Below are 123993 nucleotides of genomic sequence, written 5' to 3'. Positions count from 1 at the left end.
GGTGGTGGTGTGATGTGTGGGTGTGCTTTCCTGGTGACACTGTGAATTATTTATTAAGAATTCAAGGCAAAATTAACCAGCATGGCTCCCACAGCATTCTACAGCGATACGCCGTCCCATCAGGTTTGCACTTAGTGGGACTATCATTTGTTTTTCAACAGGACAATGACCCAACACACCTCAAGGCTGTGTAAGGGCTATTTTACCAAGAAGAATAATGGAGTGCTGCATCAGATGACCTGGCCTCCACAATTTTGATTTGTTTAACACTTTTTGGCTACTACATGATTCCATATTATGTGTAGTTTCATAGTTGTGATGTCTTTACTATCATTCTGCAATGTAGAAAATACAAAACACAAAGGCAAACCCTTAAATGAGTAGGTATGTCCAAACATTTGACTAGTTCTGTATATATAGCTAGTTCTAATATTTCTTAATTCCTTTCTTTTAATTTTGGCAATTTGTGTGTAATTTGTATTGTTAGGTATTTCTGCACTGTTGGAGCTAGAAATCAGCATTTCACTACACAAAATGTGTATTTCACCAATACAATTTTATTTGATATGTACAGTTGAAGTCGGAAGTTTACATACACCTTAGCCAACTACATTTAAACTCAGTTTTCACAATTCTCAACATTTAATCCTTGTAAAAATTTCCTGTCCAAGGTCAGTTAGGTTCACCACTTTATTTTAAGAATGTCAGAATAATAGTTTTATTTATTTCAGCTTTTATTTCTTTCATCACATTCCCAGTGGGTAAGAAGTTTACATACACTCAATTCGTATTTGGTAGCATTGCCTTTAAGTGGTTTAACTAGGGTCAAACGCTTCAGGTAGCCTTCCTCAAGCTTCCCACAATAAATTGGGTGAATTTTGGCCCATTCACCACAGAGCTGGTATAACTGAGTCAGGTTTGTAGGTCTCCTTGCTTGCACATGCTTTTCAGTTCTGCCCACAAATGTTCTATTGGATTGAGGTCAGGGCTTTGTGATGGCCACTCCATTACCTTGACTTTGTTGTCCTTAACCATTTTGCCACAACTTTGGAAGTATGCTTGGGGTCATTGTCAATTTGGAAGACCCATTTGCGAACAAGCTTTAACTTCCTGACCGATGTCTTGAGATGTTGCTTCAATATATCCACATACTTTTCCTGCTGAGCAGCCTTTTAGGTTATGTCAATATAGGACTTGTTTTACTGTGGATGTTGATACTTTTGTACCTGTTTCCTCCAGCATCTTCACAAGGTCCTTTGTTGTTGTTCTGGGATTGATTTACACTTTTCGCACCAAGTACGTTCATCTCTAGGAGACAGAACGCATCACCTTCCTTAGCGGTATGATGGCTGCGTGGTCCCATGGTGTTTATACTTGCATACTATTGTTTGTACAGATGAACTTGGTACCTGCAGGTGTTTGGAAATTGCTCCCAAGGATGAACCAGACTTGTGGAGGTCTACAATTTTTTTTCGGAGGTCTTGACTGATTTATTTTGATTTTCCCATGATGTCACGCAGAGGCACTGAGTTTGAAGGTGTGCCTTGAAATACATCCACAGGTACACCTCCAATTGACTCAAATTATGTCAATTAGCCAATTAGAAGCTTCTAAAGCCATGACATAGTTTTCTGGAATTTTCCAAGCTGTTTATAGGCACAGTAAACTTAGTCTATTTAAACCTCTAACCCTCTGGAATTGTGATACAGTGAATTATAAGTGAAATAATCTGTCTGTTAACAATTGTTGGAAAAATAACCTGCGTCATGCACAAAGTAGATGTCCTAACCGACTTGCCAAAACTATGGTATGTTAACAAGAAATTTGTGGAGTTGTTGAAAAATTTTTAATGACTTAAGTTTTAATGACTCCAACTTTAGTGTATGTAAACTTCCGACAGCAACTATATATGACAATGACCCATTAAAATTGCATGTAGACAGAATATATTAGACAAATAAATACAAAGGCAAATGTAATTAGTTTTGTTTTAAATCTCGATAAACAATCCTAACTAACCAATATTCTCTGAAATATCTATGTATTTTAGAAAATGCTTAATTATTTGTATAATGTTCTTCACATTCAAAGCATTTGTGGTTTTAGTTTCTCTCCTTGTACAGAAGAGAGAGATTAAAGTAGACGGCACGCGTCAAAATGATTGATTGATGACCTTGCGTCATGATGACCTGTGCATGTCCAAATATGTGCCCCCGCCCCGTCCCCCCTGTTCCTGTGGTCACGTGTTAGGGGTGTGTGTTATTTCAGATCTATATGTCATCCTTTGAAGTAGTCCTGTTGATTGATGTCTAGGGGCCTGGTTGAACTGGGGGTTGTTGTGTTTGAACTTTTGGACCGGGTATGACCCCCCACCCCCCCAGTTTTATCCAGAACAAGCAATCTTTAAAATAAAGACTTGAATATTAAACATCTAAAATATGTCTACAAGGGCAATTATCGGAGTGCTTTGCAGCTCATGTCATGAATCCAACGACAAAAGCCTGGATGATGTTTTGCGTGAGGCTCCCGAATGTTTTAAAGGATTTTTGTGTACAAGCGAGGGTCATATGTCTTACATATTTAGCCCGGAGGAATCTACGGTTAAGACATGTCCCAACCCTTTTATCGGGCAGAACCCGAGAGTTTTTCTCCAGTGCTAAGGATGAGAGAATGGCTTAAAATAAGACTAGCGCTGTGTCAAATGGAACGCGCCCTGAGTGCTTCAAGGCTGCCCGGATATGCGTTGGAAGAACAGGTCTGTGGCCGAAGTGATCTAATGGCCCTAAGAATCGCTTCAATGGCGTATACCCCGGACTCCAGAGTGACAATTTTAGCATGTGAACAATTTGATAGTGCAAATGCTTCGAAAACGGTCAGTTCATATGTATCTTCCAAAGCATGCAAGGATGTAAATTTTTTTCAAATAATGTTCAGTTTTAAATGGCGCGATTACCATATTTTCAGAACACTGATGAATAAGCTGGACAGTCTTTTCGAAAATCGGGAACAATTACGGCGATGGCCGCGGTTATCGTTGAGACATACCCAAGACAGAAAGACAAGGCAGAAGGCGGATCTTTCCCTGGAGTGAAAACGGCCAGAGCTTCGATGGGGCGGGCAAAAGACTTTGCGATGGGGAATTGGAAACGGATAATGGTCAGGGCTAACCGGACCCTATATCTGTAAGAAATAGTAAAAAATGTTGATTTATAACGTGTGTTAAAATGTATGTGTTAAATATTTAGAATTAAATCATTGGTTTTGAAAATGTATCTCACCCATTTAACTAAAGGGGGAGCGGTCTTTTCTCTCACGCTAGGGTCTGGCGCAGACAACTGTAATATCTGAAAAAAACATGTATTAGTTTATAGTCTTTGCCTACAATGATATGTTATGAACATTACGGTTTTATTAAAGTTTGTAATAATGTACAACGGCAGGCCTCCAATGTTTTTACATAAAACACGCGTGATGCATGTTTAAATATTATTCAAATTTTGTTACTTAATTCAAACATGTCTTAAAGGTTGTACGAAATATTTTGGAATTCAATAAAAGGAGTTTAAAAAAACTGTATCTCACCCGTAACTATGTGAAACGGTATTTCACATCTTCACCCAACTCTGTCGCAAAGAAAAATACCTTGAAAATCAGGGTGCGTGCATGAGTGTGTGTGTGACGGAGCAGCAGGAGTGTGTGTGTGTGTGTGCGTTTCAAAAAACAAAGGGTTTGTGTGTGTGGGTTCAACACGGGGTCCCAGCCCTCTATCTGTAGAGAATCGTTTGAAACCCAAAGTTTGCACTATCCATCATATGGCATGTCAAGGTATCGGCCGACCACCCGGGGTTAAACACGGATATCTAATCAACGCACCAGGACCCCAACAAACCGGTTGCCAACAGAACGGCTCTTTGAATTCACAGCCTTTTGGTCTCTAAAGCAAACATACAGGATATCTCTCGAAACTCATTCCGTACTTTAACAAGTTAGGGACAGAACATCTATTTTTAACACGGTTAGCACTGCTTTAGCGCAAACCCAAAGGCCCAAATATTTAACTGCCCGGACAGATAACAGGCTGTAAAGCCCTCCTAATGGATATTTCTGGAGGTGAGTAAATGAGAAATATATTTTAAGATTTGTTTGAATATTATTGTAATATTAAACCCAAGTTATTTGGGTATTTCAGGCCAAAGGCCAATAAGCGTTAAAAAGTGTATATATAGCGTATAACGGTTAATATAGGTTCCCAAACCTTTACGCAGCTTTTACACGGTTTACCTGATCTGGAACAACATGAGGGGGATGCACACTCTCAAAAATCCGGCAGTCAGTAGCCATCAGACTTTTTTCGTTGTAAGTCCTTATAATTAAACACATACCCAAGAATATTTATATATAAAAAAATAGTGTGTACTATTTTAAAAACTATTTTATGTATTTACAGCCGACATACCGCCAGGAATGATAAAGGATTCGTTATGGACAGCGGACACGAGTGACTTGGATGCAATTCTACCGTTCTGTACGAGCGTTTTTTCAAACTCACCGCGAATACCGGGAACGTCCACCCCCTCACGACATATTCCAGACCCCAACAGGCAACGCACAACTGTGGCCCAAGTACAGTGCCTTGCGAAAGTATTCGGCCCCCTTGAACTTTGCGACCTTTTGCCACATTTCAGGCTTCAAACATAAAGATATACAACTGTATTTTTTTGTGAAGAATCAACAACAAGTGGGACACAATCATGAAGTGGAACGACATTTATTGGATATTTCAAACTTTTTTAACAAATCAAAAACTGAAAAATTGGGCGTGCAAAATTATTCAGCCCCCTTAAGTTAATACTTTGTAGCGCCACCTTTTGCTGCGATTACAGCTGTAAGTCGCTTGGGGTATGTCTCTATCAGTTTTGCACATCGAGAGACTGAAATTTCAAGGGGGCCGAATACTTTCGCAAGGAACTGTAAACTCGCTTTGGGGCAAATTAGCGCAGAGGTGTAATATGCTAACAACGTCGATTATTAAAGACCCGGAAGAATTTTTGGAATTTGTTTTTTTCGGACCAATACGAAATTTCACATTTTTCATTCTTGAGTCAAGACATTGCCTTGGTGCAATGGCGACGTAACAAGAAGTGGGTTCTACCTCCGGGTAATATAAATGTGTTTCTTGCAGCATTTACCACGGCCTATGGCCGACTTGAACTGTACAAGCTCATGGAGCAGCTTCAGAGGCGGGTTCTTTACCACGACACAGACTCTGTGGTCTATGTAAGCAAACCGGGGGATTGGAGCCCCCCACTCAGCAACTATCTGGCTGGCTTAACGAGTGAACTCGCCGAGGGTGACCATATCACCGAATGGTCCTCCTGTGGTCCCAAAAGCTATGCTTTTAGAACTAAGGACAATCACGTGGTTTTGAAAGCCAAAGGCGTGACTCAAAACTATGAAAATGCCCCGCGTGTAAACTTGGAATCAATCACACGCTTGGTCGAGGGGTTCCTAAATGACAGGAATAGTGACTTGGAGATTTTGAGCTCCTACAAAAAGATTGTTAGAAATAAAAAGGGCTTCCATCTGAGGAATGCCCCACTCACTAAAAGATTCAGGGTTGTCTATGACAAGAGACTGCTTTTGCCTGACGGGACCACATTGCCCTATGGCTACTGACTTATGCTACATGCAGCAGTGTGTCAGGCGTGACTCAAAACTATGAAAATGCCCCGCGTGTAAAACTTTGAATCAATCACACGCTTGGTCTAGGGGTTCCTAAATGACAGGAATAGTGACTTGGAGATTTTGAGCTCCTACAAAAAAGATTGTTAGGTCTAAAAAAGGGCTTCCATCTGAGGAAGGCCCCACTTACTAAAAGCTTCAGGGTTGTCTATGACGAGAGACTGCTTTTTGCCTGACTGGACCACATTGTCCCTTTGGCTACTGACTTATGCTACAAGCTACAGGGTGTCTTAAAGCTTAAGATATAATGACTGCTGTAGAAGGTTTTGACCCCCGGTTGCAACTACCATTTTCGGCCTTAATCGCAGGGCCTTCGAATAGTGGTAAAACTTGTTTTGTAAAAAGTATTTTAGAGAATTCTGAACATGTGTTATCTCAAAAGCCTGATAATGTTGTGTGGTGTTATTCTTGTTATCAACCTCTGTATGATGAATTGTTGAAGACAATAAAAATCAAGTTTGTTGAAGGAATACCTGATTCCCTGTCTGATGATGAACTTTTACCTCCTCATAAAAACAATCTGCTGGTTTTGGACGATATGCTATTTGCAGGTAGCGAACATCCCGAAATTGCCCGAGCGTTTACCCAATATACTCATCATAGAAACCTGTCTGTGCTTTACTTGGTGCAGAATGTGTTTCACCAAGGTAAAAATAGCCGCACCATCAGTTTGAACACCAATTACATGGTTTTGTTCAAAAATCCTAGAGACAAACTACAAATTAACACTCTAGCTCAGCAGATGTACCCGGGAAGGAAATCCTACTTTATGGAGAGCTTAATCGTGGATTTAAAAGCAAATACTCCAGAACACCTGAGGCTACGAACAGGTCTGTTTCCGTGGGAGTGGCCGGCTGAGTACATTCCTAAAAAGTAACCGCTATGTCTCTGCGTTTAAAAAGAAACTTGCCCCTCTTGAGAAGCCTAGTTGGGGCTACATCTAATGAACGGAAGGCCATCTTGGGTCACTGTTCTTCAGATCTCATATTATCCCTATGTGAGATTGCTTTGAATCTTCTCAAAGGACGCATTCCACTCACCCTGACACAATTGAAAAAATTGAAGAGACAAAAGACCGCGATCAAGCTCTTTGCCAATAAAAGGGTCAGTCTTCAAAAGAAACGACATAGCATACAACAGTCTGGCGGTTTTATTCTACCTTTACTAAGTATAGCCGTGCCCTTCATCACCAGCCTTATTGCAGCCCGACGTGGGGGTTGAACACATAGGGTGATGGCCAATAAAATGTATCTGGTGCCACAACAAGAGTTGGATAGACTTAAAAACAAGTGCAGGGTCCCGAAAATATCAGACAAACAGCGGAAAATGATTTGGATACGGCCATGAAGGATATTTTGAATCAAAAAGGATTGAACCCCTATGATAAGGTCCAAAAATACACAAACCTCTTGCAAAGGTATTTGTCCTTGGTGAAACAAGGGGAGAGAGAGACAGGCCATTTAACTATTTCCCTACAGGACCCTTTAAAAGATGACGAGCCTAGCGAGAGCCACGCCCCTGTAATGCCTGTACCTGTGAGCTTACCGTCTGAAGATCAAATGCCTGTTGAAGATAAAGTTATGCATGACATGTTAACCCATGTTCCGGCACGTAACAGGAAAAATGTTAGCTACATTATGAACAAGCTAAAAGACTCAAATGGGGCAGCTACTTGGAACGACAAAGGAGAGTTTATCCTTCAGGGCTCGGTTGTCAAGGGTTCCCATATGCTGGACTTGATTAAAAGTACCACATCTGCCCACAAGGTTGCTGATGACAGAAGACCTCCAGGGTGGCTTCAGTTTCTTAAGGCCCTGGCCATCCTCAACATTCCCCTCTCGGGTGTACCCAACTATAAGATTCGTCAACAGATTCACTCTTTAAAACACAAACCTTCAACGAGATACAGCACCCCTAAAGACGCCCCAAAACCCTCGCATCCTTATGAAATGAATGACGATAACCCATTTACCCCCCTGAACGTCTCCGGACCTTTCCCTAATCCCGATCTCTCTGGGTGGTTAGACTTTTGAATGACTTTTGAATGACTATGATTAAATTCAATACATTTTATTTGAAAAAATAAGCAATTTAACATTTGTGGATTTCTTGAAACATTTGGCGTGAGCATACGCCTTGATTACACGTTCTTAAATGATACACATTTGAACACTTTTGATATTTTCTAACAAAACAAGCTACAACGTTATCATTACTTCTTAAATCATCCTTATAAAGAGACATAACATCTTCAAAAGAAACTCCCCGGGCTCTTTGGCATAGGTAGAATACACAGTGGTGACCGCATGTTGTGGAAAGGTTATCTTGCACCTGTTTGGTGTTGTAGTATATCTTTGAGCAGTTTTTGGTCAAAAATTCTTTAATAGATTTAGGGAAATGTGAAAAACCGGGGGGAAAGCCATAGGAATCAAAAAAAGTTGAGATTTTTCTTCCTCCTTCCGCTTCTAATGTCACAGCTAGCCAATGTTCACCCGGCATGTGTTTAGGATGGGTATTGACAATAAACATGGCAGGCCGCACCATCCATTTCTCCATAGGTAATTCATCACAAGCCAACACTCCGCAAAATTGTTTTACAATCAGTCGGCTCATGAGCCCTTCCAACTCTTGGCTATTCATGTCTTTGCTCAACGATCCTTAATAATAATCTACTAAAACCTGTCTTCGGCTATTCACCTCCAAGATTGAATCAGAGCAGGCATAAACAATCATGCTAACGGTACAGGCTAAAGGTGTACGGAAACGCATCTCCAGCCTGAGGTTACCTTGGGACACCACCGAAAGATTTCCCGAGGTGTCATCATCAGGGGATAAATTGAAAGCATACATTGTGTAACCCTCTGCAAAATAATTTCTGTCGATAGGTAAAGAGAGATCTTTTAGATGCCTCCCGGTAGCCAGGAATAGATTGTAAAATTCTCGCACAGATATGTTGTTATTAAATTACGGTTGGAAAGCCTTAGCAGGGACCTGACGTCCGTCCTGACACAGAGCTACATACTCTGCATTGAAGTGTTGAAAATTAAATGGGTTTTTATTTAAGCTGCCCGTATTGGAGGCGTGATCAACCAAACCTAAGTATCGCGGTAAAGGGCCTAGAAATAGGTTTTCTTGACTGCAGATTCTGCTGCCCACAGGTATGCTAAAGGTTTTCATGGTAATTCTTTGGAGAGGGTAAAGGGCATTTCCTTTCATCAAAGCCTGTGAGTGACCCAGACGAACGGCCGGAGATACAGACACTTTTTTAATAAAAAGCGTGGCCCCCTACATTTTTAAGCTAAAGTCCCTGTCCGTTGCAGACATTAGGCAAAACTCATCCTTGGCCCTGGTTAATTTTAGTCTTAAATCAACCGCATTTAAGAGTAAACGTTCTTGAAAGAAAATGTCAGAGTGTATAGGGCCTAGCAGATTAAACTCTCGAGATTCTGCACAGTAGCGAGCCCGTGCCTCCAGTCCTTTATTTGCACCGGTGGATGGGTCTGTTGATTCCATAGAGGCTCCTGCAGTATCCTTGCTAAACAGCCCTGCGCTGAATTGGGTCTTGAGAGTGTCTTCAGAGTAGTTGAGTAAGCATTCCATGATGGCCCGGTATGGGTATGTGGCACTGCTTTGACTGATTAGACTTTCCCCCAAAGTCACATCCACTTGGGAGAAGATGGTGGCCACGGGGTAATTAATGAGACTCACTTTGGCATCGTTTGCAACATCAGTACCATCTCTTTTGGTCACTTTTAGACGCAAATGCACCAAGGTGTTGTTGAGGTCCAGATAGTTGTCACCGTGGCCTGGTATAAAAAAACTCTATGGGCCCGTTGTCTGTGATGGCAGAGAGTGGGGCTATCTCCACATAACTGGACCTCTCTACTGAATGTTGGGTTAAGGGGGCCGTGAAAAGATCGAGCTCTGTCTTTATAGCTTCAGAGGACATGCGGTGTAAAAGAGCCATGGTGCTTGTTCTTTTAGAAAATACTGCCGAGTATTCTTTTTACCGTTTTTGGTCCAGACCTCCTCACTTCTTTGACTAACTGTCTTTGACTAACTGAGTTTCTTTTAACTGAGTTTCTTTTAACCGTTAACCTCCGTTTTTTAGGCGCAGGCCTGCGCCTTATACCCGGAGGTCTCTTTTTTGGTCTTCGAGACAACATCATCAACCCTGAGCCTTCTTGACTCTCGACATCTGGTGACGCCCTTCGGGTCATAGCATTGGCTACAACCTCACTTACTATATTTTTTGCTGCTGATTTTAAATGCGGTTTGGCTATGCTGAGGCCTCTCTTCATAAACGGTAAAACCATCCTAAAGAGGTTACGAAATATACCTCCTATCCCCGAACCATACATGGTGGGGAAACCATAATAGCCGGGTAACCCATTACCCACTTGATCAACATAGTATGAGACATACCGGTTAGGGTCGAGATGTCGGTGTTCCATAATTTTAATTTAGATGTCTTATGTATATAAAATATATAATACTAATATTATATATGTAGAGAGGTTTTGGTGGGTCTAAAGTGGATTTTTACAATCGTTTTACCATAAGTAAATTCAATGTTTTCGTTCTGATCCGTTTTAAGCTCAACAAGAATGTTTTCAATATATTTCTTGCTTACAGGTACGTAGTGTGGCTTGTCGTAGGTGACAGTGACTATGTCCCCATCCTTTCCGTCTATATGAACCGTTGTCAGGAGTGGCACACAGCTGTCTCCGACCCTTTGATAGGATATGATGTCGGTATACACAAATATGTTGTAAAATCCTGCATGTATATCCGCGGGGAATGGGAATAATTTATCTTTCACATACGTCCATTTATCGGGACCCATCCCCAACATGTATGCTAAATTACCGCCGGTCTTTATCCCCCGGAAGCATCTCCTGAGATTTGTACACGTTTATGTATAGGGTTGTACATCAGGAATATTTCCATACTGTTCTGCGATAGGCGTTCATTCAACTCGGAGACGAGCCTGTCGACGGTTCTATAGAACCCTTTTTTAACCTTAATAAGTTTCGCAGGTTCCGATAACTTTTTGAAATAAAAATCACGGTCCTTATCTTTGATATTATACCAGCTATGGGGGTATGTAATCTCGCTGAGACCTACTTCCCAGGCCTCGGATAACTCTATGGCTTTGGAAAATTGGTTGTATAATTCGAACTCTGATTATTACGATATATATGTGCGGACGCATTACTGGGGAGAGTCAGGTAGAAGCCGCTGTGTTCCATTATGTACTCCGGTGTATGCACGAATGAGGATGTATTTTATCATGCCTGGGGGTTTAAATTAACCCCCGATACCTCCACCACATCCTGCTCTAATACCCAGCTGTTGGATTTTTGGGGCCAGTTTTTCCAGCGGACCAACACCCATTTTTACCCTTTTCTCTCTTTTGATCTAGAATCTCCTCCACGTGGAACACTTTGTCTTTACCCACCTGTACCTTCTGTAATTCCTTCTCATAAAAAGATCCCTCTATAAGTTCCCCGTCATAATCTTTTAATGTGTAGACCGGGGGTATGCGCGGCAGACATTCTGTAATCGTGAAAAGCTCGGCACTGTATCCTTGCATGTATTTTTTTATCGAAAACACCCCTCAACTTGGATATACGAACCAAGTCCCCCACAGTGAATTAAAAATTATTTTTTCTCTTACGGCGAAGGGGGAGCAAACCGTTTCGGAGTTCTGGTATGCGTTAGAAATATCCATGGTTAAGGCGTAGGTTAAGAACTGTAGGTTTTAAGGACCCTCCTTTAATTGTTGAACCAGCCCTCGGGGGTATCTGTGCGTGGTTAACTACGCAGCTTACCTAGTTTTCTTCGGGGGCTGCCCATTCTCCAGATCCTCCGGATTCGTATAGATTATGCACTTCTTTAGCCGAACAATGCTCTGGCGCTGTTGGCTCTGTACAAACAGAGCGTCCAACACCTCCAACATTTTCAATTCCAATAAAGGCCAACTTTTAAAGGGAATAAGCATTTGAAGCCGAAAATCACCGACCAAACCGCCATCCTTGATGTTTTGGTTGCGGATTTCCTCGGTGCTGATATAGAACTCCACGCAGCCACAGGGAAGTCCATTCTTTCTCTGTATTTTCACCCGGTGAAATACTCTTCCAGAGGTGTCCGGGGTACCTTCCCAACGGGTCTCGTAGCCTGTGAACACGCTGTAACCCTTGGTGATACGGCTCAGTTCGGGACACAAAACCTGGCGAAAAACAGTCCAGTCTTCAACCCCATAGGCCACTCCTAATGTCTGGTCGGTATATTCTTCTCCTTCGGCTACCGTATAGAGCTTCACGCTACAGGCCAAGTAATCAAACAGATACCCCCATTGCTGGCCGTTAGACATCAGCACTTCATCTTTCAGCGCAGTTGCAGGCGGTATCTGGGTTCTATACACATTTAGAAACCGCTTTTTGGAGCATCGTATATTGGGGCTGTATACTTTGCCCTTTCTCTATGTTTCAGACGCGGTCCTGTTTCAGTTGCTACAGTCATCACAGCTTTGCCACTGATCACAAAATCCATGTTTAAAAAATAGCGTTTACGGTTCTGGGTTCGCAAGCCTTGTTCTGGACATTTATAATGCATATGCCACAGCCCAGGACATTCCTGCTTCATCAGATAAACATAAGGGCGATAAAACTGGGGGGGGGGGGGTCATACCCGGTCCAAAAGTTCAAACACAACAACCCCCAGTTCAACCAGGCCCCTAGACATCAATCAACAGGACTACTTCAAAGGATGACATATAGATCTGAAATAACACACACCCCCTAACACGTGACCACAGGAACAGGGGGGACGGGGCAGGGGCACATATTTGGACATGCACAGGTCATCATGACGCAAGGTCATCAATCAATCATTTTGACGCGTGCCGTCTACTTTAATCTCTCTTACAGACCATCAAATGGTACTTTCAAGCAACCACAAAAAGCTGCTGTTACGGGACAAAGATTTACATCCTAAATCACTTCCCAGCCCTAGTCATTCTAAATGGAGAAAGAAGTTTAGTACGCAAGCAAAGTCTTCCCAAGGTACTGACACAATCTGTTAGTGGAATTGTAAATGATGAACTATTGATAAAATATTTTTGGCTTAGTGGCAAGAATGTGAAATATTTTCAGGTGAACTTCAGTAACTACAATGCTGTCATGAGTTTCTTGAATGAGAACCAGAACCACTGGAAGTTCATTGTGAGTAAAATCCTTTTTCCAAAATTGATTTAGATACATTTTGTGAAGGGTTATGAGGGTTGTGGTATGGGTAATTTAATAGTAAAATCATTTAAGGGATCAATACATTTCTATATTGCTTGCCCAGTATCTGCATGAACCATCGGGCCAAGTGTTTTTGGTTGACCCTGCTGGACAGAAAGAGAAGGAGGAATCGGAACATGCTGCATTCAAGTTCCTGTCTAAGTTATTCCATTGTTCTGGATCTAATACATATTTGCATTTTACTTACATTCATAAGTGTAATCATTTTTTATGACATACTGTGAAAAACTTGGCTGCTGGCTCTGTCACTTTCAGACATGCGCAGAGCAGATTGAAAAAGGAAGAATAGCTCTTGACTTGAACCACAGGGGTTCTCTGTAAAGAGAGAGTAATCCAAAAGGCACAGACACATTCTTTGACTTTCAATTGGCACCCTTGACCTGGGTATTTTCTCCCAATTGGCTCTGTGGTGCTTAGTCAATGGGAACTCCATTGCTGGCCCCATCATAAAGTTTTTACACAGTCTGGCAGTCTGACTAAAGTGCCAGAGGTATGAGGAGAGACATCCTCCTTTGTATTTATGGGTACAAATATTTCCATGAGTAACCTCAACCTTGTGGTTCTGAGGGTGTTTCGGCCAATAACTTGCCAACTAAATTCTACCACTGACTAGTCTCTCATGCCCCGATGAACAGGGATACAGGGCAGTAGTTTTTAATCTAAACCAGACTTTTTTTACCGGAGTATACTAACCCCTAATTGGGGCTCTTTTTTTGACACACGGTAGCAGTTTACAGATAAGAAATCAAGAAGATCAAAAAGTAGATTGTTGTAAGGGTGTATTACGTCCTGTGCTGGCCCCATTGTCATATCCATTCTGGATTCTGAGTGGTAAAATCATAGCTGAAAAAATGCCTCTATGTATGTGTATACTGTATGTGGAAATATTTTATGTCCGTCCTACATGTAGTGTTGGTACATGGAATATTCTTCAACGGCACATATCATAAATTGCTATTTCAAATAGAAGTATTATGTTCAACAACTGACATTTTCAGATATTATTTTGACAAACACACTTTAACACACTGGTACTTCCAATTCATTCTCTATTGTCATAGATTTGGTGGGCACTGTCATCTGTGATCTTTGTGATATGATTTTCTTTAAGCACGTACTGATGAAATTGTCACTTCATATTTTTTTCTTCAAATTTACAAACGCTCTACATTTATTCACTCTGTGATAGGGTTGGATCCTATACTGTACATATGTACATGAATGTATTTTGTGGTATCCCAGGAGGTCAACACCGAGGGATGGTAATAGCGGGGAGGTACGTGAGGCGATGTTGGCTCCCTCTGCTGGGAATACAGGGAGCTGGGCACCCCGACACGGACAGCTAAGTGGAGGTAATTAGAGGAAAGTGCCAACCAGCCGTGGAGGCTAAATAAAAGGAGCACAAATAAAAGGAGCACGATGGCACACTGCGGGAGAGAGATGGACACCAGTTAAGCGAGAGAAGGGAGACTGAGCTAAACCTAAGTTATTTATTTGATATATTTATTTTCTGTCTTAAGTAAAGTTGTTTTTCTGACAAAAGCCTCCCTGTCTCTGTGTCAATCTCTGCATTCTCAACCCAACACCCCACGTTTACTACAATAGTTAAATTGACGGTGCAAATATGATAAACAGAGTAGCAGCACTGTAAAAGAGGTTGGGTGGGGGGGACACTCAATGCAATTTAATTTCCTGTTCATGAGTCTTAAGGTTTAGGGGTAAAAACTGGCATGGTCTCTGCTTTCTTAAAGTGAGAGAAAGGCAGGCAGGCTGGCGTATTCTCTGAGCGATGGTCCTAAAGCCAACCATTCAATACGCTAAACAGCCGTTGCATTTTAATTGGGATTGGAATGATTTTGGTCTACTTTTTTGTAGCCTACTTTGGCATTTTTGGTCTTGTGCTAGGGTGGATTTCATGTTGGATAAGCTTCAAGATTTAAGAGACTTACCCAGTGATATTTTGTATGATATTCATGACATAATCTGTGTTTTAGCACTGTAGTGGGATTGCAATTTTCCTAATAATTCCTAGTTATAAAGTTGTCCTATCATTTACTTGCATCATGTTGCAAAGGGATTCATAGGATTTTTGTATTCTAAAATCAAAATCAAATTTTATTTGTCACATGCGCCGAAAACAACAGGTGAAATGCTTGCTTAAAAGCCCTTAACCAACAATGCAGTTTAAAGAAAATACCCTTCAAAAAATAAAAGAAAATAATAACAAAATAATTAAAGAGAAGCAGTAAAATAACAATAGCGGGGCTATATACAGAGGGTACCGGTACAGAGTCAATGTGTGGGGGCACCGGTGTCGAGGTAATTGAGGTAATATGTACATGTAGGTCAAATTATTAAAGTGACTAGAGTATCCAATACTCCAATACTCTACTCAGCAAACTGGATGCAGTTTATCACAGTGCCATCCGTTTTGTTACTAAAGCACCTTATACCACCCACCACTGCGACCTGTATGCTCTAGTCGGCTGGTCCTCGCTACATATTCGTCGCCAGACCCACTGGCTCCAGGTGATCTACAAGTCCATGCTAGGCTCCACCTTATCTCAGTTCACTGGTCACGATGGCAACACCCACCCGTAGCACGCGCTCCAGCAGGTGCATCTCACTGATCATCCCTAAAGCCAACACCTAATTTGGCCGCCTTTCCTTCCAGTTCTCTGCTGCCTGTGACTGGAACGAATTTCAAACATCGCTGAAGTTGGAGACTTTTATCTCCCTCACCAACTTTAAACATCTGCTGTCTGAGCAGCTAACCGATCGCTGCAGCTGCACATAGTCCATCGGTAAATAGCCCACCCATTTTGTCTATGACTAGGGTGGCTGGAGTCTTTGAGAATTTTTTAGGGCCTTCCTCTGACACTGCCTCGTATAGAGGTCCTGATGGCAGGAAGCTTGGCCCCAGTGATGCTCTACCCTCTGTAGTGCCTTGTGGTCGGAGTCCGAGCAGTTGCCATACCAAGCAGTGATGCAACCCGTTAGGATGCTCTCGATGGTGCAGCTGTATAACCTTTTGAGGATCTGAGGACCCATGCCAAATCTTTTCAATCTCTTGAGGGGGGAATAGGTTTTGTTGTGCCCTATTCATGACTGTCTTGGTGTTCTTGGACCATGTTCGTTTGTTGGTGATGTGGACACCAAGGAACTTGACGCTCTCAACCTGCTCCACTGCAGCCCCATCGATGAGAATGGGGACGTGCTCAGTCCTCTTTTTCCTGTAGTCCACAATAATTTTCCCTTGTCTTGATCACGTTGAGGGAGTGGTTGTTGTCCTTGCCCCACACAGTCAGGTCTCTGACATCCTCACTATAGGTTGTCTCATCGTTGTCAGTGATCAGGCCTACTGATGTGTCATCAGCAAACTTAATGAAGGTGTTGGAGTCGTGCCTGGCCGTGCAGTCATGAGTGAAAAGGGAGAACAGGAGGGAACTGAGCAGGCACCCTTGAGGGGCCCCTGTGTTGTTACCTACCCTTACCACCTGGGGGTGGCCTGTCAGGTAGTCCAGGATCCAGTTGCTGAGGGAGGTGTTTAGTCCCAGGGTCCTTTAGCTTAGTGATGAGCTTTGAGTGCACTATGTTGTTGAACGCTGAGCTGTAGTCAATGAATAGCATTCTCACATACAGTAGGTGTTCCTTTTTTCCAGGTGTGAAAGCCAGTGTGGAGTGCAATAGAGATTGCATCATCTGTGGATCTGTTGTGGCGGTATGAAAATTGGAGAGTCTAGGGATTCTGGGATAATGGTGTTGATATAAGCCATGACCAGCCTTTCAAAGCATTTCATGGCTACAGGTGTGAGCTCTACGGGTCGGTAGTCATTTAGGCAGGTTACCTTAGTGTTCTTGGCCACAGGGTCTATTATGGTCTTCTTGAAACATGTTGGTATTACTGACTCCAACAGGGAGAAGTTGAAAATAACAGTGAAGACACTTGCCAGTTGGTCAGCGCATGCTCGGTGTACACATCCTGGCAATCCTTCTGGCCCTGCGGCCTTGTGAATGTTGATTTAAAAGTAAACCTTTGTCACCCTGCCCAGGAACTGGGGTTTATCACACTGGATGTGTCCCAAAATGACACCCTATTCCCTATATAGTGCACTACTTTTGACCAGGGCCCATAAGGCTCTGGTCCAGGGTTTCATTTAGCCGGTAATAGCCGGCCATTGACTAATAAAAAAAAATCTGATTTTAAATCAAGTTGGTGCCAGCCAATTGTTCCTGGATACTTTTTAAACTCCCATTGTGAAATAATGCATTTTAGCCTATTAATTTAATGACATAACAGTCGATGTACCACGAGTGCTGCCACAGCTCCTCAAACCACTTGTTCATTGCTGCTGGAGCGAAACGTGCTTTTACTGTATAAGCCCAATCATTGGGCAACAATTCTAATTGCAATCATGTCTTAAACTGTTTTGATGGCCACAATTAAGAAGGGCTACAATTGAGATTTCTCAACTGGTAATTGAAGTGCACTTCCCATATGTGGCATTCAAAACTACTGGGAACTTGTACATCTCCAACTTCAGAGTGTTCAAGACAACTGGGAACTCACGGGAGGGAGGGAACACAGCCATGGGAGACTTCTCTCTTGAAGAGAACCAGAGAGAGAGAAAGAAGCTGTCACTGCTCCACAATCAGCAAAGAATTCCAAGATATGCCTTTTGAGCTTCTTTAAGAAAACCAGCAATGCACCTGCCTTAAGAACCCAGAGACAGGTCATCGAACAAGAGCTGGACAGCTACACTCTGATGGCAGCAGACAGTGAGGCTGATCCTTTGGAGTGGTGGCGAGTTCAAGCATCTAACTTCCCACAAGTGAGTTGTCTGACAAAGAAATACATATGCATCCCTGCCACAAGTTTGCTCTCTGAGAGAGCATTTAGCACTGGGGTCAATGTGGTCACAGGCCACAGGGCAACTTTGCAGCCAGAAACTGTCAATAGGCTGGTGTTCCTGGCACGGAACTTGTGAAGAGGGAGGCAGTGAATTGTTGCATGGTGAACTGAGAAACATACAGACTGTCTGGATAATGCTTGCTTGAAGAAGTTAGTTTGAAAAGGTTACAACTTGAATACTTTAAATATTATCGTATTACATTTTCTGCAAATGTAACTTGTTTATGTTTCATGTTTGCACAGGTTTACCACAGAAGTAAGAAAAAAAAATATATAGAAAACATATGCAATGCCCCCTTTCTGTTTCTATAAGATTGGTCTGCTTGTGTTGTCCTGCAGTAGCAAGCTTGCTATATCGTCACTTTCTTAAGCCATAGATGGATATGGGGACTTGTGGTTTTGACTTAATTATTTGTGCTGGCCAATGATTATGACTGCGATTTCAATCTAACCATAAATTAATATGTTGGCCTCTCGAGTGGTGCAGTGGTCTAACACGGAACCCAAACCAGCTGCGTGTGTGTGCCATCGTGCAAAAATGTGTTTTGTCCCCCTAGACCAAACGCGATCACGACACGTAGGTTAAAATATCAAAACAAACTCTGAACCAATTACATTCATTTGGGAACAGGTCAAAAACCATTAAACATTTATGGCAATTTAGCTAGTGAGCTTGCACTTGTTTGTTTCGGAGGACGCATGGCTCTCGACCTTCGCCTCTCCCGAGTCCATACGGGAGTTGCAGTGATGGGACAAGACTGTAAATACCAATTGGAAACCACAAAATTGGGGAGAAAAAGGGAGAAAAGTTCAAAACATGTTTTTTTTTTAATAATATGTTCCTGATTACAATCTACAAACTACTACCTCATAATGACAAAGTGAAAGCAGGTTTTTAGAAATGCTTGCTCATTTATTAAAAGTAAAAACAAGTACCTTATTTACATAAGTTTTCAGACTTTTTGCTATGAGACTCCAATTTGAGCTCAGGTGCATCCTGTTTCCATTGATCATCCTTGAGATGTTTCTATAACTTGATTGGAGTCCGCCTGTGGTAAATTCAATTGATTAGACATGATATGGAACACACTCCTGTCTATATAAGGTCCCACAGATGACAGTGCATGTCAGAGCAAATACCAAGCCATGGAATTGTCCGTAGAGCTCTGAGTCAGGATTGTGTCGAGGCACAGATCTGGGGAAGGGTGCCAAAAAATGTCTGCAGCATTGAAGGTCAAATCAAGGGAAAGATGAAAACCTGCTCAGGACCTCAGATTGGGGTGAAAGTTCACCTTCCAACAGGACAACGCTCCTAAGAACACTGCCAAGATAACACAGGAATGTCTTCGGGACAAGTCTCTGAATGTCCTTGAGTGGCCCAGCCGGAGCCCGGACTTGAACCCGATCTAAAATCTCTGGAGAGACCTGAAAATATCTCTGGAGAGACCTGAAAATATCTCTGCCACGACCCTTCTCACCCAACCTGACAGCGCTTGAGAGGATCTGTAGAGGTGAATGGGAGAAACCACCCAAATACAGGTGTGCCAAGCTTGTAGTGTCCTATCCAAGAAGATCAAGGCTGTAATTGCTGCCAAAGGTGCTTCAACAAAGTACAAAGTATAGGGTCTAAATACGTATGTAAATGTAATATTTCCGTTTTATTTTTTGCAAACATGTTTTTAAAAAACTACTTACTTTGTCATTATGGGTTATTGCTTAGATTGAGGAAAAAATTACAGTTGAAGTCAGAAGTTTACATACACCTTACCCAAATACATTTAAATTCAGTTTTTCACCATTCCTGACATTTAATCCTGGTAAAAATCCCCTGTTTAAGGTCAGTTAGGATCACCGATTTATTTTCAGAATGTGAAATGTCAGAATAATAGAGAGAATCATTTATTTCAGCTTGTATTTCTTTCATCACATACCCAGTAGGTCAGAAGTTTACATACACTCAATTCGTATTTGGTAGCATTGCATTTAAATAGTTTTACTTAGGTCAAATGTTTCGGGTAGCCTTCCACAAGCTTCCCACAATAAGTTGGGTGAATTTTGGCCCATTCCTCCTGACAGAGCTGGTGTAACTGAGTCAGGTTTGTAGGCCTCCTTGCTCACACACGCTTTTTCAGTTCTGCCCACAAATTTTCTATTGGATGAAGCAGCAGTCGGGAGACCTCAAAGTTTGATCCACACAGCTAACCCAAAGTGTGCTAAATCGAAACAGAACCGAAGACATAAAAAGTGAACCGGTATGGTACTAGGGGTGGTTCAAATGCTTTTAAGATACAAGTGCATCGGTCCGCGAGACTCCAAATCGATCAAAATGTAGCATGCATTGGTCATATAATTGATTCAAACGTTACGAATCGTCAGTTCACTTTCTTTCTACCTTCTGAAAATACCTCATTTTTTGAGAACTGTCAAAACTAAGCATGTAACTGCGTTGAGTCATTGATCTGCAAGTCGTTTTGCATGCCAAACAACCCCAGGCAATATCAGTAGCCTAGTCAAACTGCGCACTATCTATCACTGTGCGCTAGGAAGAGTGATTTGCACATTGACCAACAACCGAGGTAAAGACAGTTTCAAGTTTGATATTCAACATATATTCGCTCTTTCAAACCTCAATAGCTTTCAAACCACTTGAGCCACAGTCTCCAATAAGTGTCATGATGATGGAAAAATTGCGCACAACATTACACAGGTGTTATTTACACGATTTGGACATTAATTTGTTTTCTAAAGCTAATAAACATGTGGAAATGTTTATTGTATTCCTCGTTGAATTAGTTAGGGAGCGTAAACAAAGTACACACTTTTATTTACATTTGAATTTCAATAGCTCCTTGGTCATGTGACCTAATGACTTCAAACAAGGTTCAGAATGTCCACTCAGTGGGCCTACACATTGCACACCCTTTAGTTTGTCAATTTTCATCTCACTGTCACGTTCTGACCTTGGTTCCTTTGTTTTTGTCTGTGTTTTAGTATGAGTTGGTTGGCAGTCTGTTTGTTTTTCTATGTTGGTTTTTGAGTTCAGCCTAGTATGGTTCTCAATCAGAGGCAGCTGTCAATTGTTGTCCCTGATTGAGAATCATACTTAGGTAGCCTGGGTTTCACTTTTGGGTTGTGAGTGTTTGTCTTCCGTGTCAGTGTTTGTCTCCACACGGGACTGGTTCGTTCATTTCACGTTTATTGTTTTGTATTTCGTAGTGTTCAGTTTGTTGTAAAATAAACATTATGGACACTTACCACGCTGCGTTTTGATCCTCCGATCCTTCTTGCTTCTCCTCCTCAGAAGAGGAGGACGAGATCCCTTACACTCACATGATTTTCCATGATTTTTTTAAAAATTAAAAATGTCAACAGCTCATTGGTCATGTGACCTAATGACTTCAAACAAGGTTCAGAATGTCTACTCAGTGGGCCTACACACTGCACACCCTTTAGTTTGTCCATTGTCATCTGAAAAGAGTTTACATTAATTTTTCTGAATTTAACATTTCAATAGCTCTTTGGTCATGTGACCTACTGACTTCAAACAAGTTTCAGAATGTCCACTCAGTGGGCCTACACATTGCTCACCCTTTAGTTTGTCCATTTTCATCTGACACTTTACTTCAAATAAGTACAAAACATTTCAGTGTTAACTTTCTCTTTATCCCTGGTTGAGGTACATTTCAGAGCCTCTTCGGTGTGGATGGGGTATAGCATACATTTTCAACAACAAAGACAGCACTTTCAGTTTGTTTTCTTTACTCTGTTGATCTCCTATGTCTTCATTCCTAGGCACAGCAAATAGATCTACCGTTGGCATGCAAAAGCGTAACACGTTATAAATAATATCAAATATCAATGCAGAATGACGAATTAGCCATCCATTGTGTTATTTCATAAAATGTCTTACATGTGTCACTGTTGTCAAAAGATTATAAACATGTTAAATAAAGTTACTAACCCAGTCAGTCTTTGGGCCAAATCCAGGTTCTTTATCAGTGGCACACATGAAGCAGTTGTTGGCTTGTTGAAATCTGAAATCATAGGCATGAACTGATCATATGGCTGTCCCACACAGCTACATAAAAATAAAGAATGAGCATTTACTTAGAATTAAATGTCATTACATACCAGACATGTTTAGTATATCCTCAGCCATTTCTTTTCACAGTTACTTCATGTGTTTTTGTGGTTCTATATCCATTTTGGAGGAGATGTTGGGAAAGTTCTGTGCAACTACCTTGGCCATCTACACCCTCCTTTTCACTTTGTCTTTTCCATGGCAGGATCTTCTCATTTTGAAGTATTCTCTTTTTTATGCAAACATAATGGAATTCTGATTAGTTATAGGCAAATGAATACACAGGCCAACATTGTATGCTGTTTTCCTTATCACTATAATCTAGTAGAGGTAATTTCCTTCATGCCCCATTATACATACAGCCTAAATTATAGGCACTGAACAATTTACAGGATAATAATAAAAGTAGCATACAGTCTTGGCCAAAATTTTGGAGAATGACACAAATATTAATTTTCACAAAGTCTGCTGCCTCAGTTTGTATGATGGTAATTTACATATACTCCAGAATGTTAAGTAGAGTGATCAGATGAATTGCAATTAATTGCAAAGTCCCTATTTGCCATGCAAATTAACTGAATCCCAAAAAATCATTTCTACTGCATTTCAGCCCTGCCACAAAAGGACCAGCTGACATCATGTCAGTGATTCTCTCGTTAACACAGGTGTGAGTGTTGACGAGGACAAGGCTGGAGATCACTCTGCCATGCTGATTGAGTTTGAATAACAGACTGGAAGCTTCAAAAGGAGGGTGGTGCTTGGAATCATTGTTCTTCCTCTGTCAATCATGCAAGGAAACACGTGCAGTCATCATTGCTTTGCGCAAAAAGGGCTTCACAGGCAAGGATATTGCTGCCAGTAAGATTGAACCTAAATCAACCATTTATCATTAAGAACTTCAAGGAGAGTGGTTAAATTGTTGTGAAGAAGGCTTCAGGGCACCCAAGAAAGTCCAGCAAGTGCCAGGACCGTCTCCTAAAGTTGATTCAGCTGTGGGATCAGGGCACCACCAGTACAGAGCTTGCTCAGGAATGTCAGCAGGCAGGTGTGAGTGCATCTGCATGCACTGTGAGGCAAAGACTTTTGAAAGATGGCCTGGTGTCAAGAAGGGCAGCAGAGAAGCCACTTCTCTCCAGGAAAAACATTAGGGACAGACTGAAATTCTACAAAAGGTACAGGGATTGGACTGCTCTGGGCTGGGGTAAAGTCATTTTCTCTGATGAATCCCCTTTCCGATTGTTTGGGGCATCTGGAAAAAAGCTTGTCCGGAGAAGACAAGGTGAGCGCTACCATCAGTCCTGTGTCATGCCAACAGTAAAGCATCCTGAGACCATTCATGTGGGGGGTTATTTCTCAGCCAAGGGAGTGTGCTCACTCACAATTTTGCCTAAGAACACAGCCATGAATAAAGAATGGTACCAACACATCCTCCGAGAGCAACTTCTCCCAACCATCCAGGAACAGTTTGGTGACGAACAATGCCTTTTCCAGCATGATGGAGCACTTTGCCATAAGGCAAAAGGGATAACTAAGTGGCTCGGGGAACAAAATATCGATACTTGGGGTCCATGGCCAGGAAATTCCCCAGACCTTAATCCCATTGAGAATTTGTGGTCAAACCTCAAGAGGCGGGTGGACAAACAAAAACCCATAAATTCTGACAAACTCCAAGCATTGATTATGCAAGAATGGGCTGCCATCAGTCAGGATGTGGCCCAGAAGTTAATTGATAGGATGCCAGGGCGGATTGCAGAGGTCTTGAAAATGAAGGGTCAACACTGCAAATATTGACTCTTTGCATCACCTTCATGTAATTGTCAATAAAAGCCTTTGACACTTATTAAATGCTTGTAATTATACTTCAGTATTCCATAGTAACATCTGACAAAAATATGTAGACACTGAAGCAGCAAACTTTGTGGAAATTAATATTTGTGTCATGAGGATTTTTTAAAAGGCAGTATGAGGCTGAATGAACTGTTTCGCTGCCAGACAATGCTCCGCTGATAGCCAGGTGTAGCAGTGGTAAGGTGTTGGGACTGCTTTTGGGACTCTACTAGAGGGACAGCTTTATGTAGGCCCTAACAGTTTGTAGGCACTGTTTGTCACTGTTATAGTGCAAATAATACTTGATCAGTTTGGGTTTCTTGCAGTAAATCTGCAGTGTCCAAATTATTTATATCTATGTTCCAGCCCCCAGATAATCCGCTCAAGGAAAATTCGGCCCATGGGTGAATTGGGGACCCCAGTTGTATTGTGTGATGCCCATATGCCCATATGTCTCTCAGAAGTATCTATATTATCAACAAAAGCCTTTTTAGCATAGCAGTTAAAAATAGCAACGATGAGCACTAACACATCAACTATAGTCAGGAAGTAATTTAGCATCAAGGACTTCCTTCCTCAGTTTGGGCCCGTTCACCTGTTTCTAGCTCACTATTTGCCCTCTAGTGGTTAAAAAAAAAAATGCAAATACTAGCAGATTTGCAAATGTGTGCTTGTTCAAGGGATCTCGGTGAGATGTGTCTGGTCAATGTTCATTTGGAAGGAAGACAGTAGGCTACATCACCATTGAATATCTCATGTGCCAGTGTAGGGTGTTGTCTTTCGGATGGGACGTTAAATGGGTGTCCTGACTCTCTGTGGTCACTAAAGATCCCATGGCACTTATTGTAAAAGTAGGGGTCTTAACCCCAGTGTCCTGGCTAAATTCCCAAACTTGCCCTCATACCATCATTGCCACCTAATCATCCTCAGTTTCCAATTGGCTCATTTCTCTCCCCTCTAACTATTCCCCAGGTTGTTGCTGTAAATGTGAATGTAGTCTCATTCAATTTACCTGGTAAAAATATATTAAATCAGTATTCCTTTAAAATAATTTGTATGTGTGTGCAATGCATCCTTTAATGTTTATAAACTCAAAAGGGAAAGCTGTGTGTGTGTGTGTGTGTAATGAGTGAGTGAGACCTATGACCGCCTCCCCGCATATCTTGAGCGCACTGGCAGGACGTCGCAGGATCAGAGAGAGGGAAGCTCGAGCTTCTCTCCTTCATGCACACCCCTCCCATCCATTCCCGGCTATGCTTTGGGTATGACGTCACATGTGCTCCCTTAGGTTGCCATAGCAATTTCTTTCCCCTAACCCCGTTCTTTTTTCTGTCCCTCCTCCTTTCTGGTACGTTCCCAATGGTACAGCCAGCATCTTGCAGCATAATGCTTACAAGACGGTAAACGGGGAGTGATTCAGCATTGCAATCGTAATTTCAAGGCTATACCGGTATTTTTTTCTTCCATCGCTGCATTTTTTTCTAGTTATCTCCATGTTCACTTTTATTTTTCTGTGCGTGCTAAGTCGTTAAATGTCTCTCGTCGGAATGTTTTGAACAGAAATGTTACCGGCCTAGGATCGTCGTCAGCTGGCACGGAATGGTATGTTTGCTCGGTGTGGTGTGGTGGAACAGTGATGTTGATGCAGCGGGAACCTGCTGACGGATGGGGTGATGATTATTGCTCTAAGGTTAATGACGTCGACTAATGGCGTTTTTTCAGTCTTAGAACGCGACAGCGACAATAACAAACCTCTTTTGATTTGACTTGTCCAGTGTTTGTTATAAATATGTGGTCAGGGATGGAATTAATAAGGTGTTGATTTGATATGTTATTGATGCAGGACACAAATGTTGTTGTCCACGAGGATGTTTTTTTCTACCCTTGATTGATGGTCCTGCCTATACATGCACCGACATTTCATAACATCCCTTTCATTATCACTAGGCTGATGTGTTAGTATGTAGGCCTATCAACAATTGAGAATATAATATCAACAATGTTGCAATATAAATATGTCAATACATCAATGAATGCTATATTATTTAGCATTTAAGGCATCACGATAGGACTTAGATCTGGGCCTGGATACATTTAACTTACATTTGATCAATTTAAACGGTAGACCATTCAGCCAGGACTTTATAGATAGGCCTATGCACCCACTCTCAGATGTCAGCTGAACCTTGTGTGGGCTATGGACTCAATCACCTACAGAATGACTTTGCATCAATGCATCTCCGTTATAAAAGTGCACATTTACAAACTCGTCCAGAAACAAACTAGTCCAGAAAGATCATGAATGAATGGACCACCTGACATATTATTGCACAATGCATGATGAGATGTGAGAGATCTCATGAGATTGAATCTCAAGAGATTGAATACATTATTGATACAGTAACAGGTGCTTTAAATTTGAACACAGCAAAACACACTGTTTTGGTGTTGTCAATATATATAGAGCTTCTTACTGAGTTGTGTTATGCTATGTGAATGAGACAATCAGTTTTAAGGTAGTCAATATACCGTATAGCCATTAAGTTGTTGTGGTGTTCTTGGTACAACGAGAAAACAAGGTCTCATTAGAATATGTCAAAATAGTGGCCGTCAACCATTATAGTTTTACAGTACCAGTCAAAAGTTTGGACACCTACTCATTCAAGGGTTTTTATTTATCTTTACTATGTTCTACATTGCAGAATAATAGTGTAGACATCAAAACTATGAAATAACACATATGGAATCATGTTGTAATCAAAAACGTATTAAACCAATTATTTGGATTCTTCGAAATAGCCACCCACTGCCTTGAAGACAGCTTTGCTCTCAACCAGCTTCACCTGGAATGCTTTTCCAATACCCTTGAAGGAGTTTCCACATATGCTGTGTCACACCCTGGCCATAATAGAGAGGCTTTTTATTCTCTATTTTGGTTAGGCCAGGGTGTGACCAGGGTGGGCATTCTATGTCCTTTTTTCTATGTTTTGTATTTCTATGTCTTGACCTGGTATGGTTCTCAATCAGGGACCGCTGTCTATCGTTGTCTCTGATTGAGAACCATACTTAGGTAACCTTTTCCCCCCACCTGTTTTGTGGGAAGTTAACGTTGTCTTTGTTCAGGGTACATAGCCCAAAGCTTCACAGTTGTTTTTTTGTTCTTCGTTTTGTCGGCGTCATTTTTAAATAAAGTTAAAATGTACGCTTACCATGCTGCACCTTGGTCCAGTCCTTCAGCCAGCCGTGACATGCTGAGCATTTGTTGGCTGCTTTTCCTTTACTCTGTGGTCCAACTCATCCCAAACCATGTCAATTGGGTTGAGGACGGGTGATTGTTGAGGCCAGGTCATCTGATGCAGCACTCCACCACTCTCCTTCTTGGTCAAATAGCCCTTACACAGTTGGGAGGTGTGTTGGGTCATTGTCCTGTTGAAAAACAAATGATAGTCCCAATAAACACAAACCAGATGGGATGGCATTTCGCTGCAGAATGCTGTGGTAGCCATGCTGGTTAAGTGTGCCTTGAATTCTAAATAAATGACTGACTGTGTCACCAGCAAAGCATCCCTACACCATCCCACCTCCTCCATGCTTCACTGTGGGAACCACATATGCAGAGATCATCCTTTCACCTACACTGCGTCTCACAAAGACACAGCGGTTGTAACCAAAAATCTCTCATTTGGACTCAGACCAAAGGACAGATTTCCACGGGTTTAATGTCCATTGCTCACGTTTCTTGGCCCAAGCAAGTCTCTTATTGGTGTCCTCTAGTAGTGGTTTCTTTGCAGCAATTTGACTATGAAGGCCTGATTCATGCAGTCTCCTCTGAACAGTTGATGTTGAGATGTGTCTGTTACTGAATTTATTTGGGCTGCAATCTGAGGTGCAGCTAACTCTCATGAACTTATCCTCCATAGAAGTATGGACTTGGCCCAAATAGAGCTATCTTCTGTATACCACCCCTACCTTGTCACAACACAACTGATTGGCTCAAATGTATTAAGAAGGAAATCAATTCTACAGATTAACATTTAACAAGGCACGCCTGTTATTCAAATAATTGAAATGCATTCCAGGTGACAACCTCATTAACTGGTTGAGAGAATGCCAAGAGTGTGCAAGGCTGTCATCAAGGCAAAGGGTGGCTACTTTGAATAAGCTCAAATATATTTAACACTTTTTTTTGGTTGCTACATAATTCCATGTGTTTTTCTGTAGTTTTCATGTCTTCACTATTGTTTTTCAATGTAGAAAATAGTCAAAATAAAGAAAAATCCTTGAATGAGTAGGTGTGTCCAAACTTTTGACTGGTACTGTATATGTCACCTATGTCGATGGCAACATGATGACATATTACTAAAAAGATAGCCTATGTCTGAAGTGGATACTGTGCAATGCCAAGAGGCGGCATCATGGGCCAAAATGTGTGTTACTTTACAGCCTATTGCATATGATACTGGTGAATACTGTATAGCTGTTGAGCATGGTGAAAAGGGAAGATGTGCAATCCAAGAGTAAGCACTAGCCAAAAGGTTGTTACTGAACAGCCCATTGCATGCATACAAGGCTTAAGAGAGAAGGTTTGAAAGACTGTAACCTTGTGGGCTAAATTATTAAACACTATGAATGGGAAGAAGTGCTGCTGGGAGCAACTTAACAATTAATCAATTCATTTATTTGTGTACTGGTTAGAATGTGCTGCTATCCTCCTAAGAGATACACTAGACCCACGTAGGGCTGTGTGCCATATGACACCTTATTCTCTATTTAGTGCACTTTATACGGCTAGTAGGTTCAACCTCTTCATCATCAATAGGCTTTCGGTAATTGTTTACAAAGTCTAATTGGAGAGACAATTAGATTAAATATAAATAATACAGTATTTGATTATTGTTACTATTCAAGTTGTTTAATTTGAAGCATAAGCTATACAAAATCCTCATGTTTATCCTGCTGTTTCAAGTAATGTAATGTGGGCTTAGATAAACATATACAATTCATCAACATTGATTTTGAGGTATGCTCCAATTCCCCCCATGGAGTGGTCTCAATGGCAATTTTCAAGCCATTGATAGATAGATTCAATTGAGCATTAAGTGTGTCCGTCTTGGTGTAGCCTGCTTTGCTTTTCATTTGTGGCTCTTGGCGTATGATACAATCTGATGTTATGGAACAAACATCAGTGTGTATTGAAGAAGAGATAATGATGAGGATACTGTAGTAGGAAAGTCTGATCTGGTCACTAATTAAATGTTGCAATACGAAAATAAGAACAGACATTTGAATAATGTGTTTTTGTAAATTTGACATCTCAAGAGGTAGCGACAGACTGCAAATTGGCCTTTGACAAATTGTTGTAAATGTGTTTGGAAACATAATCATAAAAGCCAAAGGTTAGAAACAAGGAGTCAATGTCTTAACTGCATCCTAAAGTCATTTGTATTTGTATTTATTAAAGATCCCCATTAGCTGTTGCCAAGGAAGCAGATACTCTTCCTGGGGTTCAAACATTAAAGCACTTACATTACATATAAAACAAAATATTAAACATTACACCACTACATACAGTGGGGCAAAAAAGTATTTAGTCAGCCACCAATTGTGCAAGTTCTCCCACTTAAAAAGATGAGAGGCCTGTAATTTTCAGGTACACTTCAACTATGACAGACAAAATGAGAAGAAAAAATATCCAGAAAATCATATTGTAGGATTTTTAATGAATTTATTTGCAAATGATGGTGGAAAATAAGTATTTGGTCAATAACAAAAGTTTATCTCAATACTTTGTTGGCAATGACAGAGGTCAAACGTTTTCTGTAAGTCTTCACAAGGTTTTCACACACTGTTGCTGGTATTTTGGCCCATTCCTCCATGCAGATCTCCTCTAGAGCAGTGATGTTTTGGGGCTGTTGTTGGGCAACATGGACTTTCAACTCCCTCTAAAGATTTTCTATGGGGTTGAGATTTGGAGACTGGCTAGGCCAGTCCAGGACCTTGAAATGCTTCTTACAAAGCCATTCCTTCGTTGCCCGGGCGGTGTGTTTGGGATCATTGTCATGCTGAAAGACCCAGCCACGTTTCATCTTCAATGCCCTTGCTGATGGAAGGAGGTTTTCACTCAAAATCTCACGATACATGGCCCCATTCATTCTTTCCTTTACACGGATCAGTCGTCCTGGTCCCTTTGCAGAAAATCAGCCCTAAAGCATGATGTCCCTGGCGGCGTAGTGTGTTACTGATGGTAGGCTTTGTTACTTTGGTCCCAGCTCTCTGCAGGTCATTCACTAGGTCCCCCCGTGTGGTTCTGGGATTTTCGCTCACCGTTCTTGTGATCATTTTGACCCCACAGGGTGAGATCTTGCGTGGAGCCCCAGATCGAGGGAGATTATCAGTGGTCTTGAATGTCTTCCATTTCCTAATAATTGCTCCCACAGTTGATTTCTTCAAACCAAGCTGCTTACCTATTGCAGATTCAGTCTTCCCAGCCTGGTGCAGGTCTACAATTTTGTTTCTGGTGTCCTTTGACAGCTCTTTGGTCTTGGCCATAGTGGAGTTTGGAGTGTGACTGTTTGAGGTTGTGGACAGGTGTCTTTTATACTGATAACAACTTCAAACAGGTGCCATTAATACAGGCAACGAGTGGAGGACAGAGGAGCCTCTTAAAGAAGAAGTTACAGGTCTGTGAGAGCCAGAAATCTTGTTTGTTTGTAGGTGACCAAATACTTATTTTCCACCATAATTTGCAAATAAATTCATAAAAAATCCTACAATGTGATTTTCTGGATTTTTTTTCTCATTTTGTCTGTCATAGTTGAAGTGTACCTGAAAATTACAGGCCTCTCATCTTTTTAAGTGGGAGAACTTGCACAATTGGTGGCTGACTAAATACTTTTTTGCCCCACTGTATATTGTCCTGCTAATAACAGGGCTAATGATATATCTGTGAGAATATCTAATGGGCTTTTTTGTATAATTCTAAATTCATCATCATTAATAATAACAATAATAATAATAATCGCTTTGTTTATAAAATAACTAAATAATCTCCAAAATAATATATTCTTGAACATGGGGTGAGACTTTGTGACGAATTTGTAAATAAAGTTTGTAAATAAAGGCATTTTTAAAAATGTATTTATCCTTTTAGAGGGAGATAAACCTACAATCATCTCATGGGTCACCCATTTGGGGGCAGCACAGGTATTTAACCAGCATCTGTAGCAACACAGCTTGCACTGCTATGCAGTGTTTTAGACCGTTGCACCATTCAGGCGCTGTATAATATGACCGGTCGGGAGTGGCCTATAGTTCTACAGTAAGAAAAAATAATCCTAACAAAATAAAATAATACAAATCTTAGTGCAACATCAGTTTTAGTAAATAATACTGAAGTCATGCACAATTATCAGTTTACATTTAGGTTTATGTCGCCCAGTTCATTGTCAGTTAGAGACACAGTATGACCCAAAAGCATAATCAATGCTCTAACTCCCCCTTGCGCAATGAAGTGGTGACGCAGGGTACCGTACTAAACCACAAATTACCTCAAAGTCCCGCAGCATAATCGCAAAACTTTTAGTGAAGCAACCACTGTAGTGCACTACTTTTGACCAGGGCCCATAGTGCACTATGTAGGGAATGGGATGCTATTTGGGACGTAGCCATCTCTGCCCAGCCCCTCCCCATGATAAGCACCAGCATAGGGAGAGGGATTATGTGTGTGTGTGTGTATAGTCTCTGCCCAGTCCTCTCCCATGATAAGCAGCAGCATCACATCTGTAACGGGAGCAATCTCATTAAGGGGTCACACAGCAAGGCATGGGCCATCAAAGGATTTAACAGACAGCATTAATCTGGACTGAAAGCCACAGTGAAACTGATCCTTATGTGCACCACCACCTTCATGATATAATATAATACGTCTTTATGTGGAACAATGGGCTTGAAATAACTTGAGACATTTTTGCTGTACCTTCTGTCCTCTTTGCATAGAGGACAAGTTTAATTGCTCAGTGGAATTCAATAGTATGCTTTATTGTCCTCATGTGAAGACATTCACAAATGTAGGTCACAATTTCTCAAACTACAGTTCTACATTATAAGTAGCACATTAAACCAGAATGTTTAGCAGTAAAAATATAATATCATTGCTACAGATAATTGCAAGTGATTTACTTATGTTCAAAGACTGTGCGGAACTGCTTGCTCACTGCTTGCTGCTTGCTCACTGCTCGCTAGATGTTCAAAGTGGGTTGCTCCGGCCCTAGCATCCAGCTTGATTATGTTTCAGGTTGATTTAAGAATGTGCTAAATAGACTCACTATCCATGTTCATGTTCCAGCCCTCGGGAAAATGCAGCATCAGCAAGTTTCCATTTCCATCCTACACCGCCATCGTTCACATTGACAGAGGGAGGGATATAGAGGAAGAGAGAGAGAGAGATGTGGAGAGAGAGCTGGAAGAAAGAAAGATAGAGAGTGAAGTGTGTGTGTGTCTGTGAATAACACAAAAGTTATTCAAGCTGTGTTTTTGCTATTTCTACCTCTTCAAATTCAAATGACCTCTTTAAGGCCTTGAATTGTGTCATGCATTTTTTTTTTATATGTAGGATAATTGGTGTCATGGAGCATATGTACATGACTTGTAGACAATGACACTGAAACAAATTATTGGTTGAAGAAAGACTCTATTGTATCTCTTCAATGTATAGCCAAGAATCCTGAAACAAAATAGAATATGTTGCATTGAGTAGCGCATTCCGTTTGCCAACAATACTTTGACATAAGGCAACAAAGTTGACTGTTTGTTGTGCAAGCCAGTTACTAAAACAATGTAACTTGTTAACTAACCATCTTTCTATTGTGTATAAAGCTGCCCACTTTAAATGTACATGCTCTAGCAATATGAAATATATTATTAGAACAATGATCAAAGTATTTGTAGAGTATAATCATATCAGTTAACCTACCTTGTGTGTTTGTCTGAAGACCCGCTCTGTCTCCTTGTTTAAGTGCTGGTGTGCATTGCAAGAGGCAAATTAGACTACGAGAATATCCAAAGTGATGAATTATCCCGGGGGTGAATTACTTCATGAATTAAAATGTGCATTGTGTGATTTAAAGAAGAAGTTATTTCACAAGTTATTGAAGTGTGTGTGTATATAAAACTGTTGTTTATGATGTTGTATGTCCATGGGAAATTACGTATTTATGGTAGAAATGTGTTTTGGGGCTATCATTCCTAGCTGAAGGGAGTTCCTGGAAAGAGTACTTAGGTGCTCAGTTGGCTTTTGCATGGGGAGAGAGCAGGAAATAGGTTGGCTAGAGTAGAGTTAAACCAGAGTTTTGTTATAGAAATTAGAGTTGTTGCCAGAATAGTATATACTGAGAATATCTTTGATTTATTCAAGTCTTTTACAACTTCCTGTTTGTTATTTTCCATACAGAGTTTATTGGCCAATTAGTCCTGTTGATATTTGTAAATATGATTTAACATGATTTGACATAATTTTTTCTGTGGCCAATGACCTTGAGTCTTCTTGGATGGGGACTTCTAATGTAAATCTATGGCAGTACAAACCGTAGATTTTGTACTTGAGTGACAGAACACTGAGCCAATCACGACGCAACTATATAACAACATTGCTGTATGTAAAAAAAAACAATTTCAAATGTTGCTACATAAGACCGAATCAGGTGGTGAGTCATAATTGTTCAGCAGTCTTATGGCTTGGGGGGTAGAAGCTGTTAAGGAGCTAGAATTGGCACTCCGGTACCGTTTGCCGTGTGGTAGCAGAGAGAACAGCCTATGACTTGGGTGACTGGTCCTTTCTCTGACACCGCCTAGTAATGAAGTCCTGGATGGCAGGTAGCTTGGCCGCAATGATGTACTGGGCCGTACGCACTACCCTCTGTAGCACCTTACTGTCGGATGCCAAGCAGTTGCCATACCAGGTGGTGATGCAACTGATCAGGATGCTCTTGATGGTGCAGCTGTAGAATGTTTTAAGGATCTTTTCAGTCTCCTGAGGAGGAATAGGCATTGTCGTGCCCTCTTCACGACTGTCTTAGTGTGTTTGTACCATGATAGTCTGTTGGTGTTGTGGACATTCCTCCACTACAGCCCCATTGATGTGAATGTGGGCGTGTTCAGCCCTTCTTTTCCTGTAGTCCATGATCAGCTCTTTTGTCTTGCTCACGTTGAGGAAGAGGTTGTTGTCCTGGCACCACACTGCCAGGTCTCTGATCTCCTCCCAATAGGCTGTCACATCGTTGTCGGTGATCAGGCCTACCACCGTTGTGTCGTCAGCAAACTTAATGATGGTGTTGGAATCGTGCTTGGCCACGCTGTCGTAGGTGAACAGGGAGTACAGGATGGGGACTGAGCACTCACCACTGAGGGGCCCCTGTATTGTGGATCAGCAGATGTGTTGTTGCCTACCCTTACCACTTAGGGGCGGCCCGTCAGGATGCCATTACCACCAGGGGGCGGCCCTTCAGGATGGTCCAGTTGCAGAGGGAGGTGTTTAGTCCCAGGGTCCTTAGCTTAGTGATGATCTTTGTGGGCACTGTGGTGTTGAACGCTGAGCTGTAGTCAATGAACAGCATTCTCACATAGGTGTTCCTTTTGTCCAGGTGGGAAAGGGCAGTGTGTAGTGCTATTGAGACGGTGTCATCTGTAGATTTGTTGGGGTGGTATGCGAATTGGAGTGAGTCTAGGGTTTCCGGGATGATGGTGTTGATGTGAGCCATGACCAGCCTTTGAGAGCACTTATTTTAGGCAGGTTTCCTTCGCGTTCTTGGACACAGGGACTATGGTAGTCTGCTTAAAACATGTCGGTATTACAGACTCGGTCAGGGAGAGATTGAAAATGTCAGTGAAGACACTTGCCAGTTGGTCCGCGCATGCTCGGAGTACACGTCCTGGTAATCCGTCTGGCCCTTGTGAATGTTGACCTGTTTAAAGGTCTTGCTCACATCGGCTACATCGAGATCGGATACGGAGAGCGTGATCACAGTTGTCCGGAACAGCTGGTGCTCTCATGCATGTTTCAGTTTTGCTTGCTTCGACGCAAGCATAAAAGGCATTTAGCCCATCTGGTAGGCTTGTGTCACTGGGCAGCTCGCGGCTGGATTTCCCTTTGTAGTCCGTAATAGTTTACAAGTCCTGCCACATCCGATGAGCGTCATAGCTGGTGTAGTAGGATTCAATCTTAGTCCTGTTTGATGCTATGCCTGTTTGATGGTTCATCTGAGGGCACAGCGGGATTTCTTATAAGCGTCCAGATTAGTGTCCCAGTCCTTGAAAGCGACAGCTCTAGCCTTTAGCTCAGTGCGGATGTTGCCTGCTATCCAATGCTTCTGATTGGGATATGTACTTACGGTCACTGTGGGGACGGTGACTGAGGTGGTATACTCCTAAATGCCATTGGATGAATCCCGGAACATTTTCCAGTCTGTGCTAGCAAAACAGTCCTGTAGCGTAGCATCTGTGTCATCTGACCACTTCCCTATTGAGAGAGTCCCTGGTACTTCCTGCTTTAGTTTTTGTTTGTAAGCAGAAATCAGGAGGATAGAATTATATGTCTTTGTACATGGAGTTAAGCTGGTGTAAAGTTTTTTTCCTCTGGTTGCACATGTGATATGCTGGTAGAAATGAGGTAAAACGGATTTAAGTTTGCCTGCATTAAAGTCCAGGTCCACTAGGAACGCCACTTCTGGATGAGCATTTTCTTGTTTGCTTATGGCCTTATACAGCTCGTTGAGTGCGGTCTTAGTGCCAGCATCGGTTTGTGGTGGTAAATAGACAGTTAGGAAAAATATAGAGGAAAACTCTTGGTAGGTGGTGTGGTCTACAGCTTATCATGAGGTACTCTAACCTCAGAGAGATAACCTGTATATATAGCGTAGGGTCCTACTGGGGAGAATAGGATGGCCAGAGATATTCGGGCCAAATAAAGGATCATTACTTTAGTAATATGCTGCCCAATGCTCAGCCACTATATTATGTAAGGGATATAGACGTTCTGTAAATTACCTTGGAAATAATAGACGAGGCAGTGCTGAGTCCCTTCAGGGAGTTCATTTTTCCATATATATATATATATATACCACAGTTACCAAAGAAAACAGCTAACTACACAATGATATAATGGGTGGACTGGCGGCCATTGCGAGTGTATCCATAAGAGCAAAGCAGGAAGTGAAAGCAAGTGTACTTATCAATATGTGCTGTGATTTGTTGATTCAACTCAACTGACCTTAATAAAAATACATTCCGTAGCATGAGCCACATCAGTTAACAATTTGAATGAACATTCTACATTACCATGGAAATCATTGCGTCATAATACCAGGCAGCCATTGGGTACACATGAGTCAAATTGCCAGGGTTTCAGCCTGTTGTATTCATTGTTTTTATACGTCTGCTGCTGCCATTTACTTTCATTTTTTTGTGCTTCTTTGCAGTGCTTCTTTTTTTGCTTCTTTTCATTTTTTTTGTGCTTCTTTGTAGTGTTGCAGGACTTGAGACCGGTCTCAGTCCTGCATCCAGTCTCAACACCACATATTGAGTCCCTAGGTTTTGTCTCAGTGTTTGCATTTTTTTTACTCAGTCTCGGACAATGAGGACTCGTAATTTCTTGCCGAGACCAGCAGAGTGAAAAACTCATAATTATCAGCCCCTAAAAACCGCTTCGCCAGGCCATATGTCCACACTCCTTCCATGACACATTATTATCTAGTTGCCTATTGAAACCTGGGCTTCCTGTTTTACTCGTAACATTACTGTCCTTTACTTTTGTTGAAAAATATCCCAAAATGTTGTCGTGCTCATCAGAATTTCCTTGATTCGCTGTTAAGGAAGAGTGGGGGACATTGTTTGGAAGTTGCACACTCACTATTAGTAAGAGGAGACCAGAGGAAGTTGTAACATAATTTGTATTTTTATCTATACTGAACATAAATATAAATGCAACATACTACATGATTCCATATGTGTTATTTCATAGTTTTGATGTCTTCACTATTATTCTACAATGTAAAAAATAGTGAAAATAAAGAAAACCCTTGAATGAGTAGGTGTGTCTAAACTTTTGACTGGTACTGTATGTCTAAAAGACACATCTGGATTCAGATATAGGATATGGTGCATATCCACAAAACTCAAATTATGTATTGAAAATGGTCTTTATTCCCTAGAATATAAAAAAACGTGTCATGTAAAGATATCCCTTTTCGCCCAGTGTCTTGACAACTACTATAGTCATTGTCATCCCAAACTCCCATACAAGTTGGCTACCGTACACACAGATCTGAGATCAGGCTACACTGCCAGAGTCTAGAAAGACCCCCACTCTCCTCTACCTTCCACAGGTTGTTGCTGTAGAGAATGTGTTCTCAGGCAACCTAACTGGTAAAACAAGGATTAATAAATGAATGAACATCTAATCTCTAACCTCTCCTCTCTCCTCTGTTTGTGTATTGCAGGTATTTATGAGCAGGCATTTCTTCTATTACTGCGGTGAACCAGTCCTAGATGTGAAAATAGCCTTTTGTCAGGTGTGTGTTCCTTACAGGTAAAATAAGGTACAGTATTCATTCACTTCCATTTCCTCTTCATTAGTGTTATGTCTGTTTCATAGAGCTGGAAAGAGTGTTAGCACTATTGAGGGACTAGGTCTGCCTTAAAATGGTGGTGGTGAAAGCCTTCTACGGGGCCACCCATGCTAAAACAGGCTTTGTGGCAAGTGTACCATCTATCCAAATCAATGGTGTGTTTGTGTCATATGATGACCCAACAGGTACTGTAGCCTTGTCCTATACTGTATGTGCTGTAGCTAACTACTTTGTGTTAGCGTTAGTGTTAATAAATCAGTGATTCCCAAACCAGGGGTCATGACCCCATGTTGGGCCACCTATTGTGAAAATGGGGTCCTGGGAGAATTTTGTGAAGAAAAAAATATACATACAAAAATATATATATATATTATAATATCGTCTTTGTATCTAAACATCATTCTAATGTGGTTAGTCTTAAAAATGTATTTAAATGAGAATTATTCAAATCTTAAAGAGAAATTCAATCAGAGAGCGCCCTTAGATCATGGGAAAAGGCCACACATGGCTAGGCCCAATATGCTATGAAACCACACACTATTGCAGAGACTTCAAAGTCATTACATAACCGGCTAATTATTATTATTACTAAAATAATAATTCAGGCTGGGACTTTGACTCCATCCCAGGCCACCCTGTTCACGCAAACCACCAGACCGCTAATTTTGTAGGCTAACCCTATTTGTTGATGTAACGTAACGGGTCCTGAACTAGTTATACATTTGGCCACTATGTTCATCTGGGAAGAAAGTTATGCACATTACAAAATACAAACACTTGGGACTGACCAACAAGTAGCCTATCTGAACACTGAGTTTTCAAGGTATGCTATGGCTATGGGTGCACCCTCAAACTCACTAGGAATACACCAATCATAGCACATACAAATGTACAAGGCTAGACTCACAAAACTAATAGCCTACATTTTTTAAAAAGAGAAGGTGATATACAGAGTTAGCTCAAATGTTCAAATGATTATCTTTATATTCAAGCATCAAGCATATCAAAAGTATCAAAAAACTTCACACACACACATTCACTGAACTTGAACATAAGCTACAACAATGTAAGTAAGTATAATACAAAAGTCGAAAAAGCACTCCTCTACAAAAAAATGTAGATTACAATGTTCACTCACTGGTGTCCATAAAGCAAACAGCACAGAAATAAACACATCTATACACTGAGTCAATGAAATTGAACATTGGCTACATAACTGCAAGTATAATATGAAAGTCCAAAAAACATGCCTCTGTACAAAAGCTTTAACTCAACAGCAAATTTTCTTTCACCCATGTCAGCCTGTTAAGGAAGAGTCATAGCATCACTACTTTAGAGTAACCAGTAAGTAATTACCACTAGTAAACCAGTAGGCGGCGAAGTAACTCACTGCTCTCTGCCATCTTGTCAATTATGTCATCTTTGTCAAGTCCCATAAGAATATCCTTCTCTGTTGCCATCAAAAGGAATGCTTCAAGGTTCTCTTGAGTGAGGGAGGTTCTTAGGCGGTTCTTCACGAATTTCAGGGTTGGCTACATAACTGCGGTCCTCTCACTAGTCACCTGAGTGATGGATAGAGTGAGGAGGAACTTGTAGCCCAAACCAATGATGTGATACTCATCCGTGAGCAGATTGTACTGAGACAGGAGAAGATAGCAGCATATTGGGCAGTTTTTACATGTGGAACAACTTCTGCTCACCAACTCCACACTTTCATCAGGATCCTCAAAGGCTTCCGCTGATTCATCACTGGTGGCGGCGGCCCTGGTGTTGTACTCCTCCAATGCTGACTGTTTCAGTATTTCCCACTGTTGTGCAAGGCTGATCAGTTCAGCCTGCAATGCCGTAACAGTGGCATGTTCATCAAATTCCATTTGCTGAGCTCCTTCATGGCTGTCTCACAGCACTGCATTTGCTGCATAAATGAGGTGAATACTTTCAACAACAGTGTCCAGTACCACATGTGGATCTTGATTTTGTAATCCATGTCTGCATTAGCAATGGGCTCGTCTTCTGCCAACTCACCTGATTTTCTCTTCTCTTTTTTGTTCTCTTCTCTGGGAGAGCAGTCTGAGCTTCGGCATCACAGTCCTGCTACTCCTCCAGAATGCCATTGTCCCACTCAACAAAGTTGTCTGTTGCCTTCTTCACACCCTCAAAGTCTCGGGCACACTTTCTCAGGTTATCCTCTGTTCCAGTCACCAAGTGCTGTGCTGTTACGATATCCATGCCACTTGTTTGCAAGTATTTAGAGAGAGGGGATGTCTGCTCAAATATCCTGAGAAAAACCTCAGCTGTAAGCATGGTTTCATACTTTAGGAGAGCATCATTGTACCCTTGGGCCTTGCTTCGGAAGGCAGGTTTTATGGCCACATCCATTTCAATTATTTCCATAGTGATGACCACATCTGTGTAAAGTGCACGGTCAGACTTTGCAAAGCTTCCAAATACTTTCCTCAAGGCCTCGTCTTTGGCTCACCAGCGTGTTTCACCAATTACATCAAGCCATCTGTGTCTCCTGTCCTCACTGGTTTCCTCCCATAGCTTCATGTGCTTGTAGGAATCTCGAACGAACACTGCAATGTCATTCAGTAGTGAGAAAAGGGATTCACTTGCCACAACAACCCCAGTGGTGTCAGTTAGCACAAGGTTGAGGACATGTGAGTGAAACCATATGTGTACTTGGTTAGGAGACTACTGTGAGCAATGCAGAGAAGCCCCTGTATTGTCCCTGCATATTATCTGCTCTGTCTGTTGCATTACCAACACACTGTTTGATATCTATGTCCATCTTCTCAAGGGGCTGTTTCACAAGGTCCACTAAGTACTGTCCAGTCGATGACTCACAGTCAATGACCGCAATCAGTCTCTCGTGGACAACATCAGTGACATATTGCAGAACTTCTGGTCGCACACTGGTCTTTGGATGTTAAATCCTGTGTTGTGTCCATTTGTATTGATAACATCCCTGCCTTTCTCACTTCAACAGCAATTGTCTGCTAAATCAACATTCTAAAGATTCTGATTTTGCTTAACAACAATATAAGCTCAAGAAACTTGCCATGATTGACGGAAGTCTGCTTGCTGGCTCTGTGGAAAAAGGCTTCTGCACTTTCTCTATGGGTCTTGCTTCTCTCATGTTCCTGTACTCTCTGATGGGCATGTTTCCAGGCCTGCATGCCTCATTTGACAAATGCACTATCACTGGCTGAAGGTTTTGCAAATGCAAGACATACTGAGCAGAAGTGAGTTACTTCATTGTATGTCAGACATTTTCTGTTTGTGCCATCTTTGGAGTGGAATACATTGGGAATGACACATTGAGGGGTTTGTCTCTGCTAGGTAAAGCCCCGCCTTATCTCAGCTCACTGGTCACCATAGCAGCACCCACTCGTAGCACGCGCTCCAGCAGGTATATCTCACTGGTCACCCCCAAAGCTAATTCCTCCTTTGGTCGTCTTTCCTTCCAGTTCTCTGCTGCCCATGACTGGAACGAATTGCAAAAGTCTCTGAAGCTGGAGACTCACATCTCCCTCACTAGCTTTAAGCACCAGCTGTCAGAGCAGCTTACAGATCACTGCACCTGTACATAGCCCATCTGTAAACAGCCCATCTATCTACCTACCTCATCCCCATACTGGTATTTATTTATTTTGCTCCTTTGCACCCCAGTATCTCTACCTGCACATTCATCTTCTGCCGATCTACCATTCCAGTGTTTAATTGCTATATTGTAATTACTTCGCCACCATGGCCTATTTATTTCCTTAACTTACCTAATTTGCACTCACTGTATATAGACTTTTTGTTTTCTTTTGTTCTACTGTATTATTGACTGTATGTTTAGTTTATTCCATGTGTAACTCTGTGTTGTTGTATGTGTCGAATTGCTACGCTTTATCTTGGCCAGGTCGCAGTTGCAAATAAGAACTCGTTCTCAACTAGCCTACCTGGTTAAATAAAGGTGAAATTAAAAAATAAAATAAAAATTGTTTTGGATGGTACTGAAAAAAATAAGTAAAAATCCTTGGACTGAGGACTGGCAAAATAATAAAATGCATTTACAGTGCTTTTGCTGTCCCTTTCTATTTTCCCTGTACTGGGCTCTGAACCTCTCTCTCTCTCTCTTTCTCTCTCTCTCCTCTCTCTCTCTCTCTCTCTCTCTTTCTCTCTCTCTCTCCTCTCTCTCTCTCTCTCTCTCCTCTCTCTCTCTCTCTCTCTCTCTTTTTCTCTCTCTCTCTCTCTCTCTTTCTCTCTCTAGCTGCATCTGTGGCAAGGACCTTTATCTTTTTTATTCTCTCCCTCTCTGCTCCACCTTTCCTTTTCTGACCGTCCATTTCGCCGTGCGACTTGTCTAAAATGTTATCGGTAGACAAGCTGGTAGACTGTTGCTATGTGCGGCGCGCGCACCCTTGTGAGGGGACACTGCAGCGAGAGAGTGAGAATTGCGCCTGATGCATGGATTCTCCTTCAACTCATTCCTGCTTGCTATATTATCGCTGGTCAAGTTGACTATTCACGGCAGGCCAAAGCGACCCTCAGGCCACCGGGAAATGTCCCGGGGGTCCCGACGGCCAGTCCGCCACTGCCAGCTGCAATTGATGTGGTGAAACAATGTGTGGGGAAGTAGAGGCACAGAAACTTAGATCAATACCTTTGTCAGATAACACTATTAAGCAAAGAATGTATGCTATTGCTAGCAATCGAGACGGAACTCTGACTGAACAACTCAAAAAGTCCCCAATTGGACGTTAGTTGTGAGGGCCGAGACGCCCAGGCTATATTGCCGAAAAATTCCATGGGATCGAATGCTGGGCTTTTGCACAGATGGGGTTCCATCTATGGCGGGAGGGCGTTTAGGCCTCTGCACTCTAGTCATGAATGTGTCTCCCTCTGCCATATTGACGCATTGTATGAAAGAACTGAGCACAGAACTCTGAGATATACTGCAGCAGGTATCTTTGATTATAAATCACATCCACTGCGCGCTCGCCTATTCACAAAACTATGTGGAGATATTGATCAGAGCATGACAATGTTTTATTTCACACCTTGGTAGTTATCGAGGGCGAGTGTTGGAAATATTTTTTGCATTGAGAGAGGACCTGTTGTCATTCACAATGGATGTAAAACAATAAATAATAAACCTGGTTGACTTTCTGTGTAATGTAATGAAATAAAATATGTCTCCTTGCCTATGATATATTTGAGAAACTGAATGAACTGAACGCAAGCATGCAGGGGAAATACAAAAACATGCATAAAACAGTGACCGAATCAGTGGATTCAGAGGAAATTATTATTATTGGAGAGAGAGTCTTTCAAAAGCGAAACATGCCAACTTCCCTCGGCTGTGCAAGATTCTAACAGAAAACAGCATCAGTAAGTGTCCCACACGAGTGATGACTGCTCACCGCCAACACTTGGAAGAGCACTTTGGGACCTACTTCTCAATCCGTTTGACTGTGATCCTGGCTCAGGTGACATGCTGGTAAGTGAAATCGGACAGCTGATCAAGCTGTCATGTGACCTAATGCATTCACGGGTCTCTACGGGAGAAATTTGGTTCCTGACTCAAAGGGAATAAATACCCTGCTCCCTCTGAGCATTAATGCCGCTTTCAAAATAACTGGGAACTCGGAAATCTCAGACTTCAAACATCAGTGAATTCAAGACAACTGGGAAATATAGCTCTGACCGGAATTATTTTTTTTGAATGGACATTCATCTTGAACGACTTTCTGACCTGAAGATCACTGACGTCATGATTTTACCTCTTTTTCAGATTTCCCATTTGTCTTGAAAGTACCATCAGTGCTCTCATCCGCATTAAAACCAAATATCGATCCAGGTTGGATATGAGATGAGGTGATGAGATGAGGTTCACACTTTTGACCACGCCCCCTGATTTTGAGAAGTTCTGAGAAGCTCTGCTCTGACATGCATCTAGCACACCCATCTCATTAGTGGTGGTGAGATAAAATACATTATGTCAACTAATTTGCAATTGACTGTCATAGCCCCACATTAAAAGTATGTGATGGTGAGTTGAGAAGACCATCATAAATACTGTTAGAATGTTTTTTCATTGACTGCCATAGCCCGAAATAAAAAAGTTAACATTGGCTGTTAATTATATACTTTTTTTTCACATGGTTGGGGTCATGAGATTTTTCAAATATCAAAATGGGGTTGTGAGCCAAAATAGTTTGGGAAGCCCTGTAATAGATTGTTATCATCATAGTTGTAGCTAACTGTTGGATGGCATGACATCACATACAGTATGGGACAATGTTACACTACTGGTGCTAGTGGTGATAACGAACCAATGGAAGATTCTTACGTTAGACTGAAACTGATTGGGGTTGATTATTTGTTATTTGTTGCAATTCAAACCACTGGCATCATATCATAAATGGCGTCCAACTGAGTAAAATATATAGAAAATATATATTTTGATCATTTGCAGCAGAGTCAACGATGAATGGATGGATACATCTCTGGGAAGTAACCTGTAGTTAATAAAAGCTGTCTAGAGCCCTCTCACTAACTTCAATAAAATATTGCAATTATATAAAATCTTTATTAATTACGATCAAATTAGCCTTGTCAGTTTAATTGTTAGTCGGCTCTAGGATAAAAAGCATGTCTCTTGGTAGAACTGGATTTAATGGACTGACTGTTGATTTTCTTCCCTTAGTCTAGTTCTCTTTAGATATTGCATGTGACCCAAGTGCCACCCTATTTCCTATGTAGTGCACTACTTCTAACCAGGGCCCACAGGGTGCTGTGCATAGAAATATAATTAAAGCACTATATACAGTATCTCTGTAGTGCAAGTTCACAGCTCTCTTATCCAGAATTATGCGGACGTGATTTGTCATGGAATATAGTTGGATTATGTACGCATCTTTGGACAAGCAATTACTAGATTGGACTGGACATGTACTGATATGCACACGGAGTCATGTGTGCGTCCTATGTGGCTCAGTTGGTGAGAGCGTGGCGCTGGCAATACCAAGGCCGTGGGTTCAATTCTTGCAGGGATCACATGGATTTTTTTTGGAGTGGAGCAGTCCCACCCCTTTTGTAATTTTGTTACTTTATTGAAGAGATAGTAAAATGATGGAAAGACAGGGGAGATAGGAGGAGCATGACTCAAAGGGTTTTGGGCCGTATTCGAACCCATGCCGACTCTGGCATACAGTGGGGCAAAATAGTACTTAGTCAGCCACCAATTGTGCAAGTTCTCCCACTTAAAAAGATGAGAGAGGCCTGTAATTTTCATCATAGGTACACTTCAACTATGACAGACAAAATGAGAAAAAAAATCCAGAAAATCACATTGTAGGATTTTTTATGAATTTATTTGCAAATTATGGTGGAAAATAAGTATTTGTTCAATAACAAAGTTTATCTCAATAAAAAAACTTTGTTATATACCCTTTGTTGGCAATGACAGAGGTCAAACGTTTTCTGTAAGTCTTCACAAGGTTTTCACACACTGTTGCTGGTATTTTGGCCCATTCCTCCATGCAGATCTCCTCTAGAGCAGTGATGTTTTGGGGCTGTTGCTGGGCAACACGGACTTTCAACTCCCTCCAAAGATTTTCTATGGGGTTGAGATCTGGAGACTGGCTAGGCCACTCCAGGACCTTGAAATGCTTCTTACGAAGCCACTCCTTCGTTGCCCGGGCGGTGTGTTTGGGATCATTGTCATGCTGAAAGACCCAGCCACGTTTCATCTTCAATGCCCTTGCTGATGGAAGGAGGTTTTCACTGTATGTGTGTGCCGGGTCAGCGGCTGGACTACACCGGCCACTGGGATCACATGGAGTTTTAATGCAGACCTACACCGTAGACATAACCACAGCACCATGTTGCGTCCATATCCTGTCCGGTTTATGCTGCCTGCTGGTTATGTCTCCCTGCTAGTTATGTATGATGATACGCCCACTCTCATGCAAGTCCTTTGTCCACAGAATACTGTACTGTATGTTTTGTTTTCATGGTTGTCTGTGAATGTCCATACAGAAAAAAGGATTGAGGAAATGGAATAGGAATGTCTTAATATAAATTCAGGAAATTAGTGCCAACAACAGCAGTCAGTTAGTTGTACAGTGCCTTCAGAAAATATTCATACCCCTTGACTTATTCCATATTTTGTTGTGTAACAGCCTTAATTCAAAATGGATGATATTTAAAAAAATCTCACCCATCTACACACAATACCACGTAATGACAAAGTTTAAACATGTTTTTTAGAAAACTTTGCAATTGTATTTAAAGCGAAATACAGAATTATCTAATATCTTTACACAAGTAATCACAACCCTGAGTCACTACATGTTAGAATTGCCTTTGGCAGTAATAACAGCTGTGAGTCTTTCTGGGTAAATGTCTAAGAGCTTTGCACACCTGGATTGTACACTATTTGCACATGATTCTTAAAAAATCTTCGGGCTCTGTCAAATTGGTTGTTGATCATTGCTAGACAACCATTTTCAGGTCTTGCCATAGATTTTCAAACTGTAACTTGGCATCTTCCAGTGTCTGGTGGAAAGCAGACTGAAACAGGTTTTTCTCTATGCTTTTGCCTGTGCTCCATATTTAGTATTTTTTTTTATCCTGAAAAACTCCCCAGTCCTTGACAATTACAGGCATACACATAACATGATGAAACCACCTTATGCTTGAAAATATGGAGAGCGGTACGCAGTGATGTATTGGATTTGCCCAAAACATATCACTTTGTATTCAGGACAAAAAGTGAATTGCTTTGCCACATTTCTTGCCATATTATTTTAGTGCCTTGTGGCAAACAGGATGCATGTTTTGGAATATTTTTCCTTCCTTCTTTTTATTTTGTCAATTAGGCTAGTATTGTGGAGTAAATACAATGTTGTTGGTCCATCCTAAATGTTCTCCTATTACAGCCATTATTAAACTCTGTAACTGTTTTAGTCACCATGGTGAAATCCCTGAGCGGTTTCCTTCCTCTCCGGTGACTGACTTAGGAGTGGCGCCTGTTTTTTTTGTAGTGACTGGGTGTATTGATACAACATCCAAAGTATATTTAATAACTTTACCATGCTCAAAGGGATATTCAATGTATCAGATTAAACACAATTATTGCACACGGAGTGAGTCCATGCAACTTATTATGTATAGTTGAAGTCGAAAGTTTACATACACATATGTTGGAGTCATTAAAACTTGTTTTTTAACCACTCCACAAATTTCTTGTTGAACAAACTATAGTTTTGGCAAGTCGGTTAGGACATATACTTTGTGCATGACACAAGTAATTTTTCCAACAATTGTTTACAGACAGATTGTTTCACTTATAATTCACTGTATCACAATTCCAGTGGATCAGAAGTTTAGATACACTAAGTTGACTGTGCCGTTAAACAGCTTGGAAAATTCCAGAAAATTATGTCATGGCTTCTGATAGGCTAATTGACATCATTTGAGTCAATTGGAGGAGTACCTGTGGATTTATTTCAAGGCCTAACTTCAAACTCAGTGCCTCTGCTTGACGTCATGGGAAAATCAAAAGAAATCAGCCAAGACCTCAGAAAAAAATTGTAGACCTCCACAAGTCTGGTTCATCCTTGGGAGCAATTTCCAAATGCCTGAAGGTACCACGTTCATCTGTACCCAAGTATAAACACCATGGGACCACGCAGCCGCCATACCGCTCAGGAAGGAGATGCGTTCTGTCTCCTAGAGATGAATGTACTTTGGTGCGAAAAGTGCAAATCAATCTCAGAACAACAGCAAAGGACCTTGTGAAGATGCTGGAGGAAACAGGTACAAAAGTATCTATATCTACAGTAAAATGAGTTCTATATCGACATAACATGAAAGGCCGCTCAGCAAGGAAGAAGCCACTGCACCAAAACCGCCATAAAAAAGCCAGACCACAGTTTGCAACTGCACATGAGGTCAAAGATCGTACTTTTTGGAGAAATGTCCTCTGGTCTGATGAAACAAAAATATAACTGTTTGGCCATAATGACCATCGTTATGTTTGGAGGAAAAAGGGGGAGGGTTGCAAGCCAAAGAACACCATCCCAACCGTGAAGCACGGGGGTGGCAGCATCATGTTGTGGGGATGCTTTGCTGCAGGAGGGACTGGTGCACTTCTCAAAATAGATGGCATCATGAGGAAATATAATTATGTGGATATATTGAAGCAACATCTCAAGACATCAGTCAGGAAGTTAAAGCTTGAGTGCAAATGGGTCTTCCATTGACCCCAAGCATACTTCCAAAGTTGTGGCAAAATGGCTTAAGGAAAACAAAGTCAAGGTATTGGAGTTGCCATCACAATGCCCTGACCTCAATCCTATAGAAAATGTGTGGGCAGAACTGAAAAAGCGTGTGCGAGCAAGGAGGCCTACAAACCTGACTCAGTTACACCAGGCGCTTGATTGATTGATTTGTTTGTATTATGCAGTCTGAATATATAACATATGGCTTTATTTTGCAGACATGTTGTAGTCATCATGATATTAATAAAAATTGTATTATATACACTACTTGACCAAAAGTATGTGGACACCTTCTCTTTCAACATCTCATTCCAAATTCATGGGCATTAATATGGAGTTGTTCCCCCTTTGCTGCTATAACAGCCTCCATTCTTCTGGGAAGGCTGATGTTGACTAGATGTTGGAACCATGCTGCGGGGACTTGCTTCCATTCAGTCACAAGAGTATTAAGGAGGTCGGGCACTGATGTTGGGCGATTAGGCCTGGCTCGCAGTCGGCATTCCAATTCATCCCAAAGATGTTCAATGGGGTTGAGGTCAGGGCTCTGTGCAGGCCATTCAAGTTATTCCACACTGTTCGAGACAAACCATTTCTGTATGGACCTCGCTTTGTGCACGGGGGCCTTACCCAAACTGTTGCCACAAAGTTGCATCATTAAGATTTCCCTTCACTGGAGCTAAAGGGCTTAGCCTGCACCATGAAAAACAGTCCCAGACCATTATTCCTCCTCCATCAAACTTTATAGTTGGCACTATGCATTCAGGCAGGTAGTATTCTTGCATCCGCCAATCCCAGATTCATCCGTCGGACTGTCCAATGGTGGCGAGCTTTACGCCACTCCAGCCGACACATGGCATTGCACATGGTGATCTTAGGCTTGTGTGCGGCTACTTGGACATGGAAACCCATTCCATGATGCTCCCGACAAACAGTTATTGTGCTGTGTTGCTTCCAGATGCAGTTTGAAACTCTGTTGTGAATGTTGCAACCGAGGACAGGCGATTTTTACATGCTTCAGCACATGGCGGACACGTTCGGTGAGCTTGTGCGGCCTACCACTTTGCGGCTGAGCAAAACAGCACAAAACAGCAATATAACTTACAGTTGACTGGGGTAGCAGGGCAGAAATTTGATGAACTGACTTGTTGGAAAGGTGGCATCCACATTGAAAGTCAGTGAGCTCGTCAGTAAGGCCAATGTTTGACTATGGAGATTGCATGGCTGTGTGCAATTTTTTAAAATTTTACACCTGTCAGCAATGGGTGTGGCTGAAATAGCAGAATCCAGTCATTTACTTTTGTATATATAGTTTATTTGTTGTATTTTTTGAAACTGCACTGTCGGTTACGGGCTCGTAAGTAAGCATTTCACTGTGTTGTATTCGGCGCATGTGACTAATAACATTTGATTTGAATGAACGAATAAACGCACAAACAAATGGACGAACAAATTACTTAAATGTAATAATTCAACTGGTGGAAGAGCCAGTCAGAGAGGTGAAAGTGACATCACTGACCTTTGTTTGTTTGTTTACTGCAGGGTTTTGGTAAACAATTGGATGTGTCATACATTGGCAAGCATTACAACATGAGCAAATGCAAAGTGGACAACCAGTTCTACAGTGTGGAAGTAGGAGATTCCACCTTCACAGTTCTCAAACGTTACCAGAATCTAAAACCCATCGGTTCTGGAGCTCAGGGAATCGTCTGGTGAGTACTGGAATCCTCATTTTACACTCTTTATAGAGTAGTGAATGAAAATGTACATTATAGTGGCAAAACCAACTGTATACCTTAATATTTGGTTGATGTATAATGTGTTAGTAGATAGAGTTGTGTGGCTGTATGGTCATTGCATTATGATCTTTGCAAAGATTTATACTGTGTATCAAGGTGGCACGCGTATTTGTATATGTGTTTGTACAGTATGTGTGAGATTAAAACCTTGAGTTTGATTAATGAAGAGTTCTAGAAGAATACCAAATTGATTATTAAAGCTGCAAGCAGCAATGCTGGGGTTCAAGCTGTGGGCCCACTGTACCACCATCAGGACAAATAGGGCACATCACCCTCGGATGAGCTACTTCTGTCATTTTACCATGCTTGCCAAATATCAGAACTCAACATCAAACAGATCATGCAATATGCGATTGATGTATTTTGGACCATTTGTATTGATGTTGACTACTTTAAACGTCTTCTCCAGAACCGCTTAACTGATCAGTACCAAGTTTGGTACATAACATCTATGTACTCATGTTTTTGAATGAAGGACTGAAGCTCAAACAATATGGCCGCTATGAGCCAATGAGCTTGCATTAATGTTTTTTCTTGTCCAACAGGGCCACCATGCAGCCAAACTGAACCATACTATTATTTATTTTTCAAATTTATTTCACCTTTATTTAACCAGGTAGGCTAGTTAAGAACAAGTTCTCATTTACAACTGCGACCTGGCCAAGATAAAGCAAAGCAGTTTGACACATACAACAACACAGAGTTACACATGGAATAAACAAAGATACATTGAATAATACAATAGAAAAAGTCTATATACAGTGTGTGCAAATGAGGTAGGATAAGGGAAGAAAGGCAATAAATAGGCCATGGTGGCGAAGTAATTACAATATAGCAATTAAACACTGGAATGGTAGATGTGCAGAAGATGAATGTGCAAGTAGAGATACTGGGGTGCAAAGGAGCAAGATAAATACATACATACATACAGTATGGGGATGAGGTAGTTGGATAGGCTATTTAAAAATGGGCTATGTACAGGTGTGAGCTGCTCTGACAGCTGGTGCTTAACTTCTCTAGGATAGGCAGCATTTGGCATTTTGGATGAAAAGCATGCCCAAATTCAACTGCCTGCTACTCATCCCCAGAAGATAAGATATTCATATTATTAGTAGATTTGGATAGAAAACACTCTTAAGTTTCTAAAACTGTTTGAATCATGTCTGTGAGTATAACAGTAGCAGGCAAAACCCAGAGGACAAACCATTCAGATTCTTTTTTTTTGTTTAGGTCACTCTCTTTTCAGTGGGTTTTCATTGGGAATCCAGATTTCTAAGGGACTTGCTTGCAGTTCCTACCACTTCCACTGGATGTTACCAATCTTTAGAAATTGGTTGAGGTTATTCCTTTGTGTAAAATGAAGAAGTACGGCCATCTTGAACGAGGGTCACTAGAGGATAGAGGAGCATGACCAGAAAGCATGTTTCAGTTTGTTTTCTTCCTGTATTGAACAGAGATCACCCCGTCTTCAATTTTATTGATTATTTACTTTAAAAATACCTAACGTTGTATTACAGAAGTAGTTTGAAATGTTTTGGCAAAGTTTACAAGTACCTTTTGAGATATTTTGTAGTCATGTTGCGCAAGTTGGAACCGGTGTTTTTCTGGATCAAACGCGCCAAATAAATTGACATTTTGGATATGTGTGGACAGAATTAATCGAACAAAAGGACCATTTGTGATGTTTATGGGACATATTGGAGTGCCAGCAGAAGAAGCTCGTCAAAGGTAAGGCATGATTTATATTTTTATTTCTGCGTTTTGTGTCGCGCCTGCAGGGTTGAAATATTTTTTGTCTCTTTTGTTTATGGAGGTGCTATCCTCAGATTTGCTTTCGCCGAAAAGCCTTTTTGAAAATTGACATGTTGGCTGGATTCACAACACGTCTAGCTTTTAATTTGGTATCTTACATGTGTGATTTCATGAAAGTTAGATTTTTATATGAATTTATTTGAGTTTGGCGCTCTGCATTTTCTCTGGCTTTTGGCCAAGTGGGACGCTACCACATATCCCAGAGAGGTTAAAGCTAGTGAGGGAGATATGAGTCTCCAGCTTCAGTGATTTTTGCAGTTTGTTCCAGTCATTGGCAGCAGAGAACTGGAAGGAAAGGCTGCCAAAGGAAGAATTGGCTTTGGGGTGACCAGTGAGATATACCTGCTGGAGCGCGTGCTACGGGTGGGTGCTGCTATGGTGACCAGTGAGCTGAGATAAGGCGGGGCTTTACCTAGCAGAGACTTGTAGATGACCTGGAGCTAGTGGGTTTGGCAACGAGTATGAAGTGAGGGCCAGCCAACGAGAGCGTATAGGTCGCAGTGGTGGGTAGTATATGGGGCCTTTGATGACAAAATGGATGGCACTGTGATAGACTGCATCCAATTTGTTGAGTAGAGTGTTGGAGGCTATTCTGTAAACAACTTCGCCAAAGTCGAGGATCGGTAGGATGGTCAATTTTACGAGGGTATATTTGGCAGCATGAGTGAAGGATGCTTTGTTGCGAAATAGGAAGCCAATTCTAGATTTAATTTTGGATTGGAGATGCTTAATGCTTAATGTGAGTCTGGAAGGAGAGTTTACAGTCTAACCAGACACCTAGGTATTTCTAGTTGTCCACATATTCTAAGTCAGAACCGTCCAGAGTAGTGATGCTGGACTGGCGGGCAGGTGCAGGAAGCGATTGGTTGAAGAGTATGCATTTAGTTTTACTTGCATTTAAGAGCAGTTGGAGGCCATGGAAGGAGAGTTGTATGGCATTGAAGCTTAGTTAGTTATTTACCACAGTGTCCAAAGAAGGGCCAGAAGTATACAGAATGGTGTCGTCTGCATACAGGTGGATCAGAGAATCACCAGCAGCAAGAGTGACATCATTGATGTATACAGAGAAGAATGTCGGCCCGATAATTGAATCCTGTGGCACCCCTATAGAGACTGCCAGAGGTCCGGACAACAGGCCCTGAGCTCTATCAGAGAAGTAGTTGGTGGACCAGGCGAAGCAAACCAAGGCTGTTTTCTTCGAAACCAAGGCTGTTGTCTGCCGATAAGACTGTGGTAATTGAGTCGAAAGCCTTGGCTAGGTCCATGAATACAGCTGCACAGTAGTGTCTCTTATCGATGGCGGTTATGATATCGTTTAGGACCTTGAGCATGGCTGAGGTGCACCCATGACCAGCTCTGAAACCAGATTGCATAGCAGAGAAGGTACGGTGGGATTCGAAATGGTCAGTAATCTGTTTGTTAACTTGGCTTTCGAAGAACTTGGAAAGGCAGGGTAGGATAGATATAGGTCTGTAGCAGTTTGGGTCTAGAGTGTCTCCCCCTTTGAAGAGGGGGATGACCGCGGCACCTTTCCAATCTTTGAGGATCTCAGACGATACGAAAGAGGTTGAACAGGATAGTAATAGGGTTTGCAACAATTTTGGCAGATCATTTTAGAAAAAGAGGGTCCAGATTGTCTAGCCCGGCTGATTTGTAGGGGTCCAGATTTTGCAGCTCTTTCAGAACATCAGCTATCTGGATTTGGGTGAAGTAGAAGTGGGGGAGGCTTGGGTGAGTTGCTGTGGGGGGTGCAGGGCTGTTGACCGGGGTAGGGGTAGCCAGGTGGAAAGCATGGCCAGCTGTAGAAAAATGCTTATTGAAATTCTCAATTATAGTGGATTTATCGGTGGTGACAGTATTTCCTAGCCTCAGTGCAGTGGGCAGCTGGGAGAAGGTGCTCTTATTCTCCATGGACTCTACAGTGTCCCAGAACTTTTTTGAGTTTGTGTTACAGTATGCAAATTTCTGTTTGAAAAAAGCTAGCCTTAGGAAAGCTAACTGCCAGTGTGTATTGGTTCCTAACTTCCCTGAAAAGTTGCATATCACGGGGGCTATTCGATGCAAATGCCGAAATTCACAAGATGTTTTTGTGCTAGTCAAGGGCTGTCAGGTCTGGAGAGAACCAAGGGCTATATATTTTCCTGGTTCTACATTATTTGATTGGTGCATGCTTATTTAAGATGGTGAGGAAGGCACTTTTAAAGAATAACCCGGTATCCTCTACTGACGGGATGAGGTCAATATCCTTCCAGGATACCCGGGCCAGGTCGATTAGAAAGGCCTGCTCGCTGAAGTGTTTTCGGGAGCGTTTGACAGTGATGTGGGGTGTGTTGTTTGACTGCAGACCCATTACGGATGCAGGCAATGAGGCAGTGATTGCTGAGATCTTGGTTGAAAACAGCCGAGGAGTATTTGGAGGGGAAGTTGATTAGGATGATATCTATGAGGGTGACCGTGATTACGGATTTTGGTTCATTGATAATTTCTGTGAGGTTGAGGGCATCAAGCTTAGATTGTAGGATGGCCGGGGGTTAAGCATGTCCCAGTTTAGGTGACCCAGTTTAGGTGACCTAGCAGCACTAGCTCTGAAGATAGATGGGGGGGCAATCAATTCACATATGGTGTCCAGGGCACAGCTGGGGGCAGAGGGTGGTCTATAGCAAGCGGCAACATTGAGAGACTTGTTTCTGGAAAGGTGTATTTTTAAAAGTAGAAGCTCAAATTGTTTGGGTACAGACCTGGATAGTAAGACAAAACTCTGCAGGCTATCTCTTGTCGTGGAAATTTCCTTAATTACCAAATGATGAGAGAGCAAATCACACACACACGAGTCAGAGTTATGCTTAATCTTCACCTTTAATAATAATTAAGCTTTTGCAATAGCATTTTGACTTTCAACAGTTCAGTATCTCTAATGAAAAGTTGAGAGTGGCCAACATAATGGCAAATGGGATCCTTTATAGGAAAGATCCACCCCCCCCTAGACGACATGACAAAACACATGTCTTAGGAACTTGCACAAAGAAAACCTTTACTTCAGAGAGTATCCCCAAAGAAGACAGAGTTGGCTATAAATTATTGTTCAGTTTGGTCTCCTAAACAAAGCTCTTATCTCGTCCTTGGTACAAAATGGTACCAAGACATTACCCCCACCCTATGATATATATCAAATTGTCATTTAGATACAACCAATTCTAAATACAACCAATCCTGGACAAGCTCACGGAGAGGAGAGTGGGGCTATAGGTCAAGATAGGAGCAACAAGAGAGGGAACATAGAATGATTCCAGACACTGTCATCCTCCTCTCCCCGATGGGAAAAGTAGGGAGTGACTGGCACACAGACACAGTGGAGCAAAAGATATGTTTACACATGATGACACCTTGACCTCTCCCATCTCTGCGGCCCAAACAACTTAGTCCTGACAGAGAACAGAGAACTGCCAATGGCCACCACTATAGTACAACAAAATACATTCTTATGAGAAATAACTCATAAGCATATCATGAAAATAAAACATCCTATCTATGTTACCCAACTAATTCTTATTATTCCCCAACACTCTGCTTTGCAGTTCTATCTTGTCGGAAAATGTTATAGTTAGGGATGGAAATTTCAGGGGTTTTGGTAGCCAGGATTCAGACATGGCTAGGACATCCGGGTTTGCAGAGTGTGCTAAAGCAGTGAATAAAACAAACTTAGGGAGGAGGCTTCTAATGTTACCATGCATGAAACCAAGGCTTTTACGGTTACAGAAATCAACAAATAAGAGCACTTGGGGAGTAGGAGTGGAGCTAGGCACTGCAGGGCCTGGATTAACCTCTAAATCACCAGAGGAACAGAGGAGGAGTAGGGTAAGGGTACGGCTAAAGGCTATCAGAACTGGTCGTCTAGTGCGTTCGGAACAAAGAGTAAAAAGTGCAGGTTTCTGGGCACGGTAAAATAGATTCAAGGCATAATGTACAGACAAAGGTATGGTAGGATATGATTACATAATGATGATAGAGATATTGTCTCTAGAGACGTTTAAACCACTGCATATGTGGGAGGTGGAACTAAATGGTTTGTTAAGGCATATTGAGCAGGGCTAGAGGCTCTACAGTGAAATAAGACAATCACTAACCAGAACAGCAATGGACAAGGCATATTGATATTAGGGAAAGGCATGCATAGCCGAGTGATCATAGGGGTCTAGTGAGTGGTTGAGCTGGCTGGAGACACGGCGATTCAGACAGCTAGCAGGCCGGGGCTAGCAAGCTAGCAGAAGGGCCTTAGAGGGACGTCATGGCGGAGGAAAGTCTGTTTTAGCCACGGCGTGCAGTGACGTCGATAGACCAGTCGTGATGGATTGGTAGGGTTGTGAGTAGCATAGGGGTCCAAGTCCAATTGGCAAAATAGGTATAGTGGCCCAAGAAATTGGCCGATGGATCTATTCAGCTAACAGTCCAATATGCTCTAGAAAGCTAGTGGGCCATGGCTAGCAGGCTAGCAGATGGGCATTCGGGGGACGTCATGGCGGAAGGGCCTGTTGGAAAAAATCCCTCGGGCAGATTACGTCGGTAGTCCAGTCGTGATGGATAAGCAGGGCTAGTAGCTAGTGAGCTGGCTAGCTTCTGTTGAGGGATTTCGGTTCCAACGTAAGTAAAAATACTTTAGAATAAACAGATCCACACCACATTGGGTGAGGCGGGTTGCAGGAGAGTATTTTGAAGTTGAGGTTTGGAAAAATATATAAAAGATATGCTGGCAGCATTCGCGTGAAACTGAAAGCTCAAACCACTGCTTTTAACCAGGGCAAGGTGACCGGAAACATGACCGAATACAAACAGTGTAGCTATTCCCTCCGCAAGGCAATCAAACAAGCTAAGCGTCTGAATAGAGACCAAATAGAGTCGCAAACCAACGGCTCAGACACGAGGTATGTGGCAGGGTCTACAGTCAATCATGGATTACAAAAAGAAAACCAGCCCCGTCACAGACCAGGATGTCTTGCTGCCAGGCTGACTAAATAACTTTTTTTGCCCGCTTTGAGGACAATACAGTGCCACTGACAGGGCCCGCAACCAAAACATGCGGACTCTTCTTCACTGCAGCCGACGTGAGTAAAACATTTAAACGTGTTAACCCTCGCAAGGCTGCAGGCCCAGACGGCATCCCCAGCCGCGTCCTCAGAGCATGCGCAGACCAGCTTGCTGGTGTGTTTTTAAGGACATATTCAATCAATCCTTATCCCAGTCTGCTGTTCCCACATGCTTCAAGAGGGACACCATTGTTCCTGTTCCAAAGAAAGCTAAGGTAACTGAGCTAAACGACTACCGCCCCGTAGCACTCACTTCCGTCATCATGAAGTGCTTTGAGAGACTAGTCAAGGACCATATCACCTCCACCCTACCTGACACCCTAGACCCACTCCAATTTGCTTACCGCCCAAATAGGTCCACAGACGATGCAATCATAACCACACCGCACACTGCCCTAACCCATCTGGACAAGAGGAATACCTATGTGAGAATGCTGTTCATCGACTAGAGCTCAGCATTTAACACCATAGTACCCTCCAAACTTGTCATTTAAGCTCGAGACCCTGGGTCTCGACCCCACCCTGTGCAACTGGGTACTGGACTTCCTGACAGGCCGCCCCCAGGTGGTGAGGGTAGGTAACAACATCTCCACCCCGCTGATCCTCAACACTGGGGCCCCACAATGGTGCGTTCTGAGCCCTCTCCTGTACTCCCTGTTCACCCACGACTGCGTGGCCATGCATGCCTCCAACTCGATCATCAAGTTTGCGGACAACACTTCCGTGGTAGGCTTGATTACCAACAACGACGAGACGGCCTACAGGGAGAAGGTGAGGGCCCTCGGAGTGTGGTGTCAGGAAAATAACCTCACACTCAACGTCAACAAAACAAAGGAGATGATTGTGGACTTCAGGAAACAGCAGAGGGAGCACCCCCCTATTCACATCGATGGGACAGTAGTGGAGAGGGTAATAAGTTTTAAGTTCCTCGGTGTACACATCACAGACAAACTGAATTGGTCCACCCACACAGACAGCATCGTGAAGAAGGCGCTGCAGCGCCTATTCAACCTCAGGAGGCTGAAGAAATTTGGCTTGTCACCAAAAGCACTCACAAACTTCTATAGACGCACAATCGAGAGCATCCTGACGGGCTGTATCACCGCCTGGTACGGCAACTGCTCCGCCCACAACCGTAAGGGTAGTGAGGTCTGCAAAACGCATCACCGGGGGCAAACTACCTGCCCTCCAGGACACATATACCACCTGATGTCACAGGAAGGCCATAAAGATCATCAAGGACAACAACCACCCGAGCTACTGCCTGTTCACCCCGCTATCATCCAGAAGGCGAGGTCAGTACAGGTGCATCAAAGCAGGGACCGAGAGACTGAAAAACAACTTCTATCTCCAGGCCATCAGACTGTTAAACAGCCACCACTAACATTGAGTGGCTGCTGCCAACACACTGACTCAACTCCAGCCACTTTAATAATGGGAATTGATAGGAATTTATGTAAAATATATCACTAGCCACTTTAAACAATGCTACTTAATATAATGTTTACATACCCTACATTATTAATCGTATATGTATATACTGTACTCTATATCATCTACTGCATCTTTATGTAATACATGTATCACTAGCCACTTTAAACTATGCCACTTTGTTTACATACCCTACATTACTCATCTCATATGTATATACTGTACTCGATACCATCTACTGCATCTTACCTATGCCGTTCTGTACCATCACTCATTCATATCTTTATGTACATATTCTTTATCCCTTTACACTTGTGTCTATAACTTAGTAGTTTTGGAATTGTTAGGTTAGATTACTCGTTGGTTATTACTGCATTGTCGGAACTAGAAGCACAAGCAATTCGCTACACTCTCATTAACATCTGCTAACCATGTGTATGTGACAAATACATTTGATTTGATTTGATTCACCTGGTCAGTCTGTCATGGAAATAGCAGGTGTTCTTAATGTTTTATATACTCAGTGTATACTGTAATGTACTATTATGATGATGACTATTATGATTTTACTTTACAGTAAATTTTATCTGATGTTGACAAGATCAGAGATGTACTGTATGTAACAAATGCATACCCTGTACAGTAAACATGTATCCAAAATGAAGTTGGTGGGGTTTACACTGCTTTACTAAAATTGCATTGGCCAATAAATTACTGTAATACCATAATACAATATATTCCATTTACATAGCAGACACTTTTATCCAAAGTGACAACAGTGAGTCTGCACATTTTCGTATGTGACCCCAGTGGGAATCGTACCCACAACTCTGGTGTTGCTAGTGCCACACGAACTGAGTAACGTACAGGAACAATACAATACTGTAAAATACAATACATGACAATTACAGTACAGGTGAAAGATGTATCATTGCCATACCCATGAGACTACCACCCTCATTCAGGCCATGAATGAGACATGCAGTGTCATCGTTCCAGACCTGTGTCAGGCTTGGGTTCGCCATGCCAAAACGGTTTTTCCCTAAGTACATGAGCAATGGGCACATTTACTGTGATGTCGAAACTTATGGCCAAATGCTCAAGACAGGCTTAATCCAAACTAGTGCCTGCTAAATATTGTTTCTTTCATTTAGTTTTATTTGATTACAGAATACATACAGTATGTTATAATTAAACAATACATTTATTTTTTGTATCAATGATTATTGAAGATGTCTTCAATGATCACACCTTTGATCAGACATGGGATAGAAATTATGGAAATGTGATGTTCAGTCAATGTTAATGAGTAGTGCAAGTGTATTGCCTAATGTCAAAACAGTGTTCTGCACTATAATATCACATTCAAAGGGTCATTTTATTGGATTAACTGGTTGTTAAAATGTTTTATTTTATTTAACTAGGTAAGTCAGTTAAGAACAAATTCTTATTTACGATGACTGGCTACCAATAGGCAAAAGGCCTCCTGCGGGGACGGGGGCTGGGATTAAAAATGTAAAATAAATATTGGACAAAACACACATCACGACAAGAGATACAACACTACATAAAGAGAGACCTAAGACAACAACATAGCAAGGCAGCAACACATGACAACACAGCATGGTAGCAACACAACATGGTAGCAGCACAAAACATGGTACAAACATTATTGGGTACAGACAACAGCACAAAGGGCAAGAAGGTAGAGACAACAATACATCACGCATGATTGAGTCTTTGAATGAAGAGATTGAGATAAAACTGTCCAGTTTGAGTGTTTGTTGCAGCTCGTTGAATGTGGAGGATGAGGGCTGCAGTAGATATCTCAGATAAGGGGGAGTGAGGCCTAAGAGGGTTTTATAAATAAGCATCAACCACTGGGTCTTGCAACGGGTATACAGAGATGACCAGTTTACAGAGGAGTATAGAGTGCAGTGATGTGTCCTATAAGGAGCATTAGTGGCCAATCTGATGGCCGAATGGTAAATAACATCCTAGCCGTTCGAGAGCACCCTTACCTGACTATCTATAAATGATCTCTCCGTAATCTAGCAAGGGTAGGATATGTGCTGAGAGAAGGACAGTGTACTATCTAACCATACTCCGGAGTACTTGTTTGTATGAGGTGACTACCTCAAGCGCTAAACCCTCAGAGGTAGTAATCACACCAGTGGGGAAAGGGGCATTCCTCTTACCAAACCACATTACCTTTGTTTTGGAGGTGTTCAGAACAAGGTTAAGGGTAGAAAGCTTTGTTGTAGAGCATTTAACACAAAATCCGGGGAGGGACCAGCTGAGTATAAGACTGTATCATCTGCATATAAATGGATGAGAGAGCTTCCTACTGCCTGAGCTATGTTGTTGATGTAAATTGAGAAAAGCGTGGGGCCTAGGATTGACCCTTGGAGTACTTCCTTAGTGACAGGCAGTGGCTGAGACATCATATTTTCTGACTTTATACACTGCACTCTTTGAGAGAGGTAGTTAGCAAACCAGGCCAAAGACCCCTCAGAGACACCAATACTCCTTAGCCGGCCCACAAGAATGAAATGGTCTACCGTATCAAAAGCTTTGGCCAAGTCAATAAAATAGCAGCACAACATTGCTTAGAATCAAGGGCAATGGTGACATCATTGAGGACCTTTTAAGGTTGCAGTGACACATCCATAACCTGAGTGGAAACCAGATTGCATACCAGAGAGAATACTATAGACATCAAGAAAGCCAGTCTGTTGATTATTGACAAGTTTTTCCAACACTTTTGATAAACAGGGCAAAATAGAAATAGACCTATAACAGTTAGGATCAGCTTGATCTCCCCCTTAAAATAAAGGATGAACCATGGCTGCCTTCCAAGCAATGGGAACCTCCCCAGAAAGGAGAGGCTTGTTAAAAAGTTCAGAGATAGGCTTGGCGATGATAGGGGCAGCGACCTTAAAGAAGAAAGGGTCTAAACCATCTGTCCCAGATGTTTTTTTGGGGTCAAGTTTCAGGAGCTCCTTTGGCACCTCGGACTCAGTGATTGCCTGCAGGGAGGAACTTTCTAGCGGGGCAGGGGCAAAAGATGGAGAAGCATCAGGGATAGTTGAATTAGAAGGGATGGGAGATGAGGAAATGGTGGACGGGCAAGGAGGCATGGTTGAGTCAAATGGGAATCCTGACTTAATGAGGTGGTGATGTAAAGAGCTCATCCATGTGCTTCCTGTCTGTAACAACCACATCATCAACATTAAGGGACATCGGCAGATGTGAGGAGGAGGGTTTATTCTCCAGGTCTTTATCCGTTTTCCAGAACTTCTTGGGGTTAGACCCACAGAGAGAGAACTGCTCCTTAAAGTAACTAACTTTGGCCTTCCGGATATCTTGAGTGCACTTATTTCTCATTTGCCTGAACACGAGTATGCATGTGCCGAGCCTTTCGCCAAATGCAATTCTTGAGGTGGAGAAACTCTGCAAGATCATGGTCGAACCAGGGGCTGAACCTGTTTTTAATTCTCGTTTCCTTTATGTGGGCGTGTTTGTTGAGAATACCACTGAAAATATCAAAAAAGAAGGTGCAAGCGTCTTCGACAGAGGGGATTCTGTTGAATCAAGTTGATTCTGTACCATTTTACAGCGGCCAGTTCATGAAGGAAGGCTTGCTCGTTAAAGATTTTTAGCAAGCGTCTATGACAAATCAGAACAGATCGTTTCACTGAACAGACATTCCAAACTCAGGCTGTAAAACAGTGATCACTAATGTCATTACAGAAAACACCAGACTGATATCTATTAGGATTATTTGTGAGGATAACATTTAGGAGAGTAGCCTTTTCTGGGTGTTTGGAGTCATACCTTGTGGGATTGGTAATAATCTGAGAAAGATTTAGGAAGCTCTATTGCTTTAGGACTTGGTCAGGTAGTTTAAACATGTCCCAGTTTAGGTCACCTAGCAGGACAAATTCAGACTTAGTGTAAGGGGCCAGGAGAGAGCTTTGGTCAGGTAGGGTACAGGCCGTTGCTGATGGAGGATGATAGCACCCAGCAACAGTCAACAAAGAGCCATTTGAAGTGTATGCTTAAAACCAGCAAATCAAATTGTTTGGGGACATGCATGGTAGAGACAACCGAGCTCTGAAGGTGATCCTTGGTAAAGATAGCCACTCCCCCACCTTTGGAAGATCTGTCTTGCCGAAAAAGGTTATAACCAGAAAGGTTAACATCAGTATTCAAAACACTCTTCCTTAACCACCTCTCAGTAATGACTAACACATCTAGATTGGAGCTGTGATCCCACACTTTCAATTGATCCATTTTAGGTAATAATCTTCTAGTATTAACGTGCAGAAAACTCAGGCTTTTACGAGAGCAGAAATCAGTGAAGCAGATATCAGAGCACAAGTCAGAATTGGTGCTAAAACAGTAGATGTGCCAGGGTGTACATGCATATTTCCAGATATCATCAACAGTCATACAATCAAAGCACGGCTTAGGACAGGGAGAGCTTGGCAGTGCTGATTTATGACATCTGAATGTGCATTAGATGGCAACAAGATCATATTGTACAGCATCTTCATCAGGTAACATGAATACAAAGCCAGCGAAAGGTGGTTAGAATAGGATGGGAGGCCAAAAGTCTGTGTAACCAATAGAGAGTCAGAGTCCCGAGTGTGGGAACAAACAGTCTGTCCCACGGCTTGGTAAAGAAAGTTTGTAGTCAACAAGGCATGCAGGAGTCATGAGGCAAATGGCATAATGCACAAAAAAAAGAAAAATAACGACTTGGGGTTAGCCATTGTAAGTTCAGAATCACTCGCCCCAATAGTGCGTGTGTGCTGGAGGTGAGCGAAAGCTCAGGAGAGAGGGGGGAGTGTGGTGAAGTTACCTGTACCAGACTGGGAGACAGGCCAGGGCAGGCGGTGAACAGATCGCCAGGTGGAATCCAAGCAGCAGTGCAGCAGGCAGTGGGAGTAGGTGTCAATCCCACTTGGGAGAATCTTTAATTTCTGGATTTCTTGTAGAAAATGTCAGTGGATGGCTTCAAAGTCTGCTGCCACTTGTTGGGCCCAAAGGCATCGACACCTCTCACTTCACATCTCAGTGCTAATTGAAGTTGTATCTGGTCTGTCCTAGCAAGCCCAGTTCCAGGTTGTATGGTGTCTTCAGGTCTCTGCTGTTTGTTTGCTAAAGCACCATGTGTATACAGTTGAAGTCAGAACTTTACATAAAACTCATTTTTCAACCACTCCACAAATGTCTTGTTAACAAACTATAGTTTTGGCAAGTAGGTTAGGACATCTACTTTGTGCGTGACATAAGTCATTTTTCCAACAATTGTTTACAGACAGATTATTTCACTTATAATTCACTGTTCCAGTGGGTCAGAAGTTTATATACACTAAGTTGACTGTGCATTTAAACAGCTTGGAAAATTCCACAAAATACCTGTGGATGTATTTCAAGGCCTACCTTCAAACTCGGTGCCTCTTTACCTTGACGTCATGGGAAAATCAAAAGAAATCAGCCAAGACCTCAGAAAAAAAATTGTAGACCTCCACAAGTCTGGTTCATCCTTGGGAGCAATTTCCAAATGCCTGAAGGTACCACATTCATCTGTACAAACAATAGTACCCAAGTATAAACACCATGGGACCATGCAGCCGTCATACCGCTCAGGAAGGAGATGAGTTCTATCTCCTAGAGATGAATGTACTTTGGCGCGAAAGCACTATGTCCACAGTAAAACGAGTCCTATATAGACAAACTGAAAGCCTGCTCAGCAAGGAATAAGCCACTGCTCCAAACCGCCATAAAAAAAAGCCAGACCACGGTTTGCAACTGCACATGGGGACAAAGATCGTACTTTTTGGAAAAATGCCCTCTGGTCTGATGAAACAAAAATAGAACTGTTTGGCCATAATGACTCTCGTTATGTTTGGAGGAAAAAGGGGGAGGCTTGCAAGCCGAAGATCACCATCCCAACCGTGAAGCACGGGGGTGGCAGCATCCTGTTGTGGGGGTGCTTTGCTGCAGGAGGGACTGGTGCACTTCACAAAATAGATGGCATCATGAGATAGGACAATTATGTGGATATATTGAAGCAACATCTCAAGATATCAGACAGGAAGTTAAAGCTTGGTCGCAAATGGGTCTTTCAAATGGACAAGGACCCCAAGCATACTTTCAAAGTTGTGGAGAAATGGCATAAGGACAACAAATTCAAGGTTTTGGAGTGGCCATCATAAAGCGCTGACCTCAATCATATAGAAAATTTGTGGGCAGAACTGAAAAGGCGTGTGCGAGCAAGGAGGCCTACAGACCTGACCCAGGCACACCAGCTCTGTCAGGAGGAATGGGCCAAAATTCACCCAACTTATTGTGGGAAGCTTGTGGAAGGCTACCCGAAGCATTTGACCCAAGTCAAATAATGTAAAGGCAATGCTACCAAATACTAATTGAGTGTATGTAAACTTCTGACCCACTGGGAATGTGATGAACGAAATAAAAGCTGAAATAAATCATTCTCTATACTATTATTCTGACATTTCTCATTCTTAAAATATAGTGGTGATCCTAACTGACCTAAGACAGGGAATTTTTACTAGGATTAAATGTCAGGAATTGTGAAAAACTGAGTTTAAATGTATTTGGCTAAGGTGTATGTAAACTTCCAACTTCAACTGTATATGGGTGGGTGTGTGTGTATGTACAGTATGTGTCACGCCCTGACCATAGAGAGCCTTTTAATTATCTATTTTGCTGCGCCTTGGTCCGAATGTTATTACAACGATCGTGACAGTATGTATGTATATAGATGTATATATTTACCCCCAAAATATATGGTTGATTGGAAATGATGCAGACAATTACATTGATGGAAGCAACAATCTATCCACAATATTAAAGCAGATTTTTTTGGGGGGGGGGGGGTGGGTTGTTTTTAACACTTTTTTGGTTACTAAATTATTCCTTATGCGTTATTGCATAGTTTTGATGTCTTCACTATTATTTTACAATGTAGAACATAGTAAAAATAAAGAAAAATGCTTGAAAGGGTACTCTATATTACGTTACAGCCTTATTCTAAACAGGATTAAATTGTTGTTTTTTTCTCATAAATCTACACACAATACCCCATAATGACAAAGCTAAAACAGGTTTTAGACATTTTTGCAATTGTATAAAAAAATATACAACTGAAATATCACATTTACATAAGTATTCAGACCCATTACTCAGTCCTGTGTTGGCGCACGTTTGCCAGCGATTACAGCCTCGAGTCTTCTTGAGTATAACCTTGGCACACCTGTATTTGCAGAGTTTCTCCCATTCTTCTCTGCAGATCCTCTCAAGCTCTGTCAGGTTGGATGGGGGGCTTTGCTGCACAGCTATTTTCAGGTCTCTCCAAATATGTTAGATCGGGTTCAAGTCCAGGCTCTGACTGGGCCATTCAAGGACATTCAGAGACTTGTCCCGAAGCCACTCCTGCGTTGTCTTGGCTGTGTGCTTAGTGTCGTTGTCCTGTTGGAAGGTGAACCTTCACTCCAGTCTGAGGTCCTGTGCTCTCTGGAGCAGGTTTTCTTCAAGGATCCCTCTGTACTTTGCTCTGTTCATCTGTCCCTCGATCCTGACTAGTCTCCCAGTCCCTGTCGCTGAAAAACATCCCCGCAGCATGAGACTGCCACCACCATGCTTCACCGTAGGGATGGTGCCAGCTTTCCTCCAGAAGTGACGCTTGGCATTCAGGCCAAAGAGTTCAATATTGGTTTCATCATCCCAGAGAATCTTGTTTCTCATGATCTGAGAGTCTGTAGGTGTGCCTTTTTGCAAACTCTAAGCATGCTGTCATGTGCCTTTTACTGAGGAGTAAAGGAAGGACAACCTTTATGGCCACTACCATACAGGTCTGATTTGGTGGAGTGCTGCAAAGATGGTTGTCCTTCTGGAAGCTTCTCCCATCTCCACAGAGGAACTCTGTGGAACCATTGGGTTGCAACCATTGGGTTGCACCTGAGCTCAATTTAGAGTCTCATAGCGAAGGCCCTGAACACTTATGTAAGTAAGGTATTTCGTTTTTTTATTTTCAAATATGTCTAAATGTCTGTTTTCGCTTTGTCATTATTTGTCATTATTGTGTCTAGATTGCTGAGGATTTTTGTTTAATCCATTGTAGAGTAGGGCTGTAACATAACTAAATGTGGGAAAAGTCAAGGGGTCTGAATACTTTCCGAAGGCACTGTATATAGTGCACTACTTTTGACCAGGGCCCCAAAGGATATGTCTACACTGGTGGTTCTGGTGGATTTTCTCTGGCATCAGAAGTCTGCATTAAAGTCAATCTACAGGTATTCCCTGTGTAATTCTAATATCAGCACAAATGGCTTTAGATGGTTACACCCTAGCCTGGTCCCACATCTGTTTGTGCTGTTTGGCATGACAACTACCATAGAAGTTGGCTATACAGCAGAACCAGATCAGGGACCAGGCTAGTTTACAATCATGGTCAGAACAGACAGAAAGGCCCTGGAAGAGCCCAGGACCATCGATCTTGATCAATAGCAAACCCTTCAATCTTTCACAGGACTTATCATTCTCATTTGTCTGCCATGTGCTGTCTCTGACTCACTTCCTGTTTTGTCATATAGAAACATAATGACTAGAATGGACAAAGCCCCCCACACGACAGTAAGTTGACTGGTACATTCCTGTGGTTCTAATTCAATGTTTTTGTCCTGTGTTTTCTGCAGTGCCGGGTACGATGCAGTCCTCGACAGAAACGTGGCCATCAAGAAGCTCAGCAGACCCTTTCAGAACCAGACCCATGCCAAGAGGGCATACAGGGAACTGGTGCTCATGAAATGTGTCAATCACAAAAATGTGAGATGTCTCTATGGTTAAACAAATAACAAGATAATACTCTAGCTGGTGTTTTGTGGTCTTTTATTGGCCCATTCTGTGGTGCTGATAGAGTGAGTCCCCTCCCCGTAAAGTGAGTCTGTGACCAGAATACATTTCTTGCCTGCCTGGGGCAATGTGTATGATGGGAATTGATACAGACAGACAGATTTTTTTGTTTTTCCATGGATATAATCCTCACAGAGCAGATGTCTGTCTGTCTGTCTGTCTCTCTCTCTCTCTGTCCCTATATCCAGTTTTCAATATGGCAAAAGAAATCAGCAATGTGCTGTTATTGTTGTTACTGTAGATGGACTTGGTTAACCTGATACTGAATGTTGACCCAGTTTTTTTCTCTGTTGTCTTTCTTTTTCAGATCATCAGTTTATTAAATGTTTTCACACCACAGAAATCACTAGAAGACTTTCAGGATGTGTAAGTACAGTAAACAATATTCAGAGGAAAAAGGAATAATCGTGAGATTATATTTACTTTATGTAGGCCAATTACATTTCTAGTTTCATCAGACTTAAGTCTGATTTCAGATGAGCTAAATTATATTATGTACGTTCAAGACTCTTGTTAAATTCTTCTCAGTCTGAGAAAATAACCACTAAGAGTGATGTCAGTTAAAGTGATATTAGTGTAGTATAATTTGAAGCCTCAGGCTCTGTCTTTTTGTACTGGATGATTCATGAATGTTTCTGATACTACAGTGAATGGAAGGAAGCATGCTTGTCAGTGCATGGTAGTGCAAGGAATGGTGTGTCTCTGAGGAATGGAGTTTGTTTTCAATCCAAAACAGCACAAAATTAAACAAAGTATGTGCTTGAAATTAAAAATGGATTACAGCAATTTAAATAAGTATGGGCTTTTCTATGTACAGTAAAAAAGAAAAACAAAAACTTCTTATGGGCACCGTCCCACCTGGCCAACATCAGGGTGAAATTGCATAGCGCGAAATTCAAAAATACCAATTTAAAATATTTAACATTCTTGAAAATACATGTGTTATACATCAAAATAAAGCTTAACGTCTTGTTAATCCAGCCGCTGTGTCAGATTTCAAAAAGGCTTTATGGTGAAAGCAAACCATGCGATTATCTGAGCACAGCGCCCCGCATACAAAGACATGAAAATCATATTTCAACCAGGCAGGTGCTCCACTAAAGTCAGAAATAGCGACTTAATTAATGCCTTATCGTTGAAGATCTTCTTCTGTTGCCACTCCAAAATGTCCCAGAAACATCACAAATGGTCCTTTTGTTCGATAATGTCCTTCTTTATGTCCAGTTCACGCGCACCAAAACAGTAGAGTCCACCTGGAGTGACACTTACAATGAATAGGACTACTTCTTAATTTCTCAAAAAAACATAGTCTTTAGAAATTGTTCTGTGGACATCTAGTGGAAGCCATAGGAACTGCAACCAGGTTCCTAATAATAAGGGTATCCCATAGAAATTAATTGGAAAGAAATTTGTTTTCTATCCAAACAAATTTATTGTTTGGATTGTCTATTGTTTTCTATCCAAATCTACCAATTATATGCTTGTCCTAGCTTCTGGGCCTGAGAAACAGGCAGTGTACTTTGGGCACACTTTTCATCCGGAGGTGAAAATATTGCCCCCTACCAAGAGAGGTTTTAAGTATGTACATTTTTGAGAAAGAGTATGTAGATTCCCATTGATGTTCTGCAGTGTGGTGTCCATTGTGTTGAGAATAGATGTAAAGGAGGAATAAAAGGAGGAAGGAGAGAAGAGATGTGGTAGGGAGGAGAGTGGGAATCATAAGTATTTTTATTTAACCTTTATTTAACTAGGCAAGTCATTTAAGAACACATTTTTATTTACAATGACGGCCTACCCCGGCCGAACCCTATCCTGGACGACGCTGGGCTAATTTGGCGCCGCCCTATGGGACTCCCAATTACTGCCGGTTGTGATACAGCCTGGAATCAAAACAGGGTCTGTAGTGACACCTCTAGCACTGAGATGCAGTGCCTTAGACCACTGCGCCACTCGGGAGCCCACATTAGAGTAGGGCCTCTTGGGTTGAAGCATCTCATCTCTTTTATTAGACCTCTGTTCCAGTGAACGTTATTATAACAGTTATGCCGAAGTGTAGGCTATTAGAACCTCTCCTTGTGTTACCCTGTCTCTCTCTGGTGTTGAGGGTTTTCTGAAGCAAAGATGACAGTGACATTCTGGAGATTATTTTACTACAGCCATATTCTCCATTGAACATGCTTTTTAGTCTTAATCTGTGTCCAGAAAGCCAGTCTCAGCCTCAGTGCATTACCAGTTATGAAAACATATTATAACTGTATGTATCACCATCCCAGGTACCTGGTGATGGAGCTGATGGATGCCAACCTATGCCAGGTGATTCAGATGGAGCTAGACCATGAGAGAATGTCCTACCTGCTCTACCAGATGCTGTGTGGCATCAAACACCTGCACTCAGCTGGAATTATACACAGGGTGAGAAGGCCTGTGTGTGTGAGTGCGTGTGCCTTTACGTGTACTGTACGCATGTGTGTGTGGCATCAAACACTTGCACTCCGCTGGCATCATACACATGGTGAGAAGTCCTCCAACCTAGAAATATAATTAATCAAATTTTCCGTCAGGTCTCCAGCAGTAACCCTTGTCATTGATATTATGTACTAGGATGTTCTGGATATAGTAAACATTACTCATGCTCAACCTTGCACTGCTCATAACCCAGTGAGCAGCGCTGGTGGAAGTTACGTCATTGCAACCGGTTTTGTCTGCTGTGAAACGCCATCTGTCGACATTTAAAATAAAAATACTGTAGTAGCTAGCATCACCCGTTAAACTTTTACCTCAATAATCTAGGGTAGCCTAGTGGTTAGAGCGTTGGACTAGTAACCGGAAGGTTGCGAGTTCAAACCCCCGAGCTGACAAGGTACAAATCTGTCGTTCTGCACCTGAACAGGCAGTTAACCCACTGTTCCCAGGCCGTCATTGAAAATAAGAATTTGTTCTTAACTGACTTGCCTGGTTAAATAAAGGTAAAAAAAAAAAAAAAAAAAAAATAATCTCTTTGATGTTGCTTTCCGTCTGAAGGACCTGAAACCTAGCAATATAGTGGTGAAGTCTGATTGTACGCTGAAGATCCTGGACTTTGGCTTGGCAAGGACTGCAGGCACCAGCTTCATGATGACCCCGTACGTGGTGACACGGTACTACAGAGCTCCAGAGGTCATCCTGGGCATGGGGTACAAAGATAATGGTAAGACAGGTTTGAAAATGTGTTCTGGTGTTCTAACACTGTAACATGCTACTGGTTAAGTGTGTTCTAATACTTTAACACACCTCTGCTGTAACACACCTCTACATTGTAACATGCACTTGCACTAACAGCCAGGGTTGGGGTCAATTAACACCCATAACTCACTGACACCTCTGGTGACACAGAACATAAGCATATCTTCTTCTTTGTCACCTTATCTATTACTGAAGTGTGTGCCTTGAACACCTAATTTTATGCACTGTGTTTCGAATCCAAGTACCCTTTTGGAAATTAGATACAGTTACTTCCGGTAGCTAACTCTAGCCTCCATTGAATGGATTGAGTAAATGAACGTGTTAATAACCCTTTATAGCTCTGTATTTATCTGGTGACCTTGGTGATTACCGAATAGCTGTATGGTTCACAGCATACCACCCTGCATCCCATTGCTGGCTTGCCTCTGAAGCTAAACAGGGTTGGTACTGGTCGATCCCTGGATGGGAGATCAGATTCTGCTGGAAGGGGTGTTGGAGGGCCAGTAGAAGGAACTCTTTCCTCTGTTTAAAAAAAACTAGACTAGACGTAGGCAGAGAGAGCAGACCATGGATTTCCTGCCACCAGCAAAGCCCCTGGAGACTCTAACTGCTTCTCTTTATTAGTGGAATAGTAATTTGTCTGCATGCTACCTCTCTTCTCTCACACTAATTATTTCTCAGTCTGAATAATCAACCGCCACATTCAAATTACTTTGTTTCCGATAGCTCTCTACCGACAAGGGTTCTTTCTTAATTCCTCATTCCTCGATTCCTTGCACCCTCTATCATATACTCACCTCATTCTCAAAACACATCGGAAGAGAACTTGAAGGTCCAAGGGGAGGGACTGTTACTGTAATTTAATTATTCCAATATGTTTTCATTAATTAAATTCCCTTAATCTATTTTATGAGAATTTGTAGGATTGTTTGCATAAAATAGACGGAGACCAGTCTTATCAATAATAGGTAACAGAATTTATTCTCGGAGCGCGCTGCCACGTTACCACGAGCAACAGTTTATATACAATAACATGACCTCATTTCATTGCTTCTAGAATGAATCCCCTCCTCCCGACCTAGAATTAAGTGAGTTTAAAAGTTAATTCCAACTCACTAACACACTCACAGGTCACACAACATAACTGAATTAACTCTTGAACCCTCACCATTATCGATCACCACTTAGCTGACAGCTCTAATTAACAGAAATCCTAGGAATGCACTCACTGCCTTATCTAAAACACCCCAGAGCTAAGTCTTGTCAGTTCAACCATAGGTTAACAACCCTATCTGCTTACTTTATCCACAACCCATTCCTCCCCTGCCTAGTTGAAATGGTGTTCATTAACTTTAATTACTCCTTGTCCGTGTCACATAATCCCTTCTTATGAACTCATATTGTTAAACAGATATAATAAAACAGAGTATAAGTTTACTTAGTTGCAGTTCTATTTAAAATGAGAATATTGTTTAGTCATTTATTCATAATATTCCTAACAGGGACCTTGAATCTTCACCTCTAATTAGTTTTGAGAAAGAAGAGAGGAGAAAGGATACAAGGGATCGAGGATAAAGGAACTGAGAAAGAGCCTACGTTTTCTTTTCTAATGCTAACCTCTGACTTATCTCTCACTCTCTCTCTGTACCTGCAGTGGATATATGGTCGGTGGGGTGCATTATGGGAGAAATGGTGCGTCACAAAATCCTGTTCCCTGGCCGTGACTGTATCCTTATTCAGATAATGTAAATAATGGCCGTTGAGCTAGTTCAAAGAATAAGGGTGCCATTTTCCCCCTCGCAAAGACAGCTGTGAACACTCCGTATCCTTTTTAATAAACGGGAGCTCCGATAAAGTACGACCTCACAGAAGTTGTTCAAAAAAAGTTACAGAAATCGCACTGCATATTATAATTTCACTCGTTCCGTATATTTACATTGTGTTAGCTTACAGGGAAGGTGTCTTTGTTGTTCTCGGAGTGCGCTGCCACGTTACCACGAGCAACAGTTTATATACAATAACATGACGTCTTGTTTCAACAAGAGTTGTGCATGCCGTGTTTGCAATCATGTTTGGATTTTACACTGCATGACCAAAAGTATGTGGACACCTGCTCGTCGAACATCTCCATTAATATGGAGTTGGTCCCCTCTTTGCTGCTATAAAAGCCACCATTCTTTTGGGAAGGCTCCACTAAATGTTGTAACATTGCTGCAGGGACTTGCTTCCATTCAGCCACAAATGCATTAGTGAGGCCGGGCACTGATGTTGGGTCATTAGGCCTGGCTCGCAGTCGGTGTTCCAATTCATCCCAAAGGTGTTCAATGGGATTGAGGTTAGGGCTCTGTGCAGGCCAGTCAAGTTCTTCCACACCGATCTCGACAAACCGTTTCTGTATGGACCTCGCTTTGTGCACAGAGGCATTGTCGTGCTTCTACACCTGCATTGCTTGCTGTTTGGGGTTTTAGGCTGGGTTTCTGTACAGCACTTTGAGATATCAGCTGATGTACGAAAGGACTATATAAATTAATTTGATTTGATTTGTCATGCTGAAACAGGAAAGGGCCTTCCCTAAACTGTTGCCACAAAGTTGGAAGCACAGAATCGTCTAGATTGTAATTGTATGCTGTAGTGCTAAGATTTCCCAACACTGGAACTAAGGGGCCTAGCCTGAACCATGAAAAACAGCCCTAGACCATTATTCCTCCTCCACCAAAATGTACAGTTGGCACTAGGCATTGGGGCAGGTAGCGTTCTCCTGGCATCCGACAAAATCATATTTGTCCGTCAGACTGCCAGATGAAGCGTGATTCATCACTCCAGAGAACGCGTTTCCACTGCTCTGTAGTTCAATGGCGGCATGCTTTGGAACCCAGTAGTGAGTGATGCAACCGAGGACAGATTTTTACGTGCTATGTGCTACATCACTTGGTGGTACCATTCTGTGAGCTTGTGTGGCCTACCACTTCGCGGCTGAGCTGTTGTTGCTCCTTGATGTTTTCAATTCACAATAACAGCACTTACAGTTGACCGGGGCAGCTCTATCAGGGCAGAAAGGAACTTTTTGGACAAACTGACTTGTTGGAAAGGTGGCATCCTATGACGGCGCCACGTTGAAAGTCACTGAGCTCTTCAGTAAGGCCATTCTACTGCCAATGTTTGTCTATGGAGATTGCATGGCGGTGTGCTCGATTTTATACACCTGTCAGCAACGGGTGTGGCTGAAATAGCCAAATCCACTCATTTGAAGGTGTGTCCACATACGTTTGTATATATAGGGTATGAACAGTTAGATTACGGAAGTTATTTGTATCACAAAAAATACATATTCAATGCATGCTGTGCACTCTTTCTACTGATACAACATTTAGAAAAATAAATACAGACAAATCTATTTATTTTTAGATTATTACTATGAGCTCTATTTTAACAAACATAATGCAATGGTACATCCTAGCGCAGAACAGTCTTATGACTAGGGTGGCTTGGAGTCTGACAATTTTTAGGGCCTTCTTCTGACACCGCCTGGTATAGAGATCCTGGATGGCAGGAAACTTGGCCCCAGTTATGTACTGGGCCGTACGCACTACCCTTTTAGTGCCTTGCGGTCAGAGGCCGAGCAGTTGACATACCAGGGAATGATGCAACCATGCTCTCGATGGTGCAGCTGGAGAACCTTTTTAAGATCTTAGGACCCATGCTAAATATTTTCAGTCTCCTGAATAGGTTTTGTCGTGCCCCCTTCACGACTGTCTTGATGTGCTTGGACCATGTTAGTTTGTTGGTGATGTGGACACCAAGGAACTTGAAACTCTCAACCTGCTCCACTATTCCCGCGATTTGACAGTTATGTCCAACAGATGAAAGTGGAAGATCCATTTTGTTAACAAAATTACAAAGGAAAAACAATAAATTACAAAGGAATGGAAAAACAATTAAAAAAAAACAATAAATTGCAAAGGAAAAACAATAATAACTTAATGTGCCTAAACAGATTCCCTACAGTCACTGACAACTTTCATTCAATGGGCATAAAGAGTCCAAACTTTTCACAGAAGCTGCATGGAAAAATATAATGTCCAATATAAAGAAAAAAATGTAATGTCTGTTGACTGTTTTGCTGCTGGTGATATTTTAATAAAACATTAGCATATAATCATTGATCACGCTACTCTGCTGGCAAAATCGATGCCATAACCAATTGAGTTACAGCTAAGAACAGGTTTTGGTATATCACCAGTAGCGCTGCTTGAAATTTGCACATTGGTGCACGTTTTTAAGGACACAACTAAATGATTTCCACCCCTCCCTCCTCAGCACAAGTAAGCTGATATAAGACAAGTAAATTACCAACCCTGGCGCCTGGCTTTGACAAGTCAAAATTGCCAAAGAGCGTGCGTTAATGGCAGCCGAAAATAGAGCCCTATGACTCTCAGACTCTCTGAAGGTGAATCGAATCAATACGTGGCCTGTACTCCTCTGTTAGGTACAATGGTTTCCACCTAGCTCTATTGTCTCTAACCAATCTTGCTACTGTACTGGCTGGCTTCATAACACCTCTAATAGCTCAAATAATATATTTAATAATAATATATCACCATTACCATAATTCACCATAAATTCAGTAACCCCTAAAAAAAATACATATTTTTTTTCTCCAAGTCCTGTTTATATAAATGATTTACTTGAAGTATGTGATGACAAAGCCATGGATCCATCATGGAATGACTAATTATATTTCTATGGGAATCCATCCTGTATTTAACCTCTTTTATTTCGGCACCCCTTTGGCAGAATGAGACATCCCTCACTCTGAATATTTATTGGAATATTTCTGGCGCCGTGTGCGTCTGCCTGGAGTGTGTTGTGGGGTCAGACACCGTACACCATGCCCCCCAGGTTACATATCCCAGCATGGCAGGGATGGCCCCCTGGAGCTAATGGGAGAGCAACATGCATGCCGATAATTAGCAATAATTAGCATTCTAGCTTTGATGGTGTGTGCGTGTGTGTGTGTGTATGTGCGTGCGTGCATCTATCAGGACAAAACAAGGATATTTGGTGGCTCTTAGACAATCAGTCATAAGTAATAATCAATCATAAGTATTAATTTATTCACCAACAGTTAATTGAGTTGAGCCCCTTCAGAAACCTGTATTCATGCTGAAATCCAGAATGCACTATAAGGGCCAATATGTCATCATCCTAACATGATAGTCAATGCCAATCAAGACGCCAGCAGAGTGAAATCTGGAAGTTACAAGAACCTACAGTCCTCTTCTGCATGATTTGTGCTTTAAGAAAATCCCTGCAAGGACAGTGTGGCGTTACTCACATACTCTTGCTAGATCAGTGGTCACCAACCTCTTCTGAGTCAAGATCACTTTCACAGTCAAAAAGCAAGATCTATTGCTCAGACTATTTTTTACATGATTACATTTTTTAACATTAACCTAATAAAAACAGCTCTTTAGGAATGAGGTTTGTGCAATAGGCCGAATATATTATCATAGCATATTGGTTATATGCCTGGCCTGCCAATATTGTTTCCCCCGACAATAATATATTTCAAAACTAAAGCTTTGATAACAAAATAGATCAGTTGGTGTAGCAATTGCGAGGCACAGCTGAGCATAAACTGGAACTAAAAATGTAAAAAACAAGCTCAAATCATGACGTCAGTGGTCTTCAGGTCAAGAAAGTCTGCGCTTCAGAAAGATGAATTTCTGACTTTGAATTCCGAGTTGGATGATCGTTCGAAAACATAATTCCCAGTTCCCAGTTGTCTTAAACGCTCTGAAGGCCGATGTCGGAGATTTCCCAGTTCCCAGTTGTTTTGAACACGGCATTAGTCTCAGAAAAGGGAGAGAGAGAGCAGCAGAGTGTCCACCTCTAATGGTCCCTGCTCTCTCCTTCCTTTCCTCTGGTGAGACTGACCAGACAGAGGGGACACCGTCTTCCACCTGGAGAAAATCGAGTTGCAGCGCATCCGCATCTGCCTCATGCAAAAATTAATGTTGTTCCTATGACCAGAGAAAGTAAAATATTAATCGATATTAAAATAGACAAGACGAGCTGCTAATAATAAAAATGCACGGCTATCGATACACTTGGCTACTCATTCATTGCAGCGCGAGCGGAAGTAGGGAGAAGCGTGTTTTATGTTTGTAATAATGATGAATAAAAACAGTGTTCACGAGAGCACATGATGCGGCGGAGCTGAGCAGACGTTGACAAACCGAGCTCTTAAAAGTTATTCTATTTTTACCTAAATAACAACGTTGAAACAATATTCTAACATCGGCTGATAAATTGTCAAGTACTTACCTTCCCAAAGAGCCATGGACCTCCGACCGAGAGGCAGCTAGCAAGATTAGCATTAGCCCTCATAACTCAGACAACAGTTCCAGACTCTTGCTCCCAACAGCCTCTTGCGAGCCTGCCGACATGCTGGCTACTCTCCTCCGGGAAATTCAGGATGGTAACAAAGGTCTTTCTATGAAAATTGATAAGAAATCGGCTGAACTCCATTCTTCCATTGACGACCTGAAATCCTCCACGAATGATCTCCTTTTGAGAACGACTGAGGCAGAGTTGCGCATTAGCACAGTTGAAGATACCGACATGACCAAGTCTTGATACAACTGCAAAAGGACAATGCCTACCTCAAAAACGAGGTAGATCAGATGGAGAACCAGAGTAGACGTAGTAATATCCGTGTGGTGGGATTGAAAGAGGACAGCGAGGGCCGTGACCCGGTCCGTTTCTTCTCTCAATGGATCCCGGAGGTCCTAGGCATAATCAACTTCACCAAGCCGCTGGAAATTGAATGCGCCCACAGAACATCAGTGCCGAAACCCCGGCCAGATGAGCCCCCACGGGCCGTCCTGATCAGGTTCTTCCGTTTCCAAGACAGAGAGAAGATACTGCAACTCGCAAGAGCCAAAGGGGACATCACCATCGATGGAAAGAGGGTCAGCCTTTTCCCAGATATGAGCGCGGATCTCGCCAGACGTCACAAGCAGTTCAGACCTGCCGCCAGCACTGAAGGAGAAGAACATCACAGTTCTCAGTATCTCAGTATAAAAGCCTAAGCCATCTCTTCAACACACCGGGAGAAGTGCACACTTTTTTCAAAGAACTGAACGACGTCTGAGCCAGGACGGTCTCTCTGGGGGATAAAATGCAGTTTGTTTGTTTTCTCTTAACGGCATTTTCAACTAACCGTATCTTTCCGGGGTGAGTTCTATTACATTTACAGGAGAGTATATTTTGGTTTAGTCCATATCCACTGGGCGAAGCAAATAAGTGGGCTTAGGCCCACTGCTTTCCCCCTCATTTATGTTAATCTTTCGAAAAGAGACTCAAGCGGCCCTTTCCGTGGGCAGTAAATAATCAGCCATAAATATCTATTCACAACGTTTGTTTTCAACTTAGAGAGCTCGCAGGTTTTAGTTTACGCCAAGGTTTAGCTAGTAAGAGCAAGATGGAAAGCAAGCAGCAACGTATCTCTACAAGTGTATTCATGTTTGATTGTTGGGATTGTTGTTTTAATCTGACAATCGGGGTGGGTGGGATTTTTATTGTTTTTTCTTCCTTTTTTCTATGTTTATTGTTTCCTTCCTAAAGAGACACATAGGTCACTTCTGTGTTCAAACCAAAGTTTAAACAAAGCATTTCCTAATTATCTACATATGATAGATTTCCATTCAGTTAGATATTTGAAACCCAATTTATGCTTAATCCACTAAAATATGTCACATTCAACGTAAAAGGTCTTAACAGCCCGATTAAAAGGAAAATAATCTATACATACCTTAAGAAATTAAAGGCTGACATTGTATTTTTACAAGAAACACATCTTACAGCCAGTGAACACAGGCAATTGAAGAGGGAATGGGTAGGACAAGTTTTTGCATCCTCTTTTAACTCCAAAGCAAGAGGAACTGCGATTTTGATAAGTAGACACATCCCCTTCTGCGTCAACATCCCTCTGGCAGGTTTGTTTTGGTGCAGGGGCATATGTTTTCAGTGTCTTGGACCCTATTGAATATTTATGCTCCTAACTTCGATGACCATATGTTTATTCAGAATGTCTTCATTCAGGTCACTCAAGCATCACCAGGATAGCTACTAGTTGGAGGAGATTTTATTTTTGTTTAGATACAGTTCTTGATAGGTCCTCTGATAAACCCTCACTTATTACCAAAGCCGGCAAGCTCACCATGTCATTCATGAAAGATCTCAATTTACTAGAGATCTGTAGACAGTTGCACACACAGGATAGGGACTACTCTTTTTATTCACACCCACACAAGACACACACACGCATGGATAACTTTTTACTTTCGACACAACTGTTTCATAGAGTGTTAGATGTTGAGTATCTCCCCAGATTGCTTAGTGACCATTCTCCTCTGGTATTATCAATCTTCATTCCTACCAAGGTAAATGGAGCATATAGATGGAGACTAAATTCTACACTCCTAAAGCAACCTGAATTTTGTGCATTCATCAAAGAGCAGATCAAAGTATTGGCATGGCAACTGAAAGAAGAGGAAAGTAAGACGACAATTAATGCTATAGAAACTCTTACTAATGAGATATCTTTTGACCCTACTGAAATTAATAATACTTTTAAGAAATACTATGAAGACCTCTACACTTCCCAATCAAGCGATGATCTATCAGAGATCGACTCCTTTCTCTCCTCTCTCAACCTCCCATGCCTGTCAGGGGAAGACAGCGAGCGCCTGAGTGAACACTTCTCAGTTCCTGAATTGTTGGAGGCCATTAAATCCTTACCTTCTAATAAATCTTCTGGGGAGGATGGCTTCCCTCCAGAGTTCTATAAAGAATTTAGGGAGCTGTTGGTCCCCTACCTTATGGAGGTACTTAAAAAAGCCAGGGAAGACAACTGCTTTCCAGAGTCTTTCTCTCAAGCAGTGATTACTGTAATCCACAAGAAAGAGAAAAACCCGCTAGAGTGCGCCTCCTATAGACCAATCTCTCTCCTTAACACAGATTGTAAACTGGTCACCAGATGCTATCTAAGAGACTGGAGTCATGTCTTTCCCTGTTGGTCAACCCAGATCAGACTGGCTTCATAATTAATAGATTGTCCTCCAATAATCTCAGAAGGTTCTTTGATATAATTCACTTTGCTAACAAAAACAAAATACCTAGTGTCGCAGTCTCCCTCGACGCTGAAAAGGCCTTTGATAGGGTTGAATGGCCATACCTCTTTCGCGTCTTGGAAAAGTTTGGTTTAGGTACCGTGTTTGTAAATTTGATAAAATCACTCTACAAATCTCCTAAAGCTAGGATTGCTACCAATGGGATTACTTCCTCCTCTTTCCCTCTTTATAGGGGGAACAGACAAGGTTGCCCAATTAGCCCCCACCTCTTTGCCCTCGCCGTTGGCTGAGGCTATTAGAACGTGCCCTGACATACATGGCTTTGAGGTGGGCCCCCATACCTATAAAGTATCACTCTTTGCGGACGACCTTATCTTATTTATAACAAACCCAGAACACTCCCTCTCTCACTTGCAGTGTTATAGTTCTTTCTCTGGATATAAGGTCAATTTTGATAAAAGTGAAATCTTACCGTTGTCTGTCTTTGACCATCATACCATCAAGCACAAGTTTCCTTTTAGATGGTCGCCTATGGGCTTCACATATTTGGGCATTATGGTGGATGGTAATCTGAACAACCTCTATAAACTCAATCTGGCCAGTTTGTTGCAAAAGGTGGAGGGTGACCTTTGTAAATGGATGGACCTACCTCTCACTCTACTGGGTAGAATCAATGTAATTAAAATGAATGTCCTGCCCAGATTTCTATATCTGTTTCAATCTCTCCCTATCCCTGTTCCCGCAGCATTTTTCCCTCTCTCGACAAGCTGACCAGATGGTTTATCTGGCACGGCAAAACTCCTAGGGTTGGCCTGGATAAACTGACCCTTGATTACAGTCATAGGGGAGACGCTAGCGTCTCAACTGGCCAATTTCCAGGCGAAATGCAGAGCGCCAGATTCAAATAAAATGCTATAAAATTCAAACTTTCATTAAATCAGACATGTAAGATACTCAATTAAAGCTACACTCGTTGTGAATCCAGCCAACATGTCAGATTTTAAAAATGCCTTTCGGCGAAAGCATATGACGCTATTATCTGATAGCCTGCAGCCATCCTCACCAGCAGTAAACAAAGGGGCTAGCGTAGCAGGCGCTACACAAAACGCTGAAATAAAATATAAAATATGCATTACCTTTGACAAGCTTCTTTTGTTGGCACTCCAATATGTCCCATAAACATCACAATTGGTCCTTTTGTACGATTAATTCCGTCCATATATATCGAAAATGTAAATTTTATAAAGCGAGTTTGAGCCATAAAAAAACAGCTTAGAAAAACGCACGTCTTGTGCAACTCACAAATGTATCCCCTGTTCCGAGTTGGCCTACTTCCTGTTAAGACAAAGAAATAACCTCAGCCATATTTCAAACACTGGCGACATCGTGTGGAAGCGGTAGGAACTGAAAGTATGTTCCTATTAAATTTCCAATGGCAAAGACAATTTAGGGAAGAGAGATGGGGGAAAAAAAATAAAATAATTCTGAACAGTTAGCCCTCGGGTTTTTGCCTGCTACATAAGTTATGTTATACTCACAGACATGATTCAAACAGTTTTAGAAACTTCAGAGTGTTTTCTATCCAAATCTATGAATAATATGCATATCTTATATTCTTGGCATGATTAGCAGGAAGTTGAAATTGGGCACGCTATTTATCCAAATGTGAAAAATCTGCCCCCTAGCTTTAAGAGGTTTTAAACCTCCCCAATTTTAGAATGTACTACTGGGCTGCACAGTCTAGGTTTCTGGCTCAGAGTTTTGACAATGGTCCCTCTCCCTCATGGTTGAGCATTGAAAAGCTTGAGGTAATTGATGACACTGGGGCAGAATTGTTTAACAAATGGGACAGAAATTAAATAAAAACCATCACAGACAACCCTTTAATCATACATTCTGTCCTGGCATGGTGCAAACTGCATGAGCTGTTCGGACGAGGGGGATTTCTTTCCCCTAAAACCCCTTTATGGAACAATAGATTGATTCCTATGTTTTTCCAGAATAGTAACTTTAGACAATGGTCTGATAAGGGGGATTACTCTTCTGGAACATTGTTACGAGGAGGGAGTTCTTATGTCTTTTGATCAGCTGAAACAGAAATACCACTTGCCTAACAGGGACTTCTTGAGCTACCTACAACTACGAAACTTTATTAGGGTGACTCTCAAGGGGCAATGGAACCTACCTAAGATGTCACCTATTGAACAACTCTGCCACGCAGACGAACCAATGTTCAAGACAATTTCCTGTGTATATGATGCTCTTATGTCAGGACTAAGACTGCCTGAGCTAGATAAACCCCAACTTAGATGGGAAAAAGATCTGGGTATTAATCTTGATGAGGGACTATGGAGTGACCTATGCAGGGATGGTGTTACATCCACATTGAACTCCAGATACAGACTGATCCAGTTTAATTTCCTCCATCAGCTCTATATCACCCCATCTAGACTGCACAAGTTCAACCCAGATATCTCCTCCCTATGTTTTAGATGTGGCTCAGATGAAGGAACATTCCTCCATTCCACTTGGCAGTGTTCAAAACTACACGGTTTCTGGCAGGGGGTATGCAATACCATATCCTCAATTCATGGGTTTGCATTCCCTTTAGACCTGGAGGTCTGTCTACTGGGCAACTTTACTAACACCAATCTTAGGCAAAGCCATACTATAAAGCTAACAGAAATATTGCTCTGGCTATCACCAGGTAGCCAGAGTTGGTCTTTTAAGACAAATGAAATGGTCCCAAATGTGAACACCTCGCCTACCCAGTTCGCAACGCTTCTGAATCAGGAACATCTACCGCCAACAGTGCAAAACACGAATAAATAAAAAAATGTATCATTTGGTGATCGACTAGGAATGTCTCGACTAGGACTAGGAATGACTCGACTAGGAATGTCTCGCGATCGACCGGTTGGTGACCACCGCTAGATAATAACTGACAAAGACAGCAGTGTCTTAACAGCCATTGTTGTGGTAAACAAAACATAACATGTTTGCAATTACATGACAGACAGGACTCACAATGACGTGGAATTTTTGCATGTCTGCGCGCAGTGTGTGGTTGATGGAGTTTGTGTGACGATGTGTCATGTATGTACCTGCATGTATGCTGGGTGACTGGTATGGGACTGTGTCTGGCTGCAGTGGACATGTGGTCTGTGGGCTGCATCTTTGGAGAGGTGATAAGAGGAACAGTGCTGTTCCCAGGCACCGACCGTATCCTTGTCTCCTTCTGGTACTGTCATCAACACTATACTGTACACTGCTAGAAGAACCAAATACTGTATAGGGTTAAATGGCTAGCGTCATACATGGCCCTTAAAGCAGTTCTATATAGAACATTTTGAGAGGTATCCTTGCCTCTATCTGTAGACTGTAACTCGTATCAATACATCGACACATTGGCTGTGCTCCTAGTTTACCACAGCTAACTAGCTAGTGATTTCACATTGGCTACACGTACATACTTCTGGCCTTCTTCTAGCCTTTACAATATATCAGGTCTGTCATCGAGATGAGCAGTTTGAACACCATCATAAAATCTGAACATTTAGAAAATAGCCTAAATTCATGATGAGGGATACTCATATGTATAAAAAACAATACTTTATTTTTAATTCAACACAAATTAACATATTTATCTATATGGAACTTTTATGGAACAATTTTTTAAATCAAATTAGACAGCTTAACATCCATGTAGAATCATTTTAAGGAATGAAAGCCAAGGCTCCTCTCACTGCATTGTGTAGATTGGACTCCTTTTCCTGCATTGTGTAGATGTGATTGCCAAAGTATGATGTAGACAAAGAGGAAATGAAAGCGGCGTTCCAGCAGGATACGGTCATGTGTTTCTGTTTATCCTGGCTTGCTGGCACTCTCTTTGAACTGGCACCCACCTGTGGGAGATGGAGAGAAAAATGACATAGACCCCCTCAGCCTGGCCACCCTCACACACAAACACACACACCATCCGTTCCCCCTCTATTCCTATCCCAAAATAGTGCTGATAATTCAAATAAAGTTTCAAGTTGATTTGCCATTTGTAATAAATTACATGGAAATCGAGCTCTCCCAATAAAAACATCATTAAAAACAGCAAATCACACCAATTGGCATTTGGAACTTTGTACAGTACCAGTACAATAATCTGCATATTCATAAAGCAATGGTTATAAATTAGAGAGAGAACTAGGAGCTGTTTCAATCTGCTATCTGCTAGTTTTAAAACCCACATTAAACACAAATGTGCTTACAACGTATTTAACCCAGCATTAGGAAACAGTTTAAATAATTTAAAGGGCTAGGAAACCAAAGAGGAAATCATTCCCACCAGTGAAGTGTTGGCTCCGCTCACTAGCACTGTGACGATGTCCCGAATGGCACCCGATTCCCTATATTCTCACGCCTGCTCCCGCTTCCCCTCGGGCACTAGGCTGCCCGAGGGGAAGGCACATCTGCGCTCATTGTGCATTAGGCACATCTGCGCTCATTGGACTCACCTGGACTCCTTCACGTTGTTGATTGACCCCTCTATACATGTCTGTTCCTCAGTTTTGTTCCACGTGTCAGCGTTATTGTCGTAATGTCGATTTTGTTCCCCCCCGTCCAGACTCTGTTCTTGTAATGTTTGATGTCCATTTTCTATTAAATGTTCACTCCCTGTACCTGCTTCTTTGTCTCCAGCGTCTGTCCTTATAGAATGCTGACACCACTATTTGATGCAAAGCATTGTTTTTTGTTTTTGGTGGTGATGCCGGGTCTGGGTGCTGCCGCTGATGGAACCGGGGGTGCCTCAGCTGGCTCGTCAGGCTTCCACACCTTAGCTGGCTCGAGAGGTTTCCTTTCCTCGGTTGGCTCGGCAGGCTCCCATCCCACGTCATGCCTCAGCCAGCTTTTCAGGCTTCTACGCCTCAGCCGGCTTGTCCAGCGCCCATGCCTCAGCTGGCCCGTCAGGCTCGCCCAGGTGGGTGTCACACCTGCTCACACTTCCCCTCACCAGGCTGCCCTCCATTACGCACACCTTTCACCATCAGTAAGCGCATCTGTGCTCATTGGACTCACCTGGACTCATTCACGTTGTTGATTGCTCCCTCTATATCTGTCTGTTCCTCAGTTTTGTTCTCTGTGTCAGCATTATTGTCGTAATGTTATTTTGTTCACCCTGTCCAGACACTGTTCTTGTTTTGTTTGAAGTCCGTTTTCCATTAAATGTTCATTCTCTGTACCTGCTTCTCGTCTCCAGCGTGTGTCCTTACATATATAGGGGCCCTGGTCAAAAGTAGTGCACTATATAGGGAATAGGCTGCCATTTGGAACCCCTTTAAGGCTATGGGAAATGGGGAGGGCTATAACGTAATAACAAAAGCTTTAGTATTAATAGGGTCTTTCTTATAGCAGACTAAAGCAGTGGAATTACCATTGCAGATGAGATGAGGAGAGGGGGGTGAAGTCTCTGACCAATAGTACATTCAGACAGGACTCTCTATACATTGTTCTGACACGTACATCTGGAGAGTTTTGCGTCAGTATAGATATTATACTGAGGTACTATACTAGTGTTATTGTCGACAATGTAAATATTTTATTATCTATTTAATTTGTTTATTTGTCAGGGACCATACACAACACATATTGCACAATTGGCAAACTCCATTCCATTGGAAATCCCTCCCTACAAGTTGACACCTTTTTGCAGTGATTCATAGGATTTACAAGGACTTGTTCGTTTGTGAACCCACTCACAGTCCATACCGCAACTGCACAATGTTGATCAACATCTGTTGGACTGTCAGAATAGGAAGAAATCTGTTTGTTTACTATGATTGAACTAATTAAATATGGAAGAGAGAACTTGTTTAAGAAATGGCAGATTATAGAAAAGTTGTCTGTTACTGTTACACTTTGCTCATGTCCCTCCATTTAGTGGTATGTCCCAATGTGGCTCTTACGCATCTGCTTGTAGGACTATTGTAGGCCTATGCAATTGTCCCCTTCAATTGGTTAGTGCTATATATTAAAGCCTATATGTTTTTTATTTGAGACAGCCAGAGTGCTGTCCTGTCCAGGTTTGTTGTGTGTTTTTCTTAACCCCACCCCCTATCAGATATCGACCAATGGAATAAAGTGATTGAGCAGCTGGGCACACCCTCACCAGAGTTTATGAAGAAGCTGCAGCCCACTGTCCGTAACTATGTAGAGAACAGACCCAAATACGCAGGCCTCACCTTTCCCAAGCTCTTCCCCGACTGCCTCTTCCCTGCAGACTCAGAGCACAACAAACTCAAAGGTAAGTGAGACAATAAAGTATTCTATAGCCTAATAATTCTGGTATTTCTCATTCTATGCTTACAACCCTTAGAGAATGTGTGTGGAGGTTGTGTAGTTTGAGGCAATGTGGCTCGCGAGGTGCCAGCCTAATTTAAGTAATATAGCTTCACTTAAATTGGTTAGATGAATTCAGGCAAATCTCCTGCTTTTGATGTTATACCAATTGATTTTTAAAATTTTAAAATTATTTTTTTACAGAAATTAAATTAACTTTTCTCGCCTGCTTACATTTTTCATTTCAACGGGTAACTATCAACCACCCAAAGAGGTGGGATGATTACATTACTATTGTAGCAGGAGGCAAATGGTCAATATAAAAGCCATGTACACCTCAAAAACTGGAGACCACTCACTTTATTGTGCTTGAAACCAAAATGTCCTTATATGCAGATGATGGAACATTTTATTTGATTTAAAAATGATATCATTGACAGTAAGGGTAATTTTAATATCAAGCACTGTGCACAATGTATAGGAATAGGCAGTTTATTAGGTACAACCATCTGGTACCGGGTCGTACCCCCCAGAACAGCCTGAGTTATTTGAGGCATGGATTCTACAGTGCGTCGAAAACGTTCCACAGGAATGTTGGTTCATGTTGACGCAATTACATCATGCAGTTGTTGCAGATTGGACCACGGTACATTCATGCTGAAAACAGCCCATTTCGATGCTCTATGGTCAGCAACAATGTTTTGATCAGCAACAATGTTCAAATACACTGTGGCATTCAATTGTTGCTCACTTGGTATCAAGGGACCTAACGTGTTCCAGACAAACAGTCCCTAAACCACCGCCACCAGTCTATACCGTTGACACCAGGCAGGTTGGGTCCATGGACTCATGCTGTTTATGCCAAATCCCGACACTGTCATCAGCATGATGCCACAGGAAATGGGACTCAGACCAGGCAATGTTTTTCCACTCCTCAATTGTCCAGTGTTGGTGATCGCATGCCCACTGGAGCCGCTTCTTCTTGTTTTTAAATTCTAGGAGTAGATCGACGAGTTTTGCATTCCGCGATGCAGTTCTACACACCACTGTTGTACTGCGCTGTTATTTGTCTGTATGTGACCCGCTTGTTAGCTTGTACGATTCTTGCCATTCTCCTTCGACCTCTCTAACCAACAAGATGTTTTTGCCCACCATCCGTCTTGCCCACCATCCACATCAAGATGTGTTTGCTCACCATTTTGTTTGTCGCACCATCCTCTGTAAACCCTATTTGCTGTTGTGTGTGAAAAGGCCAGGAGGAAGTTTCTGAGATTTTGGATCCGGCGTGCCTGGCACTGACGATCATACCACGCTCAGTCGCTTAGGTCACTCGTTTTGCCCATTTTAACATTCAATCGAACATTAACTGTGAACGGGGTGGTTTACCTAATAAACTGTCAACTGAGTGTATGTACAAATTATAATAACAATCAGTTACTGGCAGCAATTTCAACAGAATGGGGGAAAAAGTTAAGGGAAAGAAAAGAGAAACTGTTTGTTTGTAGACCTCATATTAAATCTCACAGATGGGAAACTATAGTTAAAATCAATGAAGCCATACCATTTTCATTTTGGTTGCCTTGACACACAAATTCCACTCTTTCTAGGAAGAGCTGTTTGATACTCCCATCCCTTGAAAACAACAGGTTTTTGGTTTTATTATAAAACAACATTACACTCCATCTTCAGTTGAAGATATTGTAAAAATATCTGGCTACTAACAAGATGATGATGCATCAAAGAATCCCATTTGTGCCATTTTAGTGGTGTGGAGGATTTGATACAAATCTGGTATTGCCCCATAACTTTATTCCTTTTTTTTTACATTAACATTTGTTTTGTTTGTAATTTTACCCCCTTTTTCTTCCCAATTTTGTGATATCCAATTGCGATCCTTTTACAATCGAGCCATGCGTCCTCCAAAACATGACCCGCCAAGCTGCGCTGCTCCTTAACACCCGCTCGCTTAACCTGGAAGCCAGCTGCACCAATGTGTCAGAGGAAACACTGTTCAACTGACGATTGAGGTCAGCTTGCAGGTCCCCGGCCCGCCACAAGGAGACGCTAGAGCGCGCTAAGCCAAACCCCGGCCAAACCCTCCCCTAATCCCGGACGACACTGGGCCAATCGTGCGCCCCCCTATGGGTCTCCCGGTCACGTCCGGATCAAACTCCAGGCTGTAGTGACACCACAACACTGCGATGCAGTGCCTAAGACCGCTGTGCCACTCGGGAGGCCCATAATTGCTAACTTTTGGGTAAAAGTAAAACAGTGGTTACTCCCTGTTCTAAACAATTTTGTTATATCGCCACCAACAGTTATATTGGGTGACTTAATGGATAGAAGCAACATGATATACCATCTCTTAATTCTGCTGGGGAAAGCTTTCCTTTTTTAAACTTCAAAATAACTGTCAAACACTTTTATACACTAGAAGGATTCATTTCAAAAGAAACTGGGAGGTCACAAGATTTTACTGATAAGTAAAATTTCATAGATTTCATACTGATTTCATAGACAAAGGAAATGTGCTCCTGATCGACAGTTATATTATATATAATATTATAATTATATTATATATAATATTATTATTTTTGTATTATAATTTTTTATATTATGTGCTTTTGTAGTTTGAGTAATTGCTTGTTTGTTCACCACATTGAGGTTTTGTGCTGAAGAGGATGTGGTGTTCTTCGGTAGGTGTGGAGGGTAGTCTGGTGGTCATGTCAATGGTATTACATGCCAATGATTGAAAAAAATTAGGGACAGAAATACCAAAAAATGAAGAAGAAAAAATTATATATAAAAAATACTTCTCTTTGCAAAAAAATACATTTTTAAAATATTTGGAATAAAAAATAAACATTTTAAATAATACAAATAGTTTAGTCCCACAAATGTAAAATCATTTAAGAGGAAGATGTTTTAAACCAAGACGTAATGCACTACATTTCCCTCTACATTTCTTGAGAAATAAATCTTAAAAAAAAATATTCCCAGTAAGTATTCCTACATTAGGCTACCAGAGAATATCCTAGAAGGATATATCAAAGGAAGACAGATTCCCTAAATACAGTATAATTAAATCTGCTGCTCTGGTGTGTTGTTGTTGCCTGGTGCTGCTGCTAATGTTGTATGTTTGGGAAGGAAATTCACAGGAATCACTCTATATTCCTCCTGCTGCCTGCTGCCTGCCTGATCTCTGCAGATACATGGCACAGGAAAGGGGCGATAAGAGGAATCCCCCACTGAGTCATAGAGGCTGTAATGGACACTGTCACAGCCAGAGACACAGTAGAGATGTAAGGAAGCGTAAGAGTTAGAGCGATTTGTATTTGAGAGGGAGTGTGTTAGACACTGTTTTAGAGCTACTGTGTTACAAAAATTATGGTAAACAATTTTTACACTACTTAGCCGAGCTGGCCTGGTTACGCATCCACCATAGACAAAATTAAAATAACATATCTGAGCCAACACATTACGGTTCAGGTCAGCATGAAAGTGTGAAAAGAGCATTCTGTACGTAGCGGTCAGTGGAGGCTGAATTTACCAAGTAGCTCCAAGTCTGAGAATTAGTTTATTACAGAGAATTAAATGATGTTAGTTAGGGAACCAATAAACCTACTGAAGCCGTTCATGTTTGAGCCAATCGTGCCCCAGAACAAATACTTAATTCTCGTAGTAGTAACAACACAGATATGCCGCCTGAAACACCTCAGCTAGAGGGTCTGCGTAACCAAACACAAACAGGTGTGAGTGGGGATGCTGCCAGATAATGGCTAGAGTAGGAGTGTGTGTGTTGTGCTGTATCGCCACCATTTCTCTACAAAATCCCAGCAGAAGGTGGCTGTATTACATCCAGTCAGAGGTTCCTGTAAGTCTGTCTGGATGGCAATGTATTTATTGGACGTGTCACTAATTCTTATGAAGGACTTCCTCGCAGAAGAGGTTACTCAACCAGTCAGCCGCCGATATGCCAGTTAAATAATTGGTGAAACGTTGCTTGGTTATAAATTGTTTAAGGTTAATATCAGTAGTGGATAGGTGCTCATTATATACAATCAGTATCCTATAATGATGTTTATCCCCAGCGCTGTTCAGCGCGATGGTATGACATTTACCTTTTAGATTAGACGACCGGAGTTCGAATTGCAGACAGCATCATGATTCATGAAATCTCATTCTAACCAATAATGGGGCGTGCTCCATTACACATTGTGATTTAGTTTCGGTATCAGGCTAACATTTCTAATGATTTTGTTTGCAGAGCATACAGGCTATCAGTTTATTGCCAGTTCACCCTATGGGCACAAGGGATAATTGGATGAGGTGAGAGAGAATACAGAAGACGGCCCGCAGTATACAGTAGATGGCACCCTATGTCCGGAATACAGTAGACGGCACCCTATGTCCGGATAACGTGTGCATGCCCAAATATGCTCAGGACATCCGGTCAGGACATCCTGGCGGGAAGTTATCACTTGGTTATGCCCATATAAGTGCATCCTGTTGTCACGCGTTAGAGTGTGTGTTAATTTATGCATATATTGCATCTATTCCTTTGAAGTTGTCATGATGATATATGTGTAGGGACCTCGTTGAACTGGGGGGGGGGGGGGGGGGTTTGAATCATTTCAAAGAGGATGGCCCCACACCCTATTTTATTGCCCTTAGGGCTGTTGTCTATGAAGCAGGAATGTCCTGGGTGTATTGTGTTGGGGGAAGACGCATTATAAACAAGACCCAGAACAACACAAGTGACCATGATAAACCACTAAAGAAATTAAACATGGATTTTGTGATCAGCGGCAAAGCAGTGATGACCGTAACAACGGAAGCAGGACCGCGGTTGAAACATAGAGAAAGGTCTGCGTATAAAGCAACAATATACGATGCGCCAAAAAAGCGGTTTCTAAATGTGTATAGAACCCAAATACCGCCTGCAACGTCGCTGAAAGATCAAGTGATGATGTCTAATGGACAGCAATGGGGTTATCAGTTTGATTACCATGCCTGTAGAGTGAAACTCTATACCGTAGCCGAAGGAGAAGAAAATACAGACCAGACTTTAGGAGTGGACTACGGGCTTGAAGACTGGCAGGTTTTTCGCAAGGTCGTGTGTCCCAAACTGAGAGTTATCACAAAGGGGTATAGCGTGTTCACGGGGTACCAGACCCGTTGGGAAGGTGCCCCTGACTCCTCAGAGAGAGTATTTCACAGGGTGAAAATACAAAGAAAGATTGGACTTCCATGTGGGTGCGTGGAGATCTATATCAGCAACGAGGAAGTCCGCAACCAAAATATTTGTGATGGTGGCCTGACTGGGGATTTTAGGTTGTGCGTGCTTATTCCTTTTAAAAGTTGGGAACTAATAGAATTGAAAATGTTAGTTGATGGACGCTCTTTGTACGGAGCCAACAGCGGCAGAGCATTGTTGGGCTAAGGGAGTGCATAATATATACGAATCCTGAGGATTTAGATTCAAAGGAATCCCAAGAAGGGACATCCTCAGAAGGGTCAGCCCCCGAAGAAAACTAAGTATGTGGCTGCGTTAACCACGCCCTGATACCAAAGGACTGGTTCAACAATAAAAGGAGTGCCCATAAATCCTCCGGTTCTTCATTTCAGCATATACCATGGATATTCATACAACATACCACAACTCCAATACGTCATGGGTGCCAGACCCTAAGGACTCTATGCCTCGCAGCACACCATTCTACTCCCCCCTGACAAGACCCCTGACACACCCTACATGTACACAGCCTGAGGATGTGTTTGATGGGGTGGTCAATACTATTTTTGTGGACACCATCAAGGCCTCTGTAGCCACACTTTTAGATGTGGTGATTGGAGAGTATTGAAGAGAAAAATGCATAGGTTGTGAGATCAATCACCCCAGCCAGCGCCGTCATCAGTGTTTATACGAGCCCCACCACCCAGGTGGTGCAGTGGTCTAGGGCACTGCATTGCAGTGCTAGTTGTGCCACCAGAGACCCTGGATTCGCGCCCAGGCTCTGTCGCAGCCGGCCGCGACTGGGAGGTCCGTGGGGCGACGCACAATTGGCCATTGGGAGGTTGGCCATTGTGCGTCACCCAACGGACCTCCCAGTCGTGGCGTTCTGCGACAGAGCCTGGGCGCGAACCCGGGTTTGGCCGGTAGGGATATCCTTGTCTCATCGTGCACCAGCGACTCCTGTGGCAGGCCGGGCGCAGTGCACGCTAACCAAGGTCGCCAGGTGTTTCCTCCAACACATTGGTGCGGCTGGCTTCCGGGTTGGATGTGCGCTGTGTTAAGAAGCAGTGCGGCTTGGTTGGGTTGTGTTTCAGAGGATGCATAACTTTCGACCTTAGTAACTACTAATAATTGGATACTACGAAATTGGGGGTAAAAAAAATAAATAAATAAAAATAAAGGAATGGTAACTACACTGGGCAGCTAGTTGGCATAATCAAAGTAGACTATAATATATGCCATTTAGCAGATGCCTGTATCCAAAGCGAACTGGGTACAGTATAGTCCTTGCATCTATAGCTCTGTCTATGAATTTGAAAGTGGTTTAATTTCTCCAGCCCCATCCCTCAGCTTTTTACCGAAAGAGGAGCAGGGAGACACTGTGTAATTGTTTCTACTGCTGATTGCCATTTAAGAAGTTAAGATGCAAATTAAATAGATACCAAAATATGTTACATATACTAAAAACATGTCCCATTACTCAGACAGCATCCAGCACAGCAAACAATCAATCACTCAAATGTATTTTACAAAAGCCCTTTTTACATCAAAATAATAAATGTCAATTGGCTTTTCATAGCTGAGTATTCACAGGTTGAGAGAGAGAACCGAAACAGCAGAACTGGGACAAGGTAGCACATCCGTTGATGTGGAAAAACAATTCCACTCCGATGTGTATTTTTGAATTCGCTCTGAGTTCTGGTCTTCACTGATCTCACTCTCCGTCAGCTCCATCTGTGGCCGATAGGGGCAGGACTCGGTTGTATACTGATGGTCTTGAGCGCAATCCTTCTGGGCTCCAAGCTCTTTAGTGATGGTGGACCTCTTCTCCACCGCAGCACAGGAACACTCTGGCACCTAGGGGTCAGTTTGGCATGCTGTACTAACCTGCACAGTCTCCTCCAGGATGAAAACATTTTCAAGGAAGAAGATGTCATCCTAAGACAACTCAACCCAAATATATCAGTTGGCATTAACAAGCTTCCTGTCTTGTATGCCTTGTCAACACACACACACACACACACACACACAGCAAATACAGGGACATTTATTTTCAGTCTAGCTAAAGGAGGAGGAGCTAACAAAACATTACAAAAACAAATCTGTCAACAAAATGTATTACAGTACTAGACAATCTGAGGTGGAAGCTACATTAGCTACAGTAACTACCTAATAACAGGGGTACAAGGAGAAACATGCAATTTTAGTTGCAGTTGAGTTGCTTGCTAACGTTATTTGCTGGGGGGTGTTACACAAAACACTTCAGACGCAATTAGCTAGTTACCTTCAACTAGAGTTGCAACAAAGTTGTCCAGTGTCTAACGCTAGCCTAGTCAACAACAGTCAAGACCGGTTAACATTTAACTTTACCTCAGGCTCCGTTGCATTGACTCGCATTGACTCCTCCATTCAGTCGCTTTTGCTTGACTCCAAAGTCAGCGATGTTGATGATGGTCGGTCGGTAACCACTATACCATAACCCTCAAAATGTCAAATGGAGGCGCAAGCAGAGGGCTTCAACGTAGGCCTATGACTCCTTTCCATTCGGAAACTCCCGGTTGCTGCAACGAAAGTGCCCTTCATCGCGAAGTCTGCCTCCGCAAAGTGCTGTCTGCAGATCCTTCTGCTCAAGCTGGCACGTCCTTCCTCTTCAGGACATGGAGCCACTTCTTCAAAAGTTGTGGGTCCTTGGCAGGATGGTAATTTACCAAGGGATTTTTTTGTTGCCAATTCATACAGCCTGGCGCTATACAGTTCATGTTTGAATTACTACTTGTTGTTGCCCTCCTCGTTGTCTGCACCTACCCTTACTCTCTTCGATTCACTCTCCGCGCGAAGACTCAATACCACAGACAATTTGATGATGCCTGCCAGTGACGCACTGGCGTCAGTCGTTACTATGGCAATTAAAAAAGGACGCTGACCATAGCACAAATAAACCTTGTTGACACTCAAAATACTGAATATAGAGATGTTTTTTTATGTTAAATGCACGTTTAGTATTAGTGGATTGAATATATCTCTGCTTAGATTTACAGTGCCTTGCGAAAGTATTCGGCCCCCTTGAACTTTGCGACCTTTTGCCACATTTCAGGCTTCAAACATAAAGATATAAAACTGTATTTTTTTGTGAAGAATCAACAACAAGTGGGACACAATCATGAAGTGGAACGACATTTATTGGATATTTCAAACTTTTTTAACAAATCAAAAACTGAAAAATTGGGCGTGCAAAATTATTCAGCCCCTTTACTTTCAGTGCAGCAAACTCTCTCCAGAAGTTCAGTGAGGATCTCTGAATGATCCAATGTTGACCTAAATGACTAATGATGATAAATACAATCCACCTGTGTGTAATCAAGTCTCCGTATAAATGCACCTGCACTGTGATAGTCTCAGAGGTCCGTTAAAAGCGCAGAGAGCATCATGAAGAACAAGGAACACACCAGGCAGGTCCGAGATACTGTTGTGAAGAAGTTTAAAGCCGGATTTGGATACAAAAATATTTCCCAAGCTTTAAACATCCCAAGGAGCACTGTGCAAGCGATAATATTGAAATGGAAGGAGTATCAGACCACTGCAAATCTACCAAGACCTGGCCGTCCCTCTAAACTTTCAGCTCATACAAGGAGAAGACTGATCAGAGATGCAGCCAAGAGGCCCATGATCACTCTGGATGAACTGCAGAGATCTACAGCTGAGGTGGGAGACTCTGTCCATAGGACAACAATCAGTCGTATATTGCACAAATCTGGCCTTTATGGAAGAGTGGCAAGAAGAAAGCCATTTCTTAAAGATATCCATAAAAAGTGTTGTTTAAAGTTTGCCACAACCCACCTGGGAGACACACCAAACATGTGGAAGAAGGTGCTCTGGTCAGATGAAACCAAAATTAAACTTTTTGGTAACAATGCAAAACGTTATGTTTGGCGTAAAAGCAACAAAGCTGAACACACCATCCCCACTGTCAAACATGGTGGTGGCAGCATCATGGTTTGTGCCTGCTTTTCTTCAGCAGGGACAGGGAAGATGGTTAAAATTGATGGGAAGATGGATGGAGCCAAATACAGGACCATTCTGGAAGAAAACCTGATGGAGTCTGCAAAAGACCTGAGACTGGGACGGAGATTTGTCTTCCAACAAGACAATGATCCAAAACATAAAGCAAAATCTACAATGGAATGGTTCAAAAATAAACATATCCAGGTGTTAGAATGGCCAAGTCAAAGTCCAGACCTGAATCCAATCGAGAATCTGTGGAAAGAACTGAAAACTGCTCTTCACAAATGCTCTCCATCCAACCTCACTGAGCTCGAGCTGTTTTGCAAGGAGGAATGGGAAAAAATGTCAGTCTCTCGATGTGCAAAACTGATAGAGACATACCCCAAGCGACTTACAGCTGTAATCGCAGCAAAAGGTGGAGCTACAAAGTATTAACTTAAGGGGGCTGAATAATTTTGCACGCCCAATTTTTCAGTTTTTGATATGTTAAAAAAGTTTAAAAATATCCAATAAATGTCGTTCCACTTCATGATTGCGTCCCACTTGTTGTTGATTCTTCACAAAAAAATACAGTTTTATATCTTTATGTTTGAAGCCTGAAATGTGGCAAAAGGTCGCAAAGTTCAAGGGGGCCGAATACTTTCGCAAGGCACTGTACTTCCTAAAGTGTTTCCATTCCCCTTTAAGCCTTGACTGTGGTGCTATGGAAACAGAGGGAGAATCTGGAAGGCACTGTAAACTATTGTCTCACACCTTGGATCAGAGCCCTATTCGAATTTAGTGCACTACATAGTATAAGGTGCCATTTCAGATGCAGACTGTTTGATACAGTGTGTTATTGCTGATTGATTTTCTTCCTCTCTCATGTCCTTTCCCTTGACTCTGAACCCTGTATGGAACCTGAATCTGCTACTATTTCTGTCTCCACAGCTAGCCAGGCCAGAGATCTGTTGTCTAAGATGTTGATTATTGATCCAGCCAAGCGGATACAAGTGGACGAAGCCTTACAGCACCCCTACATCAACGTTTGGTACGACCCAGCCGAGGTGGAGGCGGTGAGTAGGAAAAGCAATGAAGGAATTAGAATGACGTCATTCTATGTGGATGAGTCTGTACCCAGCTAGCACATACAGTACCAGTCAAAAGTTTGGACACACCTACTCATTCCAGGGTCTTTCATTATTTTTACTATTTTCTACAAAACTATGAAATAACACACATCATGTAGTAACCACAAAAGTGTTAAACAAATCTAAATATATTTTAGATTTTAGATTCTTCAAAGTAGCCACCCTTTGCCTTGATCACAGCTTTGAACACTCTTGCTTGGCATTCTCTCAACCAGTTTCATAAGGAATGCTTTTCCAGCAGTTTTGAAGGAGTTCCCACGTATGCTGAGCACTTGTTGGCTGCTTTTCCTTCACTCTGCGGTCCAACTCTTCCCAAACTATCTCAATTGGGTTGAGGTCGGGTGATCGTGGAGGCCAGGTCATCTGATGCAGCACTCCATCACTCTTCTTGGTCAAATAGCCCTTACACAGTGTGTTTTGGGTCATTGGGCTGTTAAAAATTAAATGATAGTCCCACTAAGCGCAAACCAGATGGGATGGCATATCACTGCCGAATGCTGTGGTAGCCATGCTAGTTAAGTGTGCTTTGAATTCTAAATAAATCACAGACAGTGTCACCAGGAAATCACACCATCACACCTCCTCCTCCATGCTTCACGGTGGTAACCACACATGCAGAAATCATCTGTTCACATCTGAGGTGCAGTTAACTCTAATGAACTTATCCTCTGCAGCAGCGGTAACTCTGGGTCTTCCTTTCCTGGTCCTCATGAGAGCCAGTTTCATCATAGCGCTTGATGGTTTTTGCGACTGCACTTGAAGAAACTTTCAAGGTTCTTGAAATTTTCCTGATTGACTGACCTTCATGTCTTAAAGTAATGATGGGCTGTCATTTCTCTTTGCTTATTTGAGCTGTTCTTGCCATAATATGGACTTGATCTTTTACCAAATAGGGCTATCTTCTGTATACCCCCCCTCTCTTGTCACAACACAACTGATTGTCTCAAACGCATTAATAAGGAAAGACATTCCACAAATTAACCTGAGGAATTTAATAATCCCATAACACTAGGCACACCTGTTAATTTAAATGCATTCCAGGTGACTACCTCTTGAAGCTGGCTGAGAGAATGCCAAGAGTGTGAATCTCAAATATTAAATATATTTTGATTTGTTTAACACTTTTTTGGTTACTACATGATTCCATAGGTGTGAATAGGTGTGTCCAAACTTTTGACTGGTACTGTAATGTTCTGAGAACCATATGTTTCTTAGAGCTTGGTGAAGGCGTGGTTGTATTTTGCATACAACCTTCCCACAACTTTTTGGGAATGGTGCAGGGTAGTTGTTAGGCATTGGAAAATTCTCAGCACATTTAAGGAACTTGACAAAAACAAATGTATTTTCTTGGTATTTCATTACTAACAGTTATTTAAAAACATTCCGTTCTTAGCATCAGCAAAACGTATTGAAATATTAAATAAAAGTTTTAAGGAAGTTATTCAATTAATACAATTTTACAGGAAAATAATCAATTAACCAGAGTAAATCATTCTCAAAACATCCCTGCAACCTAAAAATAAACGTTCCCAGGAAGTCAAAATGTTCACTTCTGTTTTCAGAATAAAAATTTTAAAAATCAGTTTTACCTGTCAGGAAAGGTATGGCTTTGTTCCCATAACCAATGTGAAACCAAAAACATACATTCCCACATTCCCAAGGCACCAAATGTCCTAGCTGGGTAGCCAGGATGAGAGTGGCAGCCTTATAGATTTTTTTTATTTTTTATTTAACCTTTATTTAACTAGGCAAGTCAGTTAAGAACAAATTCTTATTTACAATGATGGCCTACCCCGGGCCAAACCCTAACCCGGAGGGCAACAACCCAGCAGCAGGACCGCTACCTCTGCCTTTGTGCAAGGAGGAGCAGGAGGAGCACTCTTCTTTTTTTTCACATCTCATAATATTTCTTTTTTGGTCACCCCTGCTTGTCTTCATGGTTTGACCTTTAATGGCCATCTCCGACCCACTTAGGCTTATCTGGTATTGTGTAATCATAGAAACATGTTCGCATGTTACTGACCATCATGTACTGTAGATACGTCCCAGCAGGCTAAACTGATTGTTTTGCCTGCTGGAATGTGCATGATTCCTCAAATAGGACACATACACACAGTGTCGATACTTTTGGAGAATACACTACATTCTCCTCCAAGGGTTGTGATTGATGGTAGTTGTGTGATAAGGACAGATCTTACTGGAACGTAATAGGCATAATAGCAGGCATTTATTGAGGTCCACTGGTTATGTGCTTATGTATTAAGTATAGTCATTCCCTCTTAAAGACCTTTGTCATTATGAGATGATAGTGAGATTGGGAAAAATCCATATGCAGGCTGTCTCTTGCTTGATGAATTATTTAGATGCATCACACACAAAGTAGGCCTATTTGCCTATGCATAATGCAATACAGTAGGAATGGCTTTCCCTGAACTGTAATACAGTGAAACATACAGTACATAGGACTGGCATGGTGCATAATAAGCACATGTATATATGTTCCCAATAATGAAATGTAGTACAGTGCATTCAAAAAGTATTCAGACTCCTTGACTTTTTCCACATTTTGTTACATTACTGCCTTATTCTAAAATGTATTAAATCGTTTTCCCCCCTCATCAATCTACACACAATACCCCATAATGACAAAGCAAAAACAGGTTGAGATTTTTTTGCAATTGTATTGAAAATAACAATTTATATTTCGACTCTGTCAATCACCACATCCTCATCGGCAGACTCGACAGCCTTGGTTTCTCAAATGATTGCCTCGCCTGGTTCACCAACTACTTCTCTGATAGAGTTCAGTGTGTCAAATCGGAGGGTCTGTTGTCCGGGCCTCTGGCAGTCTCTATGGGTGTGCCACAGGGTTCAATTCTTGGACCAACTCTCTTCTCTGTATACATCAATGATGTCGTTCTTGCTGCTGGTGAATCTCTGATCCACCTCTAAGCAGACGACACCATTCTGTATACTTCTTTGGACACTGTTAACAACCCTCCAGGCGAGCTTCAATGCCATACAACTCTCCTTCCGTGGCCTCCAATTGCTCTTAAATACAAGTAAAACTAAATGCATGCTCTTCAACCGATCGCTGCCGGCACCTGCCCGCCTGTCCAACACTACTCTGGACGCCTCTGACTTAGAATATGTGGACAACTACAAATACCTAGGTGTCTGGTTAGACTGTAAACTCTCCTTCCAGACTCACATCAAACATCTCCAATCCAAAGTTAAATCTAGAATTGTCTTTCAATTTTGCAACACTCATCCTTCACTCATGCTGCCAAACATACCCTTGTAAAACTGACCATCCTGCAATATCGTCGACTTTGGCGATGTCATTTACAAAATAGCCTCCAATACCCTACTCAATAAATTGGATGCAGTCTATCACAGTGCCATCCGTTTTGTCACCAAAGCCCCATATACTACCCACCACTGCGACCTGTATGCTCTCGTTGGCTGGCCCTCGCTTCATACTCGTCTCAAAATCCACTGGCTCCAGGTCATCTACAAGACCCTGCTAGGTAAAGTCCCCCCTTATCTCAGCTCGCTAGTCACCATAGCAGCACCCACCTGTAGCACGCGCTCCAGCAGGTATATCTCTCTGGTCACCCCCGAAACCAATTCTTCCTTTGGCCGCCTCTCCTTCCAGTTCTCTGCTGCCAATGACTGGAACGAACTACAAAAATCTCTGAAACTGGAAACACTTATCTCCCTCACTACCTTTAAGCACCAGCTGTCAGAGCAGCTCACAGATTACTGCACCTGTACATAGCCCATCTATAATTTAGCCCAAACAACTACCTCTTTCCCTACTGTATTTATTTATTTATTTTGCTCCTTTGCACCCCATTATTTCTATCTCTACTTTGCACATTCTTCCACTGCAAATCAACCATTCCAGTGTTTTACTTGTTATATTGTATTTACTTCACCACCATGGCCTTTTTTGCCTTTACCTCCCTTATCTCACCTCACTTGCTCACATTGTATATAGACTTATTTTTCTACTGTATTATTTATTGACTGTATGTTTGTTTTACTCCATGTGTAACTCTGTGTTGTTGTATGTGTTGAACTGCTTTGCCTTACCTTGGCCAGGTCGCAATTGTAAATGAAAACTTGTTCTCAACTTGCCTACCTGGTTAAATAAAGGTGAAAAAAAAATAAAAAAATATCACATTTACATATATATTCAGACCCTTTACTCAGTACTTTGTTGAAGCACCTTTGGCAGCGATTACAGCCTCGAGTCTTATTGGGTATGACGCTACAACCTTGGCACACCTGTATTTGGGAAGTGTCTCCCATTCTTCTCTGCAGATCTTCTCAAGCTCTGTCAGGTTGGATTGGAGGTGTCGCTGCACAGCTATTTTCTGGTCTCATCAGAGATGTTCAATCGGTTTCAAGTCCGGGCTCTGCCTGGGCCATTCTCTGACATTCAGAGACTTGTCCTGAAGCCACTCCTGTGTTTTCTTGGCTGTGTGCTTAGGGTCGTTGTCCTGTTGGAAGGTGAACTTTCTCCCCAGTCTGAGGTCCTGAGCAGTCTGGATCAGATGTTCATCAAGGATCTCTCTGCACATTGCTCCGTTCATCTTTCCCTCGATCCTGACTAGTCTCCCAGTCCATGTCGCTGCAAACCATCCGCACAGCATAATGCTGTCACCACCATGATTCACTGTAGGGAGGGTGCCAGGTTTCCTCCAGAAGTGATGCTTGGGTTTCACCAGACCAGAAAATCTTGTTTCTCATGGTCTGAGAGTCCTTTAGGTGCCATTTGGCAAACCTCAGCCGGGCTGTCATGTGCCTTTTACTGAGGAGTGGCTTCCGTCTAGCCACTCTACCATAAAGGCTTGATTGGTGGAGTGCTGCAGAGATGGTTATCCTTCTGGATGGTTCTCCCATCTCCACAGAGGAACTCTGGAGCTCTGTCAGAGTGACCATCGGGTTCTTGGTCACCTTCCTGACTAAGGCCCAACTCTAGGAAGAGTCTTGGTGGTTCCAAAGTTCTTCCATTTAAGAATGATGGAGGCCACTGTGTTCTTCGGGGACCTTCAATGCAGCATACATGTTTTGTTACCCTTCCCCAGATCTGTCCCTGTCTCGGAGCTCTATGAACAATTCCTTCTACCTCATGGCTTGGTTTTTGCTCTGACATGCACTGTTAACTGTGGCACCTTATATAGACAGGTGTGTGCCTTTCCAAATCATGTCCAATCAATTGATTTTACCACAGTTGGACTCCAATCAAGTTGTAGAAACATCTCAAGGATGATCAATTGAAACAGGATGCACCTGAGCTCAATTTCAATGCTCATAGCAAAGGGTCTGAATACTTATGTAAATTAGGTATTTCTGTTTTTTATTTTTAATACATCAGCAAAATATTTTTTAAAACTGTTTTCGCTTCATCATTATGGGTTATTGTGTTTAGATTGAGGACAAAAAAATATTGAATCCATTTTAGAATAAGGCTGTAGCAATAGAATACTTTCTGAATGCAGTGTATATTAGTTTGGATTTCAGGCTACGACTTTATATAAAAAGAAGTGTATCAATGCCTCTCAACAAGATCAATGAATAAATTGATCAAGTTTATTGTTACTTCCTTATTTGAGAGCGAATCACACTACTTCACTATAATATCTTTCTTTGAAAATAGGAATATGCATTTTAAAGTATTATGACTATGTTAATGTATATATTTAATTTGTAGCATGCCTCATTCTTTTGTTAAAACATACATTTTAGTTTATCATAGCAAATATTACCAAAAAGTGATACCCTACATGACGATGTTAGTTGATGTAGCATATATGAGGATGTATAGATGTGAAATACAGTATATACAGTGCCTTGCGAAAGTATTCGGCCCCCTTGAACTTTGCGACCTTTTGCCACATTTCAGGCTTCAAACATAAAGATATAAAACTATATTTTTTTGTGAAGAATCAACAACAAGTGGGACACAATCATGAAGTGGAACGACATTTATTGGATATTTCAAACTTTTTTAACAAATCAAAAACTTAAAAATTGGGCGTGCAAAATTATTCAGCCCCTTTACTTTCAGTGCAGCAAACTCTCTCCAGAAGCTCAGTGAGGATCTCTGAATGATCCAATGTTGACCTAAATGACTAATGATGATAAATACAATCCACCTGTGTGTAATCAAGTCTCCATATGAATGCACCTGCACTGTGATAGTCTCAGAGGTCCGTTAAAAGTGCAGAGAGCATCATGAAGAATAAGGAACACACCAGGCAGGTCCGAGATACTGTTGTGAAGAAGTTTAAAGCCGGATTTGGATACAAAAAGATTTCCCAAGCTTTAAACATCCCAAGGAGCACTGTGCAAGCGATAATATTGAAATGGAAGGAGTATCAGACCACTGCAAATCTACCAAGGCCTGACCGTCCCTCTAAACTTTCAGCTCATACAAGGAGAAGACTGATCAGAGATGCAGCCAAGAGGCCCATGATCACTCTGGATGAACTGCAGAGATCTACAGCTGAGGTGGGAGACTCTGTCCATAGGACAACAATCAGTCGTATATTGCACAAATCTGGCCTTTATGGAAGAGTGGCAAGAAGAAAGCCATTTCTTAAAGATATCCATAAAAAGTGTTGTTTAAAGTTTGCCACAAGCCATCTGGGAGACACACCAAACATGTGGAAGAAGGTGCACTGGTCAGATGAAACCAAAATGGAACTTTTTGGCAACAATGCAAAACGTTATGTTTGGCGTAAAAGCAACACAGCTGAACACACCATCCCCACTGTCAAACATGGTGGTGGCAGCATCATGGTTTGGGCCTGCTTTTCTTCAGCAGGGACAGGGAAGATGGTTAAAATTGATGGGAAGATGGATGGAGCCAAATACAGGACCATTCTGGAAGAAAACCTGATGGAGTCTGCAAAAGACCTGAGACTGGGACGGAGATTTGTCTTTCAACAAGACAATGATCCAAAACATAAAGCAAAATCTACAATGGAATGGTTCAAAAATAAACATATCCAGGTGTTAGAATGGCCAAGTCAAAGTCCAGACCAAGTCAAAATCCAATCGAGAATCTGTGGAAAGAACTGAAAACTGCTGTTCACAAATGCTCTCCATCCAACCTCACTGAGCTCGAGCTGTTTTGCAAGGAGGAATGGGAAAAAATGTCAGTCTCTCGATGTGCAAAACTGATAGAGACATACCCCAAGCGACTTACAGCTGTAATCGCAGCAAAAGGTGGCGCTACAAAGTATTAACTTAAGGGGGCTGAATAATTTTGCACGCCCAATTTTTAAGTTTTTGATTTGTTAAAAAAGTTTGAAATATCCAATAAATGTCGTTCCACTTCATGATTGTGTCCCACTTGTTGTTGATTCTTCACAAAAAAATACAGTTTTATATCTTTATGTTTGAAGCCTGAAATGTGGCAAAAGGTCGCAAAGTTCAAGGGGGCCGAATACTTTCGCAAGGCACTGTATATTATATTGGCCATCTATGGCATTACCATTTCCCTGAAACCAATGTTGTACTGTTTTTTTCCCCCCTCTCTATTGTCATTTCATGCTGATGAAGGCCAGGGATCTCGTCCAAATATCAATGGTAAATAAAAACTATACTACCTCAAGAGAACTATATCATACAACATATAGAGCATTGCAAACATGATATGACCAGATATGACTGTACAAAACTGTACTACATATATTTTGGGGCGGCTGTCCAAAACCCAATCTTCAGCTCTTTTTCAATGACCTCTTAGAAAAATGGTGCTACCTTTTTGGTTGTAAATGTACAGTATATAGGACAGCTTATAAAAACTGTACGGCATATATAGAGCTTTACAAATATAAATGACCAAAGTTGCACCATCCAAAGAAACCCCTCGGTAACATGTTCTATGAGGCATACACATAATGACTTCTAAGGGAATTTATAATGAGTTATATTACATGTTATGGTGCATTATAACACTTATTTTAAGTTGTTAGAACAACTCTTACAGAGATGACATGGCAGAATGTATATGTGCTGTACTGTGTCTGTGTGGCTTTCTCCTCACTAATGGAAAGCAATATAGGCTGGCATGCCTATAGGATGTTAGACAACAACATATTCATATGGAAATATTTGAAGGGCCTGGTCTGTAGGCTCTACAAGTTAAATATTATTATTATTATTATTATTATTACTACATCCCCAGAGGAGGTGTTGCCCTTCTTCCTGTCAATAATCTAATCATAAAGGAAAACTAGAGCAGATTGTCTTAGTTGTTCAGAGATTCATTGTCATGAAAGAGGCATTGTAAATGATTGTAAGAAATATCTTCCATTTCTTTCATTCTTCATCTCAATTCGGTAGCCTATTGTCATCCCGACCCACCTCTGTATCTTACCATTCTTTGTTCTCATCATGATCTCTGTTCTACTTTTACTTGTCCTTTACACTTGTTCTGTGCAGTAAATGGGTTTGGCTGTTCAAACACCTCATGCAACTGATGCTGAGAGTGTATATTATGTCCCCTCTGCTGATTTACAGAACTCTCATGCATTGTGTGGATGCGTGCGTGCGTGCCTGCGGATACTACATATTTTGTAAAGATGGCTAGTGTTGCACATATTTAGAGCTTGTGTCATTTCATTTATAGTTGAAACTTTAAATTGTATTCTTTTCAAGGGATAATTTAAATTCTGTCATGATACTGGCAGTTCTTAGATATCACCAATCTGTTAGCCATTGCTAAAACCAGGTTCAGCAAACAGTCGATTTATCTTTCTCCCTCCAGCCTCCTCCTGCTATCTACGACAAACAGCTGGATGAGAGAGAACACTCTATCGATGAATGGAAAGGTAAACATGTCATATTCCTTTATAGTTACTAATTCTATTGCTATGGATGCCTCTTTTGGGAGTATCTCTGAATAAGGTAGGATCTCTGAATAAAAGCTAAATTATTTGTAAGTTGTAACGTTTGTGTTCTCTAGGGAGACAATTCCCAACTTACATTCACTACTTTTCTCTATTCTCTTGTGTATCTAGTTACCTACTGTAGAAGCTTGTCAACAATTAAGTATTCCTATCTGTTTTCTATTTGTTTATGTTTACTAACTTTGTATATTAACATTTCCAATGACCTTGTAGCCTTTCCATTGTAATTAGACTTACAACAAGAGACAGCTAAAGCAGAGAATAGATTTCTGTGCTGGTATTTTAATGTTTTTTCCTCCCCTTTTCTTTTGGTCTCTCCCTCTCCTTTCTCTCTCTCATGCTCACTCTCTCTCTCTTTTCAGAACTAATCTACAAAGAGGTGATGAACTTTGAGGAGAGGACGAAGAACGGGGTGGTGAAGGGACAACCCTCTCCCTCAGGTACTCTCAGTGCATAACCTAGTCCCTCTGTAAGTTGATTTAATAATACTGTATAATCACTGGGGTCTTCTTGTAACAGAAATCCATCTGTGCGTTGACCCATGCGTCTTTGTCTCCCATCTTGTTTTCCCGAGACAAATATAATTGATAGGCTACATAAGTGTTATATCTGTAGGAATTTGTAGCTGAGTAATTATATCTGTATGTAAAAGTATCCATCTAAACCAGGGGTGGGCAACTCCAGTACTAGAGGGTGTGATTAGTGTCACACTTTTTCTCCATCCCTATCCAACACAGCTGATTTTCAATTGCATTATAATCTGAAGATCATGATTAGGTGATTATTTGAGTCAGGTGTGTTAGCTGGGGCAAAACTGTGACACCAATCAGGCCCTCGGGGACTGGAATTGCCCACCCCTGATCTAAACTGTAGATTTGGTCATTTTTGACCAAACTTGCATGTTTTGTGTATGTTTAGTGATTCATCTTTAATTGAATGGTATTACTGTATGCAATTAAGTGTTAAGAAAGATATCCGTGACTCCACTCTATATTGAGTAACAGAGCAGTGTTAATGTGGATTGATTAAAAAGGTTGCTATCCACCTACTCTCTGCAAATATCATGTAGGCTGTTTTTTTTCTTCACATCTGTGTACGCACTGTCACATATCATGATTTAAGGCTGGGGTCCTTGGTCCATACTCTTCTAGATAGCACTAGAACTCATCTCATTTTCAGTAAAAAATAAAATATTGGAGTGTTTACCAAAGCGGCAGCTGCGTGTCATTCACCTGTATGGCCACTGTGGAGCAGTGTGGAATCATGATGGCACAGTATTGGTAACATTATTATGGCGTCCATCCAGAGTCTAGTGTTGCTGAGAGAGGAAAACAACTTGCCTGTTTTCTGGATGTATCTACAGAGGGAACCCCTTACATGCCTGTTATGGGCTCTTGGACAGTGATAAGGCTAAACTGCTACCTTGGGATTGATTTAATACACAGTGTGATACTGTAGCTCTCTCCCTTCACTGTCTCTCATCTCTCTACCTCTCTCTGTCTCCCTTCCTCTCTAGAACTCTGCAATTAAGCAGATGGGTATTCCTAGTGCTGAGGACAGACACAGTGCAGCTGAAGAGCCCCAGATGGCAATATTTCACAGCAGTAGTAGTACCAGGCTCTAAAGCACTGCCTTTCAGCACCACTTGGCTCAGGGCTTACATAGATGGATAGCATTAGAGTAAGCATGTTATTCTGTTATTGGACACAATCAATGTATGAACCCATAAATGGTGATTTTGCCTCCTTGTTTTATTGGAGGTCAGATTAAATGTATTCCACTGTCCTATAATCACGTGCCTCCCACTGCTACAGACACAAACAGGAGATTAATGGTCTGCCTACATATCACCGCACCATTGGCATGCTCTGGACCGAGAGGGATCGTTTTAGCAAGCCTTAGCAAACTCACTTTTTTCTCTTAACTGGCTTGTTACATTTACATTTTAGTAGACAGATACAGAGCGACTTACTGTAGTGAGTGCATACATTTTTCATACTTGTCCCCCATTGGGAATCGAACCCACAACTCTGGTGTTGCAAGTGTCATGCTTTACCAAGTGAGCCACACATGTCCAGGTACATCTTTTGTATCTGGTCATCTTTCTCATTCTTCGCAGTCTGATGCTTTGTCTAGGACAAAGACTTGAGATTTGCTAGCTACCTACGATAGTTTAACGCCACAGATTCAACAGGAAGCTTAAATGTCTGCTCCGGGAAGATAGGAGCATACAAAGAAATAAAACTGTTCTATTGCTATGGGAGCATAGGGCTTTTACAAGAACCAAACAACTGTTGTGTTCCTACTTGCTTAAATATTTGTATCTTTAGTTTAAAATTCTGCTCTTTAACTTGGTCAGTTTCCCAAACTCGGTCCTAGGGCCCCTCATCTATTTGTTTTCTGCTAATGTTTTTAGACAACCATGTCATAGGGGGCAAGGGGTTACCCATTATGCCATACCATGTTATGCTGGTGTCAATTCCAGCCCGGGAAAACAGAACGAGCTCAATCCGATTTTAATCTACAAGAAATTATAGATAGGGCTATTTCATTTAACTTCAGAGCAAATGGCTCTATCTAATCCTCTAAAGGAAAGATTAATGAGGACCTCTTGAGTTCTGCATATTACAATAAGATGTCTTATGGCTTATGGGGCGGTATGAGCCACAGTCTAGGGGGTTATTGTCCTTTTTAAGAAAAACAGAATGGGTCTTCTGGGTCTGGGGCAGTTTCTGACTAGAAAGGATTTCATTGTATATTGAGCTGAGCCTAGGGGATAGTTTAGAGGAGAATGCTTTATAAGATTCAATAGGGAAGCCATCAGGCCCAGGAGCTTTACTGCTCTGCATGGACTGGATTGCCAGAGTAGCTTCATCATCACTTATTGAGGCATCCATGTTAGTTTGTTCATCTGAGATGAGACAGGGGATGTCCAGATTGTCTAGAAATGCATGCATACGAGATGTGTCAGGAAGAGCCACTGACGAGTAAAGAGCAGAGTAGAATTGCTTAAATTGATTGTTGATTTATTTGGGATTGGTAGAAGTTAAATCAGCTGCAACACACATTTCAGGTATGGTGCTGCTAGCAGCGGATTGTCGAAGCTGGTGAGATAACAACTTGCCAGCTTTCTCACCGTGTTCATAAAATGTCTGCCTCGACTTAAACAGAAGCTGCTCCGCTTGTTCAGTGGAAATATTGTCAAATTCCGATTGGTGTAGCAGTCTCTTTGTAGAGTTCAGGAATCGGAGAAGAGGCATATCTGTTGTCCACATCTAGAATGAGTTGAGATCGCTCCGATAAGCGTTTAGTGCGCTGTTTATTGTCATACGCTGTGTATGAAATAATTTGGCCCCTTAGATATGCTTTTAACGACTCCCACACAGTAGAGTGAGACACGTCAGGAGTGCACTATAATACACTGCTCAAAAAAATAAAGGGAACACTTAAACAACACAATGTAACTCCAAGTCAATCACACTTCTGTGAAATCAAACTGTCCACTTGGGAAGCAACACTGATTTCACATGCTGTTGTGCAAATGGAATAGACAACAGGTGGAAATTATAGGCAATTAGCAAGACACCCCCAATAGAGGAGTGGTTCTGCAGGTGGTGACCACAGACCACTTCTCAGTTCCTATGCTTTCTGGCTGATGTTTTGGTCACTTTTGAATGCTGGCGGTGCTTTCACTCTAGTGGTAGCATGAGACTGAGTCTACAACCCACACAAGTGGCCCAGGTAGTGCAGCTCATCGAGGATGGCACATCAATGCAAGCTGTGGCAAGAAGGTTTGCTGTGTCTGTCAGCGTAGTGTCCAGAGCATGGAGGCGCTACCAGGAGACAGGCCAGTACATCAGGAGACGTGGAGGAGGCCAACAACCCAGCGGCAGGACCGCTACCTCTGCCTTTGTGCAAGGAGGAGCAGGAGGAACACTGCCAGAGCCCTGCAAAATGACCTCCAGCAGGCCACAAATGTGCATGTGTCTGCTCAAACGGTCAGAAACAGACTCCATGAGGGTGGTTTGAGGGCCCAATGTCCACAGGTGGGGGTTGTGCTTACAGCCCAACACCGTGCAGGACGTTTGGCATTTGCCAGAGAACACCAAGATTGGCAAATTCGCCACTAGCGCCCTGTGCTCTTCACAGATGAAAGCAGGTTCACACTGAGCACATGTGACAGATTCTGGAGACGCCGTGGAGCACGTTCTGCTGCCTGCAACATCCTCCAGCATGACCGGTTTGGCGGTGGGTCAGTCATGGTGTGGGGTGGCATTTCTTTGGGGGGCCGCACAGCCCTCCATGTGCTCGCCAGAGGTAGCCTGACTGCCATTAGGTACCGAGATGAGATCCTCAGACCCCTTGTGAGACCATATGCTGGTGCGGTTGGCCCTGGATTTCTCCTAATGCAAGACAATGCTAGACCTCATGTAGCTGGAGTGTGTCAGCAGTTCCTGCAAGAGGAAGGCATTGATGCTATGGACTGGCCCGCCCGTTCGCCAGACCTGAATCCAATTGAGCACATCTGGGACATCATGTCTCGCTCCATCCACCAAAGCCACGTTGCACCACAGACTGTCCAGGAGTTGGTGGATGCTTTAGTCCAGGTCTGGGAGGAGATCCCTCAGAAGACCATCCGCCACCTCATCAGGAGCATGCCCAGGCGTTGTAGGGAGGTCATACATGCACGTGGAGGCCACACACACTACTGAGCCTCATTTTGACTTGTTTTAAGGACATTACATCAAAGTTGGATCAGCCTGTAGTGTGGTTTTCCACTTAAATTTTCAGTGTGACTCCATGTCCAGACCTCCATGGGTTGATAAATTTGATTTCCATTGATAATTTTTGTGTGATTTTGTTGTCAGCACATTCAACTATGTAAAGAAAAAAGTATTTAATAAGAATATTTCATTCATTCAGATCTAGGATGTGTTATTTTAGTGTTCCCTTTATTTTTTTGAGCAGTGTATAAATAAAATGTAAAAAACTGCTAAAAACAACAAAATACCCAGAAGAAAACCTTGGACCCCCATGCTTGCCTTACCTCTGTTGGAAGGCTGCATCTACCTCTCCTAGACTAGAGCAAAATACTACCATGTTAAACCGAACCTCAGTAGAGCTCTATCTAGGGTGAACACAATCAAGTTTACACATAGGGAAGGGATTCTATAGGGAACCACCTCGGTTACCTTATGTATCTTATGCAATATACATATTTGAAGGATAATAAAAAATATATATTTAAAAAAAGGAGGCATATATCCCCCAACCCCATCCACTTGGGATGACTTTAAAAAATCTATTTTTTTTAAATGATTGGAAAACAAACCCAGTATAATTCAACATTTGTATAAATGTAACCCTCGGTTAAACATCCTAACAAGCCAGAACACCGACAAACGTTTATTAATCTTAAAAGCATAACTGTCTACTCACCAAACTCTTGCTTACAAGATGAAACTTAAGACAAACAGGACTGCCTATTGAAAGACATTTGCCTCAAATATATTTATATTGTATTAGAAATGGTCTGGCTACTATCCATACTGTGTACCTACAGTGCATTCAAATACTGTACTGTACTATACTGTCCTGTAGCCTAAGCATGTCTGTATGTTTGCAGAAATTCATCACCATCTAGTGATAAAAAGTTGCACATGAATGCTGAAATGTCACCCTGGTCTGTAATGTTTCCAAAGACAGGTAGGTAGATAGGGAACTACATCTTTTAACATAAAAGTATTACATTCTTATTATTACACTAATGTGATATTATTGTATTTAAGGAGATAGCCGACAGAGTACCCCAGCCTTAACTCGCCTCTCACCTATCTGGTGACACACTGTGATGTGTTTGTATGTAGGGTTCTGGGTGTACTATTTGGTTGTGTTGTGACCGAGTGTCCAGTTTTTGTGTGGGGTTATGTGTCACAATAAGGGTTGTGACTGACTGAGAATGTCCGGTAGTGTCTGTGGCAGGGCTGGGGTCAATTCCATTAAAATTCCAGTCAATTCAGAAGGCAAACGGAATTCCAATTCCACATTTTTCTAATTGAAAAGCACTGAAGTAAAATTGGAATTGGAATTTCAGTGTACTTCCTTAGTTCCTCTTAGTTCGTTGTAACCCGGCTGTCTGTTGATTCCCTCAGCACAGGTGCAGCCGTGAACAGCAGTGGTGAGAGCCTCCCTTCCCCCTCCGTCAACGATATCTCCTCCATGTCCACCGACCAGACCCTGGCCTCAGACACTGACAGCAGCCTGGAGACCTCCGCAGGACACCTGGGGTGTTGCAGGTGACTAGCAGCCTGCCTGCGCAACCCAATGTTCTTCAGAAGGTGAAACGCAATGTCCAAACAACCAACCAACCCACCAAAACCTGAAAAAAAACAAAGATTATTCAAAATAAAAAAAGTATCATATTAAAAGGGATTTAAGAAAACGTAAAGAATAATGATTGTGAAAGTTAAGCTTGCATTTTCATTCAAAAAGAAAAAACAATGAAATATGAACTTCTTGTTACTTTACTTATACACCCCATCCCCCCCAAAAAAATATGGCACCATTAAAAAAAATTTAAAAAATACTGAGACAGTCATCTTTCTGTGAAGTGTAAATTGACTGGCTGCTGGTAACCCAAATTCCTTGCAGGTGCCTGTGCTTCAGTCGATGTGGCAAAGTGGGCCCTTTTCATACATTACTGTACAGCAATATTCACTGCTCAAAAAATAAAGGGAACACTAAAATAACACATCCTAGATCTGAATGAATGACATTCTTATTAAATACTTTTTTCTTTACATAGTTGAATGTGCTGACAACAAAATCACACAAAAATTATCAATAGAAATCAAATTTATCAACCCATGGAGGTCTGGATTTGGAGTCACACTCAAAATTAAAGTGGAAAACCACACTACAGGCTGATCCAACTTTGATGTAATGTCCTTAAAACAAATCAAAATGAGGCTCAGTAGTGTGTGTGTGGCCTCCACGTGCCTGTATGACCTCCCTACAACGCCTGGGCATGCTCCTGATGAGGTGGCGGATGGTCTCCTGAGGGATCTCTTCCCAGACCTGGACTAAAGCATCCTCCAACTCCTGGACATGGATGGATGGAGCGAGACATGATGTCCCAGATGTGCTCAATTGGATTCAGGTCAGGCGAACGGGCGGGCCAGTCCATAGCATCAATGCCTTCCTCTTGCAGGAACTGCTGACACACTCCAGCCACATGAGGTCTAGCATTGTCTTGCATTAGAAGGAACCCAGGGCTAACCACACCAGCATATGGTCTCACAAGGGGTCTGAGGATCTCATCTCGGTACCTAATGGCAGTCAGGCTACCTCTGGCGAGCACATGGAGGGCTGTGCGGCCCCCCAAAGAAATGCCACCCCACACCATGACTGACCCACCGCCAAACCGGTCATGCTGGAGGATGTTGCAGGCAGCAGAACGTTCTCCACGGCGTCTCCAGACTGTCACGTGCTCAGTGTTTTTTATGGGGTGTCTTGCTAAATGGCTATAATTTCCACCTGTTGTCTATTCCATTTGCACAACAGCATGTGAAATGTATTGTCAATCAGTGTTGCTTCCTAAGTGGACAGTTTGATTTCACAGAAGTGTGATTGACTTGGAGTTACATTGTGTTGTTTAAGTGTTCCCTTTATTTTTTTGAGCAGTGTATAAACCTCCATTCACTTTCCCCTATGTGACTGTATTACTATGTTTTAATAACCTCTAGGTTTGGTCCTTGGGTTTGTCTCTTGTGTGGGTGACAAATTGGTGTGTTTTCATGTGATTATTTCCGGAGGTGTTAGTGCTAGTGCTCGACACTGCATAGCACCCCCGCCCTTTGTAAATATGTAATTCTGTACAGCTGTGTGAGACACAGACAGACAGACAGACAGACAGACAGACAGACAGACAGGCAGGCAGACAGGCAGGCAGACAGGCAGACAGGCAGGCAGGCAGGCAGGCAGGCAGGCAGGCAGGCAGGCAGGCAGTACTGGATGTTCTTCTATAGCACACCTTGCCACATGACATCACCACCTTGACCCCTGACATTTGACCCCTAACCTTTCACCTTAGTTTGACCCCTTGCCTTTTAGTCCTGCTGCATGATTACAAAAGCTAACACAAATTATATGATAAATTACAACTATAAATACTTTTGTTTATAATACCATTTAACGTAATTGAACTTCTTTTCAACCATATTGGTGACAAAACCTGTGGATGGGGAGCTTCGGTTGATGATGGATATATAAATATACATACAGTGTGTGATCTTCTGCAGGAGCAGGGCTGAGCAGGTTTGGGTTCAATTCAGTCAATTCTGAATGTCAACTGAAATTCCAATTCCACATTTCTCATGGAAATGCATTTTTTATTTTTTTATTTTATCTTTATTTAACTAGGCAAGTCAGTTAAGAACAAATTCTTATTTTCAATGACGTCCTAGGAACAGTGGGTTAACTGCCTTGTTCAAGGGCAGAACAATAGATTTTACCTTGTCAGCTCTGGGATTCGATCTTGCAACCTTTCGGTTACTAGTCCAACGCTCTAACCACTAGGCCAGGAAAATTGGAATAAGAACTAGAATTGACTGAATTGAAATGTAAATTCACCCAAACCCTGTTGCTGAGCTGGAACCTTAAGTTCTCGTAGTTGGTTTGTGTTTTTGTGAAATGAAATCTCTTCTGACTGCATCCCTGCACCACTCCACTGTCTGTGGACAGTCCCACCCACAGCCTTGCATGTCATTCCCAATGTCACCTAACCACAACCAGGAAGGTCACTCACTCTGTTTCTGTGTCACTACTGTGGTGTAAAGAAGAGTAGTTCAGGAGACAGTCGCCTTATATGTGTATTACTGTCGGAAGCACAGAACGGTTTGGGGGGGGGGGTTACCTCATAGTTTCGTTTTTAGTTTTGTTCCTCAAATGGCATCCATTTTAATTTACATTGAATGAGTACTACCTTAATGCCATATATTGTCAAAAGGGAAGCCGGTGATATATCGACTACCTATAAAACCAGTAATGTTAAATATAATTTTTGACTGTATTATTGATTTATTTATTATTTTCATTGACTGAATCAGAATAATGGGAAGTGCCTTGTTTGGAATTATGCCGTTTCCTCATCTTAGATATACAACGATGCGTGCACTGAAATTAAGCTACAGATTGACGGACCCCATTACTGAGATGCTGAATTTAGGTATTATTTGAAGTAGAATCTGAAGTTGGTGTCTGTTAGGATTGCAATATTTATGGTAACTTTCCCAAAATTCTGGGTTTTTCCGTAAATATCAGTTGGAGGATTCCCAGTTGGAAGATTCCCTCACTGATTATTCCCCTTGTCCAACCAGGATTTTCTGGAAAACCTGGACATTTTTTGGAAAGTTACCAGAAATGTTGAAACCCGAGTGTCTAGCGTGTCCTGTTCAATCTGATTCTGCATGATTTCACACCCATTGTCTGCACATACTGTAGATGCACATAGTCACCACTACTGACCGATGCCCATGTCCTCCCTATTGGAACTATACTACGACCATTACCATGTTATTGTTGCATCTTTGAATAACTAAATAATGTAGAATTTAAACCTACTTTTTAAAACACAATGGACTTGTTATCAGATAGTCATCATCATATAAATGTTCTTCTGACCTATATAGTTACCTAGCAACTGAGCAGAATACCTCCTAATTTGTATGGTTTTGGTTTGTATCTGTAAATGTCTTATTTGATCAGTGTCCTTACATTTCAATAAAGGGATGAAATCATCCGTTTTACTTTTGTTTGTATACTGTATATAAGCATGAGATCCATACGTAGTAGATACGCATGAGATCCATACGTAGTTTAATCTACTACACTTCTAGATTAAGCACAGTTTACAGAAACATTGGGAGATTGGTTGGGATAGCAGCAATGTTTCATTGTGTGCATTTGTCTTGTTATTATGACATTCAAATTGTTAAGGCATTCCTGCATGTTTGTTGCAAGCCAGTGCATTAGCAAAAATGTATAACTTTCTTGCTTGCATGGACAACACCATATAAATACTGTAAATAGATAGTATGTCATAATTAATAAAAACCTATAGAAGTAATATTGATAGTCACATTTCAATTAGAATTACACCCGTATTTCTAATGTCTCCATACTGTAAATAAGTGGGCAATTACTTGTAAGTACTGTATACAGTACAGTACACTTCAAAGAGCCAAGCATACGCTTTAAAGAGCTAATAAAGTGCTAAACGGGGGTTCTGAGATGTATCCAGGATAGGGCTCGGCTTCCCGTTCACAGGCTCTAAGAAATGTTTTAGAACAGGGTAGAACTTTAATGTATATAATATTTTAGATCAATTACCAACAATTTTCTTACGACTGGTTTATGCTTGCCCTACAAAGGCAAAACTCAGTAACTACAAATTTGGTCAAAAATCTTTGATCTGTTGAAATGGCCAGGTATATTATCTAAAGAAATTTGAAGATGTTTTTGTTATTGTATGCGTAGGATAAAAAGTTCACAACAAATAAACATTTTTGCATTTAATGATCGTCCCTGTACAGTTTTAGTTGTTAGTGAGAGATTCAGTCTTTCAAAACAAGGACCCGCTTCACTTCGGTAATAATAATTACAAACGTGTGGGTTCTTATATTTAAAAACATCCAGTGGAAAATGTACAACAGCACATCATGCTTCTGTCTGATTTGTGTGTAGTATTAACTAATTTCCACCATACTGCTCTACAAAGTCAAAATGCTGTATCTACACCATTTTTTTACTGCAAAATCTGACTTCAAAGTAGTTTTCTGTCTAGACAGATGGCAATTTCTGATACTCCATGATATATTCTGATCAACTGGCTTGTTCTTGTGTCAGGAAACGAAATACCACATTAAATCAGAAAAGTAAATGTTCTAAAATGCTGGAAGTGGGCCTATTTTATTCCAACTGCTTCTTTTAGACAGCCAGCACATCAGTATGTACTGTAGGTGTCAGAAATCAATGTAAACGATGTGGTTTCCTACTATACCTATGACTTCCAATAAATCAGCATTTGTCAGCTGAATTTAATGGGAAAAGGCATGTGGACAAAGGGCGTTATTTTAACAATGTTCTCAGATGTTTTGGGCCTTAACTTTGTACACTACGTTATGAGGACCCTCAGGGCAGAGGAGTCAATGTAAGGGTTTTCTTTAAACTGTTGCGTGTTCTTGTTATGTACATTTAACAGTATCGTGGTAGAGTATGTCATTGGAAATATGATGAGGGGTATATACAGTGTATTTGTGTACAGTCACATTAAAACTAGAATTAGACTTGGTTGGGACATTATGGTTGGGGAAGGGGTATCAATACAGAATGATAATTTCTGTAATTTGAACTGAAAGTGTTTGTGAAAGACATACCACACAAAAGCTTTGACTAAATTAAATGTAAAAATTAAATTTTGCCTTTACAGTTAATTAATTGTCCACGAGGCCTGTCTGCATTGCTCAACCGTTGTATTTATGCCATAAGATTTCTGGCATAACATTCATCCAAAATATCTTTGACTAATTTCAAATGAGTCTATCCTAGTCATTGAAACAACAATGCTAGTGTCCATTATTACTTCTCGATGATCATACTATAACAGTGCAAGAAACAATTATTATAGTTAAACCAAGGGGCTGATGTTGTGAATAGCTAATAATGTTAGGAACAGAACAGATTATAGTAGATGTTGAGAGTTGTTATGTGAAGTTGAAATCTAAACAGATGATTTGGTTCATCTGAATCAGGGCATTTCAGATTTTTTTCCCATTCCTTCTCTTTTTCTGATGTAAGTTAGTGAACCATTTAGTTGACATGATAGTTATCACTTTGAAAATAATTTATCTTGTTCACGCTGACGATCGATCTCAAGCTCCAAAGGCTAGCAATTCCAATCAAATAAAACAAACAAAGAAAATGGTTCAAAAGATAAAAAAAATAACTGAAACCTGTTTAAAACACTTAACATTTTAAAAGTACAGTGTATGTAAAAAAAAAAATGTATATGATTGAAAATAAACTAACTTTGAACTTGGGAATGAGTATGCTTTTTTTATCTTGAGAATGTTTCTATCTGTGTGTGTGTGCACACTATTGTCGTTGGCCTTACAGTGCTGCCTCCTGTTCATCTCCCATATCTCCCTTAGAAACAGGGCGGAGTTGGCATGACAACAAAGTTTCTTGTTGAGTTTGGTATGGCCCAAATAGCACCCAGTGTTGTTGCGGAGACCTTATCATGAGTCATGACTGCAGTGAAATTCTACATGACCACTGAGTCACGGTAATCTTCTCTGCACATGCGTTAGTAGTACCCAGCTCGCTAACAATCATCAGGTTGCTAATGGCCTGGTGCTCAGGGCTCTATTGTCACTCTAACCACTCTGACATCATCAAAACATCATCTTAGTCCATGCCCCTCTGACATTGCTCGTCCATATATGAAAGAAGTTCAACAACAGGTTGAAACTGAGTGGAAAACAGGTTTTGAAACATCCACAAAAAACATAACACAATGAAACAGCAGAAAAACAAACAAATTGGTCTAGCCTAAATTTTGAATAGCCTAGAAAAAGGGAATTTTTTTATATTTTCATAATTAATAGGCTGACACATTACCTTTAGCAACAGAATATCTCCCCATCGTGCGTTTCTCATCCCCTCTCTCCATTCGTTTCTCCAGTGGGTCTGTCAACAGTTTAATGAAATATGTTTAGTTGTGAAAACATGTTACTATCGATGTTCCCATACAGATTTCACTTGGTTTCCCAAATTAAGCACTGGGTAGCTGCAGGAACAGGGTTGGAGAGCCCATGGTCAGCGAAATAACAGGAGTAACAGGAGTAGCCCTGACATTAGTGAAAAACGTAATGGTGGGAAAGTGGCCTCCTTTCGCTATTCCAGGGCATATGGATGACGTCTTTTTTGTTCATGCCCATTTCATAATGGGTCATATTAGGGGGGTGCTCCCTCTGCTGTTTCCTGAAGTCCACAATCATCCTTTGTTTTGTTGACGTTGAGGTTATTTTCCTGGCACCACACTACAAGAGCCCTCAACCTACAGGGAGGAGGTGAGGGCTCTGGGAGTGTGGTACCAGGAATATTCCACACTCCCAGAGCCCTCAGCTCCTCCCTGTAGGCTAAGGGCTCTGGGAGTGTGGTGCCAGGAAAATGACCTCTCACTCAATGTCAACAAAACAAAGGAGATGATTGTGGACTTCAGGAAACAGCAGAGGGAGCACCCCCCTATCCACATTGAAGGGACAGCAGTGGAGAAGGTGGAAAGCTTCAAGTTGGTCCACACACACAGTCCACCCGCAACAGTGCCTCTTCAACCATAAGAGGCTGAAGAAATGTGGCTTGGCACCTAAAACCCTCAAACTTTTACAGATCCACAATTGGGAGCATCCTGTCGGGCTGTATCACCGCCTGGTACAACTGCAGCCTCCGCAACTGCAGGGCTTTCCAGAGGGTGGTGCGGTCTGCCCAACGCTTCACAGGGGGCAAACTACCTTCCCTCCAGGACACCTACAGCACCTGATGTCATAGGAAAGCCAAAAATGTAATCAAGGACAACAACCACCAAAGCCACTGCCTGTTCACCCCGCTATCATCCAGAAGGCGAGGTCAGTAGAGGTGTATCAAAGCTGGGGCCGAGCGACTGAAAAACATTAAGGCCATCAGACTGTTAAATAGTCATCACGAGCACATTAGAGGCTGCTGCCTATATACATAGACTGGCCACTTTAATAAATGGATCACTAGTCACTTTAATAATGTTTACATATCTTGCATTACTCATCTCACATGTACATATATGCTGTATTCCATACTATTCTACTGTATCTTAGTCCATGCCCCTCTGACATTGCTCGTCCATATATTTATATATTCTTAATTCCATTCCATTACTTAGATTTCTGTGTATTCTGTATATGTTGTGAAATTGTTAGAAATTACTTGTTAGATATTACTGCGCTGTCGGAGCTAGACACACAAGCATTTCGCTACACCCGCAATAAAATCTGCTAAACACGTGTTTGTGACCAATAAGATTTGACTTAAAGACGAGATTAAATTGAGAAACGTCTGATGGGTGAACATATGATCACTTGATGAGAGAACAGTGTGTGCAACCTGAGACAAGGAACAGAGCGCAAGCTTTATTTGCAACTTTCCAAAATCATCAATAGCCGATAGATGCATCATGCAGCCCATATATCTTTTGATTTCTAAGGCATTCTATAGTTTGTATCATTCATGGCTAAAGTTGCCAAATAACTCTAAATCTAGCATATAGGACCTGTTTCAAATACTCAGTATAGCCAATTCATATGCGTACTCTTGCTCCGGAATGGGAAAAATATCCTCTCTATTTTATTCAGTTAAGTTCAGTTATATTCTTCTTACTTTAAAATCATATAATATAAAATGGCACCGGACTTAAGCATATCGTATTTGCTAAATGAATAAGTCTATGGCATGGCGCATAGCCAGATAACATGCAGTAGGCCAACTCATATTCTGTTCTTCTGAAATATTTTTTTTTCTTTAGACCTGCCTAAAATAAATAATGGTTTTATGGTGATGGTGTTTATTCAATTGATTTATTCAACTTTTTTTTAAAGTAGATGTTCCAAAGGCGTGCATCAGTGGCTTGTATGCTTGGAGGCCTAGAGAACGTGGTTATGTTAATTAACGGTCAATTCCTGTGAGACCAGAAGGCTTTTGCATGACAATAACAGGCTGACAAAATGGCATACCGCCACAGCCTTTTCAACCTTTGTTATCCTTAATAGAACCAACCTAGGAGTGTTGGGAGTGTTTAGCCCATTAACATGTGGCCAAGCGAGGAGTGATAGGGCTCTATTCAATCTGTATTGCTGAAGCGTTACAGATTGTGCAATAGAAATGTAAAGGTAATTTCTGACTGAGACTGCATATGCAACACTTAGTACCTTGAATGCGGTCTCCGCTAATGGGGCCTTTAAATTTCAATCGCGCTGCAAAGCTGAACTTCAGTACCAGTCAAAAGTTTGGACACCTTCTCATTCAAGGCTTTTTCTTACTTTTACTATTTTCTACATTGTAGAATAATAGTGAAGACATCTAAACTATGAAATAACACATATCCTGTAGTAACCAAAAAGGTGTTAAACAAATCTAAATATATTTTAGATTTGAGATTGTTCAAAGTAGCCACCCTTTCCCTTAATGACAGCTTTGCACACACTTGGCATTCTCTCAACCAAAGTTGAAGCACAAGCACTCTGCTACACCCGAAATAACATCTGCTAAACACGTGTATGTAACAAATAACATTTGATTTGATTTAGAAAGTGTGTCCCCTCAGGCCTGGAGCGAAGCAAAAGTCATTCCTCTACTTAAGAATAGTAAAGCTGTCATGCTGGTATAAAGGATTTTGGAGACAGGTGCAGGAATACACCCAAAACAAACATGTATGCAAAAACACTGGGCTGTACCCAAACAAAAGAGCGAGGGTAAATCTTGTTGACCGACACGGGACGATACCCATAATACACAGTATATAAAGCACGTAGCATAACAGCTGCACCAACGCATAGGTACTCACACCACCAACAGACATGGAAACAATAATCGACCCCACCATGGTGAACAAAGGTCACATTTTTACAAATACAATCAGTGGGAATAGGGGCAAGGTGTGTGCAATGAAAGTTTCAGGGGGATCTGTGACAAAAGACCCCTTTACTGGCTCAAATATCTGACCAAGCAGCCTGTTATCAACCCTTAGTAAACTTTTTACTTTCAGCATGCCTATAGGGAAGGACATTTAACAAGCACAGCACATAGCACAAATGACCAATGGTTGACTGAGAGAAATTGATGATAAAAAGAATGTGTGTGTGTTCTGTGTTATTATGACTTAGAAGTGTCAACCTGATCAAATCCTTCTAGTAGGACATTCAGTGATTGGCTTTGGAAAAAATTACTATCAACAGTGTACAGTGTAAAGGATATCAAATACTCAGATCTGGATTGAAAAATAGGCTAAATCATGAGAAGTTACAAATCTAGGCTTTGTCTACACTCAAGTTAAATAAAGGATGCAGGACATGAGCTCTAGGACCATGCCTCAGGACTACCTGGCCTGACGACTCCTGGCTGTCCCTGTCCCCAGTCTACCCGGTCTTGCTGCTGATCCAGTCTCTGCTGTTTCTGTCTGCAGCTATTGGAACCCTGACCTGCTCAGGGCTCACCGGAGGTGCCACCTTGTCCCAGACCTGCTGTTTGATCCTGTCTCCTTCTACCGGACCTACACGTCTCAACCTCTAAATGCTCAGCTATGAAGAGCCAACTGGCATTTACTCCTAAGGTGCTGAACTATTGCACCCTCTATAACCACTGATTATTATTTAACACTGCTGGTCATCTATGAAAGTTCTTCACATCTTGAAGAACGATCTACCCTAAATGGCTGTACTCTTTGATAATCTCCATCAGCACAGCCAGAAGAGGATTGGACACCTCTCAGAGACTGGTTCCTCTAAGTTTCTTCCTAGGTTCCTGCCTTTCTTAGGGAGTTTTTCCTAGCCACTTTACTCCTACACATGCATTGCTTGCTCGTTGGGGTTTTAGGTTGGGTATCGGTAAAAGCACTTTGTGACAACTGCTGATGTAAAAGGGGCTTTATAAATACATTTGATAGAGTTCTTGTATATGCTTCTATTCATGTCAGTAACTCTAAATATGATATCTTACATTTCCTCAATAGGAAGTTGTACCTTAAGCCAACACTTTTTCCTGGTCTTTCCTGCTGGGGACAGGGGGCTTCAGGTTTGGCAATGGAGGGCCTAGAGAATTGGAATATTAACAATAATTAGTGCCCACATTTATGAATGAATAAAATTCAATTTGGGTTGGTGTGTATCTCATCTGATTGAGAATTGCTGATGATATACTGTATGTCTATTTAAAAAAAAAATGATATGCCACCGAACCACACAATTCTATCTAGTGACAGTGCACACAACCGTTCACTTATTTTACCAGGTCAAAAATAACATCAATAACATCAGACCTGGAAAAGAGGTCAGAGCTCTCAAGTAAAAGGCATATCCATTGCAGCAGCTATGGTATGGATAAATACAATGGGACACCACCACAGCTGCATGAATGTGTGATCTTTCTATAATATTAGCTAATTTAACAATTTCCAGACCCAACAAATAACAGAAGAGTAGGAAGGCTATTGTTGCTGTATTTTAGCCTACTGTACCCCACCCCATCAACCAACTACTAGCTAGTGACAAGGCTATGTTGTTATCATTTAATAATAATGTTGTACTGTAGCCTACTGCATCCCATATCAACCAACTTACCAACTAGTAGTGACAAGGCTATATAGTTGTCATTCAGTAATACTGTAATGATAATGTTCCTTACTGTACACCACATTAACCATCTAGCTAGCTAGTGATACAGGCTTTTTAACAAAATATATATCTAGCTAGCTAGCATGATTGCATATAAAACAACTTTACAGATGATTACAAAGTACAAAAGCTCTGTTGCTCTTGGGAACTAGATGGAGGCATCCAAATAGTAAGGGAACACCCCCCTGAAATGGACAAAAGTGAATGGGAAGTCATTGGCACTGGACAAACCATATACACGGTGTGCAATACCACTCAATTCGGCGTCGTTTCGTTCAAAGTTGATTGCAAATGCCATATGGCAAATGCCAGGTGTAACACTTTTAAAAAAACAGGTGGCGAGCGTGCTCCACCGTGGTTTTTCATATTGCAAATGCAACACAAGTCAACATCCAAAAGCAAAATTTTGAAAAAGTGAAAAAAAATTCAAAAACCTAGCAACACCTTAAAAAGGTGCTTTCTGGACCGTTTTTCGAAATACTTTCGATTTTTTTGTCAATTACATATGTGTAAGAACTGTATGAATATACTTTGTCCAATTTTATTGTCATATTTTTTTATTTTTTTACTTGTGCACAAGGCATATGTTTTGTCCATTTGCAATATGATTTCATAGGAAGTCAAAAGTCAAAAATAGCAGAAATTTTGGAAAAACTTCACACACCCTTAAAAAAGTGCTTTCTGGACCGTTTTTCAAAATTCTTTAGATTTTGTGTCAATTACACATGTATAAGAACTGTATCAACATACTTCTGTCTTCTTCTTTTTTTTTTACTTGTGCATAAGGCATATGTTTTCTCCATTTGCAATATGATTTCATAGGAAGTCAAAAGTCGAAAATGTAAGCTTTTTTTCAAAAACGTATCACCCCCTTAAAAAAGTGCTTTCTGGACCGTTTTTCGAAATTCTTTCAGTTTTTGTCAATTAATCATGTGTAAGAATTGTAGAATATACTTTTGTCAACTTTTATTATCATAATTTATTATTATTTTTTACTTGTTCAAGGCACATGTTTTGTCCATTTGCAATAAGATTTCATAGGATGTCAAAAGTCAAAGTCAAAAGTCACTTTTTTGGGGCCAAATGCCATAAGAAATATCCAAATGCAATATGAAAGATTTGAAAATGCCAAATCAGGATGTTATGTCCATTTGCCATGTACCATCACGAATTTGACATGCTCAAAAATCCTGCAGAAATGCAAAATTGACTGGCCCGATGAACTCGGGATCGCTGGGCAGTGATTCTGGTTCCTCTCCATCGCTCGTTAGGGTTGATTTCAGAATGTCACTTTGGTGATGGTACCTCACTGTTTAAACATATTGCAAATGGACAATAGTCACCAGCAAGTCATCGTCCATCAGTCAATTAGATATCATTCTGACACCAAACTGATACAAACTGACACCAAACCCACTTTTTCCAACTCGTTTAGTAGCCAACTATCACATACTTCAGAGCTGGCCCAAAATTCACAACGCCTTTGTTCAAACCATAATAAAAACGTAAAACACGTACAGTGCCTTGCGAAAGTATTCGGCCCCCTTGAACTTTGTGACCTTTTGCCACATTTCAGGCTTCAAACATAAAGATATAAAACTGTATTTTTTTGTGAAGAATCAACAACAAGTGGGACACAATCATGAAGTGGAATGACATTTATTGGATATTTCAAACTTTTTAAACAAATCA

General features: G+C 41.6%; 1 protein-coding gene across 21 annotated transcripts; it reads left to right on the top strand.

The window, feature by feature from the left end:
* The first annotated feature begins 25158 nt into the window (after positions 1 to 25158).
* LOC110523975 (mitogen-activated protein kinase 10) lies at positions 25159 to 114621 on the top strand. 21 transcript variants are annotated; one of them, XM_021603180.3, is made up of 14 exons: positions 25159 to 25474; positions 37363 to 37434; positions 49311 to 49480; positions 66621 to 66750; positions 67145 to 67203; positions 69111 to 69249; positions 69859 to 70024; positions 71714 to 71785; positions 85309 to 85491; positions 95695 to 95819; positions 103473 to 103499; positions 104683 to 104746; positions 105187 to 105264; positions 110982 to 114621. In XM_021603180.3, exons 1-14 carry the CDS (start codon positions 25472 to 25474, stop codon positions 111122 to 111124), a joined length of 1431 nt encoding a protein of 476 aa, XP_021458855.2. In that variant the 5' UTR covers positions 25159 to 25471; the 3' UTR covers positions 111125 to 114621. The 21 variants fall into 21 exon arrangements, with proteins under 21 accessions (XP_021458855.2, XP_021458859.2, XP_090091188.1 ...); XM_021603184.3 differs by having other exon boundaries at positions 37363 to 37461; XM_090235062.1 differs by having other exon boundaries at positions 37363 to 37461; positions 110977 to 114621.
* Positions 114622 to 123993: the final 9372 nt, after the last annotated feature.

Source organism: Oncorhynchus mykiss, chromosome 5 (assembly GCF_057628025.1).
Source record: "Oncorhynchus mykiss isolate SJ-2025 chromosome 5, ASM5762802v1, whole genome shotgun sequence".
NCBI classification, from domain to species: Eukaryota; Metazoa; Chordata; class Actinopteri; order Salmoniformes; family Salmonidae; genus Oncorhynchus; species Oncorhynchus mykiss.
Note: the sequence above shows the minus strand (reverse complement) of the source record. Positions and strands in the feature narration are given on the sequence as shown.

Excerpts from the sequence above, each read along its gene's own strand:
- LOC110523975 (XM_021603180.3), top strand. Across the intron at positions 95,820-103,472 it reads ACCCAGCCGAGGTGGAGGCG|GCCAGGGATCTCGTCCAAAT; the intron begins GTGAGTAGGAAA and ends ATGCTGATGAAG. Across the intron at positions 103,500-104,682 it reads ATCTCGTCCAAATATCAATG|CCTCCTCCTGCTATCTACGA; the intron begins GTAAATAAAAAC and ends TTCTCCCTCCAG.